The 143,117-nt window shown below is 48.1% G+C and overlaps 2 protein-coding genes across 3 annotated transcripts in view; both read left to right on the top strand.

The window, feature by feature from the left end:
- ADAMTS16 (ADAM metallopeptidase with thrombospondin type 1 motif 16) overlaps nucleotides 1-890 on the top strand; it is a 163,444-nt gene extending 162,554 nt beyond the window's left edge. The window contains exons 22-23 of the mRNA XM_021702532.1: nucleotides 248-395; nucleotides 775-890. Of these exons, the coding sequence (XP_021558207.1) occupies nucleotides 248-395; nucleotides 775-890 (264 nt within the window). The remainder of the gene's footprint in view (nucleotides 1-247; nucleotides 396-774) is intronic.
- Nucleotides 891-77,464: 76,574 nt separating this feature from the next.
- Nucleotides 77,465-134,182, top strand: ICE1 (interactor of little elongation complex ELL subunit 1). 2 transcript variants are annotated; one of them, XM_021702515.1, is made up of 19 exons: nucleotides 77,465-77,591; nucleotides 89,851-89,909; nucleotides 90,438-90,472; nucleotides 92,960-92,978; nucleotides 93,730-93,841; nucleotides 95,587-95,663; nucleotides 96,610-96,647; nucleotides 98,255-98,337; nucleotides 98,533-98,572; nucleotides 98,654-98,710; nucleotides 105,726-105,812; nucleotides 108,836-109,245; nucleotides 111,354-116,156; nucleotides 117,395-117,563; nucleotides 120,176-120,336; nucleotides 124,176-124,366; nucleotides 126,279-126,385; nucleotides 132,174-132,272; nucleotides 133,112-134,182. In XM_021702515.1, exons 1-19 carry the CDS (start codon nucleotides 77,508-77,510, stop codon nucleotides 133,291-133,293), a joined length of 6,813 nt encoding a protein of 2,270 aa, XP_021558190.1. In that variant the 5' UTR covers nucleotides 77,465-77,507; the 3' UTR covers nucleotides 133,294-134,182. The 2 variants fall into 2 exon arrangements, with proteins under 2 accessions (XP_021558190.1, XP_021558189.1); XM_021702514.1 differs by lacking the exons at nucleotides 77,465-77,591; nucleotides 89,851-89,909; nucleotides 90,438-90,472; nucleotides 92,960-92,978 and adding an exon at nucleotides 90,554-90,631.
- Nucleotides 134,183-143,117: the final 8,935 nt, after the last annotated feature.

Raw genomic sequence — 143,117 nt, 5'->3', positions numbered from 1 at the left:
GAGCCCGGTAGACCTGGGGAACAATCCTGGTACCCCCAGATATGCTCCAGTTTCCTTGTGTTCAACAGACACGGACCACTCAAAAGCATGTTAGACCTCCAGTACTTGCCCCCTCTGTCCACACCTGGGATTAATCCGGAATCTGGTCCGCTTCCCCACAATCACTGAGGAGTCTGGGTGGAGGGGAGGAGAGGGTGCCCCGGGCCCTGGGGGCCCCGGATGACCGCTGTGCATGTGTTTTTCCCAGTGCACGGCCAGCTGTGGGGGCGGCGTGCAGACCAGGGCTGTGCAGTGCCTGGCGGGGGGCCGGCCGGCCTTGGGCTGCTTCTTGCACCAGAAGCCCACCACCTCCCTGGCCTGCAACACCCACTTCTGCCCCATCGCAGAGAAGAAAGGTGAGTATCTGGAGCCCCTCGGCTTGGCCTTGGCATCCCGGGGTGGGCTGTCATGTGTCTGGAGCAGTTCCTTAGTGGGCCCGAGGAAGTGGGGTGCCCGCGGTTAGAGAGCCCTGGCGTTGGGGTCTCTGTCTCTTTCAGAGAACGTGCAACTGAAGTTCGGTGGCAGGAGGCTGGACCGTCGTTCCCAGCGTCACTAAGTGTGCAGGTGCCGCACAGAAGGGAGGACAGAACGTCCTGAGGGACGTTCCAAGGAGGGCTTTGTGGAAACAGCCCCTTACACAGGGCTGCCTCTCCCCTGAAGGGCCGCCCTCCGCAGCCTCGGAGCCATGCCCCCGCCGCCTGGGGCCCCGGCTAACACGGCGTCTGTGCTTTTCAGATGGCTTCTGCAGAGACCACTTCCCCTGGTGCTCTCTGGTGCCCCAGCACGGGATGTGCAGTCACCAGTTCTATGGGGATCGGTGCTGCAAGACGTGCTCCACCTCCAACCTGTGAGGCCCGGGTGGCCCTGCCCAGGGCGGAGAGTAGAGGTGCTGTGCCTTCAGCCCACATCAGCTGTGCGCTGTGCATCGGAACGCGGCCGGGAGGATGCAAGCTGGGAGAAGAAGAAGAGCTGTGTCTGGCTCTCTGATGGGACAGAGAGAGTGTGTGCGTGTGTCTGTGTGAGTGTGTGCACGCGTGCAAATCGTGGGTCTGAAGGCATGCCTGGGCACGCATGCGCACACATTTCAGGTGAAGCATGGAGGCAGGCGGGAGGGCCCACTCTGCAGACCCCGAGTCATGCTCATCACTTGTACTTCAGCTGAATCAAGTCAAAAGACAGAAGGAGCCGAACTTGCTAAATGCTAAGTATGTGGTGCTTTGGAGAAGGAAGGAAATGCCATGACATTAGGAACATGTACAAAAGATCTGCGGCTACGTACACCAGCCTCCCTCCCACCTCGAGGCCCTGCCCCAGGTCTGGACTAACCAGCCTCCCTCTGGAGAAGGAGCTGGGTGGGACAGCTCCCAGCAGGTGTCCCCACGGCCCCCTCTTCCCACCCCGGGAGCCCCACTTCTCTCTGCTGGGACAAGAGCCGGGGGGCCCCTCGAAGGGGCGCCTGCCCTGCCAGGGGGGACACTGGACTAAGGACTCCGTGTCCCGATTGGAGACTTTGCCTCTGGAAACGGGGAACATGAAGTCCTGCTATGGTGCTTTGGTCCCTTTCAGACTCACACGCTGGGGGAGAGAACTTTTATAGCCTACGTGTTATCCTTCTCTGTTACGGACAAACGAGCGTTTCTACTCCAACCTGTTCCTTAATGCTTCTCCCTGAAATGACAGAATCACAGGTTATACCAGAATCAGAGAGCGACCAGCTACGCCACACCCCTGCCGTCCTGATGAGCCACTGGCTGTCCTGCCCGGGCGGACGTCCGCGGACGTGGGGACCTTCAGAAGCCCATGCTTCCTTTGCGTGTGTTGTGCTGTTTTTGAACTTTTTTTTCCGTGAATTTTGGTTGTTTTGTAAGACCCATTCAGAAAGAAGGCCAGCATTTCCACATGAAGCTGCACACAGGCCCCCGACACCCCACGCAGTGTTGGTACTGCTCTGCATTGTCCTTCCTACCACGTGGCTCCATTCCGAATGGGCACCTGGATATTTATATTTGCTGAAGTTTTATAATAAATTTTATATTGTACTGCTTGCTTCTGACCTGCTCTGATTCCTCATGAGTTTTGTGCCTGAGATCCGGGGGCTGGCATGGAGGCGGGGAACTGGTCCAGGGACAGAGTTGGGGCTGGAACAGGTCAGAGGATGAAGTGCCCCTAAATAAGGAGGCTACAGGGAAGACAGCAGGTGACCGGGGATGGAGGTGGCCAGTGTGGGGGTGGGCAGGACGCTGGGGCCACCCAGCCAGGGGACTGAGGTTTTTGCAGCTTCCACTGGAACCTGAGTGTGGACAGTTTCCCTGGGCCACAACTAACTCGAGGGCGACCCCTGACCCTGTGATTCCTGCTTTATTAGACAGGGTTTGCTACAGAAACAGAAAGAACAGGTGTCCCACGGAGAGAGAAGGGAGCTTTATTTTAGGGATCTGGCTCACAGGGTTATAGGGGCTGGCAAATCCAAATTCTGCAGGGCAGAAAGCTGGAAAGAGGGCAGGGTTTCTGCATTGCAGTCTTGAGGCCAAATGCCTCCTTCTCAGGGACACCTCAGTCTTTGCTCTTAGGGCCTTCAACTGATTGGGTGAGGCCCACCCACATTATGGAGGATCATCAGCTTTATTCAAAGTCTATTAATTTAACCAGTAAATGTCAATCATATATAAAATATATCTTCATAGCAACATCAAGTCTAGTGTTTGACCAAGCAGGTGGGAACCATAGCTCAGCATGTCACCGTGTGGCATCATCCATCACACCACTCCCCTTGGCCTGGATTAAAACAGCCCACATGGCGCACCATGGAACGTCCCACTCACCCTCCAAACCCGCTGGGCCTTCAGACAACCCCAGCTGCTGATGCGGCTCAGCAAGCCTACCCCGCCTCCACTAGCGCATGGCCCCACCAGCGGGGAACAGAATCCTAATCCCGAATCACAGAAAGGAAGGTGAGACTGGAAATGGACGCAGTGCTTCCCGGTGTCACGGCCAGAGGAGACCAAGCCGGGACTCTGCAGGACTCAGGCAGCTCGTCCCAACACATGAGGGTGTTGTGGATCCACCAAGGCAAGGGGGCCCCTCCCAAACCTCCGTCCTTCTAACAGATTTCCAATAATCCTTCAGTACTGTTCTCAGAAACCCTTCACTGGACATCTGTGTCTAGTTGTGGGAAGGGGGCAAAAATGGGCAGACGTGGTTCTACCCTTGAGGACTTCATGTTCCATCGGGAAACAGCAAAGCGACGTATCACAGGGACAGAGACAGGCAGAAGAGGGGGAGCCTGGCTCCCATCAGCGAGGGAAGAGGTAGGACAAGAGAGGGGCAGCCTTCCATCTGGGCACCTACGGCCCCAGCACTTGGTCAGCCTTTTTCCCCTGCGTGTGTCCTGCTCTAGGTCTGTCCCCCAGCCTGGCCTGCCACGTGCCCTTAAGGGGCGGGTGCCCTGCCCTGTGTGTCTGTGTCAGTCCCTGACCAGAACCTTCATTTCCATGCTGCCAACGTGAGCTCCAAAATAGTGCAGGCTGCATGTCCCTTGATGTTTATGTAGCATCGCTGCAGGCCAAGCACAGAGACGGGTGCGGGTGTGTGAAACCCCACGCGGCCATCCACCGTGGCGCGAGTCCTGGCTTCCCCGTCATGTGCAGCCCGGCCCCTGGAAGCCCCCCCTCCATCCGTGCAGGCCGTGGGGCTCCTCTTGTCAGCACCACTGTCTTCAGGCCCCTGCGGGCTGGGTGCACGCCCCTGCTTCTGCGGTGGGTGGCCCGGGAGCCTGGGGGCTCTGCAGAGGCAGGATACACGGGCAGTGACTAGAGTCATCTACTCTGTGTCTGGAACCCTGCTCTACCCCCTCCCACCCCCCAGTGCCCTGGGAAAATCTAGCCCATGGAGAATCACTTTTCTTAAGAGTGATGGGAGGTGGGATTTTCCCCAACAACCTGAGTTAGTTTCTCCTGAAAATGTGTGTTCCCAATAGATTCTCAGTACTTGGAACTGGAAGAAAGTTCCAGGTGCGAAACTTCCAGGTCCTGTGGGGATGAAGTCAGAATCCATGCAGAGGGAGGATCCCCCCACCGACCCCTCGTAGGAAATGTCTGTATTCGAGGCATGAGTGGCTCCCCAGCCGCCCCCCCACTCACTGTCTCCCTTTCTGGGGCCTGCCCCGCGGGCTGAGCGAGGAGGAGCCAACCCTGGGAAGCACAGCTCATGGGGCTTCTCTCTGGGCTCTGGAACCCAGGGGTCTGGTTGACCCCACTGCTGAGGCATCTCCGTGTGATCCACGCTGCCCTGGCCTTGGGTGGTGACAGCGGAAAATGGGAAAGGATTGGGTTGACAGGATCCCGGGTACGGGGTGACGATCCAGGGAGGGCGGATTGTACGGTTCCCATGATGCCATGCAGTCTGCTTTGGGGAGACTAGGCCTCCCCTGTCCCAGTGGCTGTGGTGGCCTTTCTCCTTGCTTGTTTTCCAGCTCCCTGCAGAGGCCATGGCCGAGCCACAGAGAGCCTTTTCTTTACCCGGCTCGCCTCTCCAGAGTCCCCCAGATGCAGAATCACACCAAGGGGTGACGTCACCAAGCCCCGGGAGCCATGCGACTCGGACCGAACTCAGGCCCCAGGAATTCCAGGCTGAGCACAGCTACGGGGAGGAGGCGCCCCTGCCAGATAAGCCAGGCACACAGCAGTCACCCAGTCTGTCTCCGTCTGTCCATCCAGTACCACCTGACCCTCCCAGCACTCCTGGAGATAAAAACCCTCCAGCTCCCAGCTCGGCAGCCCCAGCAACAAAGTTCTGCAGAGACACTCTAGGAGGTGAAGGGAACTTCCCCAGCATCCCAGAACTGTGTTCTGTACCTTCCTGGGTCATTCCCTGCCCCCTCCCCAAATATTCTGCATGTCACTCATCTGCAATGTGGCGGCCGAGATGACAGTGTCTGTGTGGTCACAAGGCCATGCCTCCCAGGACTAGGAGGGAGGCTTCCTCGAGTCTGCTCTTCTCCAGCGAAGGAGGCCAGCCTCTCCCCCGCCGGCCCCCCCCCCGCCCACCGTCGCAGGCCTGTCCCCCGCCCCGCTGGTGTTCTCTGCTTCTTCCTGGCTTCCTGCCCACGACCTTCATAAATGCCAGACGTTGGGCTTGACCCTCCAAACGCAGAACTTCTTGTCCCTTCCTTCACGTGCAAGAGTGGTTTGCCATATTCACTGTATTCGCTGTGCTGTGGGCTAGGTCTCCAGGACTTGGGTATCTACTAGTTGCAAGTGTGTACGCTTACGCAACATCTTCCTCTTGCCCCCAGCCCTCAGGCCCTAGTAACCACCATTCTACTCACAAAACTGATCTATCGTATGACCCAGCAATTCCCCCTATGGGTGTTTACCTAAAGGAAAATGGAAACAGGATCTCGAAAAGAAGCCCACACCCCCATGTTCATTGCAGCATTATTCACAAGAGCTAGGATGTGCAAACAACCCAAGGGTCCATGCACGGATGAATGGATAAAGATGAGGTACATATATATACAATGAAACACTGTTCAGTTATGAGAAAGAAAGAAATCCTGGTATTTGCAACAACGTAGAGAGACCCGGAGACCATTATGCTAAGTGAGATGACAAATGCTATATGATCTCACTGATCTGTGGAATCTAAAAAAAGCATAGGCTGCTTTTTTAAGGCTGGTGACAACCAGGAATGGTTTTCAACCCTAAGTCCCGGAGGGAGTGCCAGCCCAGCCACTGAGCCCCTCTGGGCTGACAGACAGACGCTGTGGTTCATCCTCACTTTTCAGATGGCAAACTTTAAATCTCAGGAGCGAAATCGGCGGCTATCCGGTAGACAGAAGAGAAAGCACCTCATTCTGCAATGTTTGCAAAATCCTTTACAAGAAATGTTGTAGCAAGAGACTGGAATGGAAGGCCAAATAGAAAGCAGCTCTGAAATAGAATACCGTTAATTTCAGCATCGAAATGTGTTTTCTATGTATATTTTTTATTCATTCAAGGACATGCTGTCTTTAGGGCAGTGGGAAACCTGTCAGAAGCCACCAGGAATGGCAGCGGCCTCTTACTGCTTCTTCGCAGAAGGGACATGGCGCCCCTTGTGCTCACGCCCCACTGTCCACACAGAGCGAGGCTCGTGGTGAAGTCCCTGTGACTCGGGCAGGGATGACCTGCATGGCCCAGGACAGCTGTAGGGTGGTCCCCGCTCTTGCCGAGAAGGAAGTGAGTAATTCAGAACAGCCACACCATCTCACATGGGCTGTGTGCCAGGCACAGTGCATAAGACCCCTTCCCTCAAGGCTCCCCCAGCATGGCCTGGGGCAAGTCATTTCACCTATCTGGCTGTTGGCTTCATTATCCATAAAAAAAGGACTTAGAGGGGCGCCTGGATGGCTCAGTCCTTAAGCATTTGCCTTCAGCTCAGGTCATGATCCCGGGATCCTAGGATCCAGCCCCGTGTAGGGCTCCCTGCTCCGTGGGAAGCCTGCTTCTCCATCTCCCACTCCCCCTGCTTGTGTTCCCTCTCTCGCTGTGTCTCTCTGTCAAATAAATAAATGAAATCTTTAAAAAAAAAAAAGGACTTAGATTTTTCAGGGTTCTCAGAAATTCTAAGATGCTGGCCTTTCTACTTTACTTATGATTAAACTAATCCTTTACTGGAGGTCATGAATCAGCCCCGAGAACAGGATCTTAGCCCACGTCATTGGACTGGAAGGGAAAGAGATCCTCCTGCCCTGCATTAGAAGAGAGAAAAGAGGGCCTTGGGGAGTTTGTAAGGATCGTTTGGGCAATGCCCATCGAAATCCTTACACCTACACTCAGATACTCACAGACTCTAAGTGGTGGGCAGAGCAGAACTCCCACCTATAATTCTCCCAGAGGCCAGGCAGTGAGTCCGGACCCGGGTATCCAGGGCCACCAGCCCACCTGCAAGGGGGGAGACCAAAAGCAGGGCGGAGTGTCCTCCTGTCAAGGGTCTTCGACAGGAGCCGTACCAGGCCCATGTGCCTGCCAGACTCACCCACAGCCACCTGGCTCCCTCCCATGGTGCCTGGCCTGGGCAGAGGCTCCCGGAGCTCCCGCCTGTGTCAGCATCCAGCCTGTGACTCACAGTGATGAAGATTTCTTCTTCTGACCTCAGGGGTTTGGATGACTGGCCCAGACAGCTGACTCCCCAGCTGGGGTCTAAAAACCCCAGAGGGTTTCAAGTGAGTTTGCAAATTCAGGGCTTTCATCTGAAGTCTGGACAGAGACTCAACAACACCTGGGTGTCCTGTGCCTAAGAGGCGAGTGGGTGCGGAGCGCTGGCAGGAGGTCAGGCCCCAGCAAGCCCCCTGGGGGAAGCCGGCCCGGAGCGGGAGGGGCCAGGAGCATGTTTCTGCTTGCCTTGCTTGCGCATCTGGTAGTCACCATGTGTTCATGGCCTGAGCAGGGCATGCCAGTCTCCCCAGGAAAATCAGGAGCAAACCCATCCAGATCAATGTGCACGCCACGTTTGTCTCCGTGATTTCCCTGACGAGCCTCATCCTCTGGCTCATTCCACCACAGGACTGTGCACCACTGAGTGCCCTTGGCCCCCACGGCTCCATCAAGTGGGACACCAGGCCTTCCCACCGGCTTTGGAGGTCACAAAGCTGCCTGCCCTGGAGGATGCCTCCTATAAATGCAGATGGGTCAGGTAGGTGTATTTGTCTTCTATAGCTGGGACACACTTAAATATCCCATCATTCCACTTGGGCTCATGCCTGAGGGGAAATGGACCAAATATTTGTTCAGCTTCAACTCTCTCTCACTTTTGAGTGAGCTCAATAGCTCTGGAATGTGCTGTGCTTTGTCATTCTTCTGTGCCCTTCAAGACTATTCCCAGACCTTGGACACCCGAAAGTCCTCTCCTCCAGCACACTGCATGCTGGGGACTGAATTGTGTCCCCCCAGATTCATAGGTTAAAGCCCTAACCCCCATGTGGAAATGGGGCCCCTGAGGAGGGAATTAAGGTTAAATGAGGTCATAGGTGAAACCTTCATCCCACAGGATGGATGGTGTCCTCAACAGGAGAAGAAGAAAAGCACAGGGCCCTGGCGGGCTCTTCCTCCTGCGTTTGGGGCAGCACCCTGAACCGCGGTCCCAGCAGGAGCTGAGGCCAGGCCCACCTCACCGCCAGGCCCTCACTGTCTGCCCCCTCAGTCTTGGGCTCTTCGAGCTGCACAGAATGCAGCAGCTGGGAGAGAGGAGCGGGTATGAGGTTCCTGCTGCTAGGCGAACCCTGAGCACTGAGGGCTGGGCTACTAGCGGCGAAGAGAATGATGCTTCCTGTCGCCAGCAGGAATAGGCTTTCCCCGGGCCTGGTAAGCCTCCATGAAGATGCCAAATTAGGAAGAATAAAAGGAAGGAAGGACAGAGGGAGGGAGGGAGGGAGGAAGGAAGGGAGGAAAGGCAAGAAGAAAGGAAGGAAGGAAGGAAGGAAGGAAGGAAGGAAGGAAGGACAGGAAAGGAGGGAGGGAAGGAAGGAAGGAAGGAAGGAAGGAAGGAAGGAAGGAAGGAAGGAAAGAGGGAAGGAGGGAGGGAAGGAAGGAAAGAAAAAAGGAGGGAGGGAGGGAAGGAAAGAGGGAAGGAAGAAGGGAGGGAGGGAAGGAAGGATGAAAGGAAGGAAGGAGACACTAGATCTCTCTCTCTCTCTCTCTCTCTCTCTCTCTCTCTCACACACACACACACACCTGTGCCTATCCAGGTGAGGAGAAGGGAGGACATTGTAAGATTTGCAAGAAACCAACCAAGTTTTTTCCACTTTCTTTCACTAATCTCAAAAACAGATAGTAGAGAATTGTCTTGTTCTTTCTTCCACTGTTTAGAATGAGTACCACATATTCATCTCTGCCTCGAATCAACTCTTGGCAAATTTAAATGAAGGAAGGAGTGATGGTAGGAATTAAAAAAAAAAAAAAAACAGAAAAATTGTGTGCTCTCATTCTCTAAAGAGATAGAGTTTGTTGCCAAGTAGGTGTCGAGGTTCTGGGCATAACCATTGGTTACTGGAAGGTCCATCCAGACAGACCAACCTACACGAACAACATGAAAGCAAAAACACACAGTTGTTTTAGTTTTGCTATTTTTTAAAATATTTTATTTATTTATTTATTTATTTATTTATTTAACAGAGCGAGAGAGTGTGCATGAGCGAGCAAGAGGGCAAACCGAGAGAGAGGGACAAGCAGACTCCGTGCTGAGCATGGAGGCTGACACAGGGCTTGATCTCACGACCCTGAGATCATGACTTGAGCTGAAATCAAGAGTCAAGCATTCAACCGACTGAGCCCGCAGGCACCCCTTGGTTTTGTTATTATCTTAACTTAGGGTGCAACATGTTAAGATTGCCTATGGCAATTTGGGCCAAAAAAGAAGATGGTAACTAAACAGGAAGGATCATGTCAGCATCATGCCTTCTCTGGTGCATCTCATGTCAGGAGAGAATTCATGAGGCGCTGTGGTTACTGTTCACATTGATCACTCTCTTCTGAATGGACACTGAGGTCAACAGCCACACTGGCCCATGGCCTGGGGTCAGTACATCCAGGGTTTTCTGATGAGTCCCAATATCAGACATGGTTTTACTTGTCAACATTTTATCACTGCTCAAAGCTCTCTCAGCTCAGGGAGGAAATGTTTTTGGAAAGGCTGTAGGATTGAGATGCAGATATTGGGAACAAGGGCGAGAAGACTGTATATGGAAAATGTCACCATTTGTGTTTGGTCGGTCATGGGTTGAAAGGGCCTCAGTGTATGAGCTCCATCCTAGGGGATGCAAAACGCACGTATCAGTGACCTGATTGGTTTCAAGGTCTTTGAAGAGAATGAGGTCCTTCTTAGGCTCTGAGTTAGAGAGATGATCTCTCTAGAATGTCCCCTAATTAATTTTTAACCTGTTTTCCAAGTTTTCACCATGGTGATTTTGGAACCTGAACACACCTTAAAATATTTTTCCTGTTTTAGATCCAACTGAGTCAAAGATGTAGAAAAACCACAACCCCATTCTGGTTCCATGTGGCTCCTTCTGGAAGATTCTCAGCCACATTATTTTCTCAGCATCAGGGTCCTCTCTGCTCTGCCTTTCTTCGTAGGCCCTTCTGTAGACAGCCTGGCCCCATCCATAGGCTCCTTGTTTGTCCTCATCCTTAGAATCTTTCTTATTCCAGGAGCTTCTTTTCAACTGGCCCCTGCCTGAGTCTTTTCGGGCCACCATGCCAGAAGACCACAGATTGGGAAGTCCATGATGGTAGTGCAGATAGATTCAGTGTCTGCTGAGAGCTTGCCTGCTAGCCTGCAGACAGCCTCCTCCTCACTGGGCCCTCCCAGGGTGGAGAGAGGGCTCTGGTTTCAGGGCATCAGTCCCACCTTGGGGCCTCACTCTCAGGATCTCATTTTCCCCTAATCACCTCCCAAAGGCCCCACCTCCAATGCCATTACATTAAGGATTAGATCTTTACTGTGAGAATTTGGGGGGCACAGCATTCAGTACACAGCAGCTCCTGGGACCAGCAGACCAGCAATCCTCCTGCCCAGATGTGAGCACAGGGCCTCTGCCCTGCGCCTCCCCGCTCCCCTGCCGGCTCCACACCTTGGCCATCCCTTCTTCCACTCTAGCCACTCCATGGTGCATCCAGGGGGCCCCCCCGAACATGCTCCCTCCTTCCCATTCTCACAAGAATATCCAGAGATCCTCTCAGGCTGACCTCAGAAGCACACCCATTTAACAGAGGAAGTGGTTTTAATGACGACAGAGCCCCTTGAGTCAGTAGAGGTGTTTTTGGCCAAAACAAAAGGGCAAAAAGTGTCTTCCTGCCTTCCACAACTATCACAAATGGGCAAAAAAGTACAGAATGGAAGAACAAAGACATTTTCCAAATAGATCCAGACTTTCTGGCAAGTTGGTTTGGTGGGGGAGGGGGTTACTGTTCAGATAGGCAATGGGTGTGTGTGAATCATACTCCTTTATCAGTGAAATAGCGAATATAAAAGTGGCGAACACATACTGAGTATCTAATGAAGATTATGTGGAAGTAAGTGAATTGCCCAAGTTACAGATCTGTGCACACACAACCATGGAAGAAGAGAGCAGGGAAGGCGTGGCCTGGCAAGCCAGGTCCTCCTGTAAAGCGACAAGCCTGAAATGCTCTGTAGCTGGGAAGCCCAAATAGCGTGGGCCCTGATCTGAGAGAGGGGTCACGGCTCAGCCGTGATGACTTACCACTCTGCAAAGTCATCTTTTTCTACACATCTCAGATCTCCCTAAGTCACCTGGCAGTTTCTGTCTTCTGACAAAGGAAAACACAACTAACCTCTGGAGGTACCTTCTGTTTCTCCTCCTCAACCGGAATATCTTACCGACCAGGGCTCAGCATACAACAGGCACGGCCAGGAGACCGGAGAAGCACCCTTCTTAATGTGGAACTCGAAGTAAAGAAAACCTGCTTCCTTGGCATTTGCTCTCAGCTGCTGTGTGCCACGAACCCCCATCCCGGAGGCCATTCTTTGGTTCGGATCCCAGGAGACCTTCTTCATGGGTGCTCCCAGATCACAGAGCTCAGGGGTATGTGTGCACACAATCCCCCCGGAATCAGCAATCTGTCCTCAGAGCCAGGACCACAAAGCTTGTGGCTTCTAGGCTCACAAAGCCCAAGAGACTTTTCACCCCAGGAATGAACTCATCGCTCGTTCTCTCAGCTTTCCTCTTCTAGCCGGTTCTACCCATCCTAAGACATTTGAGACAGTCAAGCTTTCAAATATCCAGTAACATCATGAGGTGAGACAAGGTTGTCCCCCGAATCACAAAGGCTAAGAATAACAGACGTTTAGTAAGTGTGTAAATTTGTTCCTTCAATCCAGGTCATCAGTGACCGTCTGGGCTCCCATGTTGTGCACCGCATGGGCGGTCTTTTGAAGAACTTAGTTTTGTGTGACCCATCCCAAGCTGCTTTCCAGTTATTGTGGAAGTCAGTTTCTCGGTGTGAGTCAGTGAGCATCTCACATAAGAGCATATATGAATAAAACTGTGGTGGGGCTTGGGTTTGGGTGAGGGTGGGAAGAGGGGCCACTTGGCACATTGGGTGGAACATGCAAGGTTCTGGAGTGAAAGGACAAAGGCTTTCCAGGCTGATGCCACAAGAGGAGCAAAAGGATCTAAATGTCAGGAGCACATGGAACCATGTGAATCATGCACTTGGGCTCTGTGTACCACTGAACCCGACGGAGAGATGCCGGGTGGGAAGGGCACCTCTCTCATCAGTCCTGTGTGGCTGGAGGCAGGACTGGAAGCAGCTCCAGGACAAGCTGAGACATCATCAGTCACCGAGTCGGTCTGGTGGGTCAGGAAACTGAGTCATGTGACCTGAGATGGATGGGGAGAGCAAAACCAGGGGTCCCTCCTCAATGACGTGGCAAAGGACCGAGGAAGGAATGGATCACCAGCCGGAGAGCTAAAGAGTAAGTTTCTGGAAGTAGAGAACCTATTGAGGACAGGATGAACAGCCAACTGCCTGAGCACCTGGGAAAATGCTGCCCAAGGAGCAACTCCTCATCACAGAGGACCGAGGGCCTTGCTGGACTGATGGCAGTGTGACCCTTTTTCTCCAGGAATCCTAATTCTCCTGCACTGATTAAATGACTGATGGTTTCTCAAGCATTAAATGAAATTTCCAGGATTTTTTTATAAGCCGATGATGAGTTTTCCTTGATGAGGGAGAGTTTCCCCAAGTAGGCATCCCTACATTCTTGGAGGATAATCCTGACCCATAATTGGTGGTTCCACCCATTGTGGAATGGTGAGCACCCTTATCCCACAGAATGCCAGGGATCCCTCCATCAGCTGTGACAAATAAGAACACACCATGCACTCCCCGTGCTCTCAGGGGGTGGCCGTGTTACCCAGAGAGAGCCCCAACAAGGTCATGCTAAGTGATCTTTGCTGACATAAATTTGCCCTAAGTGGCTTACTTGGCATCTGTTCTGAGGCAAAGGTGAGAGAACAGGAATAGAAACAAGTAATTACCCTTCAGTAGTGGAAGACATAAAACATTGCATCCAGAAGCTCCTGGGTGTACAGAGAAGGCTTCATCCTTACAAGAGAGATGTGAAATTGAGTCCTAAAGAGGAGACCAGAGTATTTCAGGAGTGGTGCAACATGCAGGAAGGCACTGGGTCATGGAATATGTGTTCGCTTACAGGGGACATGCAAGAATATTTAAACACTCAGCAGTTATATCTATTTTGAGATCACTTTGAACATGATAATTAAAATCAGTGAAAATTTTAAGAGATACTGTTCAGTGACAACCACCCAGAAATGACTCTAATGGGACTCTGAAATTAGAAAAAAATAAATCAGATAATAGATTTCAATTTTTATTTACAGTAAAATTCCTACCAAGACAGTTCAATGGGGAAAGAACAGTCTTCTCAACAAATGGTTCTGGGATAAGTGGATATCCACGTGTGAGAGAATGGAGCTGGACTCCTACCTCACACCATATACAAAAATTGACTCAAAGTGGATCAAACACCTAAATAAAAGACCTAAAACTACAAAACTGTTAGAAGATGTTAATCTGCATGATCTTGGTTTTGGTGATAGTTTCTTGGATATGGCACAAAGAGCACAAGCAACCAGAGGAAAAAATAAACAGACTGGATGTCATCAAAATGATAAACATTCATATCAAAGAACACTATCAAGAAAGTGAAAAGACAACCCAAAGAATGGGAGAAAATATTTTCAATCCATATATTGATACTGGCCTAATATTCAGAATATATCAAGAACCCTTAACTAGTTAACAATAAAAACACAAATCACCCAAGTTAAAAATTGGCAAAGGATTTGAATAGAGTCCAAAGAAAGTATACAAATGGCCCATTAACACATAAAAAGATATTAATCATCAGTAGTCTTTAGGGAAATTAACATTAAAACTGCAATGAGATAGTACTTCACACTCTCTAGGTGGCTATGATAAAACACACACACACACACACACACACACACAAGTGTTGGTAAGGATGTGGAGAAATTAGTACCCTTGCTGGTGGAAATGTCAAGTGTGAAAAACAGTTTGGAGTTTCTTCAACAGATTAAATATGGAATTATCACAGAATCCAGGAACTCCACCTCTAGGTAGGTACCCAAGAGAATTGAAAACTTGGTCACACAGAAACGTGTACACCCATTCCTGGCAGCGTTGTTCATGGTGGCCAAGCCCAGCCTGGAGGATCACCTCCACAATACACTTTGTGAGAGACAATGATAGTTCTCTCCCCTCATGTAAGCTTCTATTAAGAGCCTCATAATCATCACTCTTTTAAGAAATCAAGAAAGCCCCAGTTTTGCCAGGAGCCCGCCCAGCACCACCTGCCGCAGCCTCTGGCCACCGTGTTTGAGGCTGCCCTGGTGCCTGGATTCTGCCCCTCTGCCTTCATCTCCCTGGGATTCTGGTTGCTGTGGCTCTCCCTGGCACGGATCTCAGAGGAAGGACAAGGTCTCACACAGCCCAGGGTGGGGCAGTGCAACCATGGTCCCTCCTTGATTTGGCAAACCCAGGACCTTGAGGAAACTGGTCCAGATCTCCCCTCCCCTTGTCCTGGCACTACCCAGAGTCAAATTTAGAACTCAAAGGCAAACCTACTAACTTGTGGATTTCTTTTCTTCTCAAAGATATTAAACCATTTCTAGGGCAGGGCCTCCTTTTGTTTTAATGACTGTATTTTATGATCGATCCCAAATTGTCCGCATTGAGTTTCTAAACAGCCCAAATTCACGGAACAGTTTTCATTCTGCCTTTTTGTATTAATACAATTTTTGGTGCAGTTGATTAAGCTTGGCAGCTTCATCATGGGGCCTCCCTCTCTCCTAAAGATTTGAGGCCAGAAGAAAAATCTGTGGGTCTCCAGAGAGCCAGATCCTTGGCCAGGGAGGTGAGGATCTCAAAGGCAAATAACTGAGGAAAGCCATTCATCGAGCAATCCCTTTATGGAGAATTTACTGGGATGTGGCATTGCAAGGAGATTGGAATTAGTGACGGGGGAATCCCAGGAGAGCTGAGCATGAACACCAGCACACTTTTCCCAGACCCCCCACCACTTCCCGCCCCTCTGGGCCCCAGTGGGCCTCCCTGTTTGTGGAAGCCTCCATACACCTGCTTCCTCTTCGCATTACTCATCATCCTACCATCACTCAACTGTCCCTCACGCCCCCAGACAGCTAACAGACAGAGCACCCTCGCCTCTCTTTTTCTGGTAGTGGGTTCTGATGGATTTATCTTCAAGTATCTGAAGAATTGATTGCAGATGGAACTATGTAGCCTGAGTCACTTCCCCAGGCATCTTTCCCGTGACCTGTGTGGGGGTCCCTCAGACCCCGACAACCATGAGGGGTCTGGCACAGTGCTCACGGACACCTCTGTCCTTGATCAGCACATTGGGCCCTTCAAACTGCCCGGGGAGTTGATTTTCAGGAAAGCTAGCCATTTTGCATAACTGAAACCTAAATTTGACATCTCAGAGCAACTCTAGGAATGAATGGCCCACTGAGTCACTCTGCGACCGAGGACCTTGGCAGGAAAAGGAATGGCACAGATACCCAGAAACCTGCCCACAATACCTGCCTTCACAAGAAGAGACAATCACGACCTGTTAATGGAAGCTATTTATAGCACGGAAGGGTGCAGGGGGAAGGGAGAGCTTCCCCTCCTGGTTGAAGCTCCCCTGTTTGCTACCCCATTAGTCAGAGACTGTGACTGAGCATTAGTGGGTCCAGGACCCCGTCCTGGGGCTGGATCCTGAGCTCACGGCCAGGTTTTAGGCTTCAACCCACCCCCTGCCTCTGTGTCCCGCCTCATGGAATCACTCATCCCCTGAGGCACTGGAGGGTGCTGGAGGGTTCACCTGAGCCATACACCTCCACTGTCAGCCATGATAGCCCCCAAAATGTTTTTATATTGTTTGGCTGAAATGTTTGGTGATCCAAAGCTCTGGTCTTTAAATAAAGCTCCCACTGTCTATTTTATAGATAACTCATGCATGCCTTCACTATGCCTTCTTCTTCTTTGCTTTTTTTTTTAAATTAAGACATAATTCACATACCATAAAATCACCCCTTTAAAGAGTACTATTCTGTAGTTTTTAGTCTATTCACAAACCTGCGCGGCCAGCACTGCCACCTACCTCCAGAACATTCTCGCCATCTCAAAAAGAAACTGTGCTGTCTGCAGGTGCTCAGCCTCGGGAAGCCCTCAGTTTACGTTCTATCTTTATGACTGTGGCTACTCTGGACTTCGCTTTCTGAAGGAATCGCACAATGGATGGCCCTGCGGCTGGCTTCCTTAGCCGAACGTGCTTTCCGCTTTCATCCGTGTGGTGATCTGTGTCAATGCGTCGGTCCCTGTTACTGCGGGTAACAGTTCCGCATTTTGTGGATCCATTCTTCAGTAGGTGGAGGTGTGGGTGGTTTCTACCTCTTTGTTTTGATGAATGATCGTGCACGTGTTTTTGCATGGACTGTTTTCCTTTCTCTTGGGTGTTTACCTAGGACTAGAATTAGTGGGGTCCTTTGGTGAGTCCCTCCCTGCTTAACATTTTGAGGAGCTGCCAAACTGACTCCCAAAGAAGTTGCACCATCCTGTGTGCCCAGCAGCGAGGTGGGTGGGGCCCACTGCCTCCACGTCTTCTTTATTGTTGTGTTTATGTATCTTTATGTACTGTGGATGTAGGGACAAGACCCTTATCAGGTATGTGATTTACAAATATGTTCTCCTACTCTGTGGGTTGTCTTATCACTTTCTCGAGAGTGTTTTTCTTGAGAACAAGTTACTTTTGATAAAGTCCAATGGATCTATTTTTTTCTTTTGTTTTTGCTTTTGGTGTCGTATCTCAGAAATGGAGGCCTCATCCAAGGTCATAGAGATTTATGTCTATGTTTTCTTCCAAGGGTTTAATCCTGTTTTTTTTTTTAAATTTTTGTTAAGTCCAGTGATGATCTACACTTTTCAAGAAGGACCAGTAAGGAGTGGAAAGCATTACAGAGAAAATGAGTCAGATCATTTTATTGTTTTCTAAGTAACCCTAAGAGATTAACGCTTGGCGCTATAGAGAAGACCAGTACTTAAGGCAACATGGCCATGGCTTCACTGTGTAATTTAGGGAGACTCGCACTCACTCCTCCAGTGTCTGGTCCTGACACACCACTGAGGTTCTCACCGTTTGCCTTTTGTGTGTGATATGGTTGAGCTGGTTCATGGCCAGGCAGATGGAGGCCCCAGCCTTTTGATGACATCTGTCTTTCTATAGCCAGTATTCTGCAGATGAATGTCCTCCTTGTCCCCTTTCCAGCAGCATCACCTGCTGCTACTGTGTCTACTGCAACATGACCCTGGTGACTGGCCCTTTTCCAGCGTGTGGCTGGACGACGTCACCCAGTGTGTGCTTCTCAGGGTCAAAGCGGATGGTCTCTATCATTTCTATGCTGCATGTTACACTATGAACTTGAAACCTCTTAGGAAGATGAATCAATCTTTTTTCAGGGCCTCCTGAAATCGCTCCATCCACACCTCGGCCCCTCAAGGCCCCTTCTTCTGAATGTAAGCTGCACAAATCTGCAAACTGGTTTGTGATCCCGCAGAACAAGAGGATTACAGGAAAGGTCCAGGCTTGGCTGCAGACCACCTTTTCCAGTTGCCCAAACATGTGTTCGATGTCCTAGGCCCTCAGCCCGCAGCGGGGAATTTTGACCCACTCTTCCCCCTCTCCCAGACACAGAGCCCAGGTGAATTCCACCAGGTGGCCTCCCCAAACCCTTCCCGCATCTCCATCTAGGATTCGCTGAGTGGGCCGGGGGGAAGGTTGCAGCTTGACGCCCATCCCAGGCCTTCAGGGCTCACAACTATTGCCTACATATTCAGGAAATTAAGAAAAAATAAAACAAAAAGCCATTCAACCCACACATCCTGCCCTGGAAAAACCCAAGAATTGTTCTTTCCGGGGCAACATCCATAAAGCCCCAAATTTTCACAGATTTTATCACATCTGCCCCTGGAGGCAGGAGGTTCTCATTAATACAGAGTGATTCCTGGAGTGTGTTTGGTTTGATTTTCTGTTGCCATGTTGGGGGGTGGGGGGCAGTTAAAGCCGAATCCCGGCATCTTCACACTTTGCATCGCTTCTATCCATCTTCCCCAACTCTCTTACCAACTAACTTTTGAGAGGAAAGAGAAGGAGCTAATTTTAAACACGTACACACACCCCAGGGTGGTAACAGATCTCAAATACACTCAGTCATCAGATCAGAAATATTATCCTAATACCTGTTAATTTGTAATCACTGCACATCTCAATGTGCTTATTTAATGTCAGAGGATGAGACATCCTTATCGAATGCCCTTCCGTACCCGGGATGCTTCTTTCTGGCCAGCCTTCTCAGGCTTCCCTCTGTAGCCTTGAGATCATACAACTGACCCACCACTCGCTGGTGTTTGTCCAAATTCTCCACACTCAGACCAGAATTATGACCAAAATCACTCAAATAATTTAAATGTAAAATGCACTAGGTGGACTTTGGTTAAGATAGATAGTAATTTCAAGGTCTACTCAGAATATGTGAGTATAAAATGGCAAAAATCTCTAATATGTCTGAAGAAAAAGTATTTCTGATCCCTTTGGGAAAAAAAGAACTAACAGAATTTATCATGAATATATTCTTGTCTGGTTTGGGAACAGTCTTTATTTTAAGTTGATATTTAGGGCACATAACTTATCAGAGCAATATTAAATTACTAATAATGTGTATTAATAACAGACCTCTAACTATGAGCCAGGCAAAATGCCAAGTGTTTATAAACAGGGATCCAAAATGTATAAAATAGTATGAGCATCTTAATTTATAACGCAATAGTATATATACATGTAATTTATATTTGAAAAAGTAAAAGAAAGTATATATGTGTGTACACATGTGGGTGCATATGTGCATGTTCCTGTGTGCACACTTGTGTGTATGTGTGTGCATATGTGTACATGTATGAATGTCTTCGTGTGGTGTGCGTGCATGCATGTGTGAGTGTATTATGCATAGTGTGTGTGTGTGGATATTTTGCATGGTGTATGTGAGTGTGTGCATGTGTGTGTGTGCACATGGGTGTGTGTAAGTGTGCAACACATAATAAATGAAGGATGCCGAGCGGTTATCTCTGGAGGCTAATGGGAATGGTGAAGAGCAATTTCTATGGTTTGGACTGATACTAGCATGTAGCTTAAATCTTGCCCAGTAAAAACTTATATGCATATCACATATATAGCTTTTCAAAAAGAGAAATCTAAGAACGAATGGCCAGCAGCCCCAGCATGCAGCATCTGTCAGGGCTGAGCCCCGAAGGGAGGGGGCAGGAGAAACCAGGAACGGGGTGGGGCAAGGGGGCCAGGCGGGGCCTGGGGTCCCAGCGTCATGGGCTTCACCGGCCTCGTGGGCTCAGCTCTCGCCCCGGGGAGCCTGCTGCTCACTGCCACCACCTTGCCGGGCTTCTCAGCCTTCACGGGTCCTTGCCCACCTGCCCAGAGGCAGCCTGACCGAGTCTGCCCTTAGTAAAATAGAGGGGCCGCCCCCCAGGTGTCATCCAAGGGCACCTTTGAACTCTCCGCCCCTCCAGGGCTTGTCAGAAGCTCAGCTGACAGAAGTCATATTTAGGGAAGATTTCCTTCTGTAGGATGGCCCTGGATCCGAGGCTCTCCTCACGTCCTTCACACACATACACAAATGTACACACACATACACAGTTGCACTCCCACACAAAAATACACACACACACATTCACACAATTAAATGTATCCCCGACACACACACACACAAATGCACCTCTGACACACAACACACACACATATACAAATATATACACACGTACACACAGAGACACACACACACACACACATACACACACACACAAGTTACACATTTAGAAATGTAGCTTGGTATAAATTATTTGACTTTGTAAAGAGCAATTTAATTTATTTAAAGTTAAAGTGGACCGTTGTGTTTGGGAAGAACCAGGGTTTTGTGGCAGGATCTTAAAAGGGAGAGTGCAAGGAATCCACCCCACTTCCTCTACGTATGGGTGACTGAGAGCCAAGGATGGATGCTAAGTGGCTTCTCCAGGATTCCACCATGGGGAATGGACTCCCTACAGTCTTGCGTCTCTCTCCATAGTTCCAGAAAGCAACCTCTGTCTTCCTTGCCAGATGTTCAGTCTGTCCCTCCTGTAAAATTTTAGGGATTCCAATCCTTTCTTGTCAAAAGTTTATGGACACCTGAGCTATCCAAAGATCTACCAAGAACCTCCTAGAGTAGAAGCGCTCATAATTTGGAGGTAATTTGGAGCGCAGGCTCCAGGATCCAAGGAGCTTCCCATTGGCCGCCCCTGAGGGCTGACTCTACTGTGTTGATGGCCCCTCATCAACAGAGATGCACATGTGCCCCCCAGGTCAACCTGGTGGGCTCGTTGGCAGCCTCAGCCCTTTGAAAGGGCAACAGGAAAAAAAAAAAAAAAAACAGATGATGAGACGATCAGAAGGGAAACATCATACAGGGCAGGTCTGGCCTCAGTATGAATTTGAAAGAGGAAACACCAGCCAGGGAACAGGGGAATGAGGAATACCTTATTTCAATGTGGAGTCTCTCCTGGGGCTCCTGGGTGCCTTGAGGGGGGTCAACTCTCAAATTTGGGGGGAGAGTGACAGATGAGTAGGGGATAGGATGAGGAGAAGGAAATGCTACTGGACTCCCATGCACCCAAGATGGAGAGTCTTTGAGGTTTCCCAGCCTCTCCGAGAACAATCCACTGTTCCCAAGCTTACTTGACCGTGACCTTTTGAGTTTCCAGGGGAAATACTATCCAAGTCACGGTGCTGGAGCTGCCCACAGCTGTCTTCAAGGGCTTGATGGTTTTCTCTTTTTCTATTTGTGCCCATGATTCAATTCCCTGATCTTGTAAACTTTCTCAGGCACTTTGTTCTGAGATCCTAGCGACAAGCTATGGCGATTGTCAAGACGACTGATGAATGGACTCCCTGGGCTGACATGATATTTATAAATCAGCACTAAATTTCTCTGTCTGGGCTATAAACGTCTTAGGACTCTTTCATCCCACTGAGGAGTAATGTAAGTAGTATTTGTGTGCCTGTCTGACCCCCTCTCCGTTCTGCTGGTTGCAGGTTGCTCACGGAGGGGGCCGGGGCCTGGGGAGGGCAATGGAATGACGAATGCCTTGGTCGCCATTCTTCTCTGTGACCCATGAGGCACATTCAGACTCATCTCACACTGGGGGCTGGAGGGATCTTTCACCCTGGTCGTGAGCTGCCTTTCCCCTGGGGATTATGCTCTGCCCCCCAATACACACACCCCAACAGACCAACGGAGGAGGGCTCATGGTGCAGAACTCCCTGGGGGGGGGGGCATGGGACCACATGATTTTGGCCACACGTTTGCAGATCGTCCCTTCAGGCTGCCCATTTCTCTCCCTTGTCTCCAAATGGAATCGCTGACTAGTTATCTTTTCGTATAGAATTAACCTGTTTTTCTCCCCAAAGCAATTCAGATTCCTTTCCTTCCTAGGAGCAGGACGATCCATCCAGCAGGCTCCACCTGGTCTCCGAGCAGAGGCTACTTGCAGGTCTTTCTCTGCTTATTTAACTTTATCCCATTCATCTTATAGCCATGCTCAGAAAGGGATTCTTCTCTTCATTCTCCCTCCATCTGCACCCCAGTCTGAATCAAATCATTGCTGCTAAAGTCAGTCCTTAGTGGGTCTAAGAAATTGACATCATTTCAAAACTTCCTCCGATTCTTTCTTTCCTTTTGTCTGAGGCTAAATTTTAAATACTTGGATAATCTAATTTTTAAGTAGAGCTGTGATATTGTGATTTATAATAAGAAAGGCATATCTGGTCTTCATCCCTTTCCTGGCACAGAGCTCTTAAAACCCTTGGAATTTCCTAAGTGTTGAGAGCAATAAAGGTGCCTTTTATACATCAACAAGATGACTTTTGGAAAGCCCTCAGGTAGCCTAAGGATGGGGCTGTGCCCTGAGATCCAGCTGTGTGATTAGATGTTTGGAACCTTCAGCCCCATCCCCAGACCCCTGGGGAGGAGAGAGGGACTGGAGATTGAGTTTAATCACCAATGGCCAGTGATTTAATCAGTCGTGACTCTGTTAGGAAACGTCCATAAAAACGCTGAAGGATGGGGTTCAGAGAGCTTCTGGCTTGGGGAACCTGTGGAGGTGCTGGAAGGTAGCCCAGTAGGAGAAGACGTGGAAGCTCAGGGCCCCTCCCACAAACCTCACCGTGTGCCTCTCTTCCATCTGGCTATTCCTGAGCTACATCAATTTATAATAATCTGGTGACCTAATAAGTAAGCTGTTTCTCTGAGTTCCATGAGTTGCTCTTGCAAATTAAATTGAACCCAAGGAGGAGGTCTTAGAAATCTCTGATCTAGAGCGGTTGGTCAGAAGCACAGGTCCAACCTGGACTTGGATGGGTGTCTGAAGTTGGGGGGGAACTGCATTCTCGTAGGATTGAGTGTTTCACCTGTGGGATCTGGCACTGTCTCTAGGTAGTATCAGAATTGAGTTGAATTGTAGGACACCCAGCTGGTGTTGCAGAATTGCTTGGTGTGGAAAAACTCCCCCAACCCCCAGTCCCATTGGAACTGGAAGCAGAATAATAAGACCACTCAACACAAAGCCAACAATAGCATGTTAAGATATAGTCGTGGCCTAATTGGTGAAATATGAAGATTTGGCTATAGGATTTAACCTCTTCTCTTCAAGTCGTGTGACTTCTCATGGTCTCTTATGAGATATTCCTCACTATTAAAGGATCCTGAGTTCCCAGGATGCCACAGTGGCCACCGCCAACATAGTGGTCTTCTTACCATAGCTACCTACTTATCTGCGGTCCAGCAGTTACCTGGGGGGGACGTTGAGAAAAAGAACTAGGGGCCCTGTGCCTCGATAGTGAGGGAATGTACAGTCTGATACTCTCTGACCACAGAGAATCTAATAATTGCTTTATTTGGGTCGGTTTCAACAGAATTAGGAATTGGCTCTTTCAAGTGGCCCTAGGTCCTACTTAATGGCCAGTCTAGGCACATGATACATGTCTCCTCTACTTTTTGGCAAGAAAGGAGGAGGTGGTGAAGTGGGCACTGATCGGACTGTGAGGAGTTTGGCATCAGTTACCATCATCACTGTGTTGGTCATGTCACACAGCAGAAGGCAGGTCTGCTGTGAGTTGTCATCCAGGGAGCCCGGGTGAGCTAGGGGAATGGTACCTTGCTGCACCTTTTCTCATGCGGAGGCAGTGGGTGGGGAACGAGGACCACTTCCCCGGCTGAAAAGGCAGAGAGAACAGGCCCTATGCGGCACTGAGCTTGCGCGTGCAGTTTGTGTGTATGAATGTGGACGTGTGTGTGCGTGAAAGTATATACAGTGAGCTCTGTTATGATGTGACGTGGGTGTTCCTAAATGCCACCGAGCTGTGTAGAATTGTAGTGAAGACCACAGGGCTCATGGGGTGATGGCGGTAAGACACTGAAAATCTTCATTAGGAACACACTAAGAAGAAAGGCAGAAACCTGGCAAACCCAGCCGTACAGTTTCATGCATGTTGAATGGCCGGGAAGCACGTACATACTACAGACTCTACCTTGGCAAAGACCTAAACCGAGTTTGACCTGCGGGGGAACCCCAGCCCCACCTGCCTCCGCTGACCCTGCCAGCCCCCGCCCCCATGCCGGCAGCCTAAGTGAGAGAAGAAGAGAGAGCTGGAGCAGTGGACCCAGGTGGAACCCGCCTCGACAGGCTGAGGAGGGAAGGGAAGGGAGGGCCCTGTGCCGTGGAACAGGGGTGGCCTTGGATGCGAGGGGCACCAGCTTCAAGTGACCGCGAGGGCCGGAAGCAGGGTTATCTGAGGCTGGGCTGGAGCCACCACACCAGACAAAACAGGGTGTGTGTGCTCACTGTCCTGGGGAGGCATTTTGTGGATGCCAACACGGCAAGGTTCACCTGGGTTCACGTTTCTATGTTCATCTATGTTCGTCTCCGACAGATGTACGTGAGTGAACAGAGGACTCACGCTACGTACGACCTGAGCCCACTCTTGGATTGAGATCCTAGCTCTGCTGCATGCTGGCTTTGTGACCTTGGGCAGCTCACTCAACCTCTCCGGGCCTAGGCTGCTTCTGTGGATCAGACAGGGTCCCACCAGGAAACCCTGCTGAGTGTTTAAAGACAAAGGGGACATGAGGCAAGGATTGGGTTAATCAGGGAGGGGTTATCCGACTAGGGGGTGGTAATGATGAGGGAGCAGATGGCAAGCTGAGGACAAAGCACAAGCTAACACCCCACAACCCCTAGGTGGGGTATGTGTGGCATTCCTCAGGCCCTCCTGGCTACTGGAGAACAAAGGAAAGCAGAAGACAAATGGTTAGCTGAGGGAGATCACAGTCCTGCAGGACAGGAGTCTCCATCAGTTTGCAGTTGTCTTAATGATTTACAAGAAAAAAGCAATGTCAGGAAACCTATAGACTCCATTTCCTGGAGCCCTAATGCCACCCTCCCCTCCCTAGGATAGACAATCTTATTTAATCAGTCACAGGACCACGGTCCTGTCCCCGTGCTTTAATAAAACCACCTTTTTGCACTGAAGACAGCTCAAGAATTCTTTCTTGGCCATCGGCTCCGAACCCCAACCTTCAAACCACATCAGTAAGGCGATCCGGGAAAGAGCAACAGGAACCTGGGCTACCCTAAGGGCGTTTTGCAGGAACAAGGCCAATGCCTTCAGCCCAAATTCCCTGGTGATGGGCAGGACAATCTGTGCTGACTCAGACTTTTGTTCCTTGTTGTTCTGACCTAAAACTTCCTCACTGGCTGCATCAGCATGAGTCAGGATCCTTTTGGTCCTTCAAATGCCAAGAAAATTAGTTTCTATTGCTATCTAGTGGTTTGGGCATTCGGGAGATAGAGTCACAGAAACATTAGCCGTGCTGGCACTTGAGAAACTCCCACCGCTGGGATTCTAAGGAAATCAAGACACTGTCCTGGAGGGAGAGAGGGGGTCGACGTGCTGCCCACAGTCACAGCAAAGGCCTCTCTGAGAAACTCACAGCAGAGTCCCCAAGAACCGATGATGGGTTCTGGAAAGCGGTTGGGCTGGAATTACCACTGATGCACCGTGAGGTCCCTCCAAGTGCATCAAAGGTCAACCCCTCGGGTAATCAAGCAGAAAGAGATACAGGATTTCACCAGTTCCAACTCTTATTTGCCACACACTGGCCTTTGCCAGCCCCGCCACGTTCCAACACAGAGCAAAGCTGTTTTACCTGCATCGGTGCATTTGACCTTCAGGGAAAGCAGGTGACGTGGGCAGGACGCGGTGCCTTTCCCCTTTGGACAGACGAGAAGACAGAGGCTCAGGGTGTGGTGCCCTGCCCGTGGGCCTGGGCCCCTGGGGCGCCTGGAGCTGAGCGCAGCCTCCTGACTCCACTCCAGAGGGAGGCTGCCCCACTCAAGCCTTTCCACAGGAATCAGCTGGGAGGCAAAATCACCCAGCTTTCCTAAGTCCTTACCTTGAGGCCTGTCCTGCCCTCGCACACTCACAGAGTCTCGACCCTGAGCCACACATGTACATGTGCACACAACCACGAGGATAACCATAAAAACAAAGTCTCCTTAAGGAGTGATTGTTACCAAACCTCTGAACTGTGTCACTGAGATGCGAGCAGGAATGAGCACGGATGTGGAATTCCCAATTCACTAAACAGAAAAACAAATGCTATAGAAAAACTGTTTTTCCTGAAGACAGTTTCATTGGTTACCAGTTAGGAAAATGGCCCCTTGGAGAATCTTTAATGTGAAATCCCTATTTGCTTGTAGCAAAGCTGAGCCCTCATTACAAGCCACAATCCCTCGGGGACCCTCCCCTCCGGCAGTGCCAGCCTGCTGTGGCCGAGCCCCCCCGCGGTGCTCGCCTACACGCAGGACCGACTGCCAAATCGTGCAGCCCACTCCACTTTTCCCCTCATTATGGAATTATCACATACTCACTGTAGGTGAATTTGGAAAGCACTGGGGGAAAAAAAAAAAAAAATATCCTCACTATCCCATCAGCTGGAAATAATCACTCCTAAACTTTTTGTTTATTTCTTCCCAGCCTTTTGAAAAGTATTTTGTGATTAAAACTTGTGGATGTTAAGAGTCCTACTCCATTCAAAAAGTGAACTCCCCTATTGGTATTGGATGCACAGAATCTCCCAGGGGGGAGCCTAAAGGGGCTTCCTGGCCCGGGAGCTGTTGGAGGAGGGCTTGGGAATTGTGATTATGCATCAGCCGGGGGGGCGCTGGCTTCAGACTAGCCCCCTCTATCTCCCCTAGCTATTGGGGTTCTGTGTATGCTTATATCTGGAGAAAGGATTTTAGTGCTTAATTCTTTTTTTTTTAAGTTTTTATTTACTTATATCACAGAGAGAGACACAGCGAGAGAGGGAACACAAGCAGGGGGAGTGGGAGAGGGAGAAGCAGGCTTCCCACGGAGCAGGGAGCCCTATGTGGGGCTCCATCCCAGGACCCTGGGACAATGACCTGAGCCTAAGGCAGAGGCTTAATGACTGAGCCACCCAGGCGCCCCTTTAGTGCTTAATTCTTTTAAAAGCCCATTACAGTAGAGTTGTTTAAAATGCTATCTGCTTTAGGGAAGGGGAGACTCACACTTTGTCCTGATATCTCCATGGTGTACCTATGATCACTGAGCGCAGCCCATTTCCACTTGGGACATGCCTGCCATAGGCCTATGAGCTGGGTCTCGAGGTCACACATTTGACAGCAGGAGACAGAGACTCTAGCTTCCTGGAAATTTAGTTTTGTGGAGAGAGTTTGTTTTTGAATTTTTTGGATGCACTCAAACGCGCCGATCAAGCATGTGAATGAGTATGCAGAGTGAAATGTACAAATGCCACTCAAATGGGACTTCTTGCTAAAAGAGTAGTTTTTTTTTTTTTTTTTTTGACAGAGAGAGAGAGAGGGAGAGAAAGAGAAAGAATGATTGGGAGGGGCAGAGAGAGACTCCACACTCAGCTCGGAGCCTGTTGTGGAGGAGCCTGGCTTGGGGCTCCATCTCACAACCCTGAGCTCATGACCTGAGCTGAAATCAATAGCCTGAGTCTTAACCGACTGGGCCACCCAGGCGCTTCATAAAAGAGTAGATCTTAAGGGTTATTATCACAAGGAAAAACTTGCCATGAGGTGTGGTGATGGATATTAACTAGATGCATTGTGGTGAGCATATCACAATACATACAAATATCAAATCATTATGCTGTACACCTGAAACGAATATAACCTTACACGTGAGTTATCTCTCAATGCAATAGATGTGGCCCCTCTACTTCTTTGTAGCTGACCTGAACTCCTCCAAGTGCCCATCACATTGCTGACGGCAGAGGTAGGCTAGTTCACCGGAGCTCAGAATGTTCTTCCTGCGGCTTTCTGCAGAGGTGCATTTAGCTGTAGTAGGGACCAGACTCTGTCCCACTTCCTCTTCTTATAAAGATACAGCCGGTAGCCTGGGACTCTGCTGCCCCCACGTCCTCCCTCCCTCCCATGCTTCCCGCTGCCTTGCTCCGTCCCTAGCAAGCCTGAGGTGGCCAGGGCTGGAGGGCCTCAGCGTCTGAGAATGTTCTATCCAGCCAGTCGAATGGGCGGGGACATATGGCATCTCCCCCGGGCTTCCTGACGTCTCCCCCGCCCCGCATCTGATGGTGTTGAGCCCTGTAGGCTATGTACTTATTTGCCATCTGCACATCTTTCTGGAAAAACAACTCAAATCGTTCCCCACTTTTATTGGATTGTTTGTTTTCTTATTTTGAGTTTTGATTATTTTGTATGGAAGCCCTTTATCCGACATGGGTTTGGCAAGTATTTTCTATCTGTGGTCTATTTTTTTCCCTTCATTTCAGCATCTTTCACAGAACAGAAGCTTACCATTTGATGAATTAATTAATTTTTCATTTTTGTGAATTGTGCTTTTGGTGTTGTATCTGAGAGGTCCTCGCCTAATCCAAGATAACAGGTATTCTCTCTTATGCTTTCTTCCAGAAGAATTATAGAACTAGGTTTTCTCTTTAGGTCTGTGATCCACTCTGAGATTCTTCTTTATAAGATGTGAGGCTCATTTTTGGTGGAAGGACATCGATGGCTCCAACACCACTTGTTGGAGTAGCTTTTATTTTTCCTATTACATATCACAGCTACACAGCCATGCTGAGGAGTCTATGTAAGCTTCCTCCTAATCTTCAAACCAGTGAGTGAGCGGGTGGGGTGCGTCCATCCATGACAGAAGGGAAACCAAGGCAGAGAGTGTGGGAGTGGTTACTGGGGGTCACCCAGCAGTAAGAGGTAGAGCTGGGGTCTGCGCAGCGCCTCACTGACCCCGATCCATTTCACGCTCCACCTTGGGTGGAGTGAGGAGGTGTTCAGGCTAAGGCACTCTCTTTGGCCTCTGGGCAGCAGACTGTTCTGGGCCCCCCAAAGCTTCGGCAGTGCTGGGGAATGCCCCAGGAGCCTCATCGCATTGCCAACTCTGTAGGGCTAAACATGACTCAAAGTTCCAGCCTATACTTAACCTGTACACCCTACAGCCATGGATACTGGCATTGACTTGCTTTTCCTCCCCCCGGGGGTGGGAAGGGAGTGGGGAAGGGGGGACAGGGTAGGGAAGGGGAGGGGAGGCAGGAGGGGGAAGTGAGGGGTGGCAGGGGAGGGAGGGAGGATGGAAGGGGGAGGGGAGACAGGGGAAGGAGGGGGCTCCCCCTAGAAGCCAAACCACACCTCAGATGAGGAAAAGGCATTGCTTCAGACCAAAAGAGAGAGGGCGTCCTCTGGTGCCAAGGCCTTACCCTCAGAAGCAAGGAAACGCGATCCCACCCAGGATAAACATCTTAATGAAAAAGCCCAGGGACTTGTATTTTGTTGCATTTTTGGGCTTCCTTTATCCTATTCTAAACATTGGTTTTGGACAGTGTGCTAAAGCCCCACTCCTATTTGATCTTACCCTTTGTAAAATCATGAGCATCCCAATGGTCTTGTACTTCTTTTAAGTTTTCAATAAATAAACACAGTCTGGCACTGTTGTCCCCTGCAGAGTGACACATCCGTGCCCCAAATATGTCTCATCAATCATAGGATGGTGAAACCCCACTGATGTTTAAAAAGTCTCATAATTGTACATGTTTCTGATATTCCTTTATTTAAGAAAATCATGGACTCAGCTATTTAAAAATGACTTTTCATCTTAAATCACTCAAGAGAAATACCTGCCCGTGAAGCCCAGAAATATGTGATCCCTTTCATTTTAGATCTTTGATTCACTGAAAAGAACTCTAGCCTAACATTAACCACTGATATTTCTCCCTGGAGAATTAAAGTGTGCGTTTGACATTGGACTTAGCCATTAGACTGATTTGGTCCTTGTTCTTGAGAAAACACAGTGCTTCATCTGATTATTACAGTTTAATGATAATATCGGTGCTAATTTCACCCATCAGCCATTTGTCGTACGATCAATATCCACGTTGACAGCAACCATGACCAACGACCTTCTCAGAGGCTCTGGTCATGGATAAGAATTGGTTCCTCACGACCAATCCACAGCACTTGCCCCAGCTGCTCTTCCTGACCCACCATAGGCCCCAGTGATGGTGAGAGGGTCCTCCGCACCCCGGGCGTGGTGAAAAACTACCTGCGCTTCCAGGCAGACATGCACCTGCTCTCCAGATTGCGCTCCGACTCCAAGAGTCGGAGGAGGAAGCTCTGTGTAGACACCCTGCTTGGATACCTGTGCCTTACCTTAGTCTCTCAGTCGGCTCTTACAAATTATTACAGATGGGGCGGCTCACACAGCCGGCAACTCCCCACCGCTCTGGGGGCTGGCAGTCCGAGAGCAGGATGCCAGCAGGGCCTTGCTTCCTGGTTCACGGAGGGCCGTCCTCCCGCTGTGTCCTCCCATGGCACTGAGAGAGCGAGTAGCCCTTTCCTCTCCTCAACAGGCCACCAATCCCATCATGGGAGCCCCACCCTCATGACCTCACCTAACCCTCTCACCTCCCAAAGGCGCCTCTCTCAGATACCATCACACTGGGAAAAGGGCTTCAATTTATAAATTGAGGGGGGACAAAAACATGCGGTCCTTGGTACCCTCACATCTATGTCAGTCCTCAAAGCTCCACCCACAAGCACATTGGTGGCTTCAGACCATCTCCAAGCTCCCCACCATTCTTGTAATTCTGTATGTTCCTCTAACTCTTGGAACTGAATGAATTTTGACCTGAGAGAAGGAATGAAGGAATGAGCTATGTCTCAGGATCCATAATTCTCCACATTATTCCCCACAACAGAAGGAAAACCCAACTTACTGCATTTTGAGAATAAATGATTGAATGGTGGGTGAATGAAAGGATGGATAGATGGTTGCAGCCACAGAAATTGACGTGGCTGGCAAATCGACATTATTTGGTTTAATAGGGCCAAAATATTTGGAAGTTAAGGTCACAGAGGTTTCAATTACTCAATTAGCAGAAATTTGAGGACAGGGCGCCTGGGTGGCTCAGTCGTTAAGCGTCTGCCTTCGGCTCAGGTCATGGTCCTAGGGTCCTGGGATCGAGCCCCGCATTGGGATCCCTGCTCCGCGGGAAGCCTGCTCCTCCCTCTCCCTCTCCCCCTGCTTGTGTTCCCCCTCTCGCTGTGTCTCTCTCTCTCTGTCAAATAAATAAATAAAATCTTTGGGCCCCTGGGTGGCTCAGTCGTTAAGCGTCTGCCTTGCTCAGGTCGTGATCCCAGGGTCCTGGGATCGAGCCCCGCGTCGGGCTCCCTGCTCGGCGGGAAGCCTGCTCCTCCCTCTCCCACTCCCCCTGCTTGTGTTCCTGCTCTTGCTATGTCTCTCTCTGTCAAATAAATAAATAAAATCTTTAAAAAAAAAAAAAAGAAAGAAAAGAAATTTGAGGACAAAATTATTTTTTACTTTTCTGTGAAAATCATTTCACCAAATTCCACAGTCATTTCTGTAGGGATAAATTAAAGTTCAATGTTGCTAAATTCTGGAGAACATGTCATTCCTTTCTCAAGCATCATAAACTATCTGTAAAGCCCCTGAATTAGATGCTCACTTTTATTTATTTATTTATTTATTTATTTTTAAAGATTGATTTATTTGACAGAGAGAGACACAGCGAGAGAGGGAACACAAGCAGGGGGAGTGGGAGAGGGAGAAGCAGGCTTCCCGCGGAGCAGGGAGCCCGATGCGGGGCTCGATCCCAGGACCCTGGGATCATGACCTGAGCCGAAGGCAGACGCTTAACGACTGAGCCACCCAGGCGCCCCTAGATGCTCATTTTTAAAGTGAAAATCCATTTTTTCAACAATGAAGTAAGAATCATAGCTATGAATATACTTGTATATGTTTGCGTGTGTGTGTGTTTCTGTAGCCTTCTTAGAAATAACCTATGATCATAACATTTAATATCTGTTCTTTACAGAATACAAAACCCAGTCAGCCATCTTATATGTCAAGTCCACAGACCTGGAACATTTACCTTCTGAAAGATGTGATTCTTGTTACCATAAGTTTGTCAACTCCTGGGAATGCTCACCAAGGAACACTTTGGTCTTTTCTCAGAGGGCAAAGAGGATGGCATATTTCAGAAACTGGAGTGAACTCTACTCAGTGAAATGCTTTAAAATGTAAATAGTCTATGATCATGAAACAGACTCACTTTTGGACATGGAATATCCCCACACCTAAAAGCAAAATAAACCCACCCCAAATATACAAATACAAAGCACAATCTCACCAAGGAGGGGCTAAGAGAGTTTTTATCTTGCCCCAGGTCATGAAAGATATAGACATGTGGACACAACCTCATCTGCAGTTAGGGCAGCCCTGAGCAACTCTGTGCATCCCCGCTCATCCCTATGTATCTCCGTGCAGCCCTGAGCAACTCTGGGCAACCCTGTGCAGTCCTGTGCAGCCTGTGCAGCCCCATGCATCTTTGGGGAGCCCCGTGCAGCCCTGTGCAGCCCCATGCATCTTTGGGGAGCCCCGTGCAGCCCTGTGCAGCCTGAGTAGCTGAAGGATCTTGCCAGACACCGTGTGGGTGTAAAGACAAAGAGACACAGCTCAGAGAATCAAGCTGCCCTGTCAACACAAAACATTTTGATAATCCTGACTAATGCAACCATTCCTTTCAAGTCACGTCATGATGAAGTGTCCACATTCTCTGACATTCCAAGGAGAAATTTTTAAAAAGGACATGTATGAAATGATATTTCAGGTTTTTAATGTTTCGGGCTGCCTTTTAAAAAAACATTGATTTGGCTCGTCAGTCAGTTACAGCAGCTGAATTAGACAGCCTGGGTGCTGTCCTTCTACTAAGGACTAGCAGGTTCACGGCCATACTTAAGTGGGGAATTAAGATAATTTGTGGGGGAAAACTTTGGCACACTACTTAAGTCCATGGCCGAGAGACGAAGGGCCAGGGAGCTCACTGGGGTCTCTTTCCATAAGGACATTAATCCCATTCACTAGGGTCCACCCTCATGACTTAATCACCTCTCAACCTGCACAGTGGGATTAGGATTTCAACATATGAATTTGAGAAGACATAAACATTCAGTCCACAGCACCGCGGAATTTTCCTTCCACGCACTTGGTTCTCGACAGGGAAAAACAAAGGTTAAGTTGTGAGTTGTAACTACTAGCATGTCAAGGCTGTGAGCCTCCTCGGCAGGGTTGTTAGTTAACGCTGACCCTTTCACTTCACCTCTGTTCTCCTCCCCCCTCCCCGGTCTGGGTGCAGGATCCAGTACCTCAGTGTTCTGGACTTGCCAAGACCACATAAATTCCCAGCATGTGTCTCACCCATTGTCACACACCCTGTGCTTCTCCGGGAACTGATTCCGATCCTGTGGTCTAAGTGAGGGAAACCAGTGAAGACAGCAGAGAGGCTGGGAAGAGAAGGAACCTTACAGGGTCCAGTCAAGGAGAGCGAGAGGAAGGGAGAGCAAAGCAAGGGGTAGGAAGGCCCATCCCAGGGGTGACTGGTGCCCCCTCCCCAGGGAGCCTCCACTGGGGAGGGAGAGAGAGTGGGGTTTACCACGGGAGCAGCCACAACCCCAGATCCAGAGTGAACAGCAGGAGGTGCCAGAGAGGGGCTATGGGCAGCCTGAGGACCACCACAGAGGAGAGAGATGGCTGCAGGCGGGGGCCGGAGGGCCGGGGCGTGGCTTGGGACTGTGTCAAGGGCCCCTGCTCAAGGCAACAGAAACAATGGAGCTGCTGGGTATGTTATGCTGACTGATAGAACCGCACTAAGAAGTCTACATCTCTAGGTCCCACATATTCTTGCCTCCTGAGTCCCACTTTCATGAGCCTGCCTTGCTGACAGCAGGCCTCTGCAGGGGCTGCCTCCCACTCCCAAGACAGTGGAGACGAGTGGGTTCGGTGGGCTTGCAGACGGCTCTTTCCCCTCTGGATTGTCTGGACTTTTAAGATCAGGCTGAGACCTGCTGTCGCATTTGATAGAAAATGACCCACAGAATAAAGAATTGCCTGACTGCCCCTCCCCACCCCCCCTAAAATCTTCATAAGATGTCTCTACAAAACATCACATCCCCATTTAGATGTTTAAAACACAAGCTCTTTAAATGGTGAGTTCTTTCAAGGTGATTTAGGGTCCCAAGTCCCTCTACCCTAAGTAAATAGGTAAGTGAGCAGATTCAGAGAGTTAAACACAATGGCAGAAAAGAGTGAAGTGTTTTTTCTAAAATACACAGAGGAACTGTGAGGTGTCTCCTTGAATGTGAGGGGCTCAGGGAACTTGGAACATACGAGGCTCAGAGCCTGAGAAATTGAGACAACCCGAGGCTCAGGTGGTCCCTACCCTGTTGACAGCTGCACTTTGCCTCTAAAAGCTCATTCTGTGTGTGCAGGAGACAAAAGCATCACCAGGGGGACCAGACGCAGTCGGCAGGTAGAGCTGCTGCGCACAGAAGGTGCGGTCCCACAAATCTTAATCTCCCATCATCTGCCCAGAGACGCAGATATCTCTGTCGGGGACGGTCACCTGGAACTCGGGGACGGAGGCAGGGCTGGGGATCCGAAGGCTGACACCTGCAGTCAGGTCCGTGCAAGATGTCGGCTGCTAAGGCGGGGCAGGGCTCACCTTCCGTCCCTCTCTCCCCCACACCCTGCACGCGCAGATTCGGATCCCAGACTCCTGGCGAGTCAAGACCCTCTGTCATGAGGGCTTCACTTACTGTCTAAGAAATTTTACGTAGAGAGTGAGACGTATCGGAGGTACTCTCAGCCAGGGTGAAGCCCTGAGGCTGGGGATTCTGTGTCCAAAACTTCATTTTAAAAAATAAGTAACCACATCCCAACTGAATGGGGAACTGGCTTCTTTCTAGTGTCTTGTGGGTTGGTTCGACTTGAAAACCATTGCTCTTCTGTGATAGTCTCAGATAGTGGTTATTTGTAGCAGTAAAAGAAAAAAAGTCTTAAAATTTCCTTCAAGTAAAAAAAAAAAAAAAGAAAAACGAGCGCTCTATCAGAGCTCCCTTTATCTATGCAGGTTAGTTAGGTTTTACTTGAAAAGGATGTATAGTTTACATTCAATTTGTTCATTCAAGCCACGTGATTTATTTAAAGAAGTTCACGAATAGAACTGAGTGAAGGGATTGAAGTCTAGCCACCCTGCATCCAGACACAGACTCAGGAGTTGCTGTTCTGCTTTACTTTTCCTTATTGTAAGTTCCTTCTGAGGCATCAACACAATAGTCAATTAATGTTCCCGGAATGATGAAAAATTCTCATTTACAAAAATGGGTTTGTGGATTTATCAGGTGCTTCACTTTTGGAGAAAGCTACCTCGTTGCGATTCTTTTTGCCTTGTGCAAATATTTCCCATTCTTGGCAGAACGTTGAGTTAGGTTTTTGCCCGTTGCAAACAAATTTGTTCAATCTGACATATGACGTTTGAGGAGAGCTTTACTGAAGACGGTCACATTTCTGTGTCTATCTTTTCTGTGTTTTCATTACATCGTGCCCGGAGGGGTCCTGATGGCAAAGGTGACGGGGGTGAGTGACAAGAGCCCTCTATGCCAGAGCTGACTGGGGGATTTTGATTGCGGTTCTGCGTAACTTCTGTTTGACCTCAGGGACAAGCCTTCCATTTTCTCCTGAGGAAAAAGAAGGGGTTTGGGATTGCTGTTGCCTGGGGTCCCTTTCAGCCCGAAGTGACCTATGGTGTCTTGTCTTGTCCTCCAGCACCTGCAGGCTGTAAGTGCCCCTCAGACAGTCACCCAGACAGTCAATTCTTCATCCCTCATGTCCAAAAGCCTCTGGGTTTTTTTTGTTTTGTTTTGTTTTAAAGATATTTATTTATTTATTTATTTATTTATTTATTTATTTATTTATGAGAGAGAGAGAGAGAGAGAGAGAACAAGCATAAGCAGGTGAGCGGAGGTGGGGGAGCATGGCAGGCAGAGGGAGAAGCTGACTCCCGCTGAATAAGACTCGATCCCAAGACCCCAAGATCATGACCTGAGCTGAAGGCAGATGCTTCACTGACCGAGCCACCCAGGTGCCCCCACAAACCTCTGGTTTTGGATCCAGAATTGGAGGTGAGTCTGGGGGGCCGTGACTCCCCGGAAGCACATCCATGCTGCCGGGCCTCCTCGGTGACCGTGTAGGCTCTGCCCATCCCGCTGGCTGATTTAGGGACCCACGTCCCTCCACCCTGAAGCCAGTGTGGTCCTGGGACCTCCCTCCCCTGGGGCTGGGCCTACTGGTCACCTCCCCAGTCCAGTGGCCCAGCTGCTGAGCGTCCTCAGAGTCGGGCAGCCCAGGCCGGAGAGGCCCACCTGCAAGACACACCTCAGTCTCCCGGCGGGTGGACCCTGGGCAGGTGCAGGCTTTCTGCGACCCGATGTGGGCATTTCACTGAGGCGGCATCAGCTTGACGGCAAATAAAAAATAATCCAGGCTCAGTAAGGGGAGACTTTATTGAAAAGGATTATGACAGTGTGGGGACCATTCTGACAATTGGCTCTGCACACGTCTCGGGAGTTAAGGAGAGAGGGTCTTTTCTAAGGAGGTGCCACAGGGCTCAGAGGACGCCGGTGTGGGGGCGTGGGAGCAAAGTGTGGCCTGAATGGACAGGGGTCAGAGGATGTCGCAGCCCCCAGGACAGACAAGGGGAGGCTTCTCGTTGGCAGCAGGGACATTCTGCCTTAGAGCTGGAGGAAGGCCCCTGGAACTGGCCACAGGCTTAGGGCCATGAAGAGAGATCTAGGCAGCTAGAGGGCCCCATCCCCTTCGCCTCGAGCACCCAGCATGCACATGCAGGCCTGATCACCTGGGGCACAATTTTGCTGCAAAAGTAGCACATATTTAAGAAGCTGTGGTGAAGGGTTGTGTACCTGAGCTCCGAGAAGAGGCTTCCCGCCACACAGGCGGCCGCACGAGCTCTGTGGGAAGGGGCTGGTGACAAGACTTAGGTCGGGGTCCCCCACAGGCCACCAGATTCGGGTTTCTGGGGGAGAGACCTGGCATCAGCATTCTTGCCTGAAACACCAGAGTTGAAGAAGCGTCCATAGATCCTGGGGACGGTGGGTCCAAGGGGCTGGAGTAAAGGGGAGATAGTTCCACACAGAGGAGAGGCTTTGAAGAAAAGATGGAGGTGGAAATCAGTTTCCAGGAACCAGAGAATATCCTGGGGACCAGAGTCAGCTTACAGGGCAGGGGTGGAGGCTGCCTGGGAGAAGGGCAGAGGCTTCCGGATGGTTCCAACACCGTCCACAGAGCCAGGGGCGGCTTCTTCCAGCCGCGGCCAAGCCTGCGGGCGTCCCCTGGAGCCGCAGCCTTTTACTGTGTGTTATTTACTAAACTCTTCTTCTGGTAACGTTCATATAGCCAATCACCATTTTAGTCCTTTTCAAGTATGCAATTCAGAGGCATTCAGTTCATTCAGCTTTTATTCTAGTGTAGGAGCTTGTTCCTATATAATAATTTGCTTTTTATTTTTAACTCAACTCTTAAATCTGAGCTTCAGCATACGGGTTTGACTTCGTGAAAGTAGTAGCTAATTCCAGGGACGTGCGCTTCGAACTTTCCCTACGGGGAGTTTGTGAGTGAGGAAACACATTTTCACATCATCTAGGTGTGTTTATTTCATATAATAGTATCAGTAACATCTTATTAACAGCCACACGGCCTGAGGAAGAACCCAGGGAAGCCAGGAGCACTGCCGGCGCCCGGCAAGCCCGACTTCAGAACGCAGGTGCCGCCGGCCCCCACTGCCTTTCCCCACGAGCATAAATAAATGTTGTCTTTCTTCCCTGAACAACATCTGTCAAACTAAGGTGTCAGTTCTCTACAAAAACAGAACAAAGTGCAGAAGAGAAAGGCAAACGTGGTGCCACCGCCATCCGCCCAGGGCTGCGTTCCTGCCTGGGCAGCACACTGGGGCCTGGGGACTGTCCCCCTTCGTGCTCCCGCCCTTGCCCGCCCCGCCGCCCTGGCTCCCCTCCCACTCGGAACCAGCCACTAAGACTGTGGGGGTGTTTGGTGGTTACAAGATTAGCGAACACACGCTCACACAGGTATACACACACACTCATATGTGCACTCACGCACACCACACGTTTCCTATATGTACATGATGGCACGTGCCACATATACATGCGTGTGCAGCCACACACATGTGCACACACATACCACATCGCAGGCACACACATACGCACATGTGCACGCACATACTCGCACCCATGTGCACACATGCACACACACGTACACATGCACGTGCATGCAAACATGCATTGTAAGCACACGTATGTACATGCACGCACACAATACATATGTGTTCATGCACACACACGCATAAGTCTCGCCATGCACACACACATACATGCACACACGTACACATGCACATGCATGCGAACATGCATTGTAAGCACACATGTGCACACACACGCACACAATACATATGCGTACATGCACACACATGCACAAGTCTCACCGTGCACACACATGCACACATGCACACACACGTACACACGCACATGCATGCGAACATGCATTTGTAAGCACACGTATGTATACTCACACACACAATACATATGCGTACCTGCACATGCATGCCCAAGTCTCACAGTGCACACACATGCACGTGAACATGCATTGTAAGCACATGTATGTACACACGCGCGCACAATACATACGCATACATGCACACGCATGCACAAGTCTCGCCGTGCACACACATGCACACACATACACATGTTAACATATATACACACACATTCTCTCACATGCACGGTTGGCTTCCAGTCCCACTTTTTTCAGAACTGGGCTAGGTCCAAGATTCCTTTGTTCCAGGCCCACAATCCATTTCCCTCCTGTTTCTTTTTTTACGAGTATATATTTTTCCGTCAGTAGACCTGTTAGTTTGGAGGGATGGAGTGCACCAGAGCTTAAGTCTCGTTAGAGTAAGATCTCACGTTCTCTTGTGCACCCCTGGAGGTGCTATCCTTTCTGCGTGGGAGCCGCTTCTGGAGCACGCATCGCACCTGCACTGTTCCGTGGAACCACCGCGGGCTGGCCGTTCTCCCAGTTCTCCCACTGCAGACCTATTCTTGTGTGGCCCCTGCCTGGAGGCCACGGAGAGAAGCACCACGTAAATTTAGGATGGAAGAAACCCAGTGGTGACAACTGAGGGGTGAATAAACACGGGTTTTGTAAGGAGTGCGTGACTCCGGTGTTACCCCAGCCAGCTGGAGCGGAGATCTGCCTACATTCACAGCTCTCTAATTTCTGAACTTGATCCTGGCCCTTGCTCCTTAGACCGTGCAAGGCCTCCCCGTGACGTCGGCCGCCAGGCTCTGTAGGTGCGTGTGCGTCTGATGGCAGGTGCGGCCCGTCCTGAGCCACCGCGTGTGGGTGTACCTGCCTGGCCCCTCCCACTCTACTGTGGCCTCCTCATTCCCTATTGGCTGTGACTTTGGGAAGGGGGTGGGGCGTCCACAGGAGGATCAATGGCTCCGAAAATGCCTATGGAGATATTTCTCGTTTATAGCTTAAATTTTACCTCATTTCGTACTTAAATGTTGCTTTTCTCATGGAGGCAGGAGAATGACACCTTATCTCTAGTGCACAGATTCATTCAGGTGTATTTATTGGGCACCTACTGTGTGCCCCGAATGAAGGCACTGGGGTACAAAACAGGATGGTGAGATGGCATGCATGGGAGCCCGGGGCATGGGAGCCCGGGGAGGGGGACATGTGGGCAGGGCAGCCGCCAGGAAGAACCTGATCCATCTCTCGTTTTGTTAAGTATAAACCAGGGGCCCTCACTTCCCTCAATTTATCCCACAAGTAGTCTTGGTCCAAAGTGAAATGAAATACACAATTAACGCAAACCAGAGTGGGTGGAAGGAAGCCCCATTCCCAAGGCCATAAACAGAGAATCCAGGAAGTGCAGGACATGTTTGTGTCCCAACTCCCGCCCCACTCAACTGAGTCCTTGCTGGCCCCAGTCAGAAATGACCCAGCCCCTCCGTGAGCAAGGATAGGGTCTCATTATGTGTGGGGGGTTGGGGGGCAGAATCGGGAAGGGAGCATTTGGGGAAGTTAGAGAAGCTTATGTTTTTCTTATAGCCATGTTATGGGTTATTCTGTGTTTGTTTCTCAGGTTTGAAGGTGAGCTTATTTAGAGGGTCATGGGATGCACAGACAGGGAAGTGAGACCCTTGCTGGGGCTGACGCAGGCAGACGGGGAGACTCAGGCTCATGGTCCTCCAGCCTGGGGCTCACGGTAGAAGAAGAAAGAGGGGAGTGGACCCAGGAAGACTCCAGCAGAACTCTCCTGGGGGGGGTGTGGCCAGATGAGCCGGGGCTTCAGGGGAGAACAAGCATGGATCTGGGGGTGATGGAGCAAAGCCCTGTTCTTGGTGCGCCTTCCTCATGGGGAGCAGGGAGAAGCCTACACAAGGCTGTTCCAGCCCAGGCCTCCCCCCTAAGTTCCTCCCACTTGTGCTGACAGGGCCCTTCTTCTTGGGCTACTTTGTAAAGAACTTTCTATTCCCGTCACAGCCTGAGTGGGTGTATTGTTCCTGGGGCACAGTCAGAGGTGGAGCTCTGGTCAGGGGCGATGAGGGGGTACACTGGGGAGAGGATGCTGGAGATCCTTTGCCCCATGCCTGTCCTCTCAGTTGAGTGAGGAAGTCTCCGCCTCCCTGGATGGGCCACAGTGGACTCCATCATGGGTCACTGTGGCACCTGTGATCCCACGGGCACCCAGAAGACAAAGGAGAGAGGAAACCTGACCCCAAATTCCCCCGTGGCTCTGCAGCTTCCCAAAGGGCACTCTTTAAAAAGGGAAGCATGTCCCTGTGCAAGTGAGTGCAGGACTGTGGCCCCACCTCCCCACACCAGAGCCCTGTGTGTGCAGAGCTCCCAGCAAGTGGGGTCTGCAGGTGGGGGCCCCGCTTCAGGCCAGCCCCAGCCGCTCTCCTGGATGTCCGTAGGCACCTGAATTGCGTGTGGACTCCCCCATCCCGGGCTGGGGCATGGCCTCAGCTCTCCACCAGCAGCCCCCTGTCCTAGCATGGTCCCCGCCAGACCCTGGGGGGCAGGGGCGTCAGGGGCTGTCACACACTTGCCAGTCTCTGCACGTGCCCGTCAAAGCGAAATCCGACATGCCCCATGATGGCCGGTCTGTTGAGACATCAATAAAAGAACAAGGTTTTTGCTTGTCATGTTGCAGCAAGGTTGAAAACGCCTTTGCATTAGATAAGTCCAGTGTGTTGTAATTTTGAGTCAACAAAATGAGAAAAAAAGAGGTGGAAAATAGAAGCAACCTGGCCAAATTCCCTGAATTCACAGTAAGCCCAATAATTTGACTTGATGGGCCCAGGGTCACAGGGAGCAATAGGGGCTAGATGAAAGCCTGTCTCCTTGAGCAGTTGACATTTCCACGAAAGTATACACTAGGAAAGAGAAGTAGCCCAGTGATTCCCAAACTATAGTGGCCATGGAAGTCCCCCAATGGCTTGTTAAAACCCACCCCAGAGCTTGGATCCCGCAGGTTGGATGGGGCCCAATCATACGCTTTTCTCAATTTCCCCCAGTGATGCAGATGCTGTTGGTCTGGCGACACCCCCCCCCCCGCCCCCCCGCAAACCCCTGATGTCGTCCCTTCAGCTCAGCCACATGGCAATTCTTCAGTCCCCTAGACTCTAGATGTTGTGCTGACAAAGGAAGTAATGAGTGCAGGAGTGGCTGATGAGTCACATGGGGCTCAAGGAGGCTTGCATATAGGTTGATCCTATGACTGTTTCTAAACCAGAGGATCCCTGAAGTTTTGGGGTCAAAGACACTAGATTCTTTTATTCTTCCAGATGTTAATCTGGGGTTTCAGTTTTTAGCTACGGTTTACTTCCAATTGATGTCAGCTAATATTGGACAGAATTACATCCTCTAAATTACTCTTAAACGTGGTGTTTAAAATATCTTTTGTTTCCAACATCCCAGAATATTTAACCCTTTTCCAGATCAGTAACATCCCTAGTGTTCTGATTTACTTACAGTTTTTCTGAGGCCGCAGGAAAGCCAAGCCTTATTGTTGGCACACAGCTGGGTGTTTTCCACCCTCTGCTACCTGCAGGTTAATTGAAGCAAGCATCCTAGAAAGGAGAAAGTCTCCAGACACGTGGCCAAAAAGTGAGGGGCCTGCTACACCATTACCAAGTTCAAACAGCAAAATTCCCAAATGAGGGTATGGTAGCATGACAGTGACCCCCAGGCAGAGCTGGGTTCCCTTCTCTGGGAAGAGATCACTCTGATTCTGCTGTTGTCTTTAATACTTTATTATGAAATAACTGCAAAATTGGAGAAGAAATTTAAAACTAGAACAAATACACCTGTATACCCTCTACTCAGAATCAACTACTGTTTCCTTTTAATCCATTAGCTTCTTCGTTCTGTGTGTGTGTGTGTGTGTGTGTGTGTAATATTTTCTGAGCCATTTAACAACAACTGTCAAACATCATGTCTCTTTACCCCCAAACAATGGATCTGCTTTGCCCTGGCCACGGTGCAGTTCTCCCCTACAGCGGATGTCACATGGAGATGGCCTCTGATCTGGCCCAAAACCCATGTTCCATCTGTGGCCATGGGCCCAGTGATGTCCTTTGTGCCCTCCCCCTCCAGCCCCGGAGCCGCGGTGTTGACCACTCCCTGCCCTCGGCGGTCAGGCGCGTCCATCTCCTTTCCCCTAAAACGGTTCAGCATCGGGCCTGTCTTGTTTTCATGGAACGTGTTCTCAGCGAGGTGTTGCTCGCATGGGACTGGTGTGTGCACTGTGTCGTGCCCGGAGCATAGGCTGTGGTCCCATTTCTTCGCTCTGCACAGACTAGTATTTCCCTGGCATCTAATAAGGAATCTGTGCAGAGGCGCTGTAAGATATGGCCATATCCTGCTCCTCATGGAAACCCAGGCCTGCTCCCGAGTAGACTGAGCGTTCACTGAGGATTCTTGCCTAAAGCTCTCTGTATGGCGATGGCTGCCCAGCGAAGTTTTCTACCCAGCACACCTACAACAGTTATCAACCTGACTCGGCATTCGGCTGCAAGCCCGAGCCTATCTATTTCTTATTCACATAGACTCATGGATACTTTGCACGAACTCATTGTCGTCCTTAAATATATTGGAATGCAAATAGTCCCAGGTTGGCTTTTTGGGGCTCCTTCTAGTCGCTCCTGTGTCCTTGTCACAAGCCCTGTCTCTCTCTTTTTTTAGTATTCCTTACTTTCTGACACAATAAGATGTTCCATGCTCATCTTCTACTCTCTCCACCCAATATCCAGCATCTGCCATTTTTATGACTCAAATAAGTTGCTTGATATCTAACCAGTTTACTTTAGTGCTACAGAGAGTTTTCTTTAAAAAGCAATTAGACTCTACAATGGAAAGCTAGGAGTCCAATAGGACCCCTTTGGTGGCAAAAAATAGAAAACCTCACGTGAATGAGCACAAGGAAAACATCGATTATTTGGTTGGCAGAATCCAAGGAAGGGGTGAACATCTAGCGCCTGGAAGTGGGCAGCACTTCTGAACCCAGGGGGTACTGACCCCTGGACATAAGTGTTCTCAGGCTTTGTCCATGGGCTGCCATGAGCCCAGACCCCTTCCTCTAAACAGCAGGAAACACGGTGCCCAGGGTGGCCTTGGCCTATGTTGTTAGGCTTCCACTCCCGAGGTAATTCCTGTTCAAAACCCTGGGGAAGAGATTCAGCATTTCCTGACAAGGATCAGGATAAATCAAGGGGCCCTGGAGATAGGCTCATAAAAGAACAGGACAGCTTCTGAGCTGGCCGAGCGGAGGCCGAGGAGGAGGAGGCCAGGGAGCATCGGGCAGACACGAGAATGGTTGGTTGGATTTCTGCTCACTGTTCTCCGGTGCTGCAGATGAGTTATTTTCTTTCTCCTAAGTGTTGCCGGAATGTAAAATTTCCAACAACTACAAAATCGTATTATATCCCTGATGGTTCATGGGTCACAGCAGCGACATATCAGAGTAAAAGCCAGCATCACCTCCTTGTGTTGCATTCACCTGTCTGCACTGTGGCATTTAGTTTTTTAAAAATTTATTTAATTTGGAGAGGAGGGCGGAGAGGGAGAGAGAGAAAGAAACTCAAGCAGACTCTGCGCTGAGTGCAGAGCCCGATGAGGAGCTCAAACTCACGACCCCAAGATCATGACCTGAGCCAAAACCAAGAGTAGGATGCTTAACCGACTGAGCCACCCAGGTGTCCCTGCACTGTGGTGTTTAAACAAATGGTGGAAAGGTCACTGGGAGGGAGAGAATTCGGTGACTCAGGCAACTGCCCTGACCTCATGGATTGTAGACTAGCTTGAAAGTCACTTCCTCCTTTTTTGTGTGGTCTGTGTTTGACCAGAGTCATTGTTTTGATGACTGTGGCCTTGCCTTTTCACATAGACCTCCACCAACAATGACTGTTAGTGACCACAGATGGACAGAGAGTCCAGTCATGGACTAGCCCCTTTCCCTCCCTATTACTTAATTCCCAACTCCTTTCGGGCATGCCTTTGACACTCTTTTGGTTTGGACCCAATCTATGGGTCCTGTTTCACGTGTCAAATTCCAAATGAGGTGTGTCCAGGGCCATTACTAGGAGTGGCCATCGCGAGGCCAGCGTGCCAGGCCTCCTCTACACTGAAATGGCAACCCCTGCTCTTGTCATCACAAGAAGAGCCCACCCCAGGTCCTCAGACCACACAGTCCCCAGCCGTGGTGGTCCTAACAGCAACCACTCCATCAGCACTTGGCAGGGTCTCCATGCGTCCAAAGCTCCCACCCGGGTCATGGAAGCTGCAGGAAGACATTTGGAAGTGGAACTGGGTTCCGGGGCTAGGTGACTCGTGTTTGGACTTTATTATGAATGTGTCATGTTTCCAGGAGTATGAGCTTGCCTGAGACTAAACTATCGGCCCCACCATGAGGGATGGGATTAGCGGGTCCGGGGCCCTGCCAGAAACACAGCTGTATAGACAAGCTGCAGTGACCTAATCTCCCAAACTATGAGCTGGTCCCGTCCAGCTGTCATGGGGAGTGTGAGAGGGATCTGGAGCAAGTGTTTGTGAATACAGGGTGGGAGGGAGAAATATACTTTATGATCCCAGGGAAGGGCTATGTGAGCAGACGGTGAGCATCCCTGTGCCCAGGGAGAAGAGAAAAGCAGCAGAGAAGATAACGAGGCTGTAAGCAAGATAAAAGAAGACAGTGCCCTTGGGAGGGACACAAAGCGGCCGAGAAGGGGATGGACAGCTTGTGTCCAAAGGAAGTGAGTTATATTTCATTTCCAGAAAAGTAGCTAATAAAAAGAAATCCCTGGTAAAATGAGTGAATGTTATTATTTTTTAAAGGTTTTATTTATTTATTTGTCAGAGAGAGAGAGACACAAGCAGGGGGAGAGGCAAACAGAGGGAGAAGAAGGCTCCCCGCTGAGCAGGGAGCCCGATGTGGGGCTCAATCCCAGGACCCTGGGATCATGACCTGAGCTGAAGGCAGATGCTTAACCGACTGAGCCACCCAAGCATCCCTAAAATGAGTGAGTTTTAAAATACTTGGTTATTGGGGCGCCTGGCTGGCTCAGTCGGAAGGGCATGTGACTCTTGATCTCAGGGTCATGAGTTCGAGCCCCAAGTTGGAGGTAGAAATGGCTTAAATTTAAAGGTATATATTAAAAATAAGGGCGCCTGGGTGGCTCAGTTGGTTAAGCGACTGCCTTCGGCTCAGGTCATGATCCTGGAGTCCCAGGATCGAGTCTCGCATCGGGCTCCCTGCTCGGCGGGGAGTCTGCTTCTCCCTCTGACCCTCCCCCCTCTCATGTGCTCTCTGTCTCTCTCATTCTCTCTGTCTCAAATAAATAAATAAAATCTTAAAAAAAAAATAAAATAAAATACATGGTTATTTTTCAGAAGGGGTAACTGCGATGTTGAGTCCTCATCTTGACAAGGTTTTTCTTCCCTGGGGACAAGTGTGGACTAGCTCACATCTCTTCCCCACCACTTGAGACTTAATGAGTAGGTGGTCTGGTGGGTGTTTCTACCACTCACTCAGTTGACTTCTGCTAAGCACCTACTATATGCTAACCTCTGTAGTGGATGCAGGGGACATTGCATGGGGAAGGCATCGAAACCCAACATGAAAGAAGAAGAGATGTGACCAGATGACAGGGTGGCAGGGCTCGTGCTGCATATGGCATGTGGTGAGAGTGGAGTGTGCCCACGGACAATAGGGAAACCCAGGAGATGAACAGTCACATCACCCAGGGAGATCAGGGAGTGTTTGGAATGATGCTGGCCCTCAGCATCCCTGCAGCAGGCCCACAGGGTGGTAGCATGGGGGCTTAAGGAATTGGCCGGATCCCAGTTATTTCCTAGATGGAGGGTTAGGGACTTGGGTCCAAGGCAAAGTGGATACAAACACAAAAGCTGTCTCCTGGCCTGGGATGCTCATCTAAAACCCCTGCCCCTGTTGATTCTTCTTCTACCTCTGCCATCAGCCCCCACATACCTGCTCAGAGAAAAGGGACGTGCCCTGCACCAACCCAAGCCCCTGCACAGTCCCAGGACACAGAGCCCCTTCTCAGTTATTCCAGTTGTCGTTCCGTCTGTCACTGTGGAAGGTTGTTGCTAGTGTTCTCTCCTCCCTGCCCATCCTCAGCCCCTCCTGCAAGCCTCCTCTCCCCAAGATGCATTTCTAGAACCAACAGCCCCTGAAGGCAGAGAAGTCTCATCAATACTTCATTTGCTTTTACTGATCTTTTCTATTTATTTTTGGACAGTCATAAAATCATTAAGGTATTATTGAAAGCATGGTTGGCCAGCCCCTTTGAGTCAGAAATTAAGAACAATGTCCCAAGAAAAAGAAACCACTGAAACTTCAAGACAACAAGTTTCAAAGATTCACATTTTCATATATTTATTTATCTCAGAATGAAATACTTGAACTAGAAAGATAGCACCTGCGATCCACAGTTGGCTGTGGATCACTCTAATAATACACACAACCGATTCGATGAAAAGGGGACATTTTGGAAAGAAGTGGAGTGAATTATGATAATTCCTGAATGACTCCAATTAACTGGTTTAAAATGTCCAAAATTTAGTCCAAATGCAAGAAACAGACTCCCTTAAATTGGAGTCTTTTATGCAAATAAATAAGTTCAATAAATAGTTTGCGGGCTTCCCCTTTTATCTTTGTGCCAACACTGAGTCGGCAGTGTTGTTCGGGGGGGGGGGACACAGAAGAGCCCTGGTGACCTTGGCTGGATGTGTGGTCTCGCCTCCCCCCGCCCCTGTGCTTCCTTCCCGGGGGAGGGGGTGGGGGGTGGCGTAGCTTTGACTCAAAAGCAACTTGTTTCAAGGAGAAGGTGCCAAACTGAGCTGTTGAGCTTTCTGCGGACTGGAACAGTAGGAGGGTCACTGATCAAACCTGTTAGCAATGAATAGTATTTTCAAAACCAAGGGATTTGGAAGTAATAGTGTTCTAAATGGACAGTGGATGCAGGTGCCCGAGGCTCTGATCTGAGAGCCCAGGGAAAGGGCAGGGAGCGGGATGCAGAGCTTTGAACCACAGCAGAGCGCTCGACAGTCATCCTGTCCTTAAACTCATCCTCCAGGGAGGCTGCCATCCTTTGAGCTACCCTCCAGCGAAGTCACAAATACACCTGAGGGGAGGAGTCCGACGGACCAGAAGGTGCGATTAAATTGCTTAGAAAACAGGAAGTACTTCCGTCTTCATGAAAGTTATTTGAACACCTGAACATCCTCTCCAGCTACATTTATGTCCCCTTGCCGACTTGGTGCTGACGCATCAATCTACTTCCATGAAGATGTACTGGACCGAGCTTCTGCTCAGCACTTGAATTCCCAGGCAGGAGTGCAGGGCTCAGGGGCACCCCTGATGCTGGCCATCAGACCAGAGGTCGGGGTTCACTCAACCTCGAAACACACACTGTCTCCCAGCCTCCGGACTGGCCACCCTTGAAATAAAATGAAACCCAATCTCCTCTCTTGTCAGCTTTTGGCTTCTTGGTGAAGGTTGATAAATGGTTTTCCCGGGTTAAATTTGCAAAAACCAGAACAATATGAGGGTTTGTAATGAACCCAAGTGGGGAGAACCCAGAGGGCCAGGCGAAAGCTCTATAACCTTGAGTCCGCTGATCGCAGAGCCTCAGATGCAATGACTGGGTCCCAGCCAGCACGTGCTCGGAGTAAGCCAGAACAGTTCGGAAAGAGACTTGCAAGCCTCACCGAGTTTACCTGGCTATGTCTGGGCTGCTTTCCCCAGTTGTGCTGCAAGATAACCTGCCTCCTAGGTCAACTCTGAGGAACAAAAAGGCAGACTTCAGGAAACAAAAAGATAAAACTGCTTGTTCAGAGTGAGATCAAATCTGCACCTGGATTCCATCCAACTGGCGTGATTAATTCAAAGAACCCACTGGAGTCGGAGGCTGAAGTATCTCAGACTGCTCTATTTCCATCACTCGCTCCTACATACCACAGTTCAGGGGCTTAAGAAGAAGCCAAATTCAATAGGGACAGACATTTAAGAAAAAAAAAAACAACAAAAACCTCATTTTATTTAAAACTTCATTTTATTAAACTCAAGGAATTCGTCTCTAGGTTTAGAGAGTTGATCCCGTAACTCAAAGGTTTTGTGCTGGCCTCCTCGGAGGGCTTGGGAAAGCCTCGTGTGCCCACAGACAACACAGCTGATAAAACAGAGACAGCGCTGAGCCCCACATCAGTGGGCACTTTCCGTGGGCTCAGATGGGATGGAAATGCCCCATTTGCACTGAGCCCTCCAGTTGCAGGAAAACAGAAGCATGAGCCTCTCTGCAGGCTAGGAACAGTGTCCTGGTTCTTCGTCGGCAGCGTCTATGACTCTTTCGAAATTGAGAAGCTGGTCCGGCTGCCACATGTGTGCAGATCTCACTTCATCACCGTGTCCCTTCCTTCCGTGTCCACTTTGCAGAAGGGCGACAGGAAAGGATGTCACAGATGAGCAAGGTCGATCGGCAGCCCAGCAGCGCAGCCCTGCCCCTGGAGGCCAAAGCCAAGGGCAGAACAGGAGACGGCCCTCCCCTGCGGCGCCGCCAGCGTGTGCTCCGGGGGGCCGCTTCGTCTGCAGCTGCGCCCTTGCAATCACCAGGAGACTCGTGTTGCCCACAGCAAACACTGAGCCCTGCCCTGTGTGTGCACGACAGCAAAGCACAGATGTTGTCTCTTGTAGGACATGTTTCACAACGGAGCCAATTGTTGACATTCTTTGGTCTTCCTTAATCACATAAACCAACCTTGATGAGCACATATGTCTTTTTATCAACCCAGAAAGTGCTGAGTGATGCCCGGTTTAGAGGGGTGGGAGAGACCGCACGCCTCTGTCTCATGCGGAGAAGGAAATGGCTTTCTTCCTGAAATGTCTCCGTAGGATGACTGGACGTCATTTTCTTAGAAAGTTTAGCGTGAGGCAAGGCAAACGGGTTTTGCCCGACACGCACACAAGCGCCCCTTGAAAATATCTGTGCCTTTAATTATTATAATTAATTAGGAGAGTAGATTTCACTCAGAAGAGCTTAGCTGAGACATTTGTTTGCGATGAGCACTTCCCCTCTTTGGAACTCGAAATTTCACCGTAAATGTGGCGATTAACATCTCTCTCTCCAGCTCAGAAAGTGTTGACACAGATGTTTGGCTAATCATTCAGAGCAAATAGCTATTCCCATAAAGGCTAAGATTAGTCGGAATTGGCATGCATTTCTTTCTTCTGTGAGCCTCATTTGATTATAGATGATGTTTTGTTAGAGTGTATCCATGCAACCTCATAAATGATGTAAAACCCAAGAAAAACAGAGACTCTGTGCCAAGACCAAATTAAATACACATCAGAAAAATGCGGGCTTGATTCGGGTTCAGGTACCATGAAGCTTGCCTTGTCTGTTGTTGCTAAAGCCTTCAGGAGAACTATAAAAAGCAACCTTGACAGTAATATCAGTTTGAAGTTGGTGTGGCTGCCCACATTTATTCAACCCCACGCTCGGCTGGCTGTATCCTCTCGCACACAATATACAGTGGAAGCAGTCACAGCCTTCAAAAGCTATGACAAACGGCCAGTGCGGAGCAGGCAAGGAAAAGTGCTCTTAGCTGGGTCAGTACCTGGCGACTGCCCCCATCCTCCCCGCGGGCAGTGGCACAGACGGGGCTGCTGGGGTCACATGCAGAGCTTGTGCTCTGGGCGCGCAGCCTCAGAGGCTCCTGCCTGTGCTGGGTGCCTCTCTGCTCCCATTGACCAGCCCCAAGACACACCGCATTCCGACGGCCGCCCCTTGCCTCCTCAGCCGGCTCTCCTCACAGGGAACCCTGGAGACCCTTGTTGAATTACCACAGGTGCCCTCTGGCGCTTCTTGGGGAATCTCAAGTCCTCGGTCTTATTGCCCTGCTCCCCACAGTGCTGGTGGACGGAGTTCAGGAGGACCGGAGCAAGGCCAGCCCCCAGCTGAGGACTGGTGCAGAGCCCGGAGGGCTGGCGTCCACGTACCATGCTCCAAGGTGTGGGCTCCCATGGCAGAAGCCCGCTGCCGGGAAGCATCCTGCCAGCGCTGGGGAGGAAGGAAGACCAGGGTGGGAGCTGGGTGCATACACATTGCCGGCACTTGAACCCCATGGAAGCAAAGGCCCAGCGGGAAAGCACATTGAAACTGCTGGATGATGGGCAAGCTGGTAACCAAGTAACCTGGCAAAAAATAACTGTACCAGGTGAGCAGAGAGAAGGCTGATTGAGCTTCCTTCTGGGCGGAGGCTATATGAACGCGGGGGGCCCCCCTGTGTGGATGGACCCCCACTCTACAGCTGCGACCACTGCTCCCACAACGTGCTTTGTCTGCGGGACGTGTGGACTCCCACTGCCCTCATGGTCTTACCTAGAGGCATTTTGTTCACGCGACGATCCGTTACCTCCTGCAATCTCAGGCTAGCTCTTCTATCTCAGCAACGCTAGTTAAGCTGCTTCCGCACGGACTAACATGTCTCACCCCCAGCATTTGGACTGGGCTGTGCCTCTCTCTACATTAATCTTGCCAAGGAACACAAGGGACATGCTCTTTCCTTTGAAGCAAGGTGCATAAAGAAGTGGTGGGATAATGGGTAAGCAGACACATGCTTGGGGTTTTACACCTGCGTACATTTATATTTATTTTCAGGAGACTTGGTAGGGTTGACCCCCGATGGCTCACAGTCTGCCCCCCCGGTGGCTCCTGCTCATCCTTAAAAATTTGGCTCAAAGTTGGCACCTGCTAGGCCCACCTCTGCTTTGATGCTAAGTGCTCGGTACCTGTGTGTTCATCTCCCGGGACTAACCGGATACCATTTCCCCGTCCATCCTCCTGCAGCCAACTCTGAACCCTGTTGGAGAGCATGATGGAGCCCCTCCTACCACGTGGCATGGCTGCTCTGTGCAGTAGGACTTTGGCGTGGATGCGGGAGCTCCCCATCTGTACCTGTGGGCAGCAGAGACATGTCTGGGAGCTGGATAGCTAATGTCTCAGGCAGCTCAGGCTGCCACAACCAAGCATCGCAGGCAGGGTTGCTCAAAAAACAGACATTGTTCACAGCTCTGGAGGTGGGAGGTCTAAGATGAAGGTGCCATCCACTTTAGCATCTGGCGAGAGCCCACTTCCTGTCTGTGCCCACGTGGGACAGACGGGAGGGCTCTGGTCTCTTCCTCTTCTTATAAGGCAGAGCACTACCCCCGTCATGGGAACCCCACCCTCATGACTTTATCTAACCCTATTCACCTCCCAAAGGCCCTGTCTCCAAATGCCATCTCCCTGGGGGCTTGGGTCTCAACATGAAATGGGGGGGCGTCATTTAGTCCACTAGCCACGTGTGGGCTCTTCGACGTGCATAGTGTAACTGAGGGACTGGATATTTCATTGCGGTTTACCCTAAGTCAATTAAATGTATATTTCTATAGCTACATGTGGCTAGCGGCTCCCAGTTTGGACAACGCGACTCCAGAAGCTTCCATACTGCTTGGAATAGAGAGTACTTAGTCCTGAGGTGAACTGGACTTAGCAGCAGAAACTATCTTGGCTCTTATTTTAAATAGTTAAACCTTCCACGATATCAGGGAAGTGATACATCTTCCTTTATTCCTTTTCCAGACGTTAGTGGGACTGCCCTGCGCAAGCCAGGTTCACTCTTGCCTTGGGGACTCCTCCCCCTGGGGCTCCCATCCTGTGGCAGCGGGAGCTCTCTGGAGAGGGGACATCTGAGCAGAGGCCTGTGTGCCGTGGGAGGGTCTGGAGGGAGTGTGCTCCGGGTAGACAGCCCGGGACCCGAAAGGGCCCTGACGGGGGAAGAAAGCGGGCAGAAAGGAGAGGCCCCTCTTGGAGGTCAGTGGGGAGAAGAGGCTGCAGCAGAGAAAGCAGGCTGCAGTCCACTGTCATATTTGAATTTTCTTTTAAGCAGGATGGGCAGCTGTTGGAGGACGTTGAGCGGGGGCACCAAGTGATGTTATTTATATTTGGAACTCATTCCCCTGGCCCCCGGGAAGACACTAGGTATTGGGGTGGGAATCCCTCCCAGTGGTCTGCGGCCGAGATGTGGCCCAGCCAGATGAGGGAGGCGGGGAGACGCAGGGCCAGGAGGACATCCTGTCATGGGATCTGAGCTCGGAGAACATGGGAGAAACCCAGGAACACCTCCCGCGTGAGGTGTGAGGGGCGGTGGGGCTGCTGACAGAGAACGGGGAGAGCTGGGGCCCGCAAAGGGGGACAGGGAGGGGTGTGTGCCATCCACGCCCATGGGGCACCTGTGTGGGCACGTGGAAGGGAGGGGGGGCCCGGAATAACTGCCTCACAGCCACCACCCTGTTCTCGGACAGGACAGGCCACGGCATGGGAGGCAGGGCTGCAGGGCGGCTGTGCTCTGCTCCAGAGACGGGGGGCTCTGCAGACTCGGGGGGCAGCCAGCTCCGCTCCGCAGCATGGTCGCTGAGGGCTGAGCAGCACGGAAGGCCCTGAGGTCCCCCCCACTCTCCTGGCCACACGCTGAACCGCTAGATAAAGTTGTTTAGAAAATCTGGAACGCCCCCCAGATTTCGTACAGTTTTATTTCTCACAGTGGACTATCAGCAGTGAGATAAATTTAGACTCCCTGCTAAGCGTGACACACCATGGTAATTGTACAAGTATGATGTCTTAAATTACACTTTTATTATCTTGCATTTCTCTTCCAGCTTATAATTCTTCTTTCTCATCACTCTCTGCCTGTGCCTGATCTGTGTCCCTTCCTCCTCCTCACAAGACAATCATTAAACTTCTCCAATCACCAGTAAATGGTGGAAAGAATGAAAAGAGTTTGGCTTTAAACACTTCTAAGTAGACAGTTGGGAAGTGGTTGCAAATTAAAACCAGGCAGCTTAATGATATTACCGTGGCCCTGCTTGAGAAACCCAGCCTGGCCCTGCTCTCTGGGCCCGTGGTACCTATGACATCAGAGCTTGGAGGGGATGGTGGGGACACGTGGTGACCGGCCCCGGAGCAGGGGGACCCTGCGGTAGGGCTTGTGCACTCAGCCCCCAGGGGAGGCTTGCTTCGTGTTGTAACAGGAAATCCATGGCAGCTTCCTCAGTTGGTGGGAAGTTGGTGGGAAGGCAGATGGTTCCTGCAGGGGAGAGGAGGGGGCTGTCCCTTCAGCAGTTCCCAGTTCTGGCGCCCCTCCAATGCTGGCTGGAAAGGGGGAGCTGCCACCAACCAATCAGGGACCCAAGGGAATCTGGTTTGGCTAAATGTTTTCACTTGCTGAATTTCACTAAAAACGTAGAGTGACATTTACAAACTTGCGATGAGGAACTCGGGAAGGTGAGGTCAGGTGAGCTGGGGAAAACAAAGAATGCAAAGATCTGACATTCATGGTACACATCCCAGGGTGCGGGCTTGGGGATGGCAAGATGATCTCTATCGGTTGATCATCAAGGACAAAGGAAATGTGAATGATTTTAACATCCTATAAAGAACAGCATGCTGTGCCATAATGGTGAATGATTTAATTGCCCCCATACACCGAGCGTTATTTCAGCCACAAACAACTAATGGAGCTTAAAATAGAGCCTTTAAAAAAAAAAAAAGTTGTTTTTTTTTTTTTTAAAAGAGACTTCAGAAAGTCTCTTTTAAAAAAAAACATTAAAAGGCGACCATTGAACCACTGCACAGATGCTTTCCAACCCCAGGACAGCAGGGGCAGGGAGCCCCAAGGGAAGCGGTTTTGCTGGAGGTGGAAAGAACATGGCCCGGTTGTCAGCATCGGCTTCTCTGGAAGTCTCATGTGTTCTACTACTTCTAACTGAGAGTAAATCTCTTCTGACTCATTTTTTATTTCCCCAAACACACATGGAGCATCTTAGCAGCAGGGAAACATTCTAAAGCAAGTGCAGTCCTGCTACCCCACCCCATAGGAAGCGAAGGTGGTGGGCAGAATTCTCCCCCAGCCTCCCCAGACAACCACCGCTTCCCCCAACCCCACTGTATACACAAATTGTCTCCCAGATATGTGATCAGCACTAATGCAGATACTGCGGTGCCTGGATCTTGTAGGTGGGATTAAGGTCCAAAACACATTGACTTCAAGACAGGGAGATTCTCCTGGGTGAGCCTGACCTAATCAGGCTAGCCCATAAAAGGGATGGAGCGCTACCTGAAGCAAGACACTTGATGCATGGGGGCATTAACATGAAGGAGATTCCCTGTTGCTGCCTCGTAAGATGAGGGATCACATGGCAAGGAGTGTGCACGGTCCCTAGGACCTGGTGTCCTCAGTGCTATAACCGTGAGGAAATGAATTCTGCCAACAGCCCACATGAGTTGGAAGCTGAATCTTCCCCTGAGACTCCAGAAAGGAAGGAAATGCAGCCAACCCTGATTTCACCGAGTGAGCCCCTGAGCAGAGAACCCAGCCGCACTGTGCTGGATTTCTGACCCGGAGGACTGTAAGCTAACACATGGCTCTTGGTTTATGCCATTAAGTTCTGTCACTTTACACAGCAGAGCAAAACTAACAAAATCTGTTGTGCAATCAACAGATGCAGATTCCCGCGTGGGCGCCACTATCCCATGGCCATGGGACATCATCAACGTTCTCGGCAAAGAGGGATGATAAATCCTATCCTGCATTCCTCACTGGGGAGCGGGGAGGGCTGCCAAGAAAGTGTACAGAACTCAATCGGGAAAACTGAAACTGCCACCAAAGATAGAGTGGATCTTGTTCTTGTTGTCAATGATTACCATTAATTATAGCTATTTTCTTTTGCTCTGTTGGCGACATTTTGTCTTTTTCAGTTTTGCTTGAAAAATAATAGTATCTGGGAAATAGTGCTTGCCAGGCTGCAGAGCTTAGACAGCCTAATGTTGACTGGGATCTTGGAGAAAGATGCCAAGGTCTAATAACCATCACACTCTTTGTAGAGTCACAGGATATGAACAGATCAAAGGTCCTGAGAAGTCCTGCTGCAGAGAACCTTGCTCAACATGGTGTAACAGGGCATTTTCTAACCTTCCTATTTTGAAAGAACTTTTCTCCAGCCACACTCTGATAAATCTCATGGGACTGGAGGAGCCGTGTTTGAGAAAACTGGTTTAGAGGTTAATACAAACAAACAAACAAATACATAAAGAGCTGCTGACTCCCCATTGCAAGCACCCTGATCATGCTGTGTCATAAGCATAGGAGAGTCTGCATCTACTCAAGTGCCCAGATGCCCTCCCTCAGCCGATTTCTGCACACCCCCCTAGGACCCTGGGCCTAAACATTCCCAGACACTCAGGCATAGGAAAAGCGTGCCTGGTGAGAATATTTAAGACAACTGGCACAGCCTTTCACTCCACAGAGGGAAATTCCATGCCCTCCAAGTGTTCACAAAGAAGTGAAAATATCTCTTTAGTAGGAAAATAGTTGGTCTGATAAGATAATGAAAAACCACTGTCCATAAAACAAAAGAACACCTTTTTACTTATCTAAATTCTATACAAATAGTCACTCTACCATTTGCAAATAAAAGCTGTGACATTTAAAATGAGACCTGCTCTGGCAGATAAAGAAGTGTATGATGTATCGATAGCGATTTACATTCTGTGGCCTGGGGCCAAGACGGCAGGCAGATCAAGGGAATAGAACAGGCAGGCCAGAATCAGACTCTTCCACACAGAAACTTCACATCTGAGCAATAGGACTTAAAAACATGAATAATTCAGAGCCAAGAAAACTGGCTAACTCTTGACAGGGGGGAAATAGTTGTATCTCCAACTTCCAACATTTAGAAAGGGACTTCGGATGGAACACAAACTTAAGTATAAAATATTAACTTCTAAATATATTACAAGGAAGCATAGGTGAAGACGTAATCCCAGGACTGAGAAAGGGCTTTTCAACATAAAATCTCAGACATGAACCGATGAACACAGATACTGGTGGACTGGATTCTGTATCGATTTCTTTATTAAAGGGAAATTTAGAAAAAGCAGTTCTAATATTTATAAGAGGCAAATGACGCATACATAAACGGGTTGCAAGTGTATGAGGATAAGTGGGACTCTCTGAAAGGAGAATCGATAAAGGACATGCAGGCAGAGTAAATCAGAGCGGAAATGGCCCATAAATGTGTGAGGACATCCTGAAGCTCACAGAAGTGAGGGAGATGGATCTAGGACTCCAGGCACCTGTCTGATGGGTGATGGGCGCTAAGGGAAAGGGATGCTCCTCCCCTGTGCAGGTGGATGCTTGGGGGAGGGGGGTGCACTTGAAGGGAGAGGACAGTTGGCACAATGTCAGGAAGGCAGTGGTAAGAGAGAAAAAGGTCAAAATGCAGAAATAGGCAAGAGGATGGCTCTGTTTTTTCAAGGTACATGGGGGTGAGCGCGATAGCCTCCTGAGATGTATCTGAGTCAGTAGGAGTAACTGTTTGGTTTGACTCACCGCTTCCATTGATTAGCGTATTACTCTGAGAGTCCACGCTGACACACGGAAGGCTGACCGCAATGCAGACGACCCGTGTTCTGGTGCCTCATAGAGGACACAGCCCACAGGTAGAGCGTCCTTGTGCAAGTGATTGAACAACTCCCCCCTGGGTTTTCACCGTGATTTTGGGCACCTCTCTCTGCTTCCTCCCGAACCAGCCTCCGCAGCCTGTGGGCTGTCTCACTGAATGAGACAAAGAAATCTTTGACGTAGGCTCCCTATATATGTGAGCGACAGTTGTGCTTTTAACTCTTTAAAAATGACACTTGGATAGAAACTTGGCAAAAATGGATCAGAGTTCTCAATGGATACTTCTTCACTGCAATAGTAATTTAGCATCTAGGAATGTACCCTCTGGGTGTGCTTGGATAGAAGCAGAAAGAAGGCTGTAAAGAGATTCAGGCAGTTTTGTGTAATGATAGTCAAAGCAAAAAACAAACAAAATAAAACGAATTATGCTCTCTCTCTAAAAAATAAACAAATAAAATCTTCAAAAAAAATTTTTTTTAAGGGGGTGCCTGGATGGCTCAGTCAGTTAAGGGTCTCAGCACAGTCGGCCTCTCCCTCTTCCTCTGCTCCTCTCCCCCTCCCAAAAAATAAATAAAATCTTTAAAGAAAAAAATTAAAACAAACAAAAAAAACCTTACATCTGTGGTTCTCAACCTTGGGTGATTCAGCCCTTGGGGGACATTCAACATGTGTGGAGATAGCTTTGATGGTCACACTGGAAAGGGTTGCTCCCGGCATCCAGGGGACAGAGGCCAAGGATGCTGCTCAATGCTGTGCATGGGACTGGCCGCCGCACACGATGATCCGGCCCCGAGAGCCAGAGTGCTGGGGCTGAGGTACCCTGTCCAAAGTGCACAAATGTAGAGACAAGGTCGAATCGATTAAGTGAGATGTTTTGCAACCATCAGGAAAAACTGTTAATCATATTAATGCTTAGAGCTTTTTGTTAAGTGAAAAAATGATTATAAAATTATATTTGTGATGGTCACATGGCTAGGAAATGTAAATACGTTAATAAAGTATATACATATTTATAGAATATTATCTTTCACATTTTTCATAGAAAAAATGTATTTTTATATCTCTATAGAAAGTAGCATATGAAAGAAATATGTATTATTATATATGTAAATATATATATATATTGTATACACACATATGATAGTATTTATTCTTCTACACCCTTTCCAATTTATCTCTCTCTCTCTATTTGAGCCTTCTTCTACGGGATGCTGAATTCAGCCTGGGGTCCCATCATGAAGGAGTCTTGTCTCTAAGTGAGGACACTGTTAAATCTATAATAATACATGTGTCTTGGGGAGATGGCCCACTGACTCCTTATCAGCTGGGCGCCCTGCCTATGAAGCCCCTGCCTGTCACTCAGCACTGCCCTGAGGGGCAGACAGGTGTGGTGATGAGCTCGGACTGGCCCCTCTGCGTGGAGCTGCTCCCAAGAAGGGCCCACCCCCGAGGAGCACAGGGAAGAGATGAGGCCGGTCCTGCTGCCCGCCCGGAGGCCAGCCCTGTCTGTCCACTCACTGCGTCGACCTGACAGCAGAAGGCACAGAGAGGTGGGGAGACAAGGGACCCTCTCTCTCAGATCCGGCCTCCAACCCTGGCCCTCTGCCTCTGATCCCAGGCTTCTCATCTGCAGAATGAGCATGTCAACCCAGCTGTCTCCAGGGTGTTTTCAGTGCTTGGATCCTGTGAGTTCTTCATCTGGTGTCTGTCCCCGGATTTCGCAATGAATGAATGGTTTACATCCTTACTGCTGACGGGCCTGTGGAAATCATCCCCTTGGCTTGACAGCTTTCTCCTGTTACTTTTGAATGATCACAGACTCCAGGGCACAGAGTTTAGGTAAACCGCTGTCCAAGTGCTGGGCCCCAAGTGTCCCAAAGAAATGTCTTCCTACAAAGCATTCTCAAGGCCTGGGTTGTGACCGTAGAAATCCAGAGGGCCGGCCAGCCCTGCGGCTCTCATGGGAAGAAAGCAGTGGAGGAGGCTGGCTCTCTAGTCTTTTCTAGTCTTTGGTTGGTTCTAATCTATCATTCGATAACATAATTTTCCTTTTATTCCTTAAGCCCAATAAATCTTTTCCCATTCTGCAGCACTTACAATTTTTGCCTCATCGGCTAGTGAGTGTGAATGTCTACCCAAGATTGCTATGGGATTTAAAACGTGCTGAGTTCACTAGGTGCTTTGCAACCAGCTGATTGCCACTCTTCATTTCCATTGGGTTGAGCTACGAGGAGCCATGATTGAGAGAGAAAGGATCACCTATGGAAGTACCCTTCCTGCCCCAGAGCATCTCCAGCTTCACGTTTCTCATGTACGGATTGAGACCCAGGGTTCTCAGCCTCGGCACCATGGATGTGTGGGGTGGGACGATGCTGTGTGTTGGGCGATTTTTCCTCGGTATCCCTAGGCCCCACCTACTCGATGCCCGTAGCCCTCCCTCCACCCCGAACAGTGTGATAATCAGAAATTAAAAAATGTCACATCACCTGGGGCTCTATTGGTCCAGTTGGTCAATGGCCTCCACTAGCAGGTGGAGAAGGAGCTCCAGAAGCTTCTCTCACCAATGAAGATGGAAGCCTCCTCTCTGTGTCTTACAAGAATGTGGCTGGTCCCCCACTGTATTTGTGAAGAGTCCTCAGTCTACACTGAACAGTAAATCATGACTGAAAGAAGTCATAACACTTAAGTGTCATAGTGATCATCTCTTCATGGTAGAACTAGTAATCACTGGGAATGATTTTATTTCCCTCTTTGGATTTATTCATGCCATCTACATTTACTGTATTTATTCCTTTTGTAATTTTTCAATGCTTAAGAAATAGAAGGGTTCATATAGCTGTTTAATAGACTCTGAGGTGATGTGGTAGACATACCATGAGGAGACCCTCACCAATGATTGATATCCTACATAATCCCCACCCCTTGAAAGTGAGTGGGGTTTGTGACTGATTTTGGATGATAGAATATGGCAGAGGTGATGGGCTGTCACATCCGTGGTTATAGGTTGTATAAGACTTTGAGGAAGAGAGCCTGTCCCTTGCTGCCTTTGAAGAAGTGAGCTGCAATTTTGTGAGGCCACCTGTGAGAAGACCATGTGACAGGGAACCGTGCAGCCTCCAGGAGCTGAGAGTGGTCCCCAGGTGACAGCCAGTAGCAAGATGGGGACTTCCATCCTTCAAGTCCAGCCAATAACCTGAGAGAGCTTGGAAGCTGATCTTCCCCCCCTTGGGCCTCTGATGAGACCATGACCCTGCCCAAGGCCTGACTGCAGCCTGGTGAGACCCAAAGCAGAGGACCCAGCTGGGCAGTACCCAGATGTCTGACCTGCACAAAGTATGAGATAATTAACATGTGTTGTTTTAAGTCACCACATCTGTGGTGATTCATTATGCAGCAATAGATTAAAAAAATGTGGGAAGCTTCCCTCTCCTTTGAGAACACATGAGCCAAAAAACTTCATTAAGTATTACAGCTCTCTCTATATAGAGGGAATAGTGGGCCCTTAGTTATCCAAGACCTGATGGATCAGAACCTATGAATACATCATAAAAGAAAAGCAGCCTCCAGGTGCTGGCAGACCCCTGGTACCCTTGGCCACGCTCAGGCCCCTGCTGAGGTTAAACAGTGTCACAGAGCACCAGCATCACAGAAGGCCACTCTGTGGGCATCCTGGAGCAGAGTGAAACGAAGACCCCTCTGAAATCAGTCTAGGCACAAGCAAAGAGCCTTGTCAAAACCACAAACATGGCTAAAGGTCCCTCCACCCTGGCTGATGTGAGTGGTTGTTGCTTTTTAATCAGAGACCATTAGCCTCACTCTGCTCTTTCTACCTTCTAGTAGAAAGTTATTGTGACATTCAGCCCTGGAGTCACATGAGCCAATTCCTTAAAATCCCTCTCTTTCCACCTTCTCTCCTAATAGTATGTATCTCTCTCTCTCTCTCTCTCTCTCTCTCCCCCTATCTATCTATCTATCATCTATCTATCTATCTATCTATCTATCTATCTATCTATCTATCATCAATCTCTCCATCATCTCCTCTTAGTTCTGGTTTTTCAGAAGACCCTGTATTGCTCAGAGTTTCATGATCATAGGTGGGACAGTGGGATACTTCTCTATCACCTTCAGCTAAGTGTCTGCATCTGACCCCTTCCCTTCCTCATTTCTCCTGGCTTCCTCCACTCAGTGCCAACCCAGACCATTTCTTCTATCATTGGATTACACATCCAGGGAAAATCAGTTGTGGAAGCCTAAGATAAATTAAGGGACATCATTCTACAGCCACTAACATTATGTAATTAATTTAAAAGCTGAATAAAAAGAACTTCAGAGCTTTGTAGTGTTTGGAATCATCTGTGCAGTTGCTTTCTTTCACTAACAAAGCATTTTAAGGGCTGAACATCTTGCATGGTAGAGAAAGTGGTACATCATTCAATGATCTGACGGTCAACAAATACCATAGAGGCTCGGCTGGCCTCTGCATCCCAGAGTTGGAATGGATGGACAGCCTGCCCACATGCAGCTTTGCAGACTTAATACGATACTTGGTGTTAGATAGAGATATAATAGATGCGGTAATAACACTCAGTATTTACTGTCTGACACTGACCTAAGTGCTTTATATGAACGGACTCATTGAACCCTTGTATAAGCCCCCGGAGACAGGTTCTATCTCTACATGCACTTTAAATGTGAGAAAACTGAGTGTACTTGTTAGTTTCCTTCAGCCGGTGTGATAAATCACCACAAACCTGGTGGCTCAGAATGACACAAATGTATTCCCTTACAGCCTGCAGGGCGTAAGTCCTCAGGCAGGCTAACATCGGGGTGTCAGCACGACTGGTTCCTTTTGGAGGCACCAGAGACGTTGTTTCCTTGCCCTTTTCAGCTTTCAGGGCACCAGTGTTCCTCAGCTTGTGGCCCCTTCCACTGTCTTCGAAGCACCTCACTCCCAGCTCTGCCCCTTCACGTGGCCATCTCCTCTTTGCTAGCACTACCCTAGTAGTCTTAGATTTGTGTTGCAGGGGTTTGGAAAAGGTGACATATTTAGGAAGTTTCTAATGTTTGGTTTGAGGCCAGTCTTCCAAATGGAAGTGGAGCTAGATTACGATTGGTTAAGATCCATGATATAATTCAGTTGACCCTTGAACAACATGGGTTTGGACCATATAGGTTCACTTATACGTGGATTTTTTTTTTTTTTTCAATAAATACAGTAGGGACGCCTGGGTGGCTCAGTCAGTTAAGTGTCTCTCTAGGCTCAGGTCGTGATCCCCGGGTCCTGGGATGGAGTCCTGCGTCGGGCTCCCTGCTCAGCGGAGAGCCTGCTTCTCACTCTCCCTCTGCTCCTCCTCCTACTAGTGCTGTCTCTCTCTCTCTCTCAAATAAATAAATAAAATCTTTAAAAACAAATAAATAAATTTTCTCTTCCTTAACATTTTTTTCTCCAGCTTATTTTATTATAAGAACACAGCATATAATACCTATAACACACAAAATGTGTGTGGATCAACTGTTTATGTTATCAGCAAAGTTTCCAGTCAACAGCGGGCTATGGGTAGTGAATTTTCGCGGGAGTCCGAGCTATCTGGGAGAGTTCTGACTGTGGGTGGGCGTCGGCACCCCTGACCTCTGCGTTGTTCAAGCGTAACCCGTAGTTTAGGAAAAACAGACTCAGAAAGCCTTGAGGACATACCGTCATGCAATGTGGTTCATTGTAAATTGAGTGGCCTGGTACCCATTTAAATTAATATTGGAGAAGTTCCTGAAGTTAGCAATAAAGTTATCTGCAAGTTTTCTCTTCCTGGGCAAGAGTTATCTAGAGTAGTGAGGTCAGATTGATTAAGACAGTGGGATAGTAAGTAGATGTTACAGTTGACAGTCAGGTACGTGGGTATAGATGTTTTGGTTCTCGGTACTAAGCCAACCAAAAATTCCTGAATCAGCTTAAGCAGAGCATGCCTCTGGGAGACCCGTACTGAACAGAAAACCCAGAAGTCACCCCTGCACCCCGAGAGAGTCCAATGGTGGGGACGGGAGGGGGTTACCTGGGTATGTTGCAAGGAAGGCAGCTGTCGGAGCAGAACATTTTCTCCGCATGACTTCCAAAACCCATACCCTGGATGACTTCCAAGGGTGCGTCCCAATGGCACAAAGTGTGGAGCAGAAGACAGAAGGGGGACAAATTCCGTAAGCGACAAGGGCATCTGTGGCAGCCCAGCCACAGCCCTGCGCTGCCCGCCACCTGGCCACGGAGGGGTGCCTTCTGCACGGGGAGCGGGGCCGCCTGGGGCTGAACGCTGTGGCCAGGTCGAATGTCGACAAAGTGTGAGCCCTTCTCATTATTTAGAAGAACAAGGGGAGCGTTTTGGCAGCCATGTAGACCTGCTTCCAGGGAGATCGCCGCCCGCGGCAAACGGCTGGAGAGAAATTCACAAGTGCCAAACTCGTGATGTGTCTTCATAGCTCAGCATCTGTCACTTCCTAAGTACCTACTTGCTGGTCAGGTACATTATACGTGCAACTGAGTCAACACAAAGAAACGTGCCTTTGCCCCATCTTACAGCTGTGTGAACAGCTGTGTGAACAGCTGTGCTGTTATTAATAGATGCGTGTTATTACCGCATCTATTATATCTCTATCTAACACCAAGTATCGTATTACGTCTGCAAAGCTGCATGTGGGCAGGCTGTCCATCCATTCCAACTCTGGGATGCAGAGGCCAGCTGAGCCTCTATGATATTTGTTGACCGTCAGATCATTGAATGATGTACCGCTTTCTCTACCATGCAAGATGTTCAGCCCTTAAAATGCTTTGTTAGTGAAAGAAAGCAACTGCACAGATGATTCCAACTGGAACCCTCCCCGAGGCTGAGTGTTTGGCCAAGGCCATACATTGAGCTGCTAAACCCGAAGCTCTTAGCCTCTGCACAATGCCATACTGCCCCCTGGCATTTCCAGAAAGCCACGGTGACGCCCGCTGCCATACTCTGCTGGGATCGTACCCTCTGTTCCTATAAATACCCACATTGACATAAAACATCCATTGTATTCCATGTGTGTTTTTATTTCTGTCCCAGAGAAAAGAGGAGTCTACCCCAAGGAAGCTCTCTTCCTCAGAAGTCCAGGTTGTCATTCAAAACCCTTCTCCTCCCCCCCCTTCCCACCGAATACGGTGTCTTTGGTGCCCAAACTCTGTTTCTGGGACTCAAGGAGCCCCGCAGTCCACCTTTGTTGAGCCCCTCCGCCCTGCCCAGCACAACCTCCTTTCTAGCTTTGTGCTACCATCCAGCTCCCCTCCTGAAGCCAATACCTCTGCCAAGTCGTCCCTCCCCCAGGAATGCCCTAGACCGTGTGGCTCTGCTCTTAGCAAAATCCTTTCTTAGTTGTCCACCTCAAAATCCTGGGCTCATCTCCTTTGTGAGGCATTCCCGGATATCCAGTGAGATTCCTGTCTCTGACCATGTGGAACCTCTCTGTTACTCTAGAGTCAGGCACGGTGCAGAGCATCTCAGCTTGCAGGTGCTTAGCAGGCCAGGAGCGCAGCCCCAGCACGTCCACAGCCCAGAGCAGTGCCCCACCTGAGCACACACTCAGTCTGCACGGCTCAGTGAGCAAAAGCAGTGCAGGCAAATGTTCTAGCGTGAGCCCTTGCTGGGGGCAGAGATGCTTACATGAGGAAATCGTGCATTCTACTCTTACAACATATGGATGCATCATCAAACCTAGTGCAAAATGGGAATTCCCCTTCCAAGAGAATAGGAAAGACTTTCAGATAAGTGAATTAAAAACATAAACTCTGGCAGAAACAAGGATTTTTTTTTTTTTGTCTTCTTTGCTAAATTAGTACCACTTGAGTTCAAAGATAATCATGTTAGTCAAGTTGAAGATTTATTAAGTTCCTTTTGCTTTTCCCAAATTTTAGATCTGTGGCTTAAACATACTTCATAAAGAAAATTACACTGTCCTTTTCATGTTGCTATTTATCAATGAGAAACAAGTTACTTATAAATAACACTGCACTTCACAGGATTCCTGCTAAGTGAGTCAATATACATCCCCCACTTTGGGGGAAGAAAATCTGAAACATAAGCGAAAAAAATATTTTTAAGCACACGAGAAATGCACAGCCAAGTTGATAGTAGACACGAGATATTTACCACCAGCCTCTAGGTTTGATCGCACGAGCTATACTTCCCATCTGTCATTTCCAAGTGTCCGTACCCCCATGTGGTTACAGATTAAAGCCTGCTGATTTGCCATATGCACTGTGGAGGACGGTGATACCACGTGGTTCTAAGGATCTGTGCCCTACTCACTGAAGAGTGCAGAGCAGCCCAAGAGGGACTCTCGAGGACACAAGGCAGTGCAATATTTAGCACAGGGCTCAGATGGATGGGGCAGAGTGCTGGGCTAGATAAATTAGGGAGGCAGCCCCCCCCCATCCTGTGGGACTGGGGCAGGAAGGCAAAGGTAGCAGCTCTTGGATGAAGTTATGGGCAGGAGGGAGAGGTTTGGAACAAAAGGTGAGATCATCCAAGGCATGATTGGGAGTCTGAGGGTTGATTTAATGTTCTAATTGATAATTAAGCTTCAAAGAACTTCCAGAAGCCTGGGGGAGGGCGGCATAGGAGGATGTTAATGTCCTTCTAAGGCAGCAAGGCTTTCTCTTGTGGGTTACTCTAGTGACTGTTTTTAGGACAAGAGAGTAACTTGCTTTAAAAAAAAGAAACTCTTGGGGCGCCTGGGTGGCTCAGTCACTGGGCGTCGGCCTTAGGCTCAGGTCATGATCCCAGGGTCCTGGGATCGAGTCCCGCATCTGGCTCCCTGCTCCACGGGGAGTCTGCTTCTCCCTCTCCCACTCCCCCTGCTTGTGTTCCCTCTCTCGCTGTGTTTGTCTCTGTCAAATGAATAAATAAAATATAAAAACAAACAAACAAACCCGAAACTTTTCAAGAGAAGTAGCGTGTAAAGCATAAGAGGGGAGTGGAAGGAGTCCAGCGTGGTGCTGAGCAGGGAGGGCGCACAGGGGCACACACTTGGCTGTGATGAGAAGCAAGGCAGGGGAGCAGAGAGGGAGCAAGGGAGCAGGGAAGTGCGGGCTGATGGGGAGAAGTCAGGAAGGGAGCAGGAACCAGCGTGGGGCTGGGGTTCAGGAGTAGCATTCCTGCCTCCAAAGCCACATCCTATTAACAAGCAAGCAGCAGGAACCACAAGCTATTTTAAACAGGTTTAGTGCGGAGAACTGTGCGCTTCCTCTGGGTCAGAAGGAGGAGTGGTCTGTGCCCCAGGCTGCAGGAATGGGTCCCGAAGGCCTTTCTCGGAGTTGCATCATATACCAGGGGGAAGGTGAGGCAGGGTGAGGCCACCACTGGAACGCGTCTTCAGGAACACCCAGCCTGAGTCGCATCCCAGACACCACCAGAAAGCGGCCTCTGGGGCGCAGCAAGTGAGGCCCGAGACAGGGGGCTGCAGAAACCCAGCATCTCGGTCTTGCGTCTCAGCCGAGATGGCCAAGGCGGCCGTGAGGTGGGCGCCCTGTGCCCTGCCTGACAGCGTGCCCACGACAATGGCTGCTTCTCAGAAGGTGACATACATGCAGAACGGAGCTGGACTGGAAGGACCGAAAGGCTGTTCAACCTCGGACCTCCAGGAAGCCACCTTAGTCGGAGTCTCGAATGGACCTTGAGTGCCGATCTGCCAATGTGCCACAAATCAGAATCTACACACACCGAAGCTTCCACGCCACCCCAAGCACATCTCCACGCTCCTGCCCAACGTAACGGGTTTATTCTTCATACAAATGAGAAGTGATTCCATCTTCTCTGCAGGAGGGAAGAAAGAAACCTGTACTTAAATATTTGATTTTTTTCCATCCTCAACCATAAAATGCCCCACTGGATAGAGAATCTCTTCTCTAACAGAAGTTCCGAATATAACAACAAATTCAGCAGGAAACATCCAAGAGATATTTGGGGGTCATACTTCACTATCTGGTTTTCAATGAAGAACATTAAGCTAAGCTTTTTTTGTTTTCATTCTAGTATATGTTGAATGATGGTCTCCAATTCTTGGAGCATCAGCCACAGATCTGGAATGTACTGTTCAAGTTTAGCCCCATTTTTCTTTATCGCAGGGTTTGAAGATGAGCCCAAAGGAAAATTTCGGGCCAAAGAGGTTTGGTATCATTTTGTCTAAAAGTTAAGCAATTGTTAGACACTTATTCTAAATGAAAGACACTCCCCCCCCCCCTTCTTGGCAATAATTTTCTGCCTGGATAAATTACAGAATGTACTATATTCTCATGATCTTAGAATAAAACCATTCCAACTCATAATCTGAATCATCAATTTCAGAAATAAGGAAGTTCTGAGAATCATGGCTTCTTAAGACCAGTAAGAAATGCAAAACACTGCTTTTCAAAAACTTCTTGAGACCCCGGGCTCCCGATGATTTTTTTGTGTGCTTTTTCCAGAAGAAAGGTAAACAACCTCTTTTAAAAAGTTACATAATCTCTGAATGGACACATCCTTGACTTTCCTACCCAGTGCCAATTCTTCATTCCCAATTGGGGAGATGGCACCCAGTATCCCACTCTATTTCCATATGACAGCCAGAACAGAAGATTTTAATGCAAATCAGATAATGCCTTTTCATTTCTTAACATTCCTTAATGGCTGCTTTCTGCACTTAAAACCTAAAACATTTCTACCCTGGCTTACAAGACCCTGTGCTATGGGTCTGTGCCACCCCCCACCTCCTTGAGTAACTATACTCCAGACCCTGAACTGATTTCTGATGCTTTGATATGCCAAATTCACTCCCAACGTGGAGACTTTCTATTGTTATCCCCACTGTCTGCAACTTTTTGTTCTTATTTTTTTTAATAAACTTTATTTTTTAGAGCAGCTTTAGGTTCACAGCAAAATAGAGTGGAAGGTTCGTAGTCCCCACATGGCCCCGTGGGGGAGGTCCAGAGGCACAGTGCGCAGCCTCTGTCCTTGTCAGCACGGGGCAGTACATTGTTACTGCGGACGAACCTGCGCTGACACGTCATCATCACCACGCCCATGGTTTGCATTAGGGGTCACTCTTGGTGCTGGACGTCCGTGGACTTGAGCAAATGTACACTGACATACAGTGCCCAGAACACCCTCTGGGCACCACCTGTTCATCCCTCCTCCCTTCCCCAACCCCTGACAACCCCTGATCATTTTACTGTCTTCATGCTTTCGCCTTTTCCAGAATGACACAGAGTTGGAATCATACAGTATGGAGCCTTGTCAGACTGGCTTCTGTCCGTTAAGAATATGCATTTAAGTTTCCTCTGTGTCTTTTAATGGCTTCATAGTTTATTTCTTTTTAGCACTGAATAATATTCTACTGTCTGGATGGACCCTGGGTTATCTGTTACCCACTAAAGGACATCTTGTTTGCCTCCAAGTTTTGGCAATTTTTAATAAAGCTGTTATAAATGTGTGTGTAGGCTTTCACGTGGAAATAAGTTTTCAAATCATCTGGTTAAATACCAAGGTGTGTGATTGCTGGAGCTCTTGGTTCTTAATCTCACTAGCTTTATACTTTTATTCAGATAAATATCCATTTATTTATCTTCCCAGTGATTCTTTCAACAACTATTTGTCGATTGTCCACCACGTGTGAGGCATGATGCAGGTACTGGGCGGTGGGGGGGAAGCACAGAATAAGCTAAGGGTGGGTATCTCTTCCACAAACATGGGTTTCAGTGGAGGAAAGCCCTCCACAAATGGGTGATGGCAGGTGCTACCGAGAGCTCGGAAGACAAGGAATCTGGGGAAGGGACAGAGATTGCCCAAACTTGCTGCTTTGGATGGATCTGTGGTCACATGACATTGCAGCAGAGACAAGAATGGGGTAAGGAGAGAGGACGGCAGAGGTCAGGGAGAAGAGCATTCTGTAAGAAGGAAGAGCAACACAAAGAGGCAGGGGGTGCCTGGTGCCCCTCCTCAGCCGGGAGACTCCTGGGCATGATGAGGGTGCATGGGGAAGTGGGGTGGGATGGAGGACAGGGAGGTCACAGGTCTTCCAGGAAGGTTGAGACTTTCCTCTTTCCTGGTCCACAGAGGAACCTACGCTGGTTTATGTTTGGAAGCATCACTTGCATGAGTATGTGGGACAGACGTGAGGCACAGGGGTGGGAGTGGGGGGGGCTGCAGGTGCTTTGACTGTCCAGCTGTCAGGGGCAGCTGGACGAGGGGTGAGGGAGACTCCCCAGCTCTGGGCTCTGTACGTGCAGAATGTGCCGCCCTGCAATGCAGCGAGCTGGGGAATGTTCAGGATTCCTGCCACACATTGCAGGCAAGAGCACACGGGCCCCCAAACACCTGCCTCTAGAGTCTAGGCCAGAGGCCTCGGCTAAAACTGGTCACTCTAAGTCACATGGCTGGAGGAAACCACCCGGGTTTGGGTGGGAAGGGGGAGAGAGAGTCAAGGGCCGAGCTCCAGAGCACTCCCACATTAGGGCTGGAGATGCAGAAGGGGCAGGGGAGCCAGGGAGAGCTAAGAGGGAGCAGCCTCCGGGGGGGGGGGGGCATCCTGCCAGAGGGTCCGAGGCCCTGAGGACATGGGGTCAAGTAGGAAGGTTTGTGACAAAGGGTGCTGCGGGCTGTGCCAGAGATCAGCTCAGGCCAACATGTGTGCCCCCAGCTTTACGGATCTGTCCCCTGGGGCGAGGGACAACTGTTGCAGGGCCTTCTGGGCCATTGGAAAGTGTCTTATTTTATTCTGAGGGGGAGGTCCAACATTAGAAATGACCCAGGAAGAGCTCCACGGGCCTACACTGTCGTCAAGTTCAGGGACAAGACATGTTGCATTGGATCCTTTTCCTCTCACCTTCTTTTCCAGGAAAAGAAAAAAATCTCTCCCTTGACTCCATATTCCCCCTTCCGGCCACTAAAAAAAACTTAGAAAGCAACCACTGAGCTGTAGAGCAGTGGTCCCCCCCCCCCCCCCGGACATGCGGCGAAGTCCAGAGAGTTTCCGTGATCTCGGCGGGGGCGGCCAGGGCGCTCCGGGCATTGCATGGCGTGTGAGGCGCGAGGGACACTGCAGCCCAGGGCCCAGGACAACCCCCCGGCCGAAGCCCCAGGAGACCCACCCGGAGTAGCCACCAGCTCCAGGCCCTCCTGGCAGAGCCCAGGGGAAAGGCCATGGCAAGCTCACGAACCCATGAAAGTACTTCCCTGCGTGGGACTGAGGACACCCACGGGCCAGCTGTGTCAAGCCTCGAAAGGGGATCCCCAGAGCTCAACTTCAAAAATAAAAAGATGGCGGTGAAATGCTGTTTAGCCTGATGACCATCGAGATGTTTTAGTTAAATGGACAAGGGGTCCTCCTAGATGACAGTTAGCAGGGAAGGGGTGCTCAGAGAGGGGAACCTGGGAGTCGGCAGGCAGTGTAGACACAGACCATTTCCAGAGTGGGTCCTCAGGGGGCATGAGGATGCAGGATGCACAGGCAGAAGCCGTGGGGCCGAACCCGTCTGGCTGTGAGGACGCACAGCGGAAACAGGTGGGGGAACAGCCAGGAGCCCAGAGCACAGAGAGGACGGGAATTAGGCACAGTGTCCAAGGAACAGTAGAACACAGAATGCCCAGAACCCTGTGAAGACCATGGCTGAGGGTGAGCAGAGGGCTCAGACTACCTGCTGAGGGGTTGGGGGAGGTGGCGGCAGACACCCGGGGCGGGGACGGAGTCTCCAGTGTGCCTCCTCCAGGGCTGCTGCGGGGAGAGGGTGGGCAGCGCGGCCAGGCGGGGCTCCTGGCCCGGAACAGCTCCCTGGGTCCTGGCGCGCCTGCTTCTATGCAGCAGCTGAGACTCCCATGAAGTAGAACACGGGAGCCCGTCCTTAAAGGAGCACCACCGGCCTCGGACAGTGGCCATTAGAGACCCTCCTCCACACCTGCCTAAAAGGATTAGGGGGTCAGACGTAACTTGCAGGCAGGCGCCAGTGGACGGCTTTAAGGTAGGGCAGCTCTTAGCGTGGATGTCTTGTGCAATCTGCCTTGCTCCTATCACGGGGTGCCGGAACGCACCCCCTCGGCCTTGAGGTGGTCATACCAGAAGGTTCTTTATAAGGCATCTGATTTGGAAATGTCCTGGTGGACTTCCTAGGAGCAAAACCCCCCTCAGCTGGCCTTGGCTCTGACTCTGGCAGAGGACCCTGTTTCTTCTGGGAGTCAAATCCCTCCTTGAGATGGCATCTTGGAGAAACCCCAGTGGCTGATCTGCTCCGGCAGAAGTGGGCATGAGGGGACAGTAGCTGCCTCTTGTTCTGACAGTCTCTCCCGACCCAACGTTGGTGATGCTCTGAACTCTCAATGAGGCCCTGAGTCCTGGGCTTCTGTGCTCATCTCTGCACTGTCCAGTCTTATCCAGAGTTCCACTGAGTCAGTCTAACCTGAACCCCCCACCCTCGACATCTGGCCCTCTTGAATCTAATCTACTGTTCCTCTGGAGATATCTGGTCATCTGGTCGGGCTGGCTGCCTCTGGCAAAAATCCTGTTAGTTCAGTTTTGCCTGAAGCCCCCTCCCCCTGACGCCCCTGGACGTCACTCATGCTGGTGGCAAACAGCTGGGGCTCACTGTGAGGGGCTCCTGGCCAACACCAGGAGCTAGTGGTCCCCGGAAGCTAGTGGCAGCTGCAGGAGCAGGGAGGTGGATGCCTGGAGACGTGGCCCCCACAGGGCCTGATGATGCTCAGCTGTGCGGAGTGGCGAGGGGAAAAAGAGGAGCAGGAATGATATCAAAACAAGACCATAAGATGGGACATGAAGGGGCACCTGGATGGCACAGTTGATTAAGCGTCTGACTTCCGCTCAGGTCATCATCCCAGGATGGAGCCCAGCATCGGGCTCTGCGCTCAGCGTGAAGCCTGCTTAAGATCCTCACTGCCTCTCCTTCTGTTCCTCCCTGAGCCCCCCTCCCCTGCTTGCAATCTCTAAAATAAATAGATAAATCTTTAAAAACAATGAGACCTGCAGAACAATAGCAGGGAGGTGCCCAGAGGAGGTGTGCGGGCAGGAGCCTTGAACTCGAGCCAGGACCTCCTGGGACGCCGAGCGCCACCATTCCGAGCTGGGCCGAGGGTGGCGAGGTGTGCGCGCTGCGGAGCCGGGCGTTGCCAGGTGCCCGGTGCCCACGGCGAAGCGCAGCACAGCACAGCAGGCGTAGGAAGGAGGGCAGCGCCCGCACAGCGCACAGCCCTCATGAAGCCGCTCCTCTGAGTTTTCAGTCACCATCCCTGCCCTGCGGCTCTGGCTCCCTGGGGCCTCGCTTACCCTAGACCACATTTTGGGCCTGTGGCCTCGCAGATGTTCTTGGGCAACACAAAGTCCAGCACCATATACTGGTCACTCATCTTCTGTCTTCAGCTTGGAGCTTCTGCCATCCCTGGAGCTCTGGCCTGCTCTCAGATGCCAGCAGGAGGGGTGGGGGAGAGAAAAGCCTGCCAAGCCCACCATCCCCAGCCAGGGTGGGGTCCCTCCAGGGTTGGGCAGGGAGGAGAAGGGAAGAGGAGACAAAGGTACCCTCTGTCACGGTGAGTTCTGCTGTGACTTGGGTTCACCACGGGCTTGGATCAGAGTGCGAGCTGGATGAACCTGTTGTTGAGGTAAGTCCCCTCCTTCCATCCCTGCAGGGACCTTCTGTGTTGCAAGATGTTCCTGCCACCCCTCAGGCTGTAGGCAACCAAGGGAAAAGGATGGGAGGAGCAAAACATGGACACTTGGAGGGCGTGCCCGCTGGAGCTCAAATTCAGACATCGGAGCAGGGGTCCTGCTGGGCTAGTGCTGGGTCTCTGCACTTGGAGACAGGGTCCCGTGTCTCAGAGGCTGATTCTGCACATGTCAGAGAAACTGAAGATGGAATCAGATGTGGCCTGGGGCAAAGCAAGGACAAGAGAGAGGGACAGGACCCAAAGTCCAAGGAGAGGAAAAGCGAAGCCCCTCGCCCTCCTCCCATCACTGTGGACCAGTGCACTACCTGTGGGCAGAGTCTGCCGGACCCCAGCAGGCAAGGTGGCCACGTGGCTCCACGCGCCCAGTATCACAAAGCAGGGTACACAAGGGGAGGTCTGGGGTTGAGAGACAGTAGCTTCATGGCTGGCTCAGTGCCCTGGGTTCATCTCCGCTTCTGTGGGCAGGAAGCAAGGATCGTGAAGGGGCCTTACGAGCCAGGCCCCTGCTGCTGACATTCAACCAGGAGCACATAGTTGCATGCCTGTTTCGAGGAGGGCCGGGGAGTTCTTGAATGCCTCGGAGAAACTGAAACAGACTTTGCTGAGCAGCAGATAATATACACAACTCCGGGGGGTGGCCAGAGCCAGCCCTTCGCAGCTACACTTTTTCTGATGGTGGGTGTGGGAGCCACGTTTTACTTCTGGCTGCCTGCTTCTACTCTGCCTTGGGCCCGGGCATCTAGAACACCTGCTAGAACACCGGAGGTAAGAACATCTTACCTCCCGCCTGGCTGTGCTCTTGGCTCCCTGGACAGCTTCCGCTGAGAGGTCCACAGTACCTAGTGCACAGAAAACCTTCCCTTTTGCCCCATGCTGAAGTGCATCTTGCTCCCAGTGCTCCCTGCCCCACTTCCCACAGGCTCTGGCATCTCCCACCACTCTGGCCTTCCCGGGCTCCCGTGGAGTCACACCAGGGCACAGGTCTAGCTTGGAGTGGTTCACCCCACTCCTCCCTCTCCTGCCCTCTTCCTGGGGGTGGGTGGGCTGCACCCTGTCCACCCACCCTCCCTAACAGAGTCCTCTCTCCCTTGCCCCTCTTTGAGACTGCCAGCCACCTCCCTTCTACAAATCCCTGAGACGCAGGAAGTGTCTTAGGAGACAAGCTGTTACAGCTGCCTGGTGTTTACAAAATACCCCAAAAGGGGAGTGACCCCCTACTCCCCTGAAGGGGGTCACACAACCCTGAAAGTCCTTTAAGACTGTGCGTCATCATTAACAGTCATGTCGGTTCTGCGCTCTATTGCAAACGATGCGTGTTTGGGGAAATGGATTCTTCTGCTTGCTGAGTGAGCTCAATCCTCCAGGAAGCATCCATCCTTCCCCTAACTCTGCATCACTTCCAGGGTGGGAGCTGGGCTCTAAGCAAGGGTCCAGGGCCTGCTGCTGCCCATGGGGACAAATCATGGCCTAACCCAGGACAGTAAGAAACACTGGAGCAAAGATAACTTAGGACCATGCCTGGGGGACAGTGAAGGGGCACAGGTGCCCTGCAGAGTGCCTCCCCCAGGATGCCTCAGAGGAGAAAACAGAAATCTGTTGGAGAGGTCCATTTGTCTCTAGGACACAGGGAAAGACTGGCATCCTGTGGCCATTTATTAGCATTACATCACGGGTCAGAGAATGCGTAGAACTTAATCAGATACTGTCACTGAATCCTAAACTGTTAGAGCCGCCAACGACTCCATAAAACGTATCTAGGGGCTTTAAAAGAAATAATGTAATATAGTTTATTTTTATTATGGATAAGTGCATCAAATGAAAGAATGGCTCTTCATGAAGCAAAATATAGGAACTTCCAGAGAACAAATCGCTTTCCATTTTGAGTTCATACGATGATAATCTCCTTGGCTTCTAGACCAAATCCATTAACCATTTCAGTGGAAGCAGATGTTAATAAATCATCCGTTTAACTAGCCTCTTAATTATGTTACATTCTAAAGCTTTAATTTGGAGAAGTGACCGAGTATCTGGGAGGTTGTGAGGCAAGAACTGAGACTTTTAGAGTCAGATCCTCTGAGCAGTGGGCTGGACTCCAGAGCCACAAGGGTGCCCCCACATCAGAAGCCAGAATCTAGACATCCCTCCACGTCTGGCGACACTGACAGAAAAATGCAACATTTTTCTTGGAAGTTTGATACGAAAAATGACTAAAAAAAAAAAAAAAAAAAAAAAAAGAGCCACACCCCCAAACCAAAACCACCCACTATTTTTCTGTGAGTAAACTAAAGACACATTTGTTTTCCAAGATGGATCATGACATCAGTAGCTTGTTATGAACTACTCTCTGCATAGTAGTTCCTATGGATTTGGCCCTGTCCTGGTCACTTTTCACTTAAATGACATCTGATGCTCTGTAAGGGAATACCAGCTCAAATAGGCTGCTCACTTGAGAATGTAAAGCCACTGAAATGGTTAATTCACTGTTCATGACTCCGCAGTGTAGACGCTTGTTTCCATCCCAATGACCAACGTGTGTGGCTCCTCATGTGGGAAAGAGAAAAACCTGAATTTTAGCCTTCCTCAGTCAGTGGCCTACAACCTATGACGTGTTTTTGTACGGCCTGCAAGGTAAGGATGAGTTTTACATTTTTTTAAAAGATTTTATTTTTAAGTAATCTCTACACCTAACCTGGGGCTTGAACTCACAACCCTGAGATCAAGAGTCACATGCTCCACCGACTGAGCCAGGCAGGCACCCAAGTTTTATGTTTTTAGGTGGTTCTTTACCAACCAAAAACTAATGACAAATAGGCAGCAGAGATCTGTCAGGTCCCCTAAGCCTAAAATAGTGAACATGTGGCCCTTCACAGAGAGTTTGCTGACCCTGCATTACACAAACAAGACTTTTGTTTCTCTAAATGTCCTAAGGACTGGTTTGAGGTGGGCAGAAGTAGAAACAAATGCATTTGAAATTTTGCACATGAGTGCTTTTTCTTTTTTACCGTCAATTAGTTGCAGCAAATTTGATCCACTCTGACATTCACTGAGCACCTACTGTGTATAGCACTTCACAAGGTTTAAAAGGAAAACTAAGAGGTCTTAGAAGACATAAAAATCACTGTGATCCAAGTCAAAATGGTTCGTTACCAAAAAATTAGTGCAGAAAAAAGGAGGGTGTCACTCGGGGTGGTGGAGGTAAAATGTGGGACCTGGAAGGACTACCTGGCTGATTGCAGCTGGTGAAGCTGGGAGGAAAGCATTCCAGGCAAAGGGGAAGAAACAGGCGAAGACACAGGCAGGAAGGCAGCAGTGAGAGTTCTGAGTGCCAGGGAAAGGAGGTGAGCTATGGGTGTGGGTTGACAGTGTAGAGGGAGAAAAGGCTCAAGGCTAAGCTGGTGTCTCCTCCACTAAAGTAATTAGAACAAACAAACAACCAACCCACTCATTTGGGAAACCTTAAATAAAAGGTAAGTTACTGTGAAAACGTATTTGTCAGGGATCTGAAGCCAGAAATGGAAAGCCATCAGGACTCATACATGGTCTCCTCTCCCCTCTCTAACGGGTCCCACGGGGGGGGGGGGGGGGTCTTCCAAGGTGCTTCCCGCTGTGCTGCTCACTTCTCCATTCCCTTTAAAGCCTGGTCTTGTTTTCTGCTCTTGGGTAAATGGAGCCATCAGAGCACTTCCTCTCTCAGGTGCCACCTGAGGTGTCGGGGACAAGAAACCCAGCTGTCAGGTCTAGGATACCCGGTCCATCACTCCACAGCACGTGCCAGCCACGGATTATGTACTAAAGGGCAGGGCTGTGGCATTTGGGGAGGAACCAGACTGCTTTCTCGGAAGGGTTTCCAGTTGCAATTCCATACTGAACATTTTGGAAAGAGCTGGTGCAAGCTGGACGTCTACTTAACACGTGCATTGATTGTACTGCATGCTAAGAATCTGGACTTTATAACCAGACGCTGGGAAGCCTCGGCAAGTTTCTGAGTAAGGCAGTGATCCTTGACAAGATGATTCTGGTGGCGGAGGATAAGGTGAAAACCTCGTTCAAGATGAGGATCTGGGTCCGAATTCACCCAGTAACAGCGGCCTGGGAGAGGACTTTTTTTTATTTTTTCCCCCAAAGAGGCATTAACGTGGGATTTGGTGGTGGCTGGCTATGGTCTCTGATTGGGCTTCGGGCCGCGGGGAGGGTCTGGCAAGCGGACAAACGGACTGCAGCACGCACGGAGAGCTGCCGGGAGGAAAGACGGTCCCGCAGGAAGGACCACTGTCGCGAGGGCGGCGGCGAGGCGCTCAAGCGCACCCGGCTCGGCCGGAGGATCGCTCCGGGGCGTCCGCCGCGCGGGGCGTCGGGAACCGTAGTCATCCAGCTCCTTTGGGTACCAGGCAGGACTCGCACAGAGCGGTTCCCTCGGGTTACAAATCCCACACCTGCCCGTCCGGGTGCGGGTCCTTCCAGTCTAGCAGGCGCCTAGTGACGTCATCAAGGGCGTCACCGCCCCCTCGCTGAAGGCTTTAGGTGTCTATGGAAAGTCTGTCATACAGCAAGCCGACAATAAAAGATGAACTCCCTACACAGCACAAGGAATTCACCTCCGATGCCTCTGATCTCTCTGGCTCTTCCTTTGTGGGCGTCTCTCCGGCCACCTCGGCCCGGCTCCCCTTCCCATTCTGCTCAGGCGGCGCCCCGGGCAGGCCCACGCCGCGGCGAGGGGCGGGGCGAGCTCGGGCGGGGCGGGGTCCTGGCTGGGCGGTGTCGCGCTCGGGGGCCGCGCCGGGTCGCGTTTCTCTCTACTGCCTGAGGCGGCTCCGTTTGGGAGAGCCTTTCGCCAGCTCCACGGGGACCTCTGTGCACGGATGGACCCGCCCGGACCCGGCGGGAAGCGGCCTGGCAGGCGGCGGCCCCGGCGGTGTCAGCAGAGGGAGGACAGGGCCGAGGCCGCGGGTCCCTGAGGCGCGCGGGCCCACAGGGCTCGGCGTTGGCACCATGATGCCGGGCGAGACCCACTCGGCGGCGCCCGGGACGGCGGCGGACCTCTCGCGGTGTCAGGGCTGCGCCTCCCTGCAGCAGGTGCGGCGCCTTCCCGGGCCGAGGGCGCGGAGGAGCTCAGTTGGCCGGCCAGGGCGCGGGGCTGGGGGTCCGGCCGCGCGGGCTGTGCCCCCGCGCGCGGCTCCCACTCGGCAGCGGAAGCTCCCCCTCCTCCCCTTCCCACTCCCCTTTCTACTGCAGTGGTTTGGGGAACCGCCTCTTTTGTTTTATTTAGGCCTGTGACCCAGGACTCATTTGCCGTGATGCGGCGGAGGTGGGGCGGAGCGAGCGAGTTCTGGAGGGCCCCTGCACTTACCCAGTCTCAGGGCTCCCCAGGGCTGATTTTGAGGTTGACGAGGGACGGGTGAAATGCAGAGAGAAGCTGCCTCTCTGAGGAATGAGATTTTCGATTGCTCTGGCTCATCCTGAAATATTCTTTGCCTGGAGGCGCGACGTGCGGGTTGGCTGGAGGGTCGGTCGTCCATCCATTAAAGGCTTGCAGTTACTGGAAGTTTCCAACAGCAGAATGGACTGTTGTCTGCAGTGACAGAAGAGGCGTTGCTAGTGTCTGGCTCCAGGTCTTGTGAGGTAGTGGGGATAGTCCCAGGTACTTGTTTCCGGCTAGACCCTCTTCACTGTCTGATGTCGAGAGTTTCTTAACTCCTAGGGTCAGTGCCTTTAATGGCAAAGTGGGACATCACCCCACCTCCTAGATTGAATTAAATTAGCACCGTTTCCAGCGTAGTGTTCTAGGCACCAGGGTCACGGTGGTGAACCAAGTAGACGATCTGTTCTTAAAAGTAAGACACGCGTCCAAGTAAGACTTCGGAAGGTTTTAAGTATTCTGAAGCAAGTAAAGGAGCAGTTGGAGTGGTGCTCTTGGCTGGGTTGGTGGGCAGGATGTTTTTGGGGAGGTGAGGTAGGGCGATCTGAACGGTGAGCAGAAGAGGTGTGGGAGGAACTTCCTCCATGGAGGGATTAACAGGCGGGAACGTTAGGAGGTGAGGAGGAGCAGGGTGCCTCTGAGGAGCGGAACAGTGTCTGGCTGACATGAGCGCAGAGCAGAGGGGAGATCAGAAAGGAATGCAGGCCACAGGCCATCCAGATAAGCTTTTTTTTTTTTTAAGGGCATTATCTAGGAACTGATCCCAAACGTTTTAAGTGTTGAGAACAGGGGAGAGAGAAAGGGATCATGCACTGGCATTCTGGATGGAAGGAAAACAGAGAGTTAAATCATTGAGTTGAGCTGCACTGTATAGGCATGTGTAACGTGTTTTATTTTTTTTTTTCCTTTAAAACCCCAGGAGCATGAGTGAAGTTCTCTTGAATCTTTAATGAATTGTATTTATTCTTTGTGCCAGTTTCATCTAACAAGTATTTGTAGGTCATGTGCTGTGTTTTAGGCAATGTGATTATAGCAGCAGGAAAAAAGGCCAACATCCTTGATCTCTTGGAGCTTCCATTCTAGGAGGGGGGAGGAGACAGATTAAAGAAGTTGCATGAGAAGATAATATGGTAGAGAATAATTAAGCAAAGAAGGTGGAAAGGACAAATGGGCGAGGAGGGGCCTGCTGGCTGGTGGAATTTATGTGGGAAGTCCTTTCTGAGAAGGTTGTATTTGAGCAGAGGGGGTGACAGAATAAGCTTTAAGATACTTCAGGAGGGAGTGTCCCATACAGTGGGAAGATCAGGTGTGGATGCCTGACACAGGGGCCTGCCTGACGTGCTTGGGAAGGCGGCCATCGTGGCCGGCGTGGAGTGCATGTAGATGTCTTAGTCTGTGCTGGGTTGCTCTAACAAAATACCATAGACTGGGTGGCTTATAAACAAGAGGAGTTTATTCCTTGTAGTTCTGTTAACTGGGACGTCCTAGATCAATGAAGCATGGGCGGATTTGGTGTCTGAGGAGGGCCCGATTCCTAGTTTGTGGCTGTTTTCTCGCCCTGTCACCTGGTGGATCATCTAATGGAAGGGTGAATCGAGCTTTCTGGGGTCTTTTGTAAAGTGCACTAATCCCATTCATGGGGGCTCTGCCCTCCTGACCTAATCACTCCCCAGAGGTGTCACATTGGGGGTTAGGTTTAAACATACAAATTTGGGGAGGGGGGCACAAACACAATAGCCAGGAAGTCCGATGACAGCAGTAAAAGAAGGGTCTGATTGTGTGGGCCCTTAGAGACCATCAAAGGATTTTGGCTCGAAAGGATAGTGAGTTGTGGCTTTTACTCTGAAAGGATAGTGAGTTGATGGGGGCCTCTGTGCAGGAGAACAGCATGAGTTATACTTTTCAGTTGTGGATCTCGTCTTTCTCCAGAAACCTGGTCTACCCATAGTAGTCTTCATCTTAGCTAAAAGTAGCACCTGGCCGGAAACTCGGTGTCATCCTTGGTTCCTGTCTTTCTCTCGCATCCTGACCCCACCATCATGATCCGCCTCAACCCCCGCTGGTCCCCGCTGCTTCCAGCCCTGTGTGAACCCAGTGTGCTCTCTGACCTAGAGATTATGGCTCCAGTCTCCAGAGAACCCCCCCTTTTCCACCCTTGCCGCATTCCTACTAGTGGTTCTCAGAGCAGCAATAGGAGGAATCCCGTTAAATTCTTCAGGGGTCTGCAGACTTGTTCCGCAAGGGGCAAGATCCTCAGATGGAGGGCTTGTGGTCTGTTCGCAGGTCCTCTACCCATTGGAAGGTACAAGCAGCGCAGGCAGCAGTCGAGGGATGGGCCTGGCTGGGGCCTTTGCAGACCTCTTCCCTAGGTCAGAACACTCCACTGCATTGGGGTGTTTGCCTGGAATGGCGTTTTAGGGGAAGAGGATGATTAGTCACGTGTAGAATCTTGAATGAGTCTTTAATTTTGCAAAGGAAGGCTGGAAAGATAGGTACGTGGCAGATTATTGAAGATCTTGAGTGGTAACCACCAAAAAAAATATATACTTATTTTTGTCAATGTTACGGAGTAGAGAGAGGTTCTGCACATTTACCACATAAGAGCGGTGTTTTTGGTAAAAATAGCAGGTGGTGGTGTACAGGTTGGATTGGAGGAGGTGCAGCTAGCTCTGGAACGTTATTTTACTCATGCACACTAGTGATAACAAAAGCCTGGGTGAAGTGAAGCTTCCCAGGAATGGGAATAAAAAAGCAAAACGGTCTCAATATGAAAAACTACAAAGAACAGGTGGATTTCGGATCTGGGGAATAAAAGATCCAGCGATTAAAACCCGAGTCACTGAGAACTGTTAGAGGGAAGAGAAGTGGAAACCGAGACACAAGAGGTGTTGGAAATGTGGGATCGAAGTTCTGGAATGAGGTCAGAATTGGGAATTTTCAGCGGCTTTCACATTTGTCGTTTGTGGAACACAGGCCTCCAGAGCACCTGATGGCCTGCTGAGAAGATAGAGCAGAGGCCTGGGTGGGTTGGCGCGGAGTGCCTTGTAAGAATTTTTTGGGGAGAGAGATGGTGATAGAATGGGGGAGCACATTCTGTCACTTGAAGAGATTTTGAGAACCTTTGTGGCACGATATGAGATGAGGTGCCGTTCTCAGGAGTCAGTGAAGGAGAAGCTGCTGGCTACTGACGGAAGGCGGGCGTGGATGGTGAGGAAAGGAAACACAGGGAAACAAGAAGTGCCTAGGAAATGAGGGTGGGAAAGATCGAGAACGGAGCAGACAGGGATCTGTCAGTCAGGATACCTCACCTTAGGATTGGGTGCTGGGTTCCCTACTTGAGAGACACTGTGTCAGAGAGCCTAGGGGGTGCCCTGCACAGAGAAGGTGGCCTGCTGGGTGGTTTCGCGCGGGCGCCTCGCACCTGGCCGAGAACGGGCAGGCAGGCTGCAGGTGTCTCCCCATTGGAGGTGGTCGTGGCCATGCTGAGCTTGTTCTGAACGACAGTGGGAAGCTGGCTCTCTCCTGAGCGGAGCAGTCCTTTCCTCTTGCTGGAAATCGTCTCCCCTGTCCTCTTTGCATCCGTGTTGACAAATCGGTCTGGCTGTGATCGTCACTCCATTCACAAGTGTGTGGATTAACCACGCGTTAGGTATCCTTTGTTTTGTAGTCCCACAGCCCACCTCCTGTCTGTGCCCACCCTCAGTGGTGGTGGTGGTTGGTCACTGAGCTCCAGCCCAAGGTCCCTGTGGGTTGCTGGACTTGAGTAGTCACATCAGAGCAGCGCGGGTCCTTCCTGTGGTGAGAGTGTGCACCTACACACTTCTTAAGCTGAGTTTTCAGTCCAGCGGCACAAGTTGCTCTGTCCTGGTGGAGGAGAGGCCCCTCTTCACCAGTTCCATTCACTGCAGAGCAGAACAGTTTAACCCTTGGGGGCCCTGTGAGAGTTCAGAGCTCGTGGTTATACTTTTGAGCTCATGCCACTACAGTAGGTTCAGAATAGATGGTGTTTGGCTGCCCCTGGCGCAGATTTGAGCCTGTTATTTATATAAGCTTGTGTTGGCTCCCACTGATAATTGCCAGTGGTTTAAACTTCATCATTTGGAACCTAAACCATGACTTCTCTTAGACATACTGATTTGTAAATGATTATATTACAAAGAAGGCTCTCAAAATTGTAATTCATTCAGTGAGCAAACATTTCTTGAGCATCACTGGGTCTAGGATGCCATGCTTTGTTTTGGAATACACTCATGAACAGAAGAGGCTTGGGGCTCGTGTTCTAGTTGGGGTGACAGATGGTGAGAAAACCACCACGGAAGGAGTATATTAGTAAGTACCATGCTGGGGGGCGCACAGGGGACCCTGGGAGCACCTAGGAGGGACAGGGGAAGGCTTCATGGAAGAGGTGAATCTGAATTGAGGTCTGTCTGAAGGGTGAGTCTTAGTTGAGGAAGAGGAAGAGATGGAGGGGATGTGTTGTGGACAGAGGGCACCATGTGCAGAGACCGGGGTGGGAGAAGGTAGTTTGTGATGGATGAAGCACAATGTATGAGGTCAGGGCAGCTGAAGACTAGGCATGTGAAACTGGGTCCTCCCTTCCCAGGAAGCAGAGCCTCTCAGCTTGTTTGGTGGGAAGTTCCCAGAGTGGAGTTGGGGGGTGGGGGTGGGCATTCCTACCTTCCTGCCTTGTTCCAGTCCACTCTGAGCCAGAGGACATCACATGGGGGTCCTTGCTCACCGCTCAGGAGACACACTCAGCTCTCATGCAGATCAGTGTAGACTTTACATAAGAGCAATGAATAAAAAGTTAACAAGTAGGAGGAGGAAATGTCGTAAATCAGAGAGGATGCAAGCTGAGCAGTGAGCCAGACCACCCCCAGCAGAGCAATTAATGGGATTGGTGTGATTTTTAAAAATAATTTTTTTTGAAATAACTTAGAACTTAAAGAAAATCACCAGAATAGTACCAAAAACTCTGGTATTCTCTTCACCCCATTCACCAGGAGTTCCGATGTCTCCTCGTTTGCTTTGTCATTGGCATGCACACACACACTTTCTGTGTCCCGCACACTGCAGGGTGTGTTTCCCCCGCAATCTGAACACTTTCCGACAGAGTGAGCCCGTAGCCCTCCAGCCTAGACATTGGCATTCGTGCCGCCGCTCCATCCCATCCCTGGGCCCTTCAGATTTTGCTTGCAGGCCCAAGAATCCCGCCTGCCTTGCTGGTTCCAGGTCCGCTTGGGGACGTGGGTCGTAGAGCACTGTCATGTCTCTTCAGCCTCTTCCAATTGAGTCTTTCTCTGCCTTTCATGTGCCTGGAAGCTTAAAGAGCACAGCTTTGTATTCTCATTGGCAAGGTCTGGAGACACTGTGGGAGGTCACACTGTGTCAGGGATCCCTCACCCCCAGCTCAGTGTTTTCCTACTCACCGGGTGGCTTATTATAGTGAGAGCATACAAATCAAAATATGCCAGGAGGAAAGGCCATGCATGGGGTGGGGTCCCGAGGAAGCCCAGTGAGGGTGACTGGACTCACTGAAGTTCTCCAACAGCGTGCTGTGACAAGGCACAAAGTGTCTCTTGGGCGCTGGTCACATGTATATGCCTACCTAGCACATACGCAGACGCCAGGCTCCCAGAAGGAAAGCAAGTTCCAGCATAAAGTACGTTGTGCAGTTAAGCACAGTGAGCCACTCTTGGCATTGAGAGAATGGTGGGAAACCTGTAGAAATCCAAGTTCCCAGATACCACCAAGGGCCCACCTTGCTAGCACGCCTTTCCAGGGACAGCATCTCAGACCTGCTGTGTTCACCCTGCACGTACACCTTGGTGGTTGAGAGGGTGCTCTGGCCACCTAATGAGTAGAGGTCAGAGACGCTGACGAACATTTGCACGGTGCACAGGAAAGCCACCACAAACAATCTTCCAGCCTGCAGTGTTAATGTTGAGGTTGACTTTGGCAATGTACTTGTCCTGTTATCACCTGCATTTACCTGCTATGTATCTTCACATTGTACTGACTCCTTTAGTATTTGCCATTTTCCCAAGCACGCTTGCATCTGCTCTCCCCACCTCGGCCCCACGAGTCCTGGCTTGCCCCTTGGCCCCGGGTTATCCTGATGCCCCCTACTCGCCCTGTGTGCTCAGCCACTGTGTTGATTTCACTTCTCTGAGAAGGGAGGGAAAATGAGCACAGATGGATTTCTTTTCTTTTTCTCAAGTGCTAAATGTTCACAGTGACATTCCAGAGGGTATTGTGTGGATAAAATTAAAACAGTACGCTTTGGAAAAGGAGTAAATGTGGAATAAGTATGAGTAATAGAACGTGCTGCTTGGGAATTGTATTAGTGAACAAGTATAAAGTACAGCTTGAGGGACTAAGCCAGAAGCCAGAGAAAGAGGGAAGATGGTGGTTAGGGGAGAGGACTCGGGGGAAGCCTGAGCATTGCAGTGGGAGTTCCAGAAGAGCAAGACCACTGGGAGAGAACCAGCAGTCTGGAAGCACGTCACTTCAAACTCTCCTGGTTGGGTGCACCCCACACCTTGCTTCCAGAGGCTGGATGGTGGTGGGGTGCAGTGTGCCCCCATAAACGCGCACAGGCCGCTGCGACCCAGCCTGCTGCTCGCTCATGCTTCCGAGCTACATTAGAAACGGTTGCAACCATCTTAAGCAGCGTTTGGACCAGATTGGAGAAAAACAAGAGACTGTTATTAGGGTGCTGCGGTATCTGCCTGAATTTGAGCTCTGAGAAAAAAGTCAGGGCTTAGAATGCTGTAGGGAACGGAGACTGTACTTAGTCTCTGGCTTTTTCCTTTGTAATGCTGTTTTGTGGTCTTAAATTCTTTATCAAATATACGTGAACACAGTTTAGAGAGGTAGCTAGATGTACAAGACGTGTTAAGCCAGCCCGCTGTCCCCAGCCGCATCTCTCCCCTCCCACTTTCCATTGCACTGTGTGTTTTATGATGAGCTTTAGTATCGTTAAGTAATAGACTTGCATTGCTACTTCTTGTTTTTCAGTGTAGGGCATATTGTTCAGTTTCTGCCTTTGGAAGATGCAGACTGAGCTCTCCTTCCACCCTGTACCCTACCTGCCTCAGCATTCCTCCTGCTGCTTCCCCAGTCTTCTCAGCCTACATAGGATTTCGGTTAAGTCACTACTCAGAGTGGACATTATTATGACTATATGTTATTCAGAGCTATACTCTGGAGTAAATTACGATTGTTTTTCCTTTCCCATGTGTTTTCTTGTTTCCCCTGATGAATGATGGTATCCTTAATTCAACTTGCTCATCTTGAAATGTTAAGGACAATTTACCCTATGCTAGGGACTGGGTTAAACCCTTCCTGTGGCTTTTCCTATTTACTCCTGACAGCTGGCCAGCTCTGCCCCTCCCTGAGTTTCAGTCTCCTTATCTGTAGAATTGGAAAGGGTACTGAGGCAGGGGGAGGCTAAACAAACTTGCCCAAGGTTCACTCAGCCAGAAAGAGGTGGTACAGGAATTTGAATCCAGCTGTGTGTGACTCTAGAGTCAGGTTTCTGGAATGTTCCTTGCATAGTACTTAACATTACAGAATGGCATCTGGAGGCAAGGTGGAGAAGATGAGGCCCACTAGCAAAGAACTGGAAAGAGGATGGGGGGAAAAATAAAGGAAGAATCACTTGTATTAAAAAAATCCTAATTTAAATGCATGGTGAATATCAACTACATTTATTTGCAGTTCTCTGTGCCAGTTAGGTAGAAATGCCGTCTTAATGCTTTCACTCCACCAGATATTCTATCACTTTCTTCAGGGAAAAAATTCCCTCCTGAGCCTTTGGATCTGCTTTATTCTGGGGCACAGCTGCCTTCCTGGATTCCCATTACCTCTGTCTTGGATGCCACGTCATCTTGTCTGGGTTTACTTGTGATTTTGGTGGATCGTGTTCACATCCTTCAGTACTTCCCTAAGTAAGGATGTAGGTAGCTTGGAATTCACGTTCCTTCAAAATTTTGAAGGCTCGCTTTCTAGGTCTCTGGATTGTTGTTCAAGGCTGAAGCCATTCTGATTCCATATTCTTTGTATTTGACTTGTTTGGTTTTATATTTCTCTTGGGATTCCTATAAGGTCTTTGCTTGTCTCTGATGCTCTGAAATTTGGTGCTGATGTTCCATGGTTTGGATTCTGTTTGTATTTATGTGCTGGGATCTTTCAGTTTGGAAACTTCTGGCTTCAGTTCTGAGATTTCTTGAATATCACAATTTTTTTGACTATCTCTCTGTCTTTTCTATTACTTTCTATCTGGAACTCTTAATGTTGGGCATGTGGACATCTTGCACTGATACTCCAATTGTTTTTATTTGTTTTTGTTCTTTCTCATGTCTGTGTTTTGCATTATTTGGGGGAACTTTTTTTTTTTTCAATTCTTTCATCAAATCTTTTGAGGCTTTTATTTTGCTTCCCTATTTTTAATTTAGTTCTGACCGTTTTATTGAGATATAATTCACATAAAATTCATCCTTTTTGTGTGTACGATTCATTGGGTTTTAGTTCAGTCACAGTTAAGCAACTCTGTCACCACTTTGTAATTGTAAGACATGTTCACCTCCACCCCCACCCCCGTACCCCTGCCAGGAACCCTCTTAGGCATTAGCAGTCATTCCCTGTCTCCCTTACCCCAGTCCCTGGCAGCCACTAATCTACTTTCTGTCTCTGGGTCTCTGGATTTGCCTGGTGTGGACAATTCATATGAATGGACTTGTATGGCATGTAGCCTTTTGTGACTGGCCCCTTGCATGTAGCTCAGGGTTTATCCCTTTCGTCAGAGGTGTCACTCATTTGTTTTCATTGCCAAGTAATCACGTGGTATGGCTGCGTGACATCTCATTTATCCCTTCATCATCTGATGCACGTTTAGCTTATTTCTACTTTTTGGCTAGCATGGATAATGCTCTAAGTCAGAGTTTGGCATGGACGTGTGTTTCCAGCTCTCCCGTGCGTAGACCTCGGGGTGGAATTGCTGAGTGACGTGGTGAACTCTGGAACATTTGGAGGAGTTAGGAGACTGCTGTGCGCCACAGCCACTCCACGTCGTCCTCCGGCACAGAATCCGAGGCTCCGGTTTCTCCACATCCTCACTGACACTTGTTGTCGTCTGCCATTTTGGTTTCAGCCATCCTAGGGAGTGTGGATGTTTTTAATTTTTAGGAGCTTTTAAAAAAATTTTCTAGGAACTCTGTATATTCCTTTCAAAAATATTGTTGCTTCATGAATATAACATTTATCTCCGATCATATTAATCTTTGCAGTTTTCTTCTCAGTTTCTGTTTACTCCAAGTTGCTGTCTTGTTTTGGTCTCACTTTCATGTTACAGGTTTCTCTCTGATGTGTGGAAATCCATGATTGTTCCTATTAAAACTGTTGGCTAATATGTTGGCTGGAAATGCTGAGTGTGTGGGGCATCTGGACCTTGAGCTTCATTGCAGAAGGTCTGGTGGGCCGTTTATTTCAAGGATATCTCATGTCAGTGCTGGTTAGATATCCTCAGAGAAAGCACTTTCAGTCTCCTGCCTGGAGGGCAAAGGATTGGCTGTCACTGTCTGGGAGCTTAATGGGGACAAGCAGGTGGTCAGTGTCAGGTCAGTGTGCATAGGGCTGCCTCATCCCTTTGTTTTTGGCACAGTGTTCACAGTGTCCGAGGCAGAGAATTCTTCAAACAGCAAACCTTTTGCTGGACGGTGGCGGGGCAGAGAGGTAGGAATTTGAGGATTTAATGCTTATAAGAAAGTTTGCCACTAGTTCTGTTAGTGCTGCCCCTGCCCTTCTGTCTCAGAGCACCCTGGTGTCCTGGACTCTTCCCCCTTCCCACCTCTCCCGCTTTCTTGAGCCTGCCGAGTCAGTATTCTTGAATCTGCTTTCCAGTTTCCACTTGTCTTTTTATTCTACTCTCATCTTTGTGGGTTTTGCCTTTGGGGGAAAAGTTTCTTGGCTTTAGTTTTAGCTGGCTTTTAGGGAGGGAGTAAAAGCAGATGCATTATTTTCCCTCTGTGCCCAGAAATCTGTTGTTGTATGAAATTTATTTTGTATATAATGAATGTTTTTGAATGTGGAAGGCAAAATATACATTAAATACAAATATGGAATGGACCACTCATTGTCCTTTTGACTTACAATGTTTAGAGTCTACTATATAGAATATTAGAATGGTTAAAGATATAAATACAAAAAATAAAAGCATAAAAGTACTAGAATAACATAGAGAAAAATCCTTTTATTTTAGCATCTTGGGTGGGATAGAATTTTCTAAATATATCAGGAAACCGAAACTTTAAAAAAAAAGTGACAGATTCAGCTCTGTGAGTATTTAAAACTTCTGCATGCCTGTGTGGTTGTATTTTAGTGATCAAGTGACAGACATTATGTATATATTTGTAACATTTATTGAAATGTTGCTATTGCTCAAATATCGCTGCTCATAAGCAAGTGCATCCACACCAGTGAGCAAACAATGTTCAGGAGCTTTTAATAAGAGAAAAACTAAATGGCAAGAGATTTCTCAGTCACACTTGTAAATAAATATACATGGAAAAATGGCTCTAAGATTTTCAAAGCTCATCACTATCACTAATGCAGGAAATCTATTTGGGCTTGATCCTAAGGAAAGATAGTATCTCACAGGAATGGGCAGGGACACTCATGGTGTGCATTGGTGGAGACAGAAATGAACCTGAATGGCCTTCAGTAGTGAGTTGGTGGACTGAGCACATCCAGATGTCATTTACAAATGCAGGAACATTCTGAGAGGAAATACACAAGGAGGAATAGAGATTTTTAACTGGTGGTGGGAGTATAAGAAAACAAAGACTTTTTTTTTTTTTTTTTTAAGATTTTAATTATTTATTTGAGAGCGTGCGTGAGCCTGGGCGGGTGGTGGGACAGAGGGAAAGGGACAAGGAGACTCCGAGCTGCACATCATTGCGCATTGAGCTCGACATGGTCTCGATCCCACCACCCCAAGATCAGGACTTGAGCCGAAACCAACAGTTGGTTGCCCAACCGACTGAGCCACCCAGGCGCCCCAAACTAAGACTTTTTATTTACGTGTTTCAGTGTGGACCTTTTTTATTGTAACTAATACCGTGTTATATGTCTGACTGCAAAGAAGATACACAGACTAGGATAAAGGGACATATTTCTGTAATTCTCAAAATCATTTGGATTACCTAGAAAAAAGATGTTTTGGGATAATCAGTGAAAAATAAGTTCTTCTGAAGTATTTACCAATGAAATATGAAGATATTAGGGGAAAAAGTCACTTGAAAGAAAAAAAATACTGTTTTTAAGTCTTAGGAACATTTTGAGAGTGTAACTAATGATGTTTTCCCTATTGAATTGATAGCAGTAATTTAGAGCCAGATTTTAGTTGGTCCCTAAAATATGTAGATCCTTATAAAATGAATTTTTCATTGAATTTCATCCCTGTTTTAATATTCCTATTTGTTCTTCCCATGTTATTTTTATTTTCTTGCTTTTTTTTATATTTATGTGACTTTTTGATGTCTTAAATCCTTTCAGAGACAGTGCAGAGTGAGTTGTAGACGTGATTGCTAATAATTAGTGAACTAAAATAGTGAGTATGTACCAGATTCTCACTGATTAAGAGCACACAGAGAGTCTGCACAACCCCCTTACTGTCAGAGAGAGAGAGCGCCATCCACCTAAAGAAAGATTCAGAGAGATACAGCATGGGTTCAAGATCACACAGAGTAGGTCTGTGTTTCTATGTAATGTAAATAATATCTTAATGTATTTCTATGTTTATGTGAGAATAAATATGCTCATGTTTTACAATAAGTCACATGTTACAGAATATACATTTAGAGTCATTCATATTACAGAAACAAGTAGCTGATTGTAGCTGTTTTTTTCTTGCAGAATTTAAACGAATATGTTGAAGCACTAATTACCTTGAAGCAGAAAATTATTAATACAGAGTGAGTATGTTTTCATGTGTTCTGTTGAACTTCGTGAACCTGACAGACAAGCCAGAGCAGGTGGTGTGTTAGGCCTTTAGTCTCTCATCCAGGGCCCATGGGCTGTGGGTCATGGTGGAACCCTGGTGAGCCTTGCCCACAGGCTGAAGCTGTGTTGTTGGTCCGCAGCCCTTTACAGCAGGCCTGCAGGTTAGGAAGTGAGTTTTGCTAGAGTGGCAATTTATTTAAAGCTGTTTTCTATCTTTTAAGCCTTCTTAGCTTTAGCACTGGATCTCCGATTTCCTCACAGTATTTCACAGCCATGGTAGGGGATTTATTTTTATTTTTTTTAAAGTTCATATATCATTGCAGCACTTTTAAGGAATTGAAGGTGATATATATGTGTGTGTGTGTATACATATTTAATTAATTAAACATGATTTGTTGCAGGAAGCCTAGGAAGAAAGGTGCCTAGCATATTTTGAAACATGATCTTAACAGTATATTTTCTAGATCAAAAAAGTAATGTAATTCTTTTCTTTGTTGCAGTAATTTATTAACAGAATATCAGAAGAAATGTGATGATATCCTTTTACTAGCTTTTTCCTTGGAGTTTTTAAATTTACTTATTTATAGTTTCTTAGAAGAACCGTGGGAATTTTCAGTTATCTTTGGAGGGTAGTGTTTACAGCCTCTAAGGAAGAAACCCTTCTGAGCAGCACAGTGAACATGAATCTTTTCCTGTGAGTACGTGTTTCATGATGAAGACTCCTGGTCTCTGTTTTAGAATGTTATGTTTTTGTCACTAATTTTGATTTTCTTCAGGGCGCCTCCTTTTTAATGGGTAGGTCTTTTTCGTTTGTACTGAGGATGTGACAGGTTCTGCAGGCTTAGCAATGAACTTAAGCTGAATAGGATACTATGAGAATTTCTCAGGATTTCTGTAAGACCTGCCGTGTAGGAATATTCAAAATGGTGGACAAGTGGCTTTCGTTAATTAGCTTTATGATTTGTAGAGAATGACTATATATATATATATGTATGTATGTATGTATATACATATATGTCCATAATCACAGTGTGATTTTGTATTTACAAGACAGATTTGGTCAGCGTTTGTTCAGTAACCATTCAGAGCACCTGCAGTGTAGTTGGCCTCTGGTGAGATATTTTACTGGTAGGGTGAAAATAGTGTGTGTAGTTGTCTTTTCTGCATTTCGTGGTGAAAACACCGTGAGTGAAATCTCCCATGAAAATTAGCGTGGGTATATTTTTAGGGATTCACTGAAGTGCAGCTTCAGCTTAGGTCTTGGGACAGATGCTACTCTTCAACTTTGGCAGGAACCCCAGGCCTGCTTTGATATTATTTCTGGCCTCCCTGAACTTACACGTGATCACTAATTATTTATTTGTGTTGGTACCATCATGTCTAACTTGTGTGATTAGAGTAATAAAATCAAGGCATAAGACTTAGATTTATTTTTAGCACTGAATTTTTACATTAAAAAATGTAGGTCAGTGAAATCCCCCCCTTGTGCTTCATTTGTTAAAACTCTCAGTCTGTTTAACTATAAATGTATATTATCACAAGAGTAATACCTTTGAGTATGGAACCTGTACAGAAACAGTTATTATAAGTACTTTTAATTAGCTAAATAAGAAATATAGGTAGCCAATTAATTCGAGTATTAGGAGAGTATGCTTTCATTATATCCTTTTTAGTATAAACTTTTTGAGGTAATTACACATGTAATCTAGCAGGGAAATTGATTTACTTTTTAAAAATTTATAAAATTTTTAAATCAAAATTATTAGAATAGTTTATTAAAAATTGATAAACCTTGGGATTATTCTGGAATACCCATTCGGTGATACGATAATCTTCTTCAGCCTCAGCTACAAGTAAATACTGATTTTTTTTTTTAAACACATTTGGTATTTGCCCCAAATACATATTTTTTGTACCTTAGGTGTGCAGTAGTTTGCTCTTCCGACCCAAAGTGCTAATGGTGCAGGTTTCAATGGCTTTGTTATATAACTTGATTTTTTACTTTTTTTTTTTAAGAGATTTTTATTAGACAGATAGCAGGGGGAGGAGCAGAGGGAGAGGGAGAGGGAGAATCTCAAGCAGATTCTGCGCTGAGCACGGAGCCTGACGTGGGGCTCGATCTCACGACCCTGAGATCCCGACCTGAGCCAAAACCAAGAGTCAGCTGCTTAAGGGATGGAGAACCCAGGCACCCATTGATTTCTTACTTTTTTGTGTAATTCTGACTGTTTTGTTAAGTTTATTATTTCTTTTTGGAAGGAGAGGGTACATTTTATTTCATCAGGTATTTTGAACTTCTCTTTTTTGCAAAGACTGCTAACTTAGGGTGAATGTAGTCCTTAATCTGGAGAAGTCTGTATTCTGACAGGAGGACAGAGGCGTGTCGTTATAGACATTTGCCACCTCATGGTATATGCATAGAAACTTGTAGGAGGTGAAATTTAGAAGGGTAATTGTTTTGCTGTCCTAGAACATTTCACTGGCAGCATGAGATGGGAAATGAAGTTATATTGTGTAAACTGTAGAAGTGAGAGGTTATCTAGGTTTTATGTTCTCTCTTTGTTTCTTTTCTCGTTACTCATTGAGTATAGTGTTAAATGGTTCTCATAAATATCTAACTCTTGTTTGCTGGAATTATGCTCTGGACTATAAATTCAGGATAGGCTGTTCGGGGATTTTGTTGTTTATAGGATCCAAGGTAGTGTTCATTCGTTGAATATTGCTTTGTGTTTATTCTCGGGATTCAGTATTAATCATCGATGTAATTGAGTACCTATTTTAATTTAGAGAAGTAGATATTTTGACTTTAGGTACGTGTTACGGTAAATAGAGTAACCTAGTAAAAATTTTTAACACTGTGTTATAGATGGACCTTGGAATATTGTTTTCTAGGAATTGTGAGTTTGCCTGTATATACATTGAACAGAGATTATTACAGGTAATTTTAAAATGAGTTTAATCTTCTGACAAGTTTCAGATAAAACTGAGAGTTTTCTTGAGAGTTTTCTTTAACAAGTTTTACAGCTGCAGTTTGCAAGAAGGTAAGTACCTGTCTTCGTGGTTGTTTTGGGGTAGACATTTATCAGACTAGATTTCGAAACAGATTCAAAGTGCCACATAGGATTGACCCATCATATTGAATGTTGCTTTGATGGTCATGATAAAAGAAGATTTATATTTTCCTTACTATTGTGTTATCCAAATGAAATTCTTACCAAGGTCTTAAGTTACAGGCTGGTATTTGGCTTTTTATTACTTTTACTGATGATGTTGCCATTGAAATGGAGCTTATTGTTAATCAAATTATTGTCTGCCTGAATTGGATTGTTTAATAATGAGGTTATCTTGTGTATCTTAAACAATTTAAAATGGAGTGAACATTTAGCAGTGTTTCATATTCTGAATATATTCATCCCCTAGAAGAAGGCAAAACATTGTTACAAACTGGATCACAAAATTGCCTGTGATTTAATTTGGATAAATGGGGATTTAGTTCAAGATTGGAAAAACCTAATTATTTGGCATATTGTCCTTTCATATATTGTCTATCAGATTGAGAATCTACTGTACTTCTCAAGTAGTTTATCATATACTTTTATTAGAAATAGATTATAATGTCAAAATATTAGCAGTATGAAGATCATGTTGGTATAAATAGAATGCATTTAAAGAGAGATTCTTTATTACTTTTTCCTTCCAAGTCAGAAAAAATAGAATAGCAGCAGTCAATATATTTAATGATTCGCTGTAGATACTTCTGTATAATAATGCTAATGCATTGTCAATTTTTAGAGAGAATAGTACTCTGCATCACCAAGTGGAACAGATGCTTCAAAAAATTTCTCCTCTGCAGAAATGTCAGGAAGAATTGGGATCTTTAAAAGCAGAGCTGGAAGAGAAGAAGGTACCTAAAGGAATTTTCCTGTGAAGGTTTATCTTCCATAAATGAAGATCTGTTTATTCACTGTCATTGGCATGAGGGGGTATTTTACATCCTAACAGAGGAAACAAGGGGTACTCAAAAATCACAAAGTGTATTCCTCTGTTTAGAGAACATCGAACTAGTTGATTAATGGCTTGGTCCTCACAGTAATTACTAGCTCTGTGATGCTGTGTTAGTTGCTTATGTGTTCTTTGAGATTCTGCAGAGGAACCTTCTAGCTGGGACTTTTTAGGGCTCTCTGTGTCCTGCGTTGGTTGCCTTTTCACATCGGTCTTGCTGTAAGTGTAAAATAATCTGCAAGAATTTAAACTTAGAGGTGAAGAGATCATGTTCTCTGTTTCAAAATCAAGTTGCAGTAAAACAGTTATTTAAAATGTTGTAAGCTTGGGGGCAGTACAAAAGAAAAATGCTGTAAACTTGCTTTCTTTTTTTTTTTTTATTTTTTTTTTTATTTTTTTTTTAAATTTTTTTTTTTTTTAAGATTTTATTTATTTATTTGAGAGAGAGAGAATGAGAGAGAGCACATGAGAGGGGGGAGGGTCAGAGGAGAAGCAGACTCCCTGCCGAGCAGGGAGCCCGATGCGGGACTCGATCCAGGGACTCCAGGATCATGACCTGAGCCGAAGGCAGTCGCTTAACCAACTGAGCCACCCAGGCACCCTGTAAACTTGCTTTCTGGTATAAATTTTGGTTTACTCTTTTCAGGAGTCATAGGAGAGAATTCATAGCTTTTATAGATAACATAAGTTGAAGGCCGATAAAGTTAGTTGGTTTGCATGAGACATATACTGTCCGAGCTGGAATGATGCCTGCTTCTCAGCTGTTCTCAGAGCTCTTTTCATGATGGTGTCTCTGCCTCCCAGGCATCGACTTGTACTATTTTAGTAATGCCATGCACTGATCTGAGGTCTTATATATTTCAGCAGTGATTGGTTTTCCTACTTCTGTAGAAAGTCTTTATTACATTTTTAACTACTTGAAGTTTAAACAGAAACAACTACAACATTGAATTTTGTCTGCCTCTAATATATAACAGTCTTGTCAGCCATATCTGAGAGGAAGCATCCACATTGGAGTCGGACCTCAGTGAGAAGTGCTAATTACGCATTCTCTGTGACTTTGGAAAAATAAGTCTGCTGGTGGATCCTCAGACTCCTCATCTATAAAAGGGGGCCATAAAATCCATCTCAGAGCTGTGGCAGTTAAAGATCTATCCATATGCACATTGTAGTGGGATACAGTGCTCAGTGACAGACTTTCCCATTCCATGGTGGCCGTCGGGATGTACCTGCTGAGTGGTGGTAGCACATTTTTCCCAGTGATTGTTAAGTATAATGATTTGCTTTATATTTTTATGTAGTAGTAATGATAGCTTATATTTATTGAGCAGATCTTGTTGAATTTTAACTGGTTGAGAAAAATATTGGCTATTCAATCTTAGGAAGATTTGGAGTTGCCCTAAAATTAGTACATCTTAACTTGTGTAGCTTTGTTGGCTGAGACTATTAATCATATTACGTCTGTTAAGGATCTGGTTATCTCTATTAAAATGTTCGAAGAATATACTTTGGTTTCCTGTCCAATATATGTATTCATTTGGTTGATTTCTTACTGTTAAATGGTAATAATTTCACTTACCAAGGTCCAAGTAAATTCTCAATGATGGTCAGTGACTTTCAAATTGACAACAGCTGTCTTTTTCTTAGAGTTCTCTGAAGTTGTACCAAGATACTCACCAGGAATATGCACGTGTGAAAGAAGAATGCTTGAAAACTGATGCTCAGTAAGTTCTAAAATGACTGTGGACGTACGGTTTTCATGTCTGAAAATGGCTGGTCCTTAAATCAGTACTGTCTCTCTCCTCTCTGTCTTTGGGTTGTGGGCTGTAACTGTGATCTTAAACTAGTTAGTCACTCAGCATTAGTCTCTAGGTCTGTCCCGTGGAAATTATACCTCCCCTGAAGGATTATAAGTCTTGATTTGTTAAAGAGCTGCATGAGAAAGAACTCCAAAGAAGTGTTTGTCTGTACTCGTGCATACACACACCTGTCTGTGTGTTTTCAAACATGATCGTCAGCTCCTTCCTCTGTACTGGGACTTTAACAGGTATCCTGTGGAATGGGCGTCTTTGTTACCATTAATAAGAAAGAGCTTTTTGAAAGCATCCAAGTGATTATAGTCACATGATTCACAGATCTTGTGAGCTACACACACAGTAGTCAAATGTACGTGTGATGTAATGGTACCTCAGAGACTTTCTCAGAGTTATCTGCCTTCTCTGACCCAAAAATCTATCTGAAAACTGGTGCAGCTCTCCAGCCTCTGCCTCCCATAAAATGGAATTGTGAGCACTACCGCCACGCATGCTCCCAAGAGTGACATTGCTGATGTAGATGCTGGACTGGTTCTAGGAGACCACTGGGAAACATCAGCTTGGCCTGGACATGAGGCCATTGTGGCCCAGGGAGACTCCCAGATGTGGCATGGCAGAAAAATACAGATTTCTTTCTAGAAATATTACACGCTAAATAGCATACTGTTCTCTCTTAGTTTACTATACTTTCATAACGGTTGTTGATGATTTCAGTGGTTGATGCACAATGCTCATCATGACCAACATTCCTTTGTTATATTTCAATATTTAAAAAATAAAGCCACGAATTGTGTGTTTGTGTGTGTATGTGTGTGTGTATTTATTTATTTATTTTTACTATTTATAAAATTATTAGGAAGAAGAAACTAGAAGCCAAGGTGAAGAAGCTGGAAGGTAATCAGCACTATTGTTGTCTAGCTAATGGAAGTCATTGGTCTTCACACAGATCACTGATGGCCGTACAGAGTTGTAGGACTTGATTGGTAGCTGGGTCATCGTGTTTTTGAGGGTGCATCCCGAATGATCGCGCTAAGGCCACCATTAAGGAGAAGTTTGAATACTCCTCTCAGTTTCCGGATAGGAATATGGGAGTGCATATGCCAAATCTTTGAAATGTTTTGCACTCAAAATAATGGCAGTCCATATTTGTACCTTAAAAAGCAGCAATCAGTAAAAGGATTTAATTTTAAATTTACGTGTTATGGGGCTTTTCGTTTTTTCCTGAAATAAGTGGTTAGTGGAAAGAAAAGGTTACTGCTTTTAGTACCAGGAAACTTGATGTTTTTAGATAGTGATGACACACTGATGGTGCTCTGCCTCAGAGCATGGTTCGTTTTTCATGTGGAGTGTGAAGAATTTAAATTTAGCTGGATCGGGGCATATAGAAGAGAACTTGCTGAAAATACTTCCAGTCATGAATTTACCTAGATTGAGCCCAGGTTTTTAGATTTAAACTCTACAAATATTTTGGTAACAATTTTTCCTCTGATTTGGTTTTTGCACAAACACTGACAATATGGCAGTAAATATGACATCATTGTGTTCTTTTTAAGTATGGCTTTCTCTTGCTGGTATGTGGAGATAAATTTCTATCTAAGGAAATGTTTTAAAGAGATCTGAGATGCCTGTGCATTTCAGACTATGTGCACCTTTTAGGAGGGATTTCCTTTGAAGAGAAGTGTAGCCTTTATTTCCCATGTGACAAAAATATTTTCCCCTAGTGAGCGATGTGGCCTATATAATCAGGTAAAGAAATACTCAAGCTCATTAGAGGAGTCAGGAAAGGATTGTTACTATGGTGTTTTATGGGATTTCAGTTTTCATGGCAATTGTGTATGAACATACTCAGGTAAAGTTAATGCTGGTTAGATTCTTAATAATATATTTGGACCATGTGCTTCAGAACCAAAAACCAGATTGAAGAATTTGCTGAAGATCCAGGGAAGAGCTAAAACAATACCTTAAAAGCAGATCTAGAACACAGGTATTGTATTAGCAGCTGGAACTATCAGCTTGTTGATGGGAGTTCCAGGAAGAAGTAACACTATAATAAGCATGGAGAAGATTGTCCCTCCTCCCCAATAGAGAGGATGGTATTGACTGTATTCCGAGATGAAGCCACAGCTCTAAAATCTCCGAAACATGAATGTTGCTTGTTGGTGAAGAGCAGGAGGGAGCAGTGCCCCTCCTTCTCGAAAGTTCATGTGTGTTGGGTTTCTTGCCTGACCAGAGGGCGTGGGCTGGCTCCTGCTGGGATTGCAAAGGCGTCTTGGGGCCTCTGCCAAGTCTGTGGTTTTATAGATAACAGTTTAAACAAACCATGTTCCTGCATTTATCCCTGACTGAGGAAGTGCTGAAGGAACAGTAACTTTTTACAAAATTTGTTTCAAAGTTTTATGAAATGAGAAAAGCTCTCAGTAGATGATATTTTGAGTATTTCCTTAGTGGTAGCTGTGAAGTTGGTCAATTGTTGTGTGTCTTGTTCATTGCGCTCTTTAAAGAGGCTGCTGTCAAGCAAACGCAGGACTTCAAGCAGCTGAGGAATGAGAAGAAAATACTTGAAAAGGAATTTAAGAAGACACAGGTAATAGATAATAGTGCGCACCCAAGTGACACTCGCGGCCTCAGGGCTCCTTAGCGTCCTCATCACGTGGGAGTCGGGCGGGGCCGCCTGGTGCAAGCTGTCCCCAGCGCCGCTGGGCTACCCCCTTAGACCCGGTGTGGGATGCCTACACTCCCCCTACCCCTTACAAACACTGTCAGCACTTTGTTTCCACAGGAACGGCTCGATGAATTTTCTAAACAGAAAAATGAAAAGGGTGAGTATTCACTTACTGCTTGAAAATTCTGTTTTGACCTGCAATATTCTTTATTAACTGTATTTTTCCCCATGATTTTAGAGTTGAGACACATTGGAACACAAATTTCAAGTGATTCTTATGGAAGCATAGATAAAAGTGAGTATGTTACAGATTTCTTACTAATTTCTGTGCTGTTCAGTGGTCTGGGAGGTTGCTTGTCACTCTTACCTGTAATTGCAGAATTTCTAGGTTCAGCAGATGTTCATGTTAGAGAAGTCATATCCTATTTTACGTCTTCGTCAGATCTGTTGTATGTATTATATCACCTTGCTGTCTGATCACATCCGGTGAATGAAAGAGTCGAAAAGCAATATTGTTTGGGAAATGAAAACTAGTCTGTGGTATAATTTCCATACTTTGCAATAAATAAGTATAGTTTTTTATTAGGTTAAAGTTTGCCAAGTTAATTTATAAAGTTTCTTGGGTGCCAAGTATATAAAAATAGTTAAGGTCAGGCAGGAAAACTGGAATCAAAGCCCTCCAGTGTATTTTTGGAGGGAAGCCAAGTGTTGTAAGGGGAGGTAAGACAGTGGTCGTGGAACAGGGAAGTCACAGATGTTCAGTCTTCATTTTGTCATGCAGTGTGTTAATGTTGTAGGCGAGAATCTTTAAAAAAAAAAAAAGATTTTATTTATTTATCTGACAGAGAGAGACACAGTGAGAGAGAGAACACAAGCAGGGGGAGTGGGAGAGGGAGAAGCAGGCTTCCCGCCGAGCAGGGAGCCCGATGCGGGGCTCAATCCCAGGACCCTGGGATCATGACCCGAGCCGAAGGCAGACGCTTAACGACTGAGCAACCCAGGCGCCCTGCTTTACTTTTATAATTCAGAGCACAAGATCACCTTTTCCTGTGCTCAAGACTTTAATAGTTAACACCTTTCGGTTGCCTGGGCACTTGTTTGTCATTTCCCACTGTCATTGCTGCCTAGGTCCACATGCTTCAACGCTCTTTGCCTTGCCCCTCTGTGTGGAAGGCCAGGCTTTGAGTCCTAGGTGCTGCCCAGGGAAGTGGAGGGCTCGCCGGGCTTGGTTCTCCCAGCCAGCGGTCAGCTGCTGCTTTCGTCATCTTCTCTTTTGGACCAACGGGTTTGTTTTAGGATTTGACTGTTCTCAAGCCTTGCTATTTAAAACTGAACCCTCCCCCTGTGTCCTCGGAGTTGCTCTCTATCTCTGCATTCTGTTTTTTCTTCCCACACCATGAGGGTGATTGTTTTCTGCTATACATTTTACTTCTTCCAGGTAAATACATGAAGTCTTTAGGAATTTGTTAATTATTTACCTGTGGACCTTGGGGGATTTAATTCCTAATTGCTAAGTATATCTTTAACACTTTTCTCTCATCATACTGTTGACCCTTCAGCAACACTGGTTTGAACTGCATGCATGTCCACTTCTATGTGGGTTTTTTTCTATAAACACAGTGCTGTGCTATGAATGTATTTTCTCTTTCTTACGGTTTTTTAACATTTTCTTTCTTCTAGCTTACTTCATTGTAAGAATATAGTATATTGATGCATACAATGTATAAAATACATGTTATTGCCTGTTACGTTAACAGGAAAGGTTCTGGTTAACACTGGGCTATTATTAGTAGTTAGGTTTTAGGGGAGTCAGAGTTACAGGTGGATTTTCACTTCTATAGAGGGTCAGCACCCCTGTCCCCCATGTTCAAGGCTCATCTGTACTTCTGAGAGCAATTCACAAGTTAGAAACTATTGGGTTGACTTCACTTTTTGAAAGGCCACCTGAATGCCACATTTGCCTTTCCTTCCTTCTAAATCCATTAGAGATGGCAGAAAATTAAAAAAAAACAAAAAACTCTTTTTAGAGTTAAAATTTTACTACCAGTGGAGGAAAATGTAAAGCAGATGGTATCAGTTGGTGGTGAAACCCAAAATTACAGAGAAAACAGCAGGCTTCATAAAGAAAGTTTGATTGTAGAAGCCCTGCATTTCTTTAGATCAGAGGTGCAGGGAGTGGGAGACAGAGCAAGACATTAGTGGTTTGCCAGGTAATGGATTCAGGGTGAAGAATGTATAGCCTTCTGGTTTCAAAAACAGCTTCTGGCATTTATCCACACGATGTGGCCCAAAGTTTAGTTCTGTGAAGTGTCATTTGCAACATAGGAGGTGCTCTGAGCGGGTGTGGATATAAGAAAATCAGAAAATTGGGTAATTGCACCTGCTTTGAAGGATAGCCACTCCTGTTGGCAGAAAATTAGATATTTACGTTCTCCGTATAAATCCTTGTAACTGCTTCACTCTGCATCCCTTCCCTCCGAAGGCAGGGTCCCTTAGGTCCATGAAATGAGAACCTGCATGTATTGCCAGAGGAATGTAGGCTGATGAATTATACACTGGCTCTCAAAGATGACCTGCCTCAGGTTTCATCTAAAACTGAGAAGCAGAGTCGTGGGGAAGAAAGGCACCAAGGAGAAAAACCCTGAGGAAACGGTATTGAATCACGAATGGGAGGGAAGAAAACGTTAAGAATATAGAGTTAGTGTCCTTAGAGAATCGGCTGCTGCAATGAAATTGAGCCAGTGGGGTTCTCAAGTATGGAAAACAAGATCGTAGATGTCACAGTGGTCACATACCAGGACCTCTCCTAGGGGAGGCCAGAGCCCTAAGGAGGGAAGGTCACCAAGAAATAATTGAAGGACCCATCTCAGAGCAGGATACACATGTAATATTTATATTGGAAAGGCCTTTCAGGTGTTGAGCATGATTTTGTGTACGATCTTTATTTCTGGCATGTTAGTAGGAAGTATTTTTAAAATCAAATGAAGTGGAAAGATTGAATGTAGAGAGATGGATAGAGAAATTTTGAGCAAATGCTAACTTGAAAGCAGTAACCAGGCAAAAAGTAATTCAAGCCTAGAACTGAGTTTACATGGTTTAAAAGGGGATATCCAGGTTTCTTAAAGGTACAGTTCACCAAGAAGATGCTACTGTCATAGATTAAGAACACGAAACTCTACGGTAAAATGCCTGGAAATTCTAGAGGGAATAGTTACCTGTTTCCATGGGAGGCTTTGGTATGTTTCCCAGAGACCATTGTTTGTAAAAGCAGACAAAATAGGTGGAATTGGATTTGTGATTTTAGGATTGACGATTTATATCTAACTCTTTTAAACCACAAACCTAGAATTCTTTAAAATACTTTCCAACTTATATGAAAGCTGACTCTTTGCTAGACAACGGAAACTCCAGCCTAATATGAGATATTATTATGATACTGATACTTAGTAAGATATTAAAAATCTCTCCCTCCCCCTCACCCCCCCCCCCCCCCCCCACCAAACCCCACAACTTTCCAAACCTGTCTGGTAAGTGAGCATGCATTAACACAAACAAACTCCTCTTGGGTAGCAGAGAACATTAAAACTGAAATAAACAACCATAGGGCAGTATTAAAATCTGAGATACTCTCAGTATGGTATTCACAAGAATGAGTAATCTTCCGTGATTATTTTAGAAAGCAAGAACTACAGAAAGCAAGAATGACAGGAAAGTAGGAAAATGCAACAGAAACAAGAAAATGGAAAGAAGGAGTTGATGAAGAAGAAAACCTAAGTTAATGAGCCAAAGCAGTTGATTTGGGCCCATTAAAACAAACAGCTGGATCTTTACAGAGCTGTTGAAACCGACAGCTCTTTGGCAAGTCTGATCAAGAAAGGAAGGAACAGAAACACAAAAGCATCACGACGGATAACACGACGGAGAAAGCCATGAAAAGCCACAGTGAGAGAATTTCTGAATTCACACATTTATATTCAGATTGAATCATGTTTGGGAAATGGACCATTTTCAAGGAAAACATGCTCAGATTGACTTGGGATCGTTGTTGCAAACCTGAACCAGAAAAATAATGCAGAAGAAATTAAAAAAAAAAAAAAATAGTTAAAGGCCTAATACCATACAAGATCCAAATGACTTACAAGTGAGTTCTATAAAGGCTTCAGTGAATAAGACTAATATCTTTATTGTTATTTTGTTTCTCTGAGAACTTAGAAAAATATAGACTACTTTTCATGTCGTTGTCTTAGACTCAAATAGCCCTGCACCAGAGCCAGCTAAGAATGACATGCACACACATGCGCTGTCACTTAGGAATACAGCTGCAAAAATACCAAATGAAATTTTGAAAACTCCAGTCTCATAGTAATAGAGAATACAGACACATTATGATTTAGGGGTTTATCTCAGGAAGACCACAACCACTGGTTAAGAGAAAAATGATACGATCATCTCAATTCAGCACCCATTCCTCATTAAAAAATATCTGGTGAGGTAATGATAGAAAAACACATTTTGAAATTGAGGAGGATGAAAGCTGAAGAGCCTAGTCTTTACCGTCAGACTACCGTCACACGTGCTTCTTGTTCCCTGCGTTCTGTATGCACAGGGCGGGGGGCCCTGCTCTGTGCAGCGGAGCCAGTGGGGGGAGAGCAGGGTCTGTACGTCCTAATAAGGAAGAGTCCGAATTGTCATTATTTCACAGATGACACCGTCTAGGTAGACTCAACTTGAAAACAAGTATGGGAGTTTGGCAGAGTGCTGATACATACTTTGAGCACACTGAGTGCGCCATCCTCAACCTATCAGAATAGGGACGGAATGAGAACAACCTGTTAACAGGCGACGGGACCGTCATGTCTAGGAAGAGAAAACCTAAAAGCAGGCGCCAGGCTTCTATGAGGAAGCCCGTGAAGCCGTGGAAGAGGGTGAAAGACCAGAACACGTGAGTGAGCATTGTTACTGGATCAGAGGCTCACGGTGTAAAGATGTGAGGTTTCCCCAGATGTATTTCTAAAGACCCAGTCTTACTCAAATCCCACTGAGGTTTTAGATGGGAAAGCACAAGCAGATGGTGAAGGCTTAGCAGGATAGAATAGATGTTCGGAATAATCAAGTTTTTGAAAAGGAAAAACCTGAGCAAGGCTCATGCCCACACAGATTGTCAAACACAGTTGTGACGGTATCACAGTGAAAGCCTGGTGTTCGTGTAATGCCACACAGCTCAGTGGAGCAGACGAGCGCAGAGACACTCATGGACGCCTTAGGTTTTGATTCAGGCAGGATTGTACGGGATTGGCGGAAGGTGTGCAGTTCAACATAATGAGCTTTTCTCTTCACAGCTAAGTAATGAAGTGTTTTTTTTTTTTTTCCTGCTTTACTGGGAATGGATAGTTCTGTTTTGTCAGATTAGAAGTAGTGAATGAGTGGAGCGCCTGGGTGGCTCAGTCATTGGGCCTCTGCCTTCAGCTCAGGTCATGATCCCAGGGTCCTGGGATCGAGCCCCACATTGGGCTCCCTGCTCGGCGGGAAGCCTGCTTCTCCCTCTCCCACTCCCCCTCCTCGTGTTCCCTCTCTTGCTGTGTCTCTCTCTCTGTCAAATGGATAAAATCTTTAAAAAAAAGAAGTGAATGAGTGCTCAGTTAGAATAGGCATAGCTCTGCTTAATAGCCTCCATAGGAATAGAAAAGTAACTTTTTCTCTTTTTTTTTAAGGTTCCTTGTTTGCTGCTTTGGGTATACGTAATAAGCAGGGATCCTGGTCAGGTCATTTAAGCAAAGGGGATTACAGTATTTGGAAGCAGGCTTTTGGGTAGGTTAAATCACAATGTAGATAAGTCGCTTGATCACAGAATTTTGGAACTCAAGAATAGACATGCCTCATACACAGTGACAGAAGTTGATTGGGCTCCAGAGAGGCTGGAAATAGGAAACTTTTTAAGCTTGCCTGTTACTATGTCCTCACCACTTACCCTGGTCTCCTCTTCTGGGGACAACACTCTTTGTGGAGTGATGCTGTTTGCCAGCTTAAATAGGGCTGACCTATTTCAAAATTCGTGAGTTCTTGCAGATATTTTGTGTTAAAAGGTTGGTCTTTTATCTTCTCTAGAACTAGATCAAAGATTTCAGTATTTTCGATACATGCTTCAGGTCAATTTAAGAACTTCAAGGAAACTATAATAAAACTTGAGGTGGCCTGAAATTATCTAATACTTAAAGCTTATCTTTAGTTGAATTTCTATTAGTGTGGTTGGTCTTTTTATGCATATTTGACCATAAGCTATTCATACTTAAATTTTTATGAATACTTTTTGTTCTGGGAGTTTTTTGGGATTGTATGTAGGTATTAATGTTAAACTCATTTTAAAACCATAGTGTCATATTCCTAAAGTTATATGAATTTTATTAGGCTTGGCATAGTTAAAACGATCTGAATTCACGGATCATTGAGGATCTAAATCTGTAGAAATATGTACCTTTCAACCTCAACCAATGGTTCTTAACTCTTGTAGGAATCCTGACCCTTTTGAAAATTTATAAAAATTCCACGGCTTTCACTTGCCTTCTAAAAACATGTGTTTCTCTGTGTGTCTGCTCGTTTGTGTGATAATCTCTTTCTTTCCATGTGTTTATACACACGTTTTTGTCTTCCACCCTGTTACTCCTTAAGACTATTAATGGATTTTCTATTGTCCACAAAGCCGCCAGGTTAGTTAGAGCTTGGCCAAATCTTTTTTTTTTTTTTTTTTTTTTAAGATTTTTAAAGTAATCTCTACCTCCAGTGTGGGGCTTGAACTCCCAACCCTGAGATCAATGAGTTGCATGCTCTACCCAGCATGGTCAATTCTGATGGGTTTTCTGACACCCTCATGTCACTGAGGGGTGCTTTTCTATTATTGTTTATAGTAAATGTAGAGCCAACATCTCTTACATTGGTCATTATATCTTTGCTTCTATCCTTTATCTCTTACCACTTTCTGTAGAAAGTGCCAAGAATGTGTATTTGATCCATTCATACAAAAAGGTGATAAAGACCTTTACCAGCAAGTAGATTTAGTCTTTTGAGTCCTGTGCCCTCCCATTCCCCTCACCCCTAGGAAAAAATAAGCCTGTCTTCAGCGTTCAGCTGGAGTGTTGCAGGCCTTCCCATCAGCAGCTTAGCCAGTTATGCATAGTGGTTGGATTTGGGGAAGAAATCTCAGTGCCTAGTTATTTCCCCAGCCCCTGAGAAGTCCTGATTTCCCAGGTGTGTGTTTTGGCCTTTTGTAGATTGAGCCAAATGACATGTCTTTAATACTTTACTCTTTTTCACAGGAAAAGTAAAGCTACTTTTGAAGGAACTCTGGCTCTGCATAAACACAACACACAGACTACCTGGTGAAGGCAGCCAGTGTATCACAGGTGAGAGAGAAGGTTCCAGAAGTACATTTCATGCGTGGAAGTAGAAATGTTTACCATGGGTATTGTATGCCTTCAGCTTTTACTGTCTCCTGAATCTGACATTGAAAGAATGAAATAAACTGGACTGGGTACTTTCAGTTACAGAGCTCCTTTCCAAACTTCAGTGTGGCTTCTGGTCTCAGTAAGTGTGTCCGGCTTTTACGTTTTTAATAGTGGCTTTCATCAGAGGACATGCAAAGTTGGAAGGACACACAGGGGAGTGTCTGTGGCAGGAACATGCAGAGGACTGGGGAGGCATGGTGCTTTCTGAATCATTTCACGAGTGTCACCCATCCAGTAGCGGCCTCACTGAATTTACTTTTCCTGTAACAGCACACAAGCCAAAACTGAACTGATAGCGGCCGATCTGTACCTTCAGTCTCCTTTAGAATACTGCTGTTGTCCGATAAGCGGTTTCCTTTCCTGCTGTCACGTCATGTCAGATTATTACTCTGCAGCACCATCCGCTAATTTTCAGTTTTGACTTCATCTGTGGGCTATCTTGATCCGCAGGCAAAGCTGTGGAGGCCTTCTGCCATGTTCTCAGTCACACCCTACTCAGGATTTAAGATTTGGAAATAGGTATTAGTCATCCCAGAGTGGATGGGGAGAAGTTAGCCTTCATGCATAAGATTAAAGTGCTCCTTAGCTTTTTTTTTTTTCCTTTCCGTTTTACTGGTTTCTTATCATTAGCTCCTGTGAATTCACAGATCATTGAGGATCTAGATCTGTAGAGATGTGTGCCTAGTTTTCGCTCTCAGGCTTCTGAAGGCAGAGTTCCCTCAGAAAAATGTTACCAGGCAAGTTGCTGATTCTCATTTGTGCTTGACTCAGTGAGGTTTTGTGAGGTGGAGAGAGGCCTGTTGGATTGTCGCCTGCTGCGTGGTAGCGCTGCAAGTGCAAGCAGGTGGCGCCTGCGTCTCGTGAGCCAGCCCCTGCAGTTCACGGTCTGTGTCTTCATCTGTTCGCGCAGCAGCAGGCCGGGGCTCTAAGTCTGCTTCGGCAGCTAGTCGTCGTATTTTATTCTAAGCACTTGATTTCACGTTGTTCAAGGTACTATTAAAAGGGCTCTCCATTTCATAATTTGGTGTTTTTATTTAAAAGCAAACTATTTTGGGATGCCTGGGTGGCTCAGCTGGTTAAGCCTCTGCCTTCGGCTCAGGTCATGATCCCAGGGTCCTGGGATCGAGTCCCACATCGGGCTCCCTGCTCAGTGGGGAGCCTGCTTCTCCCTCTGCCTGCTGCTTCCCCTGCTATGCTTTCTCTCTCTCTGTCTCTCTCTGACAAATAAATAAATTAAAAAAAAAAAAAAACATTTAAAAGCAAACTATTTTGAGGGATAAAAAAACATTTAAAAGCAAACTATTTTGAGGGATAAGTGTATTGCTTCATGTTAACTTTTTCAAGTAGAAAGGAAAGCATGGAGTCTTTGGAATCTTCAGACTTAAAATACACTCTTTTTTTTTTTTTTTAAGTTTTTTGTTTTTATCTGAGAAAATTTTAAAAAATAGTGCAGAGAATTCCCTTAGACTCCTCATCCAGATTCCCCTGAATTTATCCCTTGGTGCAAGACTGTTAGCTAAGCGAAAGGTCACATGGATGTCTCTGGGCATGTGTCCCTTCCCGGAGCCCACGTTGCACCTAGCAGCCCTCCGCCTTCCGCCCCCTTAGTCTGGCAGTTCATCTGTGTCGCTTTGTCTCCTGTCTTACCCACTTTCAGAGAGGAAGCATCATTTCGTAGGAAACCTATCAGTTTTGGCTTGTGTGCTGTTTTCTCATATTAGGTGAAGACTTCTTTACAGCAAGAACTCCACAGTGGTGTCCTTGCGCTCTTCTCCACACTCTGACATTGTACCGGGGAGGGGATGGGGGGATGAATGACATGGATGAGAGTAGGACCACTTGTTCAAGGTGGTGTCTGCCAGGTTTCTCTACTGTTAGGTTACTGTGAATTATCTTGAGGGAGACACATGGATACTCTGCAGATAGTCTGTTTTTCTCCCACTCTAGCCCACTGATTTTAGCGTCCACCACTGAAGCCTGCTGAGTCTAATAGCGATTTTGTATTTCTCTCGTTCCTTCTACATTAATTAATTGGAATTCTTTATTCTCTGCATTATAATTCATAACTACCATTATTTATTTCATCGTTCAAATTATTCCAGCTTTGGTTATTGGGACTGTTTTCAGGTTGGCTCCTGGACCCTTGAGGCATACCCCAGCCTGTTTTGAGAACTTCTTTCTGACTCTGCAAGATGTTTCAGGCCCTATTTGTATTTTCCCCTCCCCAGCCCTATAGTCAGTCACTTCTCCAGGGAGCCTTGAGTCCTTATGTAAAACATATTTTTATAGCTTTAAGATAATACAGATGGTTATTTTTTCCATGTCTTCACTGATAATAAGTACCACTTGAAGTTCACCAAAATCAAGACCCCCAAATCACTGGCTTTTTACAGTAACTTTCCTATTGCACTGTAATACACAAAGTATGTATGTGCCTTGTTGAGTCCCTTAATTGCAGCATTGTACAAATATCGTTATTGGGTAGGCTTTATGTTGGCTGATTCTTGATTGTTTTTCAGACAGAGGAAATTGTGTTCCCTGTCAGCCTCTCTGCACAAAGCTGTGTCTCCGAATGCTGCTGGTTGTGTGGAAAGATAGTTACTGAGAGGGGGAGCATGCCATCCAGGCCCGTTCCCACCACCGCGATGCCTTTCCACCCGTGTGCCCTGCTGCCCGTGGGCCACAGGGCATCGCCTCCACCCGCCCGCCTGCCTTCTTGTCCTGCTTGTTGTGAGGGAAGTGTACCTACATGAAATGTGTTCAGGTCTTACAGGGTAATCTGTAGGAAGGGATTGGGTGCCTTTTAAAAAATGTTTCTCCTTATTTGGGTTTCTTCAATAAAGCATTTTGAACAGTTAGGATAATTTTTTTAAGTTTTCTTGATGTTACAGATGTTTGGTATTTACCTTTTTCTCCTACAGAGAAACCTGCCAAAGAAAACCCCGGACCCACAGAGTCCAGGGATGATGGCCTGCCTCCTCCAGCGGGAGGCAGGCCGCTCAGAGCTGCAGCTGTGCAGACGTGCCTGGCAGAACTGTCCATGGAAATAGAGGGTGACTTCTCTGCGTGTAGACGTGTGGGGGGAGAGGGGCCCAGTGGAGCCGCGCACTGTGATGACCACGTTTCTAATGAGGGCCGGCATCCTGAACTCGCAGTGCCGAGGGACGACGAGGACAGTACTGACTTCTCTGATCGTGATCACTGTTTTGATGAAGATCTCCAGGCGGCAGTTGATTTCTTCAAACTTCCCCCTCCTCTGTTGTCTCCAGTGCCGTCACCCCCTCTGGTGTCCCTACCACCCCTGAGCACATTACCTTCTTCGCTCGCGCCTGTGAGTTTGCACTTGGCATTTGAGTTATCATGCGGGCATGTTCCCCATCCTGACACCTTAGCCATACTCAGGGAGTGCTGCTCAGTGATACTCAGACCAGACTTTACTGGGGACACATGTGAGAACTGACTAGGGCATGCCAGCGCTCTTTGGATCAACGTGGATCACATGACATGTTCACTTAAGGTTGCATTCTGTGTGTCTTTATCCACAACCAAATTCGTAGTCCCTTGTGGGAGGACTGTGTTCTAATTGTTTTTCTTTCTGCCGCCTGGCACCTAATGCAGTGAATGGATTAAGTGCACGTTTGCGGGTCTGGAGTTTTTCAGAGATGGGGAATCCATGTACGTAGCATACATGCCCATTAACCTGTGCTTGCCGAATTCCCCGCTTTTGCTTGATGACTTCAGCACCTTTACATGTGTTTGCAGAATGGTTTATTGTAAATTCTTAGGAAGTTAGTCTTGAGAAGCAGATTTGTATGCTTTTTGGCTTAAGGAGCAGATAAATGCATTGCTCTGAGTCACTCCCTTCTTTCAGGAAGCAGTGTACGTCTGTTCTGTTCCAGGGGCTGTGCTTGGCCTGGGAACACGGACGTGACACAGGCCATGGTTACCAGTTGCTGGACCTTGTGTGGCAGTTGGGCGGAGGAGGGAGCAGGCAATTGCACCACTTTGGTAGAGACTGCCGGGCTGGGGGGGCACACCGGCTGGAGAGGACACAGGCCAGAGGCTGGCTCCCGAGGGAGGCGGTTGGAGGGGGCAAGGATGCTCTGGGAAGACAAGGCCCAGCTGAGTGTTCAGGAGGGCGGGGGTGCTTCAGGTGGGGGAGCTCTTTACAGAGTCATGGGACTGAAGGTGAGTTTGTGCCAGAGAACGTTCACACTTCCCAGGTCCGCAGAGGCCATCTGTGCCCTTAGGACTTTCCATTTTATCGTGAGGGCAGTGGGAAGTCCTTGGTGGATCCTGGGAAGTGGACTTAATGATAGATGTTCAGTTGCAAGTTTCTATTTAGATTCCGTGTGATCGAGTAGGGAGTGGGGTAGTCTGGACAGAGGCAAGAGCATAGCGGGGGAGATCCCTGACTGAATCAGCAGCTGCCAGCATTCTCGAATTCTCATCCCTGCAGCAGCACTGGGTTCAAGAGGTGGGGCTGGTTTGAGAAATGTTATGAGGGTGAATGAGTAGCGTTTGGCGAGGTTTTCAGTGTGGTGTTTAGGGAGGTGGAGGAGGTGGGGAGGCTGGAAAATAGCAAAGAAAAGCAGCAGCCCTGCTTGGGTGGGAGGGTGCTGTGTCAGGTGTGGATCCGAGGCATGCATGGGGCTTGCAAGGGGACTCGTGCAATAGGATTTTAGAACCATGAGTGTGGTGCTCAGAAGGTGGCCAGGCGGTTGAGGAACCAGCTCTCCTGCTGGGCCATGTGATGGGGGCTGTTCAGCCAAGACAGCAGGGGCTGCCCAGGGGTTGTTCAGGGTTTCTGGGGCAGCGATGGAGAGCGGGCTGTGTGGGAAGGAGCAGTGTCAGTGTGCATCCTGTTGAAAGAGGTAGAGCCTGTCTGCTTGGTGGCAGCATCCCAGACGCAGGCTAGGCATGAGGACCTGTGGGCACGAGATACGTACAAGACGTCCCCCAGAGTGGTGGCCGGTCCCGCTGCGCTGGAGCTGGACGCCTGCGGAGGAGTGACCTGGAAGCAGGGGGACGAGAGGCTGTGCGGCCAGAGTCGGACACCTTTTGTGCCAGGAACCGGGAGGGAGAGCTGGAGACTAGCAATGTTTGGCCTTCGCGAGTAGACCTAATCCTAGCTGTGTCTGTTGTGGGAGGAGCGCGTGGTGGGGGTTTGGGGAAGTCGGGGACACGGGTCGGGGAAACGGCGGCAGCTTGGTGCTCAGACTGCAGTCCGTCCACCTGCCGCTAGCTTCCAGACCGGGAATTACCCTTTCCTCACTGTGTTTCAAAGGATTCTCCCAGAATGCATTTAATGGGTAGTTAGGTTGAGTAGGTTCAGTTAGTATTTAGTAAGAATCCCTTTTTTAAGGCATTTAATTGGTAGCTGTGTTTAGTCAGTTCAGTTAACATTTAACTAATAAGAATAACTCATTCATTTTTCAGGAAACCTACTTTGGAGAGTATACAGATTCCAGTGATAATGAATCGTCTCAACGTAGAAATTCTGCTGAGTCTGTTTCAGAAGATGAGACGTCTGAATCACAGTATTTTGGTTCATCCAGAAAAAGTAAAGGAAGTAGTGGTACCTGGGAGGAAAAGCTCAAATCACATGAAGCCACCCAAGCTCTGACTACATTGGAAGTAAATGAAGTGACAACTGTCGGGTTTGGGACATTCACAGCAACACTGAGAGAGCCTTCAGCCACATACTCCTTAGCTCGTGAGAAACACTGGATGGTGTCATCTGATTCGACGAGTGATAGGAGAAGAGGCGTTTTAGATGAGGCACAAAGACAGAGAGAGGTTAGAGAGGCGGATAAGTCAGTGCAGACTGAGAACATGCTTCATGAGCCCATCAGAAATGTGTGTGTTGACACGTCGTCTGGCAGCCGGGCACAGGGCAGGGGAGAGGCCCTCCAGAAGTCTGATGTGTGTTCTCCCCTCGGCAAGAGGCCATTCAGTGAGCTCATGGAATCTGAAGGAAAAACCCTGCTATCCAAAATGATAGGATCACCCAAATCACAGTTTACTAAGTGGATGCTAACTAGTGAAATCCCTCTTGAATCAGATCATCTGTCAATCTCTGACCACTTTCAGGGAATGTGTAGAGTATTGGGGAAGGAGAGAGATGTTCAAGGGTTCATTTTAGGAGCATCACCTGAACCAGAGGACGATGCAGGTGATGCAATGGGTGTCACAGGGCTCAGTGTTGACGCCAGGCTTTCTTCCTCTTCTACCTCGGGAACATCGTCTGTCTGCAGTGACTCCCCGTCTTCCTCTGGGTTAAAGTATGGTCATGATCTACACATTCCTGCTAAAGTTACCCCTATGGAACTGCATCACTCTGAACAAAAGTTACAAGCTGAAACCTTGAACATGTTAGATCTGCAGCCTGAGCCCCCAGAGTGTCCTGCCGGACAGAACCATCTGGAGAATAGTTTGTGTGCTTTGAGCCCTGAGTTGGGAGCATCAGATTTTAATAATCAGAGCAGCAGTGAGGTCGGGTGCACAAATGTTGTGAAAGGCATGCCCAAAGTCTGTTCACTTGCACAGTCAGTATTTATAAAAGCTATGAAAGAGGCACAGTGTGGAAGTCAGGGTCCCAGAACTGAGCTCCCCCTGACTAGGGCGGATTCTTCACCATTGCTAGAGTCTCAGTGTGGCTTGACCAAGAGTGGGTTTGGTTTTGTTAAAAGCCCTTCATGGCACCATAGTGATCTGTTAAGGAGAGGTGGGGAAGAAAGGATGAGAGCTAAGTCAGAATATGAACAGAAGACCAACCCTCAGGTAGAAAAGGCAGTGCCATCCTTAGAGAGTAGAGGATCCACATCCAAGCCTGAACTTGGTAGAGAAAATAATGCTGTGGGGCTCAGGGCTGCTACATCACTGTTGCCAAACCAAGTGTCCGTGATCACCAAGCAGGCCAGGCCTGACACGGCGCAGAGTGCTAGACCGGAGCACTGGAGGCGGGGGACTGAGTCTGCCTTCGGAGCAGCACGTGCTGGTCCTGGGGCTGCATCCATGTCATCTGTAGCCAGACGTGGCAGAGAAGGAGAGGACACGGCACGGGATGCGCAGGGGACGGCTGCTACTGCAGGGACCTCGCCACAAGTTTCTGCCTCGTGGAGAAAATTAGACTTCAGTTTTCCAAGTGCTTCTTTACCAGTAGGAAATTCTCATTGTTCCACAAATAGCGGACTGTCTTTCTCTTCTAAAAACATCCCGGTCCAAAACCAAGACATTGTGACGGAAGCCTCAGCACAGGAAGAAGTGCAGAAGCAAAGTCTGCTCCTTCATGCCACGGATCTGGACTCGTCTGGGCTGGATGGGGATCGACTCCTTCCCGCCACAGAAGTGCCAGTGTCGAGAAGTTTTCCTGTGGACGAAGTACCCTTTGGTGGCACGGGCAGATCTAGTGGTGAGGCCCTGGCCGTCCCAGAGGATTCTCCTCGTGTCCGGCAGAGCCTGGAGTCTCTAGAGCTACCATCTCAGACTCCTGGCAGTGCTTCTCCTAAAGGTCCAGGCACTACAGGGACTGCTCTTCCATCGGCCATTCTCAGGAAAGATGAAGAGACGCATGCTGTCCCCCAGAGTGGCCTCGCTGGGGCTCTGTGTTACACAGGCATTCGGGAGGCAGGCGGTGGCGACACAGAGGTGGAGGAGAGTGAGGCACCTAGCTGCAGCGAGGGGGAGAGTGAGTCCGAAGCCGCGATGGGGGACAGACAGCAAGGTGCCGCCCGTGCCTCCAGAAAAGATTTAGGAGCCGGAGGTCCTGGCGCAGCCGAGACCAGGCCTTCTGTTGAGGTGGGGTGTCTGACCTCCGCGCTGCAGGACTTCAACATCAGTACTCTTTCTGAGGTAGACGGACTTTCTACATCAGAGGTCGTGATGTTTCTCGAAAGTTGTCAGTTAAGAGATTATAGTTCAGGGGACTCTGTTTCAGAATGTTCGAGCAAAGGAACCCTATATAAAGAAATGAACAAAGACTTAAAGGTAGGTGAGCTCTCAGGAGGGAAGTACAGAAAGCAGCTCTGTGAAGAAGAAACCCTTGAAACCTCCGAAGAGTGGATTGAATCTGAGGAAGATGACAGTCCTCTGAGGAGCACGGATCAACTCACACGGCGTTCCTTGGAAACGCTGTCTGAGGTACTCACCAGGGTCGGCCAGGCGCTTCAGACCAGCTGTGAGAGCTCTCCTGGAAAAGACGCCGGTAACCTGGTGCTCTTAAATACGCATGACAGCCTGACCACTAAGCCTGTCCGAGAGCACGTCCCACCTCAGGAGGTGAGTGGCTTCCTGCCAGACCCTTCAGGAACACCCCCTCCAACAGCCAGCGTGGCCAGCAAGGGCCGTTCTCCGGCCAGAGGCATATTGAGTAACAGAGTCACTCCAGGCAGTCCTAAGGGTGTTCCCGATGTCACCAGCCCGATCTGTGGTGGGGCAGAGGTCCTGTCGGAGCTGGCAGAGCCTTCCCCCCAGCGCTCTGACTCCATGGTGGGGCAGACCATGGAGGGCAATGCCGAGGAGGGGGCAGAAACGACATTTCAGTGTCAGATATCAACAGTGACCTCCGAAGTCATAAACGTGCTCATCAATAAGGATCAGAATCTCGTCATTGAAAAGGGGGACCACTGGACCATCATAAATGGGGTCGCGCTCATGCCAAATGTGGACCAGGTCATACTGTGTGACAGTCCCGAGGACATTCCTGTTTCTCCAGATCGAGGAGACTTGGGAGCTGGCTTCCTTTCCGTTACTTCCTTGGACAAGTCCCCAGAGACCAGTCACCCTGGCCGTCCATTTCAGGAGCCCCAGTGTGGCAGCAACCTGTCATGTGCCCAAGAGGAAATTTCCAGCAGCAGCCAGAGCACCAACTTCGATAAAAGTCGTTTGCGCAATAGGCCTGTCAAACCTAGTGTAAGGATTAGTTCTGAAATCTATGATCAGAACTTTGAGTCTCAGACTATTGCGTCTGATCACACATACTTTAACTCGAAACTAGAGCCATTCAGCAAAAATAAGAATCGATCAAAGATTTCAAACAAAGATCAGTCAAACAAGCCGGCCAAGGCTTTAGCATCAAGCCGAGTTGAAGCTAATCAGAGTGAAGGTTCTCAGTCATTTTCAGGAGAAAGAGAGAGCACAAAAACTCAGAAAAATCAAACTCAGACCATTTTAGCCAATGCTGACACATCGACTCCTACAGATTGTTCTGATACTCTGAGTAAAATCCGGCAGGAGGTAGGGCCTCCCCTGCCGCCCTTGCTCGCTCCTCTGGTCGCTACACCTCCAAGGACTTCGCAACCAGTTTCTCCTCTGATAGTAACTTCCTCTCCCTCCTCACCTACCTCTCCTGTTGGCCAGATTTCTCCTTTGTGTGAAATCCCAGTGCCTCCTATGATGTCTCCTTTGCCAGAAGAGCCGGGATGCCTCTCCCCCCCGTGCACATCTCCGTCCCCATCCACTGCCCTGGCCGGCGAGAGGATCTTGTCATCACCCTTGCAGTTTTGTGCTGCGACCCCAAAGCATGCCCTCCCCGTGCCTGGCCGCCTCCCGCCCTTGGCACCTGCCCACACGGCTGTGGCCGGACCCCAGGAGAATTCCGTTAAAATCCTTGACACCATGTACCCAGAGCTGTCTGCCAGGGCCCGCACCCTCAACATCCTCAAAGGGAATATTCAGCTCACTCGAGGTCCGTCTGCAGACTGTAAAAGCTTAGCAGGGCCTGTCAACGCTATAACAGGATTCAAGGCAATTACCTCAACGTCCACGGCCTTTGTTAAGACGGGGGGCAGCTCAGGGAGTGACTGTAGTCAAGAGAAGTCCAGAGATGGGGGGACTCACCAGGATGCAGGTGGGAAAAGGACGTTGTCTGCATCTACACTGAGGAGTGCCAAAAGACTGCGGCTGGACAGCGGGTCCCCAGAACCAGAAACTGGGGGTGCCACTGCAGAAGGAGTCAGCAAGACCCTCCGGAAGAACCTCCCTCAAGCTGAAGGTGTGACGACAGAGGAAGAAAGTTCTCTTCTGACCATCAGTACGGTTTCACAGGCGCCTCCAAACCCAAAAGAAACCGTAGAGTCCCATGACCAAGCCATAGCTGGTGCACTGAAGAAAATCGCAGAGTCATCTTTTGATCTCTTACCTGTCATTCGGAGTCACGTGTATGTGGGAAATATCTCTAAAAAGCCTGTAATGAGAGATCAAGAGAAGGAAGTTGTTTATGAATTTAGCACAACCAAAAAGGTACGTGGCTGCTTTTCTCTAAGAGCGTTAGGAATTACATGTCCTCAGAGATAGGTTGTCTGCTATCAGCAAAGTGGTAGATTACCCTGAACAGAAATTTTATTTTAGAGATCGACAGTTATCCATATAAACATTGTGACCTCTACTTTGTTTGTAGTCAGCATTTTGTACACTTGAGGTGTGAGAAGACACTGGCGACTTGATCATTTGTATTCATCAAATACTTTAAAATTTTGAAGAAGTAAAAGTATCTGTCAGGACTGCAGTTGCATTTTTCCCATCAATTCTGGCATGTTTAAAGGCTCGAAATGATTTGCTCCAAAGCATCAAATTATGCTCCTGTAACAGAGCCTTTCTTTTCCGTGAATAGCACACACACATTTGAGAGTTTGAGGGTCTTCCAGAAAGAGAGCAAGGGGTTCCCCTGCCCCTCCTTTAATGTCTGTCACAAATGAAACAGGAACAAATCCTGGTTTCAAGATAGGGACAGTTAAAGTGGGAGCATTTTGCAGATTCACACACCTGGTTTATTAGGACTCTTACACGGTTATATTTTCCAAGTGTCCATGTCGACACCTTGTGTGGATTATTTCCAGTGCCCCATGGATCCTGCTGTATTGGTTATCTGCACATCCTTGGAGTCATACTAGTGTAAATATGTATGTATTTTTTTTAGATTGCTTACTTTCAGGAAACAGAGTAATACATGTTACTTTGAAAAGATATTTATTTTCAGATGAACAAATGGATCAAATTATTTAATGCCCTTTTTCTTAAGTAGGAAAAAAAACGTTGCCCAGTTTTTGTAAGACCTAAAGAAGATAAATGTGTAGGGCACATCAGAGTTCAGAAAACAGGAATGGGAGAAGCATTAAGAGTGGGTGTAATGCACACACACAGAATTATTTTAGCCAAAACCAAGGCAGTGTACTTGGTTGGCATGGTGGCCGTGACGGCAGGCAGGTGCGTGTGCTGGGACGTGGACTGTGGCACCTACAGGCAGCCCGCCGGTCTGGGCCTCTTGCCCCGCACACCCAGGCGGGGGGTGTTCACGGCCGAGTCAGGCAGGTGGTTGGCCACAGTGACTGCTCTTTTCTCCTGTCTGATACGGTGCCCATTTTACGGCCCTAATAGATAATTTTGTCATTTTTAGCTGTTCTTCAGTAGGCAAAAGAAATACCAGTGTACATTGCCTTTTTTTTCTTTCTTTCTTTTTTTTTTTTCCCCCTCCAATCCAGCATTTAGCAGAGTGCTTGCTTCACTCTATTCTCTCAGAACTAAAAATTCAGAAGATCTCTATGGAGCGCAATTACATTCACGCCCTCTGCAGAGTGTATGTGGGTATTTGTCGGCAACTTGGAGACTTGGAAAGAGCTCGTTTGTTTTGCTACAGCCTACTTAAGGAAGGTATGTTTAGATAGTGACATTTCTGTATTGGAAGTCTGCTACTGCTTTTTTACCTCATCATTACACTTGGATCTGTATTTGCAGCTAAGTGATTGCTGCATATCTTTGAAAATAGCATTAATGTTTGGGCATTTACCAGAGGACATGAAGGGCGTTAGCTGTGCCAAGCCGTGCCTGGTTTTCAGTGGGAGAATTTACATGACTTAAACTTACTTCTTATATCAGCACATACATTTCCGCTGGTATATCATCTAGGGTCTCTCATTACTGTGTTATTTGTCTCTTCCTGGTGCATCTACTGAAGAATCAGATACAGGCGACACAAGATAAGGGAATGATTGTAAAGTCAATGACAGACCACACTGCTGCATCCCTGGCTGGAAAAGGCAGAACTCTCAAATGGAATCAGGAGCCCGTGGCAAGAAGAGGACCAGAGGGCGGTGGATAGGAGGGCTCTCCTGGGGTCCCCTTTTCCCTTCCTTTGCTTCCATCCCCACTAACGGGGCAGATCAGGAGTCATCCTTTGTAATAGGACATCCTCAGGGGAAACATTTGTAAACACGGAAATGATATACAAATGCAATTTAATTTCATATCAGAAAGTCTTCTCTCGACAGTGAAGGTTTTTCATCCTAACAGCATGATGTTCACAGGGCTTATGAAGCGGGTAATGGAATGTGCCCATAGCATGCAGACCTGTGAATGAGGCTGCCGTCTGTTGCCCTCTTCGTGTCTTTGTTTATTCTTTCAGTCATTGGTGGACTCCATAGTAGTTCACGGGGTGCTTGCTAGGTCGTAGGGCCTGGATGGTGACTGGAACCTGATGCAGACACGCCCGTATGGTGAGGCCCATCCTTGCCGGTCACGTGGCCCCGGCGCTCGTGGGGCTCCCTCAGTGGCAGGTACTAGCAAGGCGAGCAGCGGGGACTGCTGAGTCCCCGCTGAGGTTCTGTTCTTGTCACACACCGCCAGCCCCCTCTCCCTTCAGGCTCATGGGGCGCAGGTCTCTCCCTCAGAAGCTTTCCCCATTATTGGGGCTCCCACAGCCATTCTTCATCCTCCAGGCTCCTGGCTTTTTCTTCATGGGCGCTTATCCCCTTGCCTTGTAGCCTGAACCCTTTTGTTTGCTGTCTCTGTCCTCACCAGATTGCGTGCTCTGTCAGCGCAGGGATTCTGTTTGTCTTGTCCCTGCTTATCCCTACCCCACAAGAACGCATTGTACGCAGCCATTGAGGATCTGTTGCGTGAGGGACTGTGCCGTGGAAGGGGCTTTGTGAGAGTCTGAGGGGTCAGGGAAGCTCTCCTGGTCAGAGCGGCTTCTCGTCTTGAGGCGTGAAGCTCGATGCCAGCGAGCGCCTACGAGAAACGTGAGGGAGAGGCTGCCGGGCAGAAGGAGCAGCATGTGGGAAGGTCCTGGGGCGGGAGGACATTCTGTCTCCGAAACAGCTGGTCAGAATAGACTGTGAGCCTCTGCTTTGACTTATCTGCTCTGGAAACACAAGATGTGGCTTCCTGCCAAACGGTAAAATCTGTGTCTACTGGTTCAACCAAGTTGCAAAACACAGACAGTTTCTTATAAAATCAAAATATTCATTTATCGTATGACCCCAAAATCCCACTCGCACGTCCTTATCTAACAGAAGTAGAGACTGCCCTCACCTAGCCTGGTACTCACATAGCCACAGCATCTTCACTGGTAGCTGCCCATTGCTGGAGACAGACGTCCGTCAGCAGGTGAAGGAAGAACAGGTGTGCGGTATCAAGCAGTTGAATACTTGTTGGCCACACAAAGTGAGGGGCTGCTGATGTGTGTGGCAACACAGATGAGTTGCAGAATCATTCTGCTGAGTCAGGGAGCCAGACAGAAAAGAGTGCGTGCTATCCGAATCCATTCATGAACATTTGAGGAAAGACAGCTAATTTCCAGTGGCAGTAAGCGGATCAGGGTTGTCTGTATCTGGGGTGACGTGACTCACTAGAAGGGGTCAGGCCATGGGAATTTGGGATGATGGAAATGTTCTCTGTCGATGGTGGTATGGGTTACATGGATATATTCATTCATCAAAATTCATCAAACTGCGTGCTTAAGAAGAGTATATTTTATTGTGTGTGAGCTGCATGTGGGTTAGGTTGATTAAACAAACAGCCAACCATGGGAAAGAGCATTCACAGTAGAAGATTATCATCCATAATGTATAAAAACATCTCTTCAAATCAAAAGCCTTTTATGTGTTTCACAGGTGAGTTCTGTCTTCCAAATGCATAAGAAATCGCCTGAATGATACTTCACAAATGGAGAGGTTCTAGGGTTGTGGAAGTCTGGAGAGACAGGCTTACCTTTGCTTCATGTTTGGGATTTTATGGTTCTTTTCATAAGACAGTGCTGTATATCCAGGTATTATGTTTCAAATTTAATTAAGGAAGATTTGCCAAAGTGAAGGGGCTGGGGAAAAAAGAAGCAGATTTGTAAGAAGCAGGGCCTCCTCAGGCACCTCCTTTCAGTGTTAGGAGACCTTGCAAGGCACAAGTGAAATTATAAAATAAAGTAAGTTCTTAGCTTGTAATTTATTCACTTCATCAGACCTAAAGGTTTTTTGTCTTTTTTCTCATAGATTTTCCAGAGTCAGAGAAATTGACTTTGTTCATTGCAAACATGTGGCATGATATATTTATTTCCCAATCGGTGATTAATAAGGCAATGCAGTTGGTTGCCAGGCAACGTGCTAAAGGAGAGGTTCGGAACTGTTTGAGAGCCTTTCTCAACTGGGAAAAGGTGAGGTTTGTTTTTATTGCTCAATTGTCAGACCTTACTTGCAGATCTCACATGAATGTTTTTACTCGGCTTTGTATTTAGTGTCGACTTAGTTCATAGGCATTTTAGAGACAGGACTCTTCCTGTTAGATCCTTTAAAATACCATTTTAGCCTAAGCTTATGCATTTAGTTCGGGAAATACGCATGAGGCACTTCGGTAAGAATTGGAGGTGGAGGTGTTGTGTTAATTTAACAGAAGTTTATTTTGTTCACTGATCTACAGCTCATGACCGTGTAGAATATACATGTGTGTGCAGGGCTCACAGGAGCTACATGGCATTTGCTTCTATGGTGGGCACTTGGAGAGCTGAAAAATGGCATTGCAACTCCTTCCTGTTTTGACTTTTTTTAATCTAATATTGTGTATTTTTCTTTTTGGTTGATGGAATTTTTATTTAAGTATTTTGTTCCTGTGTGTTCTTCTCCTTTTTTTATTATTTTCTTTGGTAACTGGGTGCTAATATACCATCTAGATTGGTGTTCTTTTATGTTATAGCTGTTTATCTAGTGACAATCTCTGGAAGTTGAATTGACAGTGCTAAACTCTGAGATGTCGAATTCAGTGAGGGGTTGATTTCGGTTTTTTATTTGTTTAGAGAGAGAGTGTGTGCATGTGTGTGCCTGAGAAGGAGCAGAGGGAATTTTTTTTTTTTTTTTTTTTTTGAGAGAGAAAGAGTGCAGAAGGGTTACAGGGGAGAGGGAGAGAGAGAATCCCAAGCAGACTCCGTGCTGAGCAGAGAGCCTGATGCAGGGCATGAGTTCACAACCTTGAGATCCTGACCTGAGCCTAAATCAAGAGTCCTGACGCCCAACTGACTGAACCATGCAGGTGCCCCGTCTTCTATTTTCTTATGAAAAGTAAAGGAAAGGGCTATTAGTAAACAAAAGTTAAGGAAATACTAAAAAGCAAGTCTGTAATCATCTTTTCAGCAACTTATCTAGACAAACCAGAGTGTAGTCCTGGGAGGGTCCATCGGATTCAGGTCAGCGGCTTAGTCGGAAGAGCCCTTCCACCTCCTGTCATTGACCTGCCTCAGTCACGCTCCCTCCCCCAATACCTGCAAGTCCCCTCCCCCCAGGGTTCTGCAGGGGGACTTGCATCTGCTTTGGTCTTCCTTCTTTGGCCTGGTCAGAATGAAACCACATATGGTAATTTGGTGATAAAAGACATTATAAAGAAAATAGAATTTTAATAAATGCGTTTGCTCTATATCATATCAAATAAAAATATAAAGTCAAAGGTATAAAAAATTGAGTAATACTTGGGGTAAAAATACCATTATAATATAAGACTTCCAAATTTTCTCTCACAGAATTCAACAGATCGGATAAACAAAAATGAGTAGAAACAGTGGAATTCAGTATACAAAATGTAAACTTGAATGAAGAGTATGTATTTCTTTGTATGCCTATGGCACATCTATAAAACCAGTCATGAATTTGGCCACATGAAAACTTTAATTCTTTTTTTTTTTTTTTAAAGATTTTATTTATTTATTTGACAGAGACACAGAGAGAGAGAGGGAACACAAGCAGGGGGAGTGGAGGAGGGAGAAGCAGGCTTCCCGCTGAGCAGGGAGCCCGATGCGGGGCTCGATCCCAGGACCCCGGGATCATGACCTGAGCCGAAGGCAGAGGCTTAATGACTGAGCCACCCAGGCGCCCCGAGAACTTTAATTCTTAAGAAGTAAAGATTCCATACTCAAGATTCTCTGGTAGTAGTTAAGTGAAATTCGCTCTAAGTAATTCAGAGATTCCATAAACACTACTTGAAAGTTGGCGTATGTGGTCCTGGACAATCTGGGAATACATAGGAACCCAAAAGTAAAATGAATTTTTTAAAAGTCATTGGAAAGGAAAACCCTTCATACCAAAGATCTCTAGTTTTTACAAAACTTATACTCATTAAGGTAGTTTAAATGTTTTCATTATTAGATAGTAAGGTGACTGATTATCATCTTAGAAATTAAATATCTGAGAAGGAATCTAGGAAAAAAGGAATAGAGTATAAAAGGTAATAGTAATGAAGCAGAGAACAAAAGAACACATAGAAGAAAAACGCATTGCCTTTAAGAAATAGTAACAAAACAGATAGCTTCCAGGTCAGATTAATGAAAAAAGAGAAAATAGAAAATACTGAGGATTTCAAAAATGAGAAAGAAAACAGACTCCAGATGTAGGAGAAAGATTGAGAAGACCACCACCTGCAGCTATGTAGTGACAGATTTGGAAGCCGAGGATGATTTCTTAGCAAAATAAAAATTATCACATTTGGTTTTAGAGGTAGAACACTTGATAAACCAGTTGTTTTCAGTTATCATAAAACAAGTGGAAACGTTGATGTAAAATTTACTGTATAAAAGGCATGTGTAGATTCCATCTGAATTTTGCCTAATCTTTTGAAGAACCAAATAATTCCAGCCTTTTGCAAGTATAAGATTGAAAGCATTCTGTTTATTTTTATTTTTTTAAAAGATTTTACTTATTTATTTGACAGAGACACACAGCGAGAGAGGGAACACAAGCGGGGGGAGTGGGAGAGGGAGAAGCAGGCTTCCCGCAGAGCAGGGAGCCAGATGCGGGGCTAGATCCCAGGACCCTGGGACCATGACCTGAGCCGAAGGCAGACGCTTAACAACTGAGCCACCCAGGCGCCCCTCTTCCTGTTTATTTTTAATTTGTTGAATTACATATTACTTTTATGTAGACTCCACGCCCATTGTGGAGCCCAACGCAGGGCTCGAACTCATGACTCTGAGATCAAGACCTGAACTGAGATCAAGAGTCGGGCACTTAACCGACTGAGCCATCCAAGGGCCCGTCTATTTAGTTTTTATTTTTATTAACAAAACCCAATAAAAAAATAGCACAAGAAAAAATTATAAATCCCCTGTAGGTATTTGTCCAAGAGAAGTTAAATTAGTGTCCACACAGAGCTGTGTTACATGCATGTTCATAGCAGCATTATCATGGGTAGCCTAAGGCTGCATAGCCCAGATGTCTGTCAGGAGGTGAGTGGATAAGCAGACTGGTCCATCATGTAAAAGGGTAACATTCACCGACGGGAAGGAGTGTTAAGACTACCAGTATGGGCATCATCAAACGTGCGATTGTGTGAAAGATGCCAGATAAGGACTATGGTGTTGGCTGATTCGATTTTATGGAGTTCTGTAAAAAGACTAGTATTTAGGGTCAGAAGAATGATAGAAATTGAAGAGCTTTTTCAGTGTTTAAAAAATATTATAACTTTCTCTGATTTGAGGTAATAAAAATTTGCATTTCTATCTGGATTGCAGCTAATCTCCTTTCTACCTGACTAGATTCTGCATCCTGCCTGGGGCTTTCTTTTTTTTTTTTTTTAAAGATTTTATTTATTTATTTTAGAGAGCGCACAAGTGTGTAAGCATGTGCACCCTGGGCGAGGGGGGCGGGGCAGGGCCAGAGGGAGAGTCTCAAGCGTGGAGCCCCCAGTCTTGACCTCAGGACCCTGAGATCATGACCAGAGCTGAAACCAAGAAGAATTGGATGCTAAACCAACTGAGCCACCCAGGCGCCCCCTGCCTGGAGCTTTTTTATCTGACCTGCCAACCTCTATGCTTATAATCATCTTAGGACAAGTATTATGAGTAAGATAAACATAGTTCCTTATTCAAATACAACTTTCGAAAAGTGTCTTTTAAAATTAAATGATTATTCATTTGGTGCTTGTTACAGTCTGTGAGATGACTAATGTAAGATGTGTTCTATTTGAAACTCTAAATTTTATTTTATTTATTTTTTTCTTTTTTCATTTGCTTAGAATGCTCCTGTGGATGTGGGTTTCATGGTTTCTAAGCTGCTATTGACCATACAGTTGTGTCCAAAAACAGAATTTCAGTCCAGTGAAAAATTTGGTGAAGACTTAAGTGACAACACTTGGGAGTACATATTTGCCATTGATCTGCTCTGCTGCCATCAAAAATGGATTTGGACACACGATAACATTATAAGGTACAAGGCTGTTTGGCTAACTGAAAGTTGGGTTCTTGAATTGGAAGGTAGGCTGTCGAATGGTTGCTGAATTGTGGTTTGAAGAGTTTTTGCTCTTGAAGGTTGCTGAAACATTTAAAAGTGACGTTCTGATTTGGTAAGAGTTGGTAAAACTCCCATTAAAAGACTTGTATTATTGTCACATCCCCTTGCTTTATGTTTTGTGGTGGCTGTGACTTCATTATATTCTGTTAACTAGTGTCTCTCTCCCAAGGAGCAGGGACCCTCATGAAGGAGGGGTTTGGGTTCACTGGCATGTCCCCAGCTCATACAGCAGTGCCCACAAAGGGAGCCATCCACGGCTAGTGTAGGAGGAAGTGTCATGATTGGATCTTAACATTCAGATGCTCTGGAAAACCCATGTGAACGGACACAGCAAGAACTCCACGTTAGCAGCTCTTCTCACCTGGGTTTCAGGAGGGAACTATGTCTTGGGCATCTGTTTTATGTAATGAATCCACTTTTCTCTGTGCATGGAGAATTCTGGCACTAGCTATATACCATCTCTGGGAGAATGGGAGATGGGAGAACGGAGAAAATTGTCATTCAGCTGATTATTCTGTAGATCTTAATTTTCTTGGAAGCCTGATTGAGAAAGGCTGATTTAAAGGAGTTTATGACATTAAAAATTAGGATTCACAAAGGACTGATAGTCCGTATCCTGGAGATACTTGAATGTGTTCTGTGGAAAACTGTGCTCTCTTCTTCTCCTCCTTAACACTAGGAACAGATTTAAATGTCAAATGATAGAAAATCGAATTATGGTACTTCTATACAATGAGATACTGCCACAGTAAAATAATCGCTGTAAGTGGATGTTTAGGTAGTGACACGGGAGTAGCTCACGTGCTTTGCTGACTAAGGGAGCGACGGTGCGGTCGTCCAGGGCCATCAGTGTAAATTTGTGAGTGCCTCCTGTGGGCCTTGTCTCCTGACTCCTCGGGGGAGCCCAGCAGGCAAGGTGACAGGTAAGCCCCCCAGAAGTGCTTCTGGGCACCCCCGCTGGGGGAGAGGACAGAGTGTTGATCAGGATCTCTGCCTGAGCAGTGCCACACCCAGAGCCTGGGGCGCTGTGGTCCCATCCACCGGGCTTATACGTAGGTGCGCCTAGAGAAGCACAGGGAAAGAAAAGTCCTGAATTAGTTGAGTAATGTTATCTGAAAAGTTATTATTTGGGGTGCTTTTAATTTACCTTTTTCTTCTGCGTGTTGGCGTTTAACTTTTCTGTTAAATACCATGTAAGAAGTAATTACACTTTGGAAGGAAGAGAAAGCAAAGAGGAGCTGACACTGTTTCCAGTCAGTAGAGAGTTTCTAACGTGTGGTTTGAGTGTTGCCTCTGAGCTCCGTGCTCCTCTCGGAACATGGTAGAGGCTTCTAGAACATGTTTGGGAGGTCCCAAGTGAAAATCCAGACTCCCACCTCTTCCAGTTCTGTGACTTGGGGACATTGTCCAGAGTCCCACTTACAGCCTTGTAAAAAGGGTAAAAACGGAATAAAGATGCAAGCATAGGTAGTTGTAGCCTTTTTTAAGCCAGTGTGGGCCCAAATATCGAAATAGTTGGAGGGTATATGAGCTTCCAGTGTCTGATCTTATTTTAACCTAGAAGGTTACATCTTCAGAAGACCTTCTTCTGGGGTGCCTGGCTGGCTTAGTCAGTAGAGCGTGTGACTCTTGATCTCAGGGTTGTGAGTTTGAGCCCCACATTGGGCATTTAAAAATAAGAAAAGTCCCTCTTCTTTATCAGTTGTCTATTCCTTACGGGCCATTTTAAGTTAATATTTGAGTGATGGTGAGCATGCATGCTTTTCACGTCCGTGTACCTAAGTATACATATATATATGTATATATATATGCTATTGTTGTTTTCCAGTAAAGAGCTGTGGCCTGTAATGGATAAGTGGATAAAATACAGAAAAGGACACGCGAACATTGCATATACTCCTGATATTATTATAGCATCGATACTGAGGCTGATTGGTGAGTTGTCTGTTTTATGAAATGTTTTCTTATTATTGATCACGTCTTGGTGGGAGAATAAAAGTGTGATAATAGATGCCAACCAAAACCTCACCATAATGATGGCTTTTTACCACCACATATTAGATGCATTCTCACTTCCTTCTCCTCAGTCACATTCTTTCTTTATAAATTAATGTTTTCTCTGACTTTGTCAGAGATGAGGTCTTCGTGCAGTCCATTGTACGTGTGATCGAACATGTGCTGCTCACTTCTTACTGTTTACATGCACACGTGCACACCAGCACACGGGATTGCGGTCAGTGACGCTCAGGTCTCGTTCGGTGTCTATAACCTGCTCTCTCTCCCTCATGCACCACGTTCTTCTCTGCTGGCCCAGGCAGGGTTGAGTCATGCAGCTCCGTAACTGGGGACTAGCTTTGTTTTCCTCCAGGCCCATATACAGAAATTAAAATCCTTGTTTAAACAGATTTTAAATGAGGCATAGATTCTCTTCCATCTTGGGTACGCAGGACCTCAGTGGGTTTTTGGTTCTGCTCCCTGTCACCCCTACTTTTTTATTTTTTATTTTTACTTATTTTTTCCTCCTTGCCTCATCTCTGACAAGTCGCTCTCCAGGCCTGCAGAATTACCAGTGATGAGATCTATTAATTTTTGGAAGGCTCTTCTTACTTAGAGTGGACTTCTCCATCTGTAGTATGTAGCCCTTGCCCCTGGGGCACACCTTCGAGGCTCATCTGATACCTGTGTTGTAGCCCCTCAGATCCTAGAACATATTCACCGTGACTTTTCAGTATCTTTGGCGTTTAATTGGTTAGAGCTTCGAGATAGTACCACTGGAAATAAGGTTTGCAAATATTTAAGTGATCTGAGTAGTCGCATAAATAGGTCTGTCTGGGACATGTACATCATGGCTAGTTGTGTTACCATCTCAGTAAATAGATATTGCTGCCCTGTGCATACTTCACATGCAAACCGAAGAACATGGTGCTAAGTAAATGTGTAAAATGGTCCAGGCTGCTCTCAAGGAAGACACCTAATTACGCTGGATAGAACCAGAAATACACCTGGAGTGAAGTTACCAAAAAGAGAGCATGTGGGCCAGGTGATTGTGCAGAGGTTGGGGGAATCAGAAGAGATGCCTGCAAAGATAGCTCAGGGTGTGGAAGTGAATGAACTGCTCCCTGGGGGACTGTCTCAAAACAGTCTGTGGCATCCCTTATTTCAGGGTGCCCTGGCCCGGAAGCAGTAAGGCCAGAGCAGGGCCAGGGGCAGCCTTCTCAGCGGTCTGCTCGCTCTGCTTTCAGTGGCATCTTCTCTCAGGGATTCAAGAAAAATGTTCATACCTGGAACTGACATTTTAAATTACAAAACTTACGGGCGCCTGGGTGGCTCAGTTGGTTAAGCGACTGCCTTCGGCTCAGGTCATGATCCTGGAGTCCCGGGATCGAGTCCCACATCGGGCTCTCTGCTCGGCAGGGAGTCTGCTTCTCCCTCTGCCCCTCCCCCTCTCATGCTCTCTCTCTCTCATTCTCTCTCTCAAATAAATAAATAAAATCTTAAAAAAAAAAATCTGTCTAAATTACAAAACTTACTTGAAAATTAAAAAATTGGGAGAGGGTGTTAAATCCATAAATAGATAATATTGACCTAGATGAAGGATCTTCGGAATTTTGAAAAGAACATGATAAACTTTTTGAAGTCACACTTACAAAATATGGTGTGATTTTGGCTGTTGTTGTTTGCAGAGGCGTTTGGTTACATATGTGTTGGTCGTAGCAGGAGAGGAGCCGGGTGTGGGAGGGTGGAAGGCTGCACTTCTGGTGACTTGCGCACAGTCCCTGTGCGTCTGTGACAGAGGGTCAGCCTCATGGATGAATCTCCCCTACAGTTGGCTTTCAGGAGCCTTCCGCATTTGGCAGGCCGTCCAAATTGCCTGAGAAGCTTTTTAGAAAATGTATATGGATACTCACATAATTAAAAGTCATATGTAGTAAGTTATATATTATGGGAAAAATTGACAATACATAGTTCACAGTATTGTCGGGTAGAATGCTAATACATATATTGAATGTGATCCAAAGGGTGGGTAAGTAGGAGGTGGTGATGTTCAGAGCAGCAGAGCCAGGCCTGGAAAGCCGTCCTCAGGTCTGCAAACAGGAGAGGGCCGCTGGGACGGCCAGGCTGGCCACGGTGCCGTGGGCCGGTGCCGGCCCTTGGTGGCGCAGCTTTGCCTGCTCTGGCTGTCTGGCCACCGAAGCGATATTGCTGGTTGGTGGGGCAGGGTGTGGGTGGGCGGCCGAGGGTGGGGAGCAGAGACAGGTGAGACCTGCTGGCAGAGTGCTGAGGAGTCCTGTCAGGGTTGGGTGTGCATGGACCCTTCTGCACACCTGTCAGGCTTGGAGTTCAAACTGTTTCTAAGAAGAAACTCCATTAGAGAACCTTCTTGCAGTTTTCGAAGCTGACACTCACTGAAGAATTTAGCAAGTAATTAAACTGCTAGGCCATGATTTAATAATAATGACCGAAATCACTAATCATTCATAAAATAAAGGAGTTGTGTTTATTCTTATTTCCAGATTTGCTAAACTGTAACTGGATTTTCACTTCATGGGAAATAAAAGACGCTTTCTGTCAGAGCAGTTCGGTGTTGTCTGATGTTGGATATCGCTGTTAGCAGATGTGGGACTATTAGATGAGGGTCTAACATCTTCAACAATGATGTGTTAGAGCATTCTGTAGAGTGTTTGCATTGCTCTAGATTCAGGGGCCCATGGAGAAGTGGTAGAACCCGCTTCAGTCTGCTCGTCTCAGGGCAGACATGAGGCTTAGAAGGGAGACCGAAGTGTGCATGCCGCTGGATTGAGTTGAGTGCAGAGCTATGTGGTACCTTTTTTGCCCCCAAAGAGCTTATTAACCCCCCCCCGTAGCCCATCTGGTATTGATTGGAGCCTAGAAGCTAGGAGAACACTGTTTCCTACAGCAGGTTTTTGTGGGGCCGGCTGAAGTAACCATTGTCGATTTATACCCAGTCTCTTGCCAGGCCTGTGCCCTTTTCTTTGAAATTATCTCAACTCGCTTTTCCCACGGCACGTCTGCACCTGCAATCTCGAATGAAAACCATGGGTGGCTACCCAGGTGCCTTCCCGGCAGGCCCCCAGCTGCCCTCCTCACGCTTCCCTGAGTGCTGGGCAGTGCTGTTTTTGACATGGAGGATAAGTCCACGTTTCTTACTTGTTGTATTTTAATGTGGCTGAGCCACCCTGGACTCACATTCCTTCTGTAGGAGGACTTTTCTTCCCATGTACTCAGCAAGTTTGTCCATCATCTTTGTCATCATATATGTAAGTTTTTTCCTCTGAGCCACCTACCTCTGAGTCATGATTTCCTCTTACTGTACCCCTGATAGCTCCATTAATTTAGATCACTTATAAAATCCAACAATTCATTAGGCATTTTTAATTGAAAGAACAGAAGCCATTGTAATAGGGTTCTGTATTATCTGAGAATGCACTCATATCCCAGGGCTGGATGAGCCCACGTCTGTGTTTGGCACACGTCCCTTCCCCATCTCTACTGTCAGTTATGTTTTGAACGCCCTGGTAGATTGTCTTGGAGGACAGATCTGGTCTCGTACGGTTACCAGTTTGATCTAATTGGAAGCAGGTAATTGAGTGATCAGTAAGTGAAATTCCTGGTTCCTGAAGTATAATGCCTTTCAACCTCACTGAAAGATTTCCCTGAAATTATCCAGATGTTTGTAGTTTCGTCCTGAGTTTGAAATTTTCCAGGCGTGCATCCATCAGCAGGAATTTACTGAGTGTCTGCTCTCTATCACAGCATTCAGGGTGCATGTAACCTGCCCTAAGTTGTTTTCTCTCAGGGATACTAAGTAATAAAGGTCTCTGTAGTGTCCTGGGCCTCAGTTTCTCCATATTCAAGATGGAGATGAAGCTGAGGGCCTGGGTTCACATACAAACCTGAGAATGTGTGTAGTGGGCCCAGAACAGTGAGATTGCAGGGTCCTGTCGTTAGAACCCAGGAGAAGGACATGGATAAGAGCGCATCCAGTTGTGTCCAAGAGTTCTCTCCCCATGAGAGAGGAGGGGCAAAGAGCATGCGGCCTCGTCCTGAGGGAGGGAATGGGGCCTCTGCTTCAAAGCAAGCTCGAGTCCCCGGACCCTTGGAATAAAGGAAGGACCAGGTGAGTAGGGGCTAGCTGTGTGGCCTCATCTTGCTTGCTTTAGCCCCCCCCCCCCCCCCCCGCCCAGTGAGAACCCCCAGAGCCTCTGTCACTTCAGGTCCTTTCTACCAGGTGTTAAAATGTTCAAAATTGAAAATAACATTTAGCTATTCGTTTAATGTTGATAATAAACCAGTGTTAACATAAAGGACGTTCTCCATGAACAGTCTTTCCCCAACAACTACAGTGAGGAGAACGGCCCTTTATCTTGTCGCACACCTCTTTACTGTCTGGATTCATGGACCTATCTGCTCTGCACTCAGGCTCTTGCAGTACATTGTTTTGGTTGAAGTGTATGAAGAAAATCCAGTTTTGTATGGAGCTGATAAAAGGAGAGGAGTATTTTAATAGCCTTTTCAGATCATTGTGGATATTCTTCTTTGACACTGCATTGACCTTCCACAAGGGGTAACTCCCTGAAGGCTGGATGCAGTGTGAAGTCTGAACCCTTCCCGGGGAGCCTTCCTGCCGTGCTGCCCGGGGCTCTCACACCTGCATGGAGAAGGCCTTTTGCCCAGTCACGATTCTGTGACCTGCTCTGGTAACTTAGAAAATATTGATTTGCATAGATCTTCCAAATGTCAACAGTATCGAGAAAACAAGCATTAATATCATCCCTGATCTCATCAGAGAGGTCTTCAGTTTTTGAAGCTGTCAAGCTCTGGATGGCTGTTGGAAGTTTTTCCAAAATTTTAGTTTTGCTTAAGAGCTCACATTTTATCTTTGACAACATTGATGAATTTCCTTGCAGTGACAGGTTCACTTTACTCAGTTTTGAGAAAATGTCTGTCTCGGTCTGAATAGCTTGAGTTAGTCATTCTTTCAGGGGAACGTGGGGGTTGAATGGAGAGGTGCCCAGTTCCCCTCCCAGGTCAAGCAGCTCCACCATGTGCATGTCCGCTTTTTGTGCTGGGAGCACCTGGTGCTCAGGAGTGACCGCCTGCCGCAGCCGCCCTGGTTGGTGCCAAGGTCACGGTCGTCCCAGGCCCTGGCTTTGCTGCCGTCCGTCTGGTCTCAGCCCTGGGAAGAAGGCAGGTCACTCCTGAGTGACAGCTGTGTTGTCGTGAGGATCATTTTGACCCTGAGGACTCGGGGGGTCTGCGGACCACACTTGAGAGCCGCTGTGCTGCGCAGCTGGGTCAGCACGGCCAAGTGTTGGACCGCAGCCGGGCCTGCTGGGCAGCGCGGGGGGGTCCTGGAACCTCGCAGAAGTCCGCCGTCCACAGCGAGCCTGCTGCAGCCGGGCTTTCGCCTGAATTCCACTCCTCATGATGCCTTCACCGAGGAAGCTGTGTGCCGTGTCCTGAGTGTGAGAGTGGGGGTGATTGGTGGTCTCAGTCCCCACCACCCCCGCCCCCAGTAAGACACACGGTGCTCTGTGGCTCCTGGCTCCTCACCCTTTATCTGCTTTCATGTAGGAAACACGTACCTGTTTGAACTTAACGTAAATAGTGATGCAGGGAAGAGAACAGAAATGTTAAAGTCTCAGGAAAAGTGAACGTTTCACTGAAGGCTGTTGGCACTTTGGTTTACTGTGTCCTCCAGGTCGTTTAGGCCAGCTGGGCTTGAAGGAAGGCTTCCCGTCCGCCGTGAAGAATATTAGCTCCGTCATTGGTATGTTCATCCAGCATGCGCAGGACGAAGGTAAGACCTCTGTTCACAGAAAGGAGTTTTGAGTCCCTCGCATTCCTCCCCTTAAGCCCTCTGAGTGGTTGCTGCGCGCGGTGCCCTGTGCCCCCTCCCCGCCGCGCCCTCGGGTCGGGGGAGGAACTGGCAAAGCTGCGGCGCGCCTGCGTTCTCAGCATGCACGCTGAGCGCCTGTGGGTTTTCTGGCGTGTGGTTTGAATTACAATTTAACCAGAATTCGGCCGAACTAAATGTTACTTGCATACCTTATAAATAACCTCTGCTAAGTGGGAGGGCTCCCCTAGCAGAGTCTCCGGCTGGCCGTGACCCGCCGGCCCCGGCGGCCGCCCTGCTCAGCACGGCGGTGTGCTGCGGCGGTGGGTGTGACGTTGGGCCACAGCTCGTGCCAGGTCTGCGTGCTTCCTGTTCGGGGCCCATGTATACGCACCTCCAGTGGGTGGCCAGCGCAGTCACTTCTTTGACCAGTGCTCTGGGATCCACATCTTATCGAAACTTACATTGTGGAGCGTGCTGCTTCCAGAGCTGCTTTGGGAAGCTTGGCGTCGGGCACGCGAGGCCCGGAGCTCCGCAGCGCGTGTTCTGGGCTGACTGTGCCAGTGCTCGGGGGCCTGGCCGGCTCCCGGGCCTGCACACAGCTCCTCTGCGCTTCTGTTTCTTCCCAGCGGCAGATGCGTGCTTAGTTCGTGTTTTTCATTTTTCATTACGGGGTTTTCTGTTTCTCATTGCCGGCAGAGAGGGTGTCCTGTATGTGAGTAGTAATTCAGTGGAGGACAACACGAGCGTTCTGAATAACAAGCCTTTTCTTGTGTAATGCCTGATACGAAGTTCCCTTGCAGATATCCCGTGGGGCATCCAGCTGGCCGCCGTGTACGCGCTCTGTGATTTGAGTCCCAGCAATCCAGCGGAAATATCCAAGATCCTAGAGGCCTGGCGCCAAGAAACCGCGCACAGCGTGCCTTCCGCGGTGCTCAGCTGCCTGGAGGAGGTCAGCTCACTGTGCGCGGAGGAGGTCGGCTAAGCTGCATCGCGCCGCTGCGTCTAGAGAAGTGCCTTTACATATCTCAAGTATGAATAGATGAGTCAGCTTGGCGGAGCACAAACTGAGTTTCAAAAGGAAAGCCGGAGAAGAGAGAGAATGCCCAGAGGCTCTGGTCACCGTGGCGAGGAGACAGAAGCCAGCCATGGCAGGGCTGCCTTTCCCCAAACCGCATACATTTCACTTAAGGCTGTTGTGATTCCATGACATGTGGGTTGTATTATTGTGTCTTGGTCAAACAACAAAAACTTGAACTTAGCCCTTTTTTGCTGCAGAAAGTGTCCTTTTAGTCGCTTTTTAAGATTGAGTGGCATTTTATAATGAATTTAATATAAAAGCATTGATTTGGTTCCTGAGCTAATTTTGGACTTTGCGCTGAAATGATTGACTAGGGAAAAATAAATCGGCTAAGAAAGAGCTAGAAGACTCTTCCATTGTCTTAGCTGGAAATGGGCTACAAAATTGTTTCTCAAGGTAGAGTGCGCAACTGGTCAGAGGAGAACCTGGGAGAGCCTTAGAGACCCGCTCTAGTGCATCTTCTTCCTATCTCTGCAGGTCCTTAAAACTGTCACTGTATCAGGACAAGGAGGGCTGAAGAGTGGAAGTTCACTTGCAGGGTTTCTGTCAGCGATGTGTATATAGACGATTCAGAGACGCGTGCGGGCAGGTCTCTGTGTGTGCCGTGTATATATGGACCGTGCTATAATGTGTTTCACATTTGATGATATTCCACTTTCGGAATTTTAGTATTTGTACATAGAAAATGGGTTTAATAACTCACCGTGGTTCTGATTTGTCATATATTCATCATTTCTTAAAACTCTTGTATGTGTTTTTTATAATAAAAAATAAAAGTAAGCCATGCACACGATTGTTCTGATCAGTGAAGAGTGACACTGGGTATTATATCTACTCTTACCAAAGATGGAAAATTCTCCACTCTAACCAAAGATAAAACGGCCATCCCAAATGATAGAAATACGCTACATTGCCATTGTCCAGCAGGTTTCTCCAAGATGCTCTTAGCGACATTGGACACCATATAATTACGTACTGATTGGCCCTCATGATTGGATTTGTTTACTTACAAATATTGCTGCCCTTTAAAAAATTATATTTGATGACTATTTTGATACTCCTGCCTCGTATTTTTAAAGTAATTATAACAGACATAATTGAGATTTATAAATAACTCTGCATTGCCCTTTGGAAGCTTTTTGTTGGCGTGTTGTTCTTTCTACCAGTGTTTGCTGAGCATGTGCTCCTGCTAGGCGCCTCAACGGGAGGAGCTAGAGAGCAGACAGCAAGGGCCCAGTTGGCAAAGACCTGTGCCCTGCTGGGAGAGAAAACCCGAACCACCCCCCCAGTGAAGAAGCAGTCAGAAATTGTAAGTGCAGTGAAGTAAGCGTGGAGGCCCACACTGGAGGAGCAGGGGCGACTCCTGTCTTTCTGTGTATTGGTCAAGGAGGGTCCCTCTGAGGAGGTCGCAGGTGAGCTAGGGTCTAGGAGGAGGGAGCCAGCCCGGAGAGGAGACAGGTGACTGGCTCTGGGGGGGAAGAGCCCACTGTGTGCAGGAAGGAGGCTGGCGCAGCTTGGACAAGCTGTTGAAGGGGGCTAGTGTTGTTTGTTCAGTCACACAGGTAACTGCCGTCACTGGGACCTGGGCAGCCCCAGGCTCGTCCGTGCTTGGGACGGAGGTTTGAGCAGAGGCGTCCTATGCGATCACATTGCACTGGAGCTGTTCTGGGGCCAGAGGATGGGAGGAGGGCAAGAGTGGAAGCCGAGACCACTCAGGAAGTCTGGGGAGAGCACAGAGTGGTGGCGGTACAGAAGAGCAAGGGTACATGGGGTTCAGATGTATCTTGAAGGTAGGATCACTCCTGAATTCATGCACTGGAGGAGAGGGACCGGTAGGAATCGAGGTTCCCAGGTTACTGAGTTGGGCACCTGGGTTTGGGGACAGGTGCACAGGTTTGGTGGTTGGGGTCACAAATCTTAAGTGTGTGTTTGGGATGCGGGAACCGAGAGACATGCAAATGGAGGTGGCAGCCTTTACAGGCAAAAGTGTGGAGGTAGACTAGATGGGGCAGAAGTTGGGGAGTTGACATTGTGGGGAGGCTGTTTAGAGCGGGGGGTGTGTGTGTGCACATGCTCAAGCGGTCACGAGGGAGACGACCTTGCCCACTTGAAGTTGCTTGGCTGGTGGCGGTGGTGTGGCCCCCCTGGCGGCTCTCTCCTGGCCACGGCTAAGAAGGCAGGGGGGCAGACAGGTGGCCATCTGTGCTGGAGCCGCAAGGTCAGACAAGGTGATGGTTGCATTTCACCTCCGGTGGGTGGCGGTGACCTTGGGGAGCATTTCCCAAAGGTAACGGCGTTAAGGCAAAAATGAGGTTTGCAGCTGGGCTTGTGGGGGATTTGCCTGGTAAATGGGTTGGTCATAGGCTTCGAAACCGTTTTTTAACCTCGGTAGGTTTATGTGTTTTTAATAGGCAGAGGATAGGTAGCAGCGGGGCTTTTCTGCTGGTTGCTGTACTCTGGCCACCAGGTGCGTGGAGTTCACCTGTCGGCATCCCTTTGGTGGTGTGGCTTGTTGAGGAGCACACCTGGCCTCCCCTGGACTGCTCTGGCACCCTCGGGGGGTGAAGCAGTTTTAAGCTGTTGTTAGATTGAATTTCTGGCACCCAAGCAGAACATGGCTGTGGGTTGTATCATTTAAAGCAAATGAGTAAACAGCCAAGTGAATGAACATTTGACCCTGGAGTTGAGTGGGGTATCTTAGACTAGCGCTGGGCCCTGTGCACCCAGGAAGCACACAGTTTCTGGGTGGCCCGAGCTGGGTCCCGCACAGCTCTCTAAGCAGCCCATGCAGGCCCGGCGTCCTGCTCTGGTGACGCTCGTGGGAGGCCAGGTGCTCCGGGCTGGGCTGCTGGGTGCTAAGGGTGGGGGAGCCCGAGGAGCTGTCCCTGGGACAGTGGCGTGAGCAGGGGCAGCGAGCAGTGTGGCCCGTGATCTCGGCTCACGTCTGAGCCCTGTCCCCATGGACTCGCCTGTGGGGGTCCCAGCCTTTCATCCCAAGCCCAAAACCCACTGGCCTGTGAGATACTTCAGGCTGTCATTTTCCACCCTGACAGCACTGGGTCACTGCTCACTTTGTTTCTTAAGACAGGATGTGACAGTGTAACTCACAATTTGAATTTCTAGGAGCCTGGCTTCTGAACTTGGGAATGGAAAGAATTACACCCTGGCCATTAGGGGGCGCTGCAGCCTCGCCGATGGCCGGCACAGCCTGGGCCACGGAGGACTCCTCAGCTGGGCTGTGGCAGAAGGCATGGCCACACTGTCTGCGCCTGCCACCCAGCGAGACCTACTTCTGTTCACATGTTGGGCCTTGAGTGGAGTGCGTTTCCGTGCCTGGGCCCATTCTCCCCGGCAGTGGACGGGAAGGATGCGTGGAAGGGGTAACATGTAAGATCCGTGGAATTGGAGAGCTCCTCGCCCCACCAACTACAAATGCACAGATTTTGCCTGTTGGTTGGGTTCTTTCCTGGATATTTTTTAGTGATCCTAGAGCGGAATGCTTTGACGGAAATGAACAAATGAGGCGGCCAGGTGGGTTGGTGGTGGCGCTGCTGGGCGGGAAGGCTCTGAGCGCTCGTCTGGTCAGCCAGGCATGTGAACAACAGTGACTTCCGCCCGCGCACGGAGCGTGCCCAGTTACCCCAGAGAACATTCCTAGTGTGTCCTCTCGCGTAGAACCATCTTGTCAGCAGCCTGTGGTGTGCAGAGAGCCCAGAAGTGTACGTCTAACCAGCCTGCCTCATGAAGACCGAAGATGCCACCAAGGGTTCAGTGTGGAATGTTCTGGATGCCTCGGGGAAGGGCTTCAAAAGGAAGACAGCCACTGCCTTAAAGGCCTTCCTCCTCTTCGTCCTTCCATCCGCCTGCTACTTTCTCAGAGAAATTCAGTGCATGGTTGTGGAACACAGACCTGTTCCTGCCTCGAGAATAACGAGGACCTGCTTGCATGGTGCGACATTCCCGTCTTCATGTGCCGGGGTCATTTTTGTGAATTTCAGAGCGGTCCCTGTGCGGAGCCAGCGTGTTTAGGGCGATCAAGTAGCGCAGTGTGGGCAGCGACGGATCTGTGAGTGACACGCCAGCAGGAGGTGGTGCGCTCCAGTTGTGGGAGAGCGACGGTGTCTGCGTCTTACGGAGGACTTCGGGGTTTCGGAACAATGCTGGGACCAGGGCTCCCTGGCACACACACCCCAGCGTGCCCAGCATCCACGCTCGGAGCCTGGCCTCCCCCGGGGGGGCCTCTGACTCTGCTGCTGGGGAAGCTGGTTCTGCCCAGCCCAGCCAGGGGCTCTGTGCCCAGGGAGGGGCGGGGGTTGCCTGTCGGGCTGATCCCGGACCCCTGGTTCTCGGAGGACATGGCCTCACCCCACACCCACTGAGTGCCGAAGTGGGGCTGTCTGCGGTTGTGTGGACCGATCCTCCGGGCCAGGTGCACACCCCCAGCAGTGGGGGAGCCCCTGAGAGCTGCCTCTGCCCTCCCAGCCGCTCTCAGCTGAGCCCTCCTTGTCCCCTCCTCATTCATTTTGGGGAAAACGGGAGAGGAAGAGGAGGGGAGCCTATTACCCTCCTCCCGCCGTCGAGAACTGCCGTTCTTTGTTTTAAATTGTTCACGTAGTCTTTAAGGGTGTTAATTTTTTTCCTAACAAATAGTCATTAATTGCTGCTCCAGGATAATCTCACCCTAAATCACGAGTGTACAACTGACGAAAGAGGAGGAAAGCGAGGGGTCGAATGTGTAAACCCTGAGCCCAGTGCGCCTTTCGCATTCATGGAAGCTGCCCCACTCAATTGTCATGTTTCTATATGTAAATATGTATTATTATATACCCACTTTTAATAGTTTACATTGTGATCCAATGTACTTTATTTAATTTTCCATGTTGATTTTGTACTGTATGCATGTCGTAAATTAAAAAGGAAAGCAGGTCACACACTGGCCCGTCAGTCTCCCTCTGGCCCCGTTCCTCCTGCCCTGCTTTTTGGGCCGACAGCTCCATGACCGGGCTCCTGGGCTTCCTGCCACATCCACAGGCGGGTGTCCTGAGGCCAGCATCAGGGGCCACATACCCTTCTCACCGCTGTCTGCCACGGACCCCAGAGGTCACCGACAGCTGAGCTGCAGACTCTCCTGCCGGTGGGGAGCTGGGTCCTCTGGGGTCGCTGTCCCTTTGGTGGAGGGCATGGGGACGGGAGAGCCTGGGGTGACCAAAAGAGCTGAATCATGTTGAGCCGTTCGAAGTGTGCACCCTTGGAAGCTGAAAGTGCCGGAGAGTCAGGTCTGGAGGGCTGTTCTTTTGCTCCAGCCTCGGGATTCTGGGTGCAGGGGCTCCCACTGGGCTTTTGCTCCCCCTGAAGAGCAGGGAGTGCTGCGGAGCCCACTAGCCAGAGGGGAGGGCAGATGGGCAGGGGCGTGTGGGGGCTCTGAACCCAGCTTTCACCCAGACGCTCGTATACCTGAACCCCTAACCCAGGTGGATGACTGTTCTATGATTCCCTGATGTCCAAGCCAACACCAGTCAGATTCTTACAAACGACCTTAATAAATAGTTAGCAAACCCCCAAATGAAGGAACCATTCTGACTTCTGAGGAATCCTATTTACGGTGTTGTGACAATCCTCTAAAAATAAACACCTAGTAATGTTTTGGGGGTTGGAGTGTAGAGGCAATAAATGTGTTGTATAACGAGTTAGCCAAGTCAGCATCTGTTTACACCTGCTTTGTTCCAGGCCACCTCGATCGTGGGAACTAATGGAAGGGGACAAGAGGTTAGCGAACCATTGACAGTATGGCCAAAACCGCACATGCCAGGCACTTTGCCCTGTCAGCGCACCTCTCCCACGTGTCCCCCGGGCGCCGGGAACATCCTCTCGCACGCAGTCGGGAAAGCCTGCCTCGACATGCCCATCAGTCACTAGCAGATACAATCCGGGACTCGTTTTCTTTTAATCAAAAACAGTCCTGTTTGCAAATGTTTGGACAACCCAAATCTGACCTGCAGAAACTTCCTTCATAGGAAGACTTGGTTAAGTGCTGAGTGCGCTAATGCGGGCAGAAAGGTCTCCGGACCTGTATCTCTCTAGTTTTTCAACAGTGCTTCTCCTTTGTGGAAAAAAATAAGTTTGTGCAGAAACACTGTGGAGTCTTAAAAAAAAAAAAAAAAAAAAAAGAGGCATTTAGCATTTAACATAAGAAAGGGTTTCTTCTGTTCCTGGAGCCCCTGCCAGCCCCGTACCTGCCCTGGGCAGCTCTGTGCTGCAGAGCAGGGGGCGCCCCTATCAATAATTCAGAGGTTCTCATGATTTCGTCTGGAGCATTTGCTTTTACATCACCCCAGGGATATGGGGGAGAAGAGGAAAGAGACACCGACCCAGGGGAGGGACCTGCCTATTGTAACGTGTTTACTGATTCCGGAGCCTCGTGAGTGTGGAAACATCTAGAAAAGCAGAGTTGGGGTCCGTTGTGGTGGCAGCAAGTGCTCAAGAGTCCTGTCTCTTCTGGAGAAATCCAGGGAGAGACCAACTGAGAAAACCAGACAGGACTCTGGCCCCCACCTTCAAATGCAAAAGAAGCGCTTGATAAAATGGGAGGAGTCCCTTTGCAGGGCAGTCTCCAACCTGAGACCCCAGGGATAGTCCCTGGGGAGCCCCCTTGCGGTGGAAGGAGGGGTGTGACTCAGTCCCAGGGGCTGTGCGGACAGCCTCCCCTCCTCCTCTACACCGGAGGGCCAGCCTTTGCAGATTGGAAATCTGTTTGTTACCTTGGCTCTGGAGCGGAAAATAGTTTTAAAACGCTCACTCCTGACCTTTCCGAATTTGTATTTTTAAGGAGACTGAAACCCGGCTCTTAACATGGTGGCGATCCTCCAGAATAACCATTTCATGTGTCTTTCCGTTCATAAAGCCTATTTCTTTAGTGATGAGGAAATTAGTGTCCTGGATTCTGATGCAATTTTGAAATCTATAACTTTAATTTCTAAATAGAAACACTGACATTGGGAAAAAAAACAAAGTAAGATAAATAGAACTCAAGGAAATGTCAGTTCATGTGGCTTTATTTCTGGCTTTCTTCAGCTGCCCACCCCCATTTTCTCAGTGCACTTAAGCAAAGGGAGAGGTTATGGAGCACGGTTTGTTTTTACACCTGGCCCTTTACCTGGCAATTCCTTTTCTCTCAAACTCCACAATGTGGCCAGGTGGGGAGAAAGGAGAGGGAGAAGAAAAGTCTTAAGAGTAAGAAGACCCGGGCGCCTGGGTGGCTCAGTTGGTTAAGCGACTGCCTTCGGCTCAGGTCATGATCCTGGAGTCCCTGGATCGAGTCCCGCATCGGGCTCCCTGCTCGGCGGGGAGTCTGCTTCTCCCTCTCCCACTCCCCCCTGCTTGTGTTCCCTCTCTCGCTGTGTCCTTCTCTGTCAAATAAATAAATAAAATCTTAAAAAAAAAAAAAAAAAAAGTAAGAAGACCCTTGTGCCCAGGATTTAAAAACAATCTGGTGCAGGCAGCGTCTGTGGGAAGTGCCGTGCCCGGCCTTCCCGGGAGGGGGCGCGCTGCACCTGGCCAGCAGCCTGCAGGGCCGCTCACGCCGGCCCAGCCGCGGGATCCCAGGTTCTGAAGAGCATAGACACAAAAGGACCTCACGCATATTGCAGGTGGACCCAGACGTGACCCTGGGGTGGGTTCCGGGGACGACCTACCGCGGAAGCACAGACTGCAGGAGCTGGGGGTGGCAGAGCTCCTGGAGGGCCCGGGAAGGGGCTTCAAGCAAGGGGCTTTGCCCTCCCCCCTTCCCTGTTAACCCAATCCCAAGGTGGCTTCCCTGGAGCCCCTGGGCTGGAAGCAGGGCCAGGCATGTGTGTTGTCACTAAGGTGGGGGGGGTGGGGGTTGAAGGGGGCAGTGTCTATATTCTTTGGTGACTTCCTGAGGCTCCTGGCGTCCCTGGGACTGGTCTTCTGTCTTGGTGCAGCCCTGACTGGTGTACACCGTAAATCACACCTTTCTAAGAGTCACCCAAGAAATTTTGGTGGGGCTTAAAACTTTGTTCTATAGAAAACACAGTGTCCCTGAAAAATACCCATTCAGATCTTGAGAATTTGAGCTCAGGAGACACTGCTTTTCATTCGCACAGCCCACTAATACTCTAATAGCATTCTGCCAGGATCCTGGTGGCTTGGTCCTGGGCAGCTAATAATCTTTCACCGTTGGAACGGAATTATTCTGATTACTTTCTTTTGCCTTTACTGTTTTCTTGTTGATTCTGATTTTTTTTGGGGGGGTGGGGTGGGAAACTTGCTTTAAATGTTCAAGTTTATACCCAAATATCACAATATTCTTCGTTAACTATTGAAGTAATGAAGTGCCACTAATTTCATTTGATTAAATTTTAAAATTTTTGCTTGGTAGAGAGTTTTTCAAGGCAGACTACTTTTATTAGAACAGAGGACTCTTATATATCTCTGTCCTCCTGAGAGGCTGCTTGAACCTCAGCCACGGCTATCAGTGTAGCTGCTCCCAGAGCTGGGTGTCCCCGGGTAGGTTGAACGAAGGCATAACAGAAGATGTCAGAAAGGTCAGGCTTGGTTCACAGCCATTCCCGTTGTCTCTTGATGTCTCCTGGAAGAAGGGAGATGCAGATGCGCCCTGGCCGGCAGAGCAGGACGGGCAGATGAACGTCAGCCCCCTGCCCCCAGACCTGCCACGGGGCGGCAGAGACTGTGGCTCAGTCTAGAACCTGCTCTTTCTAATGCCCGGGCCACTGTCTGCCCCCAGCGTGTGTCCACACCTGAGGTGTTTCTTCTCTGCAGAAAGGGAAGAGCAGTGCTTATTAAGAATTCCAAGATCGCTTCCACTGTTAACCTGGGCTGGTTCACAGCATGTCTGTGTAGTTCCAAACCTGATTACGTACTTCCCTTTACTGAGCTTGCACAGACTTACTCCACCTTTCACTCCGAAAAATCTCTAAGAACAGTTAACACCAGACAATTTCTAGTCACCATTTAGAAGTATATATTTCTGCCCAATGATTAATTTAAAATTAGAAATGATAGTTATGTTTTTTAAAAATCATAAGGGTTTGTTTGAAATTTAATTTGACTAAAAGTAAGTTTGTGGTAATGATACACTTTTAAACTTAGTAACATCTGTATTCACTTCAACATTTACAGCTGCCAAAATAAAGACCAATATAAAAGTCACTTTAACCCAATGTTTTTAAAGTCCAATCTGGCCAGGGGCCTAAGGAAGAAGCAAGATTTCCCCTTCAGAAACTCTGCAAGGTGGGCATCCAGATGAGTGCTTGGCTACCTTATCTGACAAGTACACACGACTGCCCTGCTCTTACCCAGATCCTGAAGGTGCTTTAAAACTGTGGCACCTGGGGCACCCGGGTAGCTCAGTCAGCGAAGCGTGCGACTCTTGGTTTCAGCTCAGGTCTTGATCTCAGGGTCCTGAGTCTAAATCCACCCCCCCAAACCCCCCGTTGGGCTCCACGCTGGGTGTGGAGTCTACTTAAAATTCTCTCCCTCTCTCTGCCCCTCCTCACCCTCTCTAAAATGAATGAATGAATGAAATGCCTCCTGAGGGCCCCTGGAAACCACAAACTTGCACACTAGTTGTCAGGAGAGCCCAGTAGAAGTAAAAGATAAAGAGGGAATCGTGCAGAATTGCAGACAAGGAGCACAACTAAAAAATGCTGAATAAAACATTGAAAATCTAATGCATAGTTGAGGTGGCA

The sequence above is a fragment of the Neomonachus schauinslandi genome, chromosome 7 (assembly GCF_002201575.2).
Source record: "Neomonachus schauinslandi chromosome 7, ASM220157v2, whole genome shotgun sequence".
Taxonomy (NCBI): domain Eukaryota; kingdom Metazoa; phylum Chordata; class Mammalia; order Carnivora; family Phocidae; genus Neomonachus; species Neomonachus schauinslandi.
Note: the sequence above shows the minus strand (reverse complement) of the source record. Positions and strands in the feature narration are given on the sequence as shown.

What these genes read in the sequence shown, in the direction of transcription:
- ICE1 (XM_021702515.1), top strand. Translation starts at nt 77,508, where the DNA reads ATGATGCCGGGCGAGACCCACTCGGCGGCGCCCGGGACGGCGGCGGAC. An exon ending in CAGAAAATTATTAATACAGA is followed by an intron (nt 89,910 to 90,437) that starts GTGAGTATGTTT and finishes TCTTTGTTGCAG; the next exon opens with TAATTTATTAACAGAATATC. An exon ending in TACCTTCTTCGCTCGCGCCT is followed by an intron (nt 109,246 to 111,353) that starts GTGAGTTTGCAC and finishes TTCATTTTTCAG; the next exon opens with GAAACCTACTTTGGAGAGTA.